The sequence below is a fragment of the Podarcis cretensis genome, assembly GCF_951804945.1.
Source record: "Podarcis cretensis genome assembly, chromosome: 9".
Lineage (NCBI taxonomy): Eukaryota > Metazoa > Chordata > Lepidosauria > Squamata > Lacertidae > Podarcis > Podarcis cretensis.
Genome location: NC_137178.1, coordinates 67,971,480 through 68,094,128, shown reverse-complemented (window position 1 = coordinate 68,094,128; position 122,649 = coordinate 67,971,480). Strand labels below are relative to the sequence as shown.

The following is a 122,649-nucleotide window of genomic DNA, read 5'->3' as shown; positions in this document are numbered from 1 at the left end:
GGGAAGAAATGGAGGCAGTGAGAGATTTTACTTTCTTGGGCTCCTTGATCACTGTAGATGGTGACAGCAGTCACAAAATTAAAAGACACCTGCTTCTTGGGAGAAAAGCAATGACAAACCTAGACAGCATCTTAAACAGCAGAGACATCACCTTGCCGACAAAGGTCTGTATAGTTAAAGCTATAGTTTTCCCAGTAGTGATGTAGGGAAGTGAGAGTTGGACCATAAAGAAGGCTGATCGCCGAAGAATCGATGCTTTTGAATTATGGTGCTAGAGGAGACTCTTGAGAGTCCCATGGACTGCAAGAAGATCAAACCTATCCATTCTGAAGGAAATCAGCCCTGAGTGCTCACTGGAAGGACAGATCCTGAAGCTGAGACTCCAATACTTTGGCCACCTCATGAGAAGAGAAGACTCCCTGGAAAAGACCCTGATGTTGGCAAAGATGGAGGGTGCAAGGAGAAGGGGACGACAGAGGATGAGATGGTTGGACAGTGTTCTCGATGCTACGAACATGAGTTTGACCAAACTGCGGGAGGCAGTGGAAGACAGGAGTGCCTGGCGTGCTCTGGTCCACGGGGTCATGAAGAGTCGGACACGACTAAACAACAACAAATCATCTGGATATTCAAATCCAGAGTTATCTCCCTTTTGCAAACTTGGTTAGAGGGAATAGACTGAAATGCAGCTATCAGCCACCACAGGTGAGATTTTATGTCTGATTGCAAGACTGATTTAAAAGACCAATGTGCTGTGTACTCAGCAGAAGGCATCTTTCTTTAAAATGTACACAGTATACAAAAATTTCTAGTCCTTTATGTTTAAACTAATATATTATCATTGCTGCAAGGATGAATGGATACAAAAACTTATGGAATATGCAGAAATGGTGAAACTTACTGGAAGAATAAGAAATTAAGATAACAAACTTCTTATGAAAGAATGGAAATGGCTTATTGAATATTTACAGATAAATTGTAAACAGATTAAAACACTGGCAGGATTTTAATAAGCAGGAGCTATATAAGTGTATAATGGGACGCAGGTGGCGCTGTGGGTTAAAGCCTCAGCGCCTAGGACTTGCCGATCGAAAGGTCGGCGGTTCGAATCCCTGCGGCAGGGTGCGCTCCCGCTGCTCGGTCCCAGCGCCTGCCAACCTAGCAGTTCAAAAGCACCTCCGGGTGCAAGTAGATAAATAGGGACCGCTTACCAGCGGGAAGGTAAACGGCGTTTCCGTGTGCGGCTCTGGCTCGCCAGATGCAGCTTTGTCACGCTGGCCACGTGACCCGGAAGTGTCTCCGGACAGCGCTGGCCCCTGGCCTCTTAAGTAAGATGGGCGCACAACCCCAGAGTCTGTCAAGACTGGCCCGTACGGGCAGGGGTACCTTTACCTTTACCTTTATATAAGTGTATATATATGTGTGTATGTGTGTGTATATATATATATATATATGTGAAAAATAAAAGAGTAAGTTAATTTGGATATGCAGAAGATATTAAAAATAAATTTAAGGGACCACAGAAAGAGGGGAAAGGAAGTCAAGATTTAAAATGTCAAAATGAATGTAATATCAGTGAAATGTATATATCTGAAAAGTATAAATAATTGGTAAATAAATACCAATAGTTCGGATTTTGCTAGAACATCTGGATTTATAAGAGCCCTTAAGTAAGCCGGAGAGCAGACTCGAAGGCTGGCAACGAAAATGGCAACACAACCAGTATTTTATAGTGCTAATTGGAAAATGGGAAACACACACACACATTTGATTCTGTTGCTTCGAATACAGAAGGTACTCAATAACAAGGCGTCAGTTTTAGCAGCCCGTTGTTTTTTGTTTAAAAAAATTCTGATTAGCTTGATTGCATTTTGATCACAATGTCTCCAGTAAACGATATCTTACATGCGGTAAATAGAATACACAGTCTGTTTCAAAGGGATGGATGGATGGATGATTTGGCAGTTCTCCATTCTCCATTCATTTGAAAATTGACTGCAATTCGATGCACACCTTTATTCTGGAAAGGAGCCTCATTCAAAGAAGAAGAACCTGCTTCTGGATAAACAGGAACTAGGGATTAGCCTGCACACACGATGGCCTCTCTGGAAACCGTTTTTTCTTACAGGAAAATACGGACAAATTGTTACAGTGGCACAGAGAAACTTCTTTGAAGAAGTCCATAAAAATGGGATCTGTGGTATCAAGCTGGCAGGGCTAAAACTTGAGTATTAGATGTGGTGGAATGTACTTGCCTGCAAAAGAGAAAAGAATTACCGTAATCCTTCTGGCCCACCCCTGCACTTAATTAAAAGTGATGCCATCATATTGGGAAATGATCCACAATAAATTGAAAAAAATGTTTAAAAGTATTCCCCCCCACAAAAAAACCCAGAGTCCTTTCTGTTGGGGATAATTCAGACTGAAATTCCCAGGGGTCAAAAAAGGTAATTTATGTATGCTACAACTGTGGCCCCAAAATGGAAAAAGAGCAAGGTCCCAACCAAAGAACCAAATTATATATATATATATATACACACACATGGGACGCGGGTGGCGCTGTGGGTTAAAGCCTCAGCGCCTAGGGCTTGCCGATCGAAAGGTCGGCGGTTCGAATCCCCGCGGCGGGGTGCGCTCCCGCTGCTCGGTCCCAGCGCCTGCCAACCTAGCAGTTCGAAAGCACCTCCGGGTGCAAGTAGATAAATAGGGACCGCTTACCAGCGGGAAGGTAAACGGCGTTTCCGTGTGCGGCTCTGGCTCTGGCTCTGGCTCTGGCCAGAGCAGCAATGTCACGCTGGCCACGTGACCCGGAAGTGTCTCCGGACAGCGCTGGCCCCATGCCTCTTAAGTGAGATGGGCGCACAACCCCAGAGTCTGTCAAGACTGGCCCGTACGGGCAGGGGTACCTTTATCTTTACCTTACCAGCGGGAAGGTAAACGGCGTTTCCGTGTGCGGCTCTGGTTCGCCAGATGCAGCTTTGTCACGCTGGCCACGTGACCCGGAAGTGTCTCCGGACAGCGCTGGCCCCTGGCCTCTTGAGTGAGATGGGTGCACAACCCCAGAGTCTGTCAAGACTGGCCCGTACGGGCAGGGGTACCTTTACCTTTACCTTTATACACACACACACACACACACACACAGTTAAAACAGGTTACCCAATCAGAACCCAGGGGGTGGAGTCAGAGGGACTATAAAACCAGCTCTGGGAGGGCGAAGAGAGGAGTTCATTGGGAGTTGGGTGGTTGGTTGGAGTGGGAGTGAATTGGGATAGAATTTGTCGGTAGGTTGAGTTAGGGTAGTGAAATATGCTGAGTCAGGAAGCTAGGAAGACAAGTAATTATCTGAGAGGTGGTTTAGTGAGTGAGAGCAGGTAGCGGGTTATAGGTCTGGATAGGCAACCCATGATTGTAACTGACTGATATCGTTTATGAAACCACATGCTTGTTAAACTGCAATAAATAAACAGAAGTTTATGTTCCAATTTAACCCTGACTGGACTCAGTATTTTACCAGTTAGGGCCTGGGTGGCGGCAGCGAGAAATAAAGTGGTGGCACAGGGATCACTAGACGGTGAAACGTCCGGGGACCCTGTGTGATCGCCACAACATATCCCTAAACATTTTGTGAATCGAACTTTGGCCTCATTGAGGGGCAATATTACATTATGTGTAGGAAAATGTGAGTACCCCTAAACATTTTTTAAAGAAAAAAAGCACTGTGTGTATATGAATGCAATAATGGAATACTGAATGGTATAGTTTTTGTAAAATATGCAGGGATTCATGATATGTAAAATGAACAACAGAAAGAGAAGTCACTGATAACTTAAGGATGTAAAATGAGTATTTTAAATATATATTACATATATGTGTTTATATACACACACACATATATATAACATATTACATTTTCAACTGCATATTACTGTGTGTGTGTGTATAAATAATAATAATAGTAAACTGAGTAATAGATTCATGGAGGGGAAGGTGGGAAGTCCAGAGATTCAGAGGAATCTTTAAATATGGATATATATGGTTATATTGTTACGATTTTATATTTGTTAAACCAAATAAAAATTATTTCAAAATAAAAAAAATAAAAATAAAGCGCTGGCCCTGAGTATGCTCAGCCCACGTGGCAGGAGTCAATAAGACAGCGATGCTCCTGAGCATGCGCATCCCCACGTGGCAGCTTCCCATTCAAAGGGATGCCCCTGAGCGTGCTCACCCCCAAAAAACAACGCCATCTGTTTCCCAGCTTCCCTGCACCCAGCCGCCCCTTCCCTTGATAAAGAGAGAGACCCTTCAAGCCGTAAGGGCAGGCGCGGCTTCGCGCGCCGCTACTGCGCACGCCCCGCCGCCTGCGTGGCGGCGCGCATGCGGAGTGGCGTCCTCGGCGGCGCGAGCGGGCAGCAACCGCCGCATCGGCTTGCTTTCGTCAGCGGAGCGCGAGAGGGCCCCCTCCCCTCGGCGGGGGGCGGGGCTTCGGCGGCGGCGCGGGCGGCATCCTCGCGAGCTGAGGCGACGACGAAGAGGAGCCCGTCGCCTGAGCCGAGCCGAGACGCCGCGCCGATGAACCGTTGCTGCCCCGCCGCCGCCGTGAGGAGAGCCGCGCGGCCGGGAGGGATCCTGCTGGTGCTGCTGCTGCTGCTGCTGCTGTTGCCGAAAGCGGATGCCGCCGCCGCCGCCGCCGCCGCCGCCCGCGCTGCTTCCTCGCCTTCGCCGCCGGCGCCGGGGCGCTGCGAGGCGGAGGCGGCGGACGTGGCCGGCGGCGGCAGAAGGGGAAGCGGAGGCGGAGCGGCTGGAGCGGCTTCTGCGGCTGCCTCCGACAGCCCGGCCCCGGGGACAGGTGGGTGAGGGAAGCCGCCGGGGGGTTGGAGCATCCCCGCCGCCGCCGCCGCCGGAGGAGGAGGAAACGGGGGCGCCGCCGAGGCTCCCTCAGCGCTGAGGGAGGGAGTCTTCGTTGCGGTTCCTCAAAGGCTCGCAGGGCCGAGGACGCGCTGACGTCACGTGTGGAACGGCGGACGCGTGTCTCGCTCCTTTCTCTCGCTGGGGCGCTGCGACGCGCGAAGTTGGCCCCGAGTTGGTGGCGCGGGGGCGGGGATGCGGACCTTCGGCGCCGGCATCTCCTGCTGGTGAGGGAGGCGAAAGGAGTCAAAGGCCATTAAATGCAGGGCACGGAACGGATCCCTCGGGTCTCGCCTCTGCTCCGGAAGGAGGAGGGGGGTGTCGGCGTCACGTGTGGAGCGGGAGACGCGTGTTTCGTGAGAGCGAGCACTTGTTGGGGTGTGACGCGTGTAAAGTGGTCCTCAGTTGGGGAGGGAGAAGCCAAGCGGTGTGTGTGTGTGGGGGGGGGAAAGTCTCTCCAAGGATGGAGACTTTTGGGGGGGGGGATCTTGGGGGTGGTGCGGATCAGGGGAAGGGAAGAAAGCCTCCTAAAACCAGCCTTTCTCAACCTTGGGTCTTCAGATTTTGTTTGTTGATTGATTGATTGATTGATTGATTGAATATATATACCACCCTATACCTGGAGGTCTCAGGGATGTTCACAGAAAAGATCACAATATATAAAATCAAAATAAAAACAATAACACCCCCCCTAGCTGCCAGGAAGGGAGTTGTAGTCCCACAACATCCGAGGACCCGAGTTGAGGGTTCTGGCTTGCAGTGAGGTGTGTGCAGGATGAAAACTGGGAAGGCTTTTAGTGCTAGTTTATCGCTGAACTTAAGATCTGACGTACCTATGGATGTGTAGGTGGGAGAAGTAGTGGCATTTTACCCTAAGCGCTGCATAATAGAGAACACTTGACAGAGTTTGGTCATTGGTAGTTCCTGCCCCCCCCAATTATTTTACTAATTATCCAGATTATTACCAAACCAAATTACTTCAATTTAATACAATTTCATAAAATCAGGTTTCCCGCTGCTGTTGCAAACATATGTCGATCATTTCCTCCCGTAGCCGCATCATCTCTTATTTAAGAGACATTTTTTCCTCCTTGCAAACATTTTATATAAATATAAAATCCATTTCACATGTGTAGTCCTTCATATACATTGTGGTTTCAGTCCTGGCGTGCTGGGAGAATTAATTACTGTCTTCCATTCTTCAGTTCTTTGCAGTGTTTGGTCATTGTTATTATTATTGTTAATTATATTTATACATCACTTTTTTTCCACCTAAGGAGCTCAAGGCTGTGTACATGGTTCTCCCCCCCCCCCCAGTTCATCCTCATTAACAACCCTGTGAGGTGACAGGCCCAAGATCACCCAGTGCTCTTCATTACTGAGTGGGGATTCGAACTCTGGTCTCCGAAATCTAACTGTTAAATCACACTGTTTAGGAAGCCTTCTGAACACCCTTGCTGTATCTACACTGAAATGTAGCCAGCGTTGCACCCTTTCAATTCATGTCTTTGAGTGGAGCATTAATGAAGAGCTTAGGATTTCAGTTTCAGTTTCAAAGCCCCCCTTGGGCCAACTCCTCATTTATCTTACCCATTTGCAATGTGTTGGGTTTTTTTACACGTCTTAAACAGCTTGTAAAAAATAAATGGAGTGGGAAGGCTGTCAGTGCAGTTCTCTTGGCTCTTTCATTGCTCATCCACTTATTCCTGCAGAAGAACCAGATGTGTCGGCAGGCAACTGTGGTCCTCTCTCTTTTTCTCTCTGTGTTTGAATTACTAGTCAAAAGGAGTAGAAGCAGCAATGCGGAACTGAGGCAAGTGCATGAAGCTTTCCCGGCAATCCCAGACTTCTAACTCGACGTTAACCCACAAGGAAGTTACTATAAAAGTGCTCCGGAGGCTTTAAAAATAATCTTCGTAGGAGGGTGCTGTTTAATATTTATCATCCTATTGTCTGCATGTTTTATAGTTGTGTGTAACGGTGGAATATAGCAACTGCTCTAACCATTTATCTTGCGTCTGGGTCTTGCGCTGTGCAGAGGGCAAAAGACGCTGTTTGCACGTTAGTGGAATCTGAAGCAGGGTGAAGGAAGTTGGGAGTGAAATAAACAGTCCTATGAAGTGTTGATAATATATTATCAGCAGGAAGACTAGCTCAGAGGCGGATGAATTCATTCCCAGGAAATAAACTCGCCACCATACTGTTGAAAATGAGAAGATGGAATGTAGATTGTTCTGGAGGAAGTTTCGTGGACGTGAGAGATGGAACTGAAACTTTGATATTGTCCTGTGACCCTGTACTTTGACATCTTCAAAAGTGTGTTCAGCGAACACCTTGACAGTGAATCACTTTCCTGCGAGGAAAAGTAACCATTTTGGAAATGAATTGACCATATTTTAGAGACTGTTTAAAAGCAAACTTAAAAACAACAAAACATGAAAGTGTTTTCAGAAGTATGTAGTTTCTGTGAATGATGGCAAAAAAGACAAGTGTGCTTCTGTGGGAAAGATAAGCATCCTGGGGTGGGGTGGGAAGCATATATCAGGTCATTTGAAGTGTGGGTTTTTGCAGAATTTTCTTTATTTGTTACATTTGTGCCCTTTCTGTTAGGGTGTCCAGAATGGTATGTGGATGGTAGTATCAAGTTTTCCAAACAATGTTGTGAGGTATGTTAGTTAGGCTGAGAGCTGGTGACTTGCCAGTGAGTTTTATGAGTAAATAGGTATTTGAACTCAAGTCCTGTTTTAATGGCTGCTTCAGCAGGGAACTGTTTTGTCCCCCTCCTGGATGTTCTTAAGGTCCAGAACTTGCTTGGCTTTGCTACTTTGCTTTTTCTAATAGCATTTCTGTAACTGGGAGAAGCAATATAACACAGCAGGAACAGCTGAAGAGCCAGAGAAAATGTGTCCTGTATTTGTGGGTTCCCGACTCAGGGTAGTTTTAGCAATTTCTCCCAGCCAAAGGATGCTGGGAGGAGCCAGAGGTTCTAGGTACCAAGTATGGCTGCTGCTTTGGTGGGGCCAGTGGGTATGAATGGGGAATTGTGGAGCACTCTGCAGTAGTAAATGATGGAATAATGTTGGGGATTTGACTAGTGTTTTCAGATAACTAGATTGAGTGTGTGATTCTATTTTATCCTGTTAGCATGGGAGTGGTCCTGTTTTCTATTTTAAATATTTTGGCTTGGATCCATGTTAATGGAACAGGGCTTTCCTGCCCCCTTTTCCTCTGCAGCCCCCTGAAACCTTGCTGCTGTGAATTGGTTGGTCCCTGGGATATTGAGGGGAGTGGTGGCAATTTAGGACCTAAACCATAATTTATACTTAATAAATCTGAAAAGTGTGTTATCATGAATAGCTTAGGGATCTGTGGTATTTCCAGAATAGCATAACTTTAAATGAGGTTTCTCTGTTCTGTTTTTTAGTATCAGAGACATAGTCTGCAGTGAATCATTTACCCTTCTTGCCTTTTCTCTCTCTTTTGTATAAAAACAGTTTCTCAGCTCTGTTTTTCTTCTTTGGTCTAAAAGAAGTTTTGGCAAATGGGCACTGCCCTGGTATGTATACTGTGATCTTTTAGGTGCCAAGTGAAGACCAGTTCCTGTTCTCCCAGACCTTTTATTTACAATCTTATGTATTGTTTTAGTTCTTGCACCAAGTTTCCTGTTGCTGGTTTTTTTGTTTTTTTGTTTGGCTGGTTTTAAGTAATGTTGCTGCTGGGGTTTATGCTGATTTTAGTCAAGTTTTGCAGAGTTTTACTTTATTTTGTTTATTGTGTTGGGAATTGTATTTTGTATATCGTTTATGTAAGCTGCCCAGAGAACTTTGCTGATTGGTGGTTTATAAATTAATAATAATTACATTTATAAACTATCGATCAGCAATGTTCTTTAGGCATCTTACATAAACAGTATACAACATACAATTCACTTTGACTTACAGTGTATTAACATCTCGGGATTTGAGGGATTCTTACCTGTAGTCCATGTTCTCAGCATATTTCTTGTCTACTGTGGGTATGTTTTTCTCTTATCAGTTTCTTCTAGTTAATCTTTCTTTTTCTGAAGTCTTCCTGTAGATTGATATCTATTGCACTATGCTGCTTTTATCTCAACTTTCTAAATAGTGATTCTGAAGTACAGCTGCATGTTTACACTGATAAATGAGAAACAATCCTACTTGACAAGTGATGGTATGCTGCTTATATTCTAAGTTTGGGATAGGTTGTGGTAAATTGCCATGGTTCAAGTGTCCTATATGGAGTGCCTAATATAGATGTAGGACTTTACGTGGATTCATGTGAGGAGCCTTTCAGCTTTGAGGCTGGGAATGGAAATTGGAACCAAATTCTTCTTCATATTACTATGGCTGAAGATGTCATTGCACGCAAAACATCTTATTCAGCAAACATTGTCAACAACAATCATTTGTTTAGCAAACTTTTCTGCAATACATTACTCTGGATTGTTTTGGTTTTTTTGGGTGAGAAGGGAAGCTATTTCTGTCTCTTTGAATTTGTACACTTTTCTATTCCAAGAGCTCACAACATGTACTAGCCTAAATCAAAATATAAGCAAATAGCTAAAGCGGACTCCATAAAATAAAAATTCACACAGTTTCAACGGTTGAAATCCCAGCTTCTCTTCTACTTCCCAATAGAGCAGGCCTTTTCCCATTGACAGTGCCTCAGTTTTACCTGGATTGGGCTTCAGTTTATTGGCTCTCATCTAGATACCAAGACAAGACAACAGTCCAGCACATTCATAGCCAAGCCTGCCAGATGTAAAGGAGAGGTAGAGCTGTGTGTCATTTACATGTTACTGACAGCGTAATTACCAAAGTCTGGATGACTCCACTCAGCTGTTTCTTACAGATGTTAAATAGCATAGGGGGTAAAATCGAACTCTGAGGAACCGCACCTAGAAGGCTCTATGGGGCTGAAGTGCACTCTCCCACGTAGCACTCTCTAGAAATGTTCATTCAAGTAGGACTGGAACCACTGCAAAGTTAACAAAGGACACATAAACCCCAGTTTGAATGGATCTAGAAAATCAGTTGTCTTCAAGAGCACTTGGATCTGATCTGCAACATTACTGAGTATATTGTTGGTCCAAGCTGGATTTTGCTTATTAAATAGTTTTTCACAATGTGATGATACAAGATAGCAAAAATAGTAGAATGAATGTGCAGGCATCTCTTTTTAAGGATTAAGAAAACCAGAACTGAACTAGAAGTGGTCATTTTTGTGTGTATTAATTTTATGATAATAAAACTCTGGATGAAGTAAAAAAAAGTCTGTTGCCTGGGAACTCTTATGTTTCCCAAACTGAAAGTTGGTGATTAACTATCTATGAAGTATCTTGCACTGCTGGTGACAGTTATATAATGATCTGTCTTTCATTCTTTTTAGATACAGTTATCATTCTGCAGTGTTGGTTGCTGTGGAAACCAAGCTATGTGATACCCACAGTACTTAAAGCAAATTCATTATGTAATAGTTATATACTTTTATATTGCACTAATTACAGTAATCTTGCATTTGTACTAACCACAGGCAGTGAATGCTATATATATGTAGTACAGTGGTATCTCGGGTTACATACGCCTCAGGTTACATACTCTGCTAACCCAGAAATAATACCTCGGGTTAAGAACTTTGCTTCAAGATGAGAACAGAAATCGTGTGGCAGTGGCACGGCAGCAGCGGGAGGCCCCATTAGCTAAAGTGGTGCTTCAGGTTAAGAACAGTTTCAGGTTAAGAACAGACCTCCAGAACGAATTAAGTACGTAACCAGAGGTAACACTGTACTGATAGGCCAAAAAAATATATTACTGTATATCACAAATATGTGTTTCAGACTATAGTGTTAAGAACAGATAGTTTTCAGTTGGGAATATTATTGGCTACTTTTATCGCAGACATCATTTCCATCGTAAATGGAACTTCAGAAAGGATGCAGTGCACAGTAGAAATTTAACTTTCAGCTTTTGTACTGGTTAGGTTTGCAAAAAGTTACCACATTTTTTATATGCAAAGAGTTGATTTTAGATAAACAGTGCTAAATGAGGGCTACTTCCCACACACCCATCTTTGGTAATATCTCTTATGCAATTATTGGCTGAGACTGGCCTCTCTTCCCAGCGGTCTTGCTTCCTTGACTATTAAAAGACGATTTCCAATTGATATGGAAACAAGCAGTGGATAATATAATAACAACTCTAGGATTCAATCCACAGTTCTTACTTAACAGGGGGAATGAGCAAGCAAAAACCATTATAAAACGGTGTGTGGTCTTCTTTTTTCCTTGGCCAGGTCCCCCAAATTTTTAATTGGTGAAACTAGAAGATATTCCACTTACTAAATGCCATACATAGCTAATCTTGAAATACCAAAACAACGAAGGGCTTTCGCCTTGACGCGTTGTCAGGCCTTCCCTTCAGCAGTTCAGGAAGGCAGTTATAGGAAGATACCATATGAGGAGAGGAAATTCCCATGTGGTTCTGGGCAGCAGGAAACAACGGAGCATGCCCTTCTTCATTGCCAGTATTATGTAGACATTCAAGCTAGGTTTATCCAGCCCATCCTATATAAGTTCCCTGGGTGTTCAGAACAACACTACATCTCCCTATTACTACAGGACGATAGCCCAGAAGTCACATATTTAGTTGCTAGATTTTGTACTGCCATGATAGATATTCGTCGAAGGGCCTCCTAAATAAAAGGCCCATATTGTTAGAGCTGCACTTCTGAAGCCCCACCCCATACAGCTGTTTTTTTTTAACTGATCTCCTTTAAATTTTCCTTACTGGTTTTTATTCATCCATTACCTATGCTTAATCAAGTATTCTAGGTATACGTTTTAATCTACGTTTGGTTCTTGTTCCCAATTAATTTAATAATTATCTGCTTAGAGATATTGTTATGCTATTTATTTAGATGTTTTGCTTCTGCTGGTCTGTGACCGTAATTCATTCATTCTTATGCAACATGTCTCTGAAAAACCCTTGCAGTCATGCCCCTGGAAGCCACATGATTGGCTGAGAATCCTAAGAACTTATTTTTTGCATGTGTTCAGTTACACAAAAGTGCTTCAGATGTTGCAGAAGAGATATGGTCAAGTTGGGCACCTTATATTTGCTGCAATGTGTAAAGTGGCTCTGATCATTGTTGAAAATATTGGTGTATAGTGGCAGACTTTATGTTTGTCTTTGCTCTCTGGAGAAGGATGGATTTAATTTCTTCTTTTGCTTTTTAGTATTTTTTTTGTGGGAGTGCAGAGAGTTAATTTGTTTTCTGTGACACAATTCGATTCTAGTGCTCTGGCTGTTGGGGTCATGTTGTTCCTGCTCATATTTTGTGTTCTTTTGTCAGCATGCTTTCTGAAGGGATCAACTGCTGTTCGTTCTTAACATGAACTGTTGAGCAGGGCTAGAAATTCTGATCGCTGCAGGCTTATAGATCAACAATAATATTTATTGATTTCATGTACCTATTGCACGGGTGATAAGGTTGGGAAATAATTTTCTTGAAGGAATTTTTTTACTTAGCTGTTCAACCAGCTTAGGACAACTAAAGCTTGGACCTCTTCATTCAGTGCTATGAGTTGCATGGTGTGTCAGTTCTATGAAGTTAAGATCCCTTACCCAGCAAAGCATGCAGGGTTGGTTTTAGCAGAGGCCTTTGGCTTGCTTGGGTGAAATCCCTCCCAGTACGCAGGCATATCCCTACGCTGGAAGGGGTTCACACGTGGAGACATGATCACTACGTATTTCAAGTTCCATTTTGTTTTCTGGTATTTTATTTGACAGAAATTGTGGATTCAGAAGGGATCTTCATTTTTCAGTAGCTCTTGTTCTAAGTAGCACCCCTGTTTTTTTAAAAGAATTTGTTTTGAATGTGTACGTAAATCCCATCGATTTCCGTGCAGCTTAATTCAGAGAAATAAGGCATTTCTCCATGGATTGAAATTGTCTTCTGTATAAATTTATGGGTGAAACACTTATTAAATTGCTGGGTCAGCATTATTATTTCTTGTAGTGATAAATAAGTAACTTATCCACACTTGTATTAGTTTTGTCAAAAAAGGGCTTAAAATAAACATTTCAAAGCAAATGATCATGCTTACAGGCATATTTGAGATTATGGTGTTTTGTAATTAACAATGAAAGTATATCATATTTTTTGACTTTGTAGTCTGATTGTTGCATTTCCAAGTATGTTTGATTCTGTCTTCTCTTAGTAGTAACCTGAAATGCTCCAGTAAGGTGGTACAAACAAAAACGTTGGCTAGCAAGATCTCTTTTCCTAATTTATTTATCTCACTGCAAACTGTTCTTCCAAAGTTATATCTAAAGGGTTGGTTTTATTTATCTAATGAAATTCTTGCTCTGTTTAACAATAGTTTTATATCTTTGTTCAGTAGTTATTGTGACCTGGTCCCAATAACAGAAGCATCCTTGAAACAACAGAAACATTCCTGTTCAGTGTTGTCAATAGACATTCCGTCTCTTAGGTGCCACCCTGTTCCTCTTGGCCCAGCTACATGTCAGAAGATAATGCAGTATCTCTTCTGAAGAGAAGGAAACTCCATCCTACTATACATACTATTCTTTATGTCTTTTGCAAGAAGGAACATTTTTCTTTGGTATTTCCAAAACTCATTCCTATGTTTGTTTGTATGCAAACAAATATGGAAATATAATTGACACTTCAAAATATGCCATATTTGAAAGAATATATATAGAAGAAGAGCCATGTTCATAGAAACCAAAAGTTTTAAAAATGCAAGAGGATTACTGTTGAATTGGTCCAAGGGTCTATCTGTAATAGTCAGCCAGATGACCCTGGGAAACCCATGGCTAGGCATGAAGGAAATACTCCTTCCTGATAGTTTTCTCTCCAGTAAATTGTTTTCAGTGGGATGCTGCCTCTGCACTGGAGGTTCCATTTAGCCGTCATGGCTAATAGAGTTCTATCTCCCCTCTCTGTCCCCAATTAGTCTAATCCTCTTTTAAAGCTATCTAAGCCAATCTCCCATCAGCACATCCTGTGGCTTTCAAGTCCATAAATTAATTGTACATTTTGTGAAGAAGTATGTACTGTTGTCCACCCTGAATCTGCAGTCTGCCACTCAGTTTCATTGGGTGACCTTGGAGGAGCTAGAATTACATGAGAGGCAGAAAAAATTCTCAATATGTACCCTCCCCATAACATCACGGAAAAGCTGCAACCCTTCTTGAGTAGCATTTATACTGAAGAGCCTCTGTCAATGCCTAAAGATGTGGGTGTTGCTCGCCTTTGAAAAGTATTCATCAAATGCAAGCCATTAAATTAGGTTAGTTAATTTTTGTTTTATACAATGTTGTTCAGTTTAAACTGTTTAGTTGAGTTAGCTTATATTTATAATTTCAATAAAGTACTGTATGGATTGATTTTTCTGGTTTGGCTTTTACTTATTAATATTATGATTGCTTTTAATTGTTTCTGATCTTTTAAAATTGTTATTATTCACCTGATATTCTATCAGTTGCATTGGGTACAATTTTGTAGGAAAGCCTCATGCAAATAGATAATGCTGTGATTTATAAACCAAGATTCCATTCCAGTCGTGCCATGTGTTAAAACTTTGCTGAGTAACAAAGTTTTGTATGAGTTTCTACACCTATTAAAGGAGGGCAAACCAGCACGTTACAATATGGTTGTTTTTTTTAAAGCAGGCACTTCCAGTTTACTGCCAATCATCTTGGTTATATTTCACTGCTGTCTGTAACATACATGTGTAGGAGGGTGACTTACTGAATGTATTAAATGCCCACATTGTTTGTCTTTGGGGGCGTTATTCATATATCTGATTAATATAGAATTAATATTCTGGATATAGAATATGGTCTCTCACAGCAGGTAGATTACTGAATAGGAGTGGACTATTGGATCGGGTGGAGTGGTCATTTGGATTGGCTTCAAAGATAGCCAGTTGCGGATTCAGTTGAGCCCCCTCATTGCCTTCCTTGGTAGTTTGCATTTGGCTAGAGACCTTATTGTATGTGGGATAATGACCCTCTCTATACCACACAGCAACACACTTAAATACTACCAGGAGTCTTGTTTGGTTGGTGTTACACTTGATTATAGGGATGCGGATGGCACTGTGGTCTAAACCACTGAGCCTCTTGGGCTTGCTGATCAGAAGGTCGGCGGTTCGAATCCCCACGATGAGGTTGCTGTGTCTCAGCTCCTGACAACCTAGTAGTTTGCAAGCACGCCAGTGCAAGTAGATAAATAGGTAGTGCTGCAGCAGGAAGGTAAACGGCATTTCCGTGTGCTCTGGTTTCCATCACGGTGTCCTGTTGCGCCAGAAGTGGTGTGGGATGTTTTACTATTTTGTTGTGTTTTCCTAGAAAAGAAGGTAGGAAGGCCAACAGTGGTGTGATTGTTTGGGATGGGAAACCTACTTGCATCTTGCTAATTTGTCATGCTTATTTCAAAAGCTGCTTTTTTGCTGTGTCTCATGAAGAAGAATTCTTTCTCTGAGCAGCTTTGAATCCATTTGAATTCATTTTTAAATTTAGCTTTTCAAAGCTTTGTTTCAAGCTCTTAAATACCTGTATTCTCTTGCCTTTAATATAAACAAATGCATAAAGAAAACGTCATGCTTTATAAGCTTGTAATATGTAATGACTGTGAAATATCTAGCAGTCGTGTTTAAGGGCATGAAGGAAAGTAATGTTTCTTTCTTCCGTAAACACAGAGAGTAAATTTGTTGGCGTAGAAATTATAATCGGGCTTCACTAACTCCATTCTGCCTGGACCAACAACAGACACTTTGCCTGTTCCTGGGATAGAGATGGAGACAGAGGAAGATAATATTACTGTGGCTGTTTAAGGAGCAGGGTGTGGCACTATGGATCTATCAGACTGAAGGCCCTGATGTACCAGGAGAAGCTGAGATGCAGATGGAAAGTGTTTGGGCCACACAATTGGGATATGAGATATGAGAAATGGAGTAGAGAGAAATAAAAGAGTTGAGGTACCAATAGTTACCTGTTCCAAAGAGAATAGGAGTGGGTTTCCTGAGTTTCACAGGTTTTTGAACAGAGGGATTGGATTGAAAACGAAGGTATGCATTGTGGCTACATGCAACTTCTGAATTCCACTTAGTAAACATTCACTGAAATGTTTCTTCAATGGAGTGGCATTGATGTGGAATCTAAAAGGTAAGGTAAGGTAAAGGACCCCTTGACGGTTAAGCTGTCTATGGGGTGCGGCGCTCATCTCGCTTTCAGGCCGAGGGAACTGGTGTTTGTCCAAAGACAGCTTCCTGGGTCACGTGACCAGCATGACTAAACGGCTTCTGGCGCAGCGGGACATTGCGACGGAAACCAGAGCGCACGGAAACGCCATTTACCTTCCCGTCACAGCGGTATCTATTTATCTACTTGCACTGGCATGTTTTCGAACTGTTAGGTTGGCAGGAGCTGGGACAGAGCAACGGGGGCTCACCCTGTCATGCAGATTCAAACTGCTGACCTTCTGATCGGCAACCCCGAGAGGCTCAGTGGTTTAGACCACTGTAGGCCACCCTAGAGTTCTGTACCATAAATTAGGTTGAGATGGGAATTCTAGACCAAGATGGGTATCCTAAAGTGAAAATGATGGACCACTCTGGGGCCTGGCCTGCAGTCTGGTATCTGAAATCTAAACTGTTCTTGGCTTTGAGGGCAAAATAGTGAGGTGTCAATGGATTTTCCTGTGCAAAATAGAGATGGAAGATACTTTCAGAGATACAAATGATTGCTGTTTATGTTACCAGTGGAGGCAGTTCTTGCTGGGGAAGCCACTTTTTTCTTGCCAGGATGGCCTAATGGAGGCACTTGCTGGTATTGGCAGTTAGCCAATAGATCAGGCACATTTAGGTCATGCGTCTGGAGCACTTTGTTTGCAGACATTGCAGAGAAGTTAGTCTCCTATTAATGAAGATAGTTTGTGTGCAGCTAGGCTTACTGCTTCTTTCATCCTTGTCTTGCACAGCCTCCTGTAGAGCAATGCTAAAGAAGCCAAGGTGTTTAGCAGCATGCACAGAGTGCTAGCCAGACTGGCCACCTGCATAATAAGCACCCAAAGACTGACTCTCCATAATGAGAGTATCTATTGTAGATAGATACACCTTCAAACTTCTGTTTACTTTTATACTTTCTTTGAGGGGTTAACAAAAGGTAGCCTCTCCCCCCTTCACTGTTTATTGGACAGAAATTCTCTGTACCTGAAGCACCTGAGAGAAAGGCTGCAGTGGGATAGTGATTGACATTTAAAAGATGTTATATTTCTGCTTCAGCTTGACCACCTGTGTTTAGTCAGAAGTCCCAGTTCTAGTGAGCTATGAGCACTGTCACTTGTTTTAGCCATGTGTATTAAATATATCTTTGTTTGTTCACATTCCTTTCAGTGTTCGAAACTCCCATTGTTCTAGGCGCATTTTGCGACAGGGAATTTCATCAGTGCAAGCATTTTCAGATCTCTGGGTGCAGTACTGTGCCTAAGATTTCAGATTAAAATGGCAGAGTGGAAGGAAAGGAGGACCTTTTCCTGTCTCCCCACTTCCAGCTACTCTCTGAAGACTGGAGAAGAGACCCTCTTAAAAATATTAGGGGGTTGGGGCAGGGGAAGGACTAGACCATGTGAAAAATGAACATAATATTTTAGCTGCAGTTCATTCATTTTCAACTTTGTATTCTTGTTGTTAAAAAAGTGCACCTAGACATTCCGTTGTTGCACCCATAACCTAGGCGCAATTTAGTTCCTTGTTTTCATATGTCAGTTTCTAACACTGATTTGTCTGGGAAAAGGTGCGTAGACCTTTTTTTAAGGCTAATGACCAGGAAAGTGGGATGGTGTACCTAGGAATTCATCATGTTTTGAACACTGTGGACCAGAATTCTTTCAGCACTGTTGTACTGAGGAACATAGTCTGGTGGTTTGCCAGTTCCTTCTGAGATACCACACCCTCTTACTTTATGGCCATCACACAATAGGGGACTTGAAAAGTTTCCAAATTAAAACTTAGTACCTTCTGCTCACTTGTATTGTATTTACAAGAATAAACATGCAAGGAAAATGGAAAGGGACCATTAGTAGGAGGCAGGTATTGAGGCTTGGTTGAAATATCCTGAGATGTTTTGTTATGGTTGATATTCAGTGTTACACAGCATAGACTGATCGAAAATGTTGGACTTGCATAACTGTTTCGGTGATTCTGCTGTGAGTATGAACTTGGTTAGAACTGCCACATAGTTCTTCAATTATTTTTGTTTTTCTTAAAGACCAGCCCAACCTGCCATTTATTTACAGGATTTTTATGCTGCTTTCCAGGACCAAGGCCCTTTCAAAGTGTCTGGCAATCAAAATCATAATAAGCTGTAGCAAAACATCAGTACAAACTTCAAAACTACATTTTTTTTTAAAAAAAACCATCTTTATCATTGCCTAAAATTCAATAAGGAGGGAGCCAACTTCTAGGCCAAGGGGAGGTAGTTTCACAAACAGGATGCCACAACTGAGATGGCGCCACACTATGTACTGTGCTTAGCTGTGAGAGTGCAGTTGTACCTTGGATCCCAAATGCCATGGAATTCGGACATTTTGGCTCCCAATGCCACAAACCAGGAAGTGATTGTTCTGGTTTGTGACCATTCTTTTGGAACCCGAATGTCCAACGGGACTTCTGCAGCTTCTCATTGCCTGCAGGAGGTTCCTGCAGACAAACAGAAGCCGCTATTTGGTTTCCGAACATTTTGGAAGTAGAACGGACTTCCGGAATGGATTCCGTTCGACTTCCAAGGTACTACTGCACAAGGAAGGCCTTCTCAGCAGATCTTAAGGCATGGTCTGGCAGATAATGGAAGAGCCACTCCTTCAAGTACTTGGAATGCAGGTTGTTCAGGACTTTATATGGCAATAACAAATCTTGAATTGAGTCTTGTATCATATTGGCAGACAAAGCACTTTGTACATGTACGTTACCTATTTTATTCAAAAAAATTATGTACTGCTTGATTGGGGGTGGGGAACCTCAAAGTGGCTTTTGTGTTACATGGCCCCAAACAGAAGTACCGCTCACAATCCTCATGTTGCACCAGTTGCAACTTCTGGATTATCTTCACAAGTAGCCCAGTATAAAGCACATTGCAGTATGTTAAATGTAAGGTTACCAAAGCATGGATAACTGTTACTAAGTTATCCTAGCCCAGGAACAGCTGCAGCTATGGCCACTGATGCCACCTGGGCTTCGAGTAACAGTGCAGAATCAAGGAGTACTCCCAAGCTACAAAATTGTTCCTTCAGGAGGCATGCATCTAGCATAGGCCATACCTCCAAATCCTGGACACAAGAACCACCCATCAGCTGCACCCCCATCTTGTTGGGATTCAGCTTTAGTTTATTGACTCTCATCCAGCCTGCCTCCAGACACCAGTCCAGCATTTGCAGAGCTTCACCTCATTCATACTGGGGAGAGAGAGAGCTGGGTTCCCCCTGCATATTGATGGTGCCATGTTCCACATTACCAGATGACTACCCCCATCAGTTTCATAGAGCTGTTAAACAGCATAGGAGACAGGATGGACCACTGCCGAACCCCACAGCATAGTAGATGAGGGACCAAGCAGTAGTTCCGAAATGCTACTCTGGAAATGACCCTGCAGGCAGGAGAGGAATCACAGTATCATTATGCTTTCAATTCCCAACCCGAATTGGCCTGAATATAAGCCTCACTTTCCCCCCAAATTCCGACCGTGAAAAATTAAAGTGTGGCTTATATTCGCGACCTTATGGTATGCAGCCAGGAAGCACCCCCCACCCCCAGTATGCAGCCAGGAGCAGCGAGGAATGGAGCAGCTTTGGATATTTTTTCTTTTTTTCTTCCCTGGTCCAATTTTATAGGTGCAGCTTATACTCGGGTGTGGCTTATATTTGGGCCAATATGGTACTTGAGGAGGATTGCATTGTTGATGGTCTTAAAAGCTGCTGATAGATCAAGGAAAATCAGTGGTTTCACACACTACTTGTGTCTCTTTTCCAATAAAGGTTATCATCCAGGGCAGTGAAAACTGTTCCAGTGCCAAGAAGCCAGATTGAATCTTCCCCTTCCTCACAGTTTATCCAGCCTGTAACCCAGCTGCTAGAAAAAACCAATTCAACCTTCTTAAACTAAATGTAGCCCCATACATTTTAAAACAAAACACTACCTGTGGAACCTGACAAAGTTGAGGAAAAACACACCTAACTCATCAAAACATCTATCTTATAAACCTTACCTTATCTTATATCTCATTAGCAGTATATAAAGGTAAAGGTAAAGGTACCCCTGCCCGTACGGGCCAGTCTTGACAGACTCTGGGGTTGTGCGCCCATCTCACTTAAGAGGCCAGGGGCCAGCGCTGTCCGGAGACACTTCCGGGTCACATGGCCAGCGTGACATCGCTGCTCTGGCCAGAGCCAGAGCCGCACACGGAAACGCCGTTTACCTTCCCGCTGGTAAGCGGTCCCTATTTATCTACTTGCACCCGGAGGTGCTTTCGAACTGCTAGGTTGGCAGGCGCTGGGACCGAGCAGCGGGAGCGCACCCCGCCGCAGGGATTCGAACCGCCGACCTTTCGATCGGCAAGCCCTAGGCGCTGAGGCTTTAACCCACAGCGCCACCTGCGTCCCTGCAGTATATAAACTCCACTTAAATATATAAACCAAGACTTGAAAACCTCACTTTAGCATACCCCTCTAACAGAGTTCTCAACAGAGCACCTCTTTACCAGACCATTTGAACAAACTTCACACTTTATAACCTCACCTTTCATATACCTCCACACTAGAGAATCTTCCACCTAGACAACTAGTCCATTAATTGATTGACAGCTTCAGCAGATCACAGTCCACACAGTCGCAGGTCAAAATTCCCGACACTGACAACTTGAAACAACTACCTGGTTCAAAGAACCAAGAAGAATATGTCCAAAGATACCTGCTCACAGCCCATTGTCAAATAACCATGGAAACACTTGTGTAACCTTTTCACAGCTATTCTGGCCTGTTACTTTAGAAGTGCAAGCTTCCTTGCCACACCCCGCTACTTCCTGGTGAGGCAAAAGAAGAACTCTGTGATACACCTGAACACTATTGAAAACCATTACCTTACCTCTCTCTCTGACCTTGTACCTGTCTTTACTCTTTGGGAGAAAAAAACTGGAACAGATTGAAATGGGTCCAGATAATCCAGTTTCTGCAAGCATGCCCAAAGTTGCTGAGCCACCACCCTTTCTGCAAAGCTTAGTCGTACAAGTTTGTTCATCTTGATAATGTTGCAACACAGGAGTGTAACTCTTTTTGCTGGTGCATTGTAAAGAATTTATATCACTTCTATATTCTGTTGCACTTTGGGGAACAGTGAGCCTCTCCCTGCTACATGCTAATAATACATATATTATTAGCATGTAGCAGTACATGCATGTACATGCTAATAATACATATATTACTGAAGTAAGCAACTTCAATAATATATGACTCTTTAGTATCCCCCCTCCCCCTTATTTCCATCATAGTATTGAGGACTTCCTAGAAAGTAAACCATGAACCTCAATTTAAGAATGATTCTTTAGTTAATAATCTCAAAAAAGATCAAATATTTCAAACACTTCCCCTGCATATACTGAATGTTTGATTAAATGCGATGTAACTAAAGATGTAGTGAAAACACCAGGAGCTCATTAAAGATCCCCATATGAGCTTTAGAAGCCCTTGAATTCTAGTTTGTAATTTCAAGGCTGAGAGTTTGAGTAATTTTAGGGATTCTTGTATTTGCTTGGAAAAAAGATCTGGGATCTTTCAAAATAAGCAAATTGGGAGATGTATAATATTTGCTAAGGCAATCCTGTCTATTTCTAAGTGTAACTTAGCTTTGCAGATAGCCTATGGTTACCAGATTTTTTTAATGAATCTGGGGGCCCTTTTTTTTTTCTTTTGAAGCTGAGTAGCAACAGGGAGTCGGTAGTGGGGATGGTGAGGCAAAAGACCCTGGGCCCAAGCACACATGCATATTGTATAAATGGGCAAAGCTCTTCTTTCGCACCCTGTGAAACATAAATGCGCAGAGTTTTTAAAATTCTGGGCAACTGCTTGTCACCCACCTGTGACTACCAAGCCTCCCCCTGTCTCCTGCCCACCTCACCCTTTGTTTTGACTGAAGGGCTTTGCACCTTGCCTGACAGAGAAACTGCTTGCCTTGTGCCCCTCCTGGGCAACGGCCGCCCACCCGCAACTCCTGAGCCTCCCCTGATCTGTCAAAACAAAGGGGGAAGGGGGCAGGAGATCTGTACCGCCAGACGTCCCTGGTTCCCCTTCGGCAGTGGTGGCAGCTGTGAGTAGCTCCTGAAGCCAGCCAGAGCCAACTGCGCTACCAGGCTGGCTCCGGGCTGCTGAGGCTGCCACTGCCACATTTCCCGGGGACAGATTTGCAAATCTGGGGACTGTCCTCGGGAACCGGGGAAGTCTGGTAACCCTAAGATAACCTATCCCAGCAATGCAGATGTTTTCAAGCTTTGTATAAAGCCCATGATATAAATAGCAAGCTTGCTCTTTGTATTCCTGAAATGTTGCTACCTTTCTATTCTATCAGAATAAAAATTCATTGAGACTTGAAAAACTATTTGTGAATCAAAACTGATCCAAATTTTAAAAATCATTTTACTTATTTTTTTATTTCTCTCCTTTGGTAGGAACTTCAGAAATAGTCTAGGAAGGGAAAACAATTTCTGGTCAGACTGCAACTTACTAATGAATACTTTTGGGAGAGAGTCAAAAGATCAAGGCATGTGTTCTGGATTATAAAAAAGGAATTTAGATGCCAATGTCTTACGTTTCATTTTCTTAAATCTTTCTTCAGTAAGAAAGCAGTTACAGCATTAAAAAAAAAACAAAGTCCTTTTGTACTGTGGTTGGTAAATCTTCATTTCTGTAACATTGTGTGGTAGCTGATTAAGTCCTGTGATTTTGAGTTCAAGAGTTTTTCAAGGCTTGTGCTTGTTTTGCACATATGTAGTAAATATTACTGCACAGTAAATTATGAAATCACTAAACAAAACACTACTGAGCTTGCCGTCAATTTGTAATGCCTTGTTCAGAATAATTTAGATGGTATTTTTGCTTTAGGAGTTCTTGGTAAGTATAAATTGAGGATTTTCGAGCTTTTATTGAAATTCTGGGGTTTAAATTATTAGCACTCGGAGTGCAAATACTAGAAATGTTTATTCAGAAGCAAGCTCTACTGTGTTCAGTGGGAGTTACTTTGAGGTAATATTTCTAGGTTTTCCATTTTTTAAAGTTCATATAGTAGCTGTTGCTTTATAGGAAAGCCTTCCAAAAAACAAAATCTGTTTTCAGATATTACTGATCATCTGATGTTCCTTCTCAATATTTTTTCTTACCAATATTTTACGCCATTGACCAGTTATGAAGGCTTGACTTTATCTTCAGATTTCCCCATCTTTCTTTCCTCCTGTGTTCAATATGCTGCCCAGTTATATTGTTTCTCCCCTTGCAAATATGTACCAAAATGTATAAAACACAATATCCAATTGACAAAAGCACAAAGTGATAAATTAGTTCTTAAAAGTAAGAATCTGTAATTTACTGTAATTGGTTTTTAATTGCAGAATCTCTGATCAGATGCTGATGATCAGATGACCGACAGGATGCTTGTATCATTGTTTATGTTAAAGGTGCTTTAATGATGAGCATGTAGACTAGGCCATTAAATGCTATAAGAAATAAGGTGATTAAGACAAAGCAGATAAACTCTGAGGTGTCTTTGACAGTGCAATTCTATACATGCTGACATGCAGAACTACATCTCAAAATTTAGGACACATAGAGGAGAGTTTTGTTCTGGTTTGTGTGTTTATTTGAAAAGGCAAACCACATTCATTTATTATTATTTAGTAAATTTCTATACTTCCCTACACCTGTAGATCTAAGGGCAGTTCACAACACTTCTCTTCCTCTAGTTTCGTTGAGTTCAAAGTGACTTCCTCCTAGGTCAGTGAGTACAGGATTACAGTCGGAGAGTTCCCTAAATGTTAATAAATTATGTTGGACTCCATCTCCCATCAACCTCTTCTAGTATGGGCCATTGATTAGGAATGATGACTGGTTGTGCAGCAACATCTCAGGGGCCACCTGTTCTACCTCCTTGTTTCAAAATTGCAGGAAACTTGGTTCAGTGGTTGAACCTACCACATGCTTGCTAGTTTTGTCAGGAGTATTTGTCACATGCTTGCTATGATCTATCCATTTGTGTGTGTGTGGGGGGGGAGACTCTACTGAAAAAACTCAGTGGCTGATAGCTGCATTTTTAATCTGCTGTGATAAAAATAGAATTGAGAAGGTGTAAAAGGAAGATGATACATATCAAAAGGGAGGGACGTATCTGTAGTGGTATATTTGCTATGTGGAAGGTACGTGAAGGGTAGCAGTATTTAGCAAGCACAGCAGTTTTTGTCTTCTTGCAAAGAGATGTATAAAGTACCAATTTCCGTATTTGGTAAAGTGCTAGTAGAAACTTACGTCGTTTAGGTCCAACAGGACTCCAAAACGCAGGAGAAAGCTCTGGGTTTGTAAGTTTCTTTTAATGACTGTTGCAGATGACCTAACAAACTTTAAAGCAGAGATAGGAACCTGTGGCTCTCCAGATTATGTTGAATTTGAACTCGCATCGCCCAATTCTGCCTGGGCAGTGTTAACAGCTGATGAGAGCTGTAATTGAACAACATTTTGAGGGCCACAGGTCCTCCCTTGTTCTAAGGCGTTCCTGAATAGGAACCCCCTGTTTGCCTGTGAATAGCACCCACGTACAAGAGGTCTGTTTTATTCACCATGGGTAGTGTGTGAACATGAACAACTGAAGACTTAGTGTGTGAATTATGGTAGGGTTTACATAGAAGTTTCATTTTCCAGTTTTCTCAAGCTTCTCTAGCAATCCAGTCTTACGAGTTGTGTCCAGTGCTGTCTGTGTGGAAGTGAAACAGACTTAAGATCACACAGTGAGACTTCATCTTCCTTTCCCCACCCCTGCAACCTTCTGTGCACCGCATGCAACGTTGGATCCTGTCTTTAGTCATTAGGTCATTAGTCATTAAGTCCAGTTGCGGACGACTCTGGGATTGCGGTGCTCATCTTGCTTTACTGGCCAAGGGAGCCGGTGTTTGTCCGCAGACACCTTCTGGGTCATTCTGGCAAACCAGAGCAGCGCACGGAAACACCATTTACCTTCCTGCTGGAGCAGGACCTATTTATCTACTTGCACTTTGATGTGCTTTCGAACTGCTAGGTTGGCAGGAGCAGGGACAAAGCAACGGGAAATCACCCTGTCACGGGGATTCAAACCAATATCCTTCTGATCAGCAAGCCCTAGGCTTTGTGGTTTAGACCACAGCGCCACCCTGCCCTGTCTTTAGTAGTTAGTTGTATGTAATTCTAATTTATCCTTTCCCAACCTGGTGCCCTCCAGATGCTTTGGACTTCAACTCCCATCATCGCTGACCATTGGCCATGCTGCCTAGGTCCGACGGGTTTTGTGGTCCAAAACCTGTGGAGGGCACCAGGTTGGGAAAGACTGCTTTAGCGATTGCAGAAAGCAATATGTTTTCCTTAATTCTAATGCGGGCTCTGTGTGTGTATTCAAATGAAATGTCTCTTGATTTGTTTAGGAGTGGCATTTCAAGCTGCTTACTTTAAAGTTTAGAGTGACTGATGCATTGCAGTTAAAGCCAAGAGGTTTGTCTCCTTTAACAGTGCATGTAAAGTCTTCCTCCCATTTTGGCTTAAAATTTCAATTTTCTGCATATTTGCATTTCTTATGACTTGATTATGTTATGCTTTCATGCATGCACAGAATATAAATCAGATGCCACAGCAAACTCCAGCATCTGATTAGAAAGGGTTTATTGCAAGATGGCAAGATGTCTATCATTGCCTGCACAAATGTATTGCACAATATCCTTTTTGAACACTGCAAATGTGCACTGCTGGACAGTTTCTGACTTGCAGCAATGATGATGATGATGATGATAATAATAATAATGATGATGATGATGATGATGATGTTATTTATAAGCCGCCCATCTGACTGGGTTGCCCCAGCCACTCTGGGTGGTTTCCAACAGATTATAAAACTACAGTAAAACCAAACATCAAACTTCCCTATACAGGACTGCCTTCAGATGTCTTCTAAAAGTCAGATAGTAGGCAGATTGATCGACCCTTCTTCTAGGCAATGAAGGGTACAGGAAATTATAAAACACATGGGCAGCTTTTGTGGTCTCAAGAGCTGCAGCTGGAAGTGTCAAAGAGGTGCATGAAGTTTAGGAGCTACAGTTTGGTGACCCCTGAACCAAACTGTCCTATTCATTACAGAGGGAGAACCATGTATGAAATTTTGAGAATAGTTGTAGTTCTATTTGAAGGTAGCAGTTCTATTTGAAGGTAGTAGAGAAACTTTCTGGCAAGAGAAGAGGGGGATCAGTACCTAGGTTGTAGGTGGAACTTATTCGGGATGGTAGGAATGGTATAGTTACAATCAGATGGAACAAAAGGATAAACCTTTTGGGTTTTGTGGTATTCCTCTTTCTGTATTCATGTAGTCTTTAAAGCTTGCAGTTTGCCCTTGATCTTGCTGCAGTTGGTTTCCTCCCCTGCTAACTCTGTTCATGTTGCCTTGACAAATACTTCTAGTCACCCACTAAAAACAAAAAAAACCTTTATATATCAGTCAAGATGCTGCCATCTCCCTTTCACCAGTATAGAGGAAACACTGTGAAGCTAAGAACAGATTGTCTCCCTGTTTGTGTTTCCTTTGCTTGGCACTGCAGCCATTTCCAGTTGCTATGATGAACCATTTACAGAGGAAGTTCGCTCAGCCACTTCAATTTCTTTCTTACCCGGGAATATGTTGAATACTGATAGGAACTTCAGAACAATGCAGCCGAAGTATTCTTTCCTTGAGCATGTGTATTACAAAATGCCAAACTTAGAAATCACAAATTGTAGGGTTGGAAGGGACCTCATAGGTCATCTAGTCCAACCCCCTGCAGTGCAGGAATCACACCTAATTAATGCCTGACAGATGACCATCTAACTTTTGTTTAAAAACTTCCAGTGAAGGAGAGCACAAGGGAGTCTATTCCATTGTTGAACAGCTCTTAGCATCAGAAAGTTCTTCCTAATGTTCAGGCGGAAGTGCCTTTCTTCTAATTTGAATCCATTGGGTTGGGTCCTACCCTCTGGACCAGCAAAAAAAAAAACAAAGCTTGCTCTATCTTCCATATGGCAGCCCTTCAGATATTTGAAGATGGCTATCATATAACCTCTGAGACTTCTCTCCTGTACAGCAAACTTACATAACTCCCTCAACTGTTCCTAATAAGCCTTGGTTTCCAGATCCTTGTATCATTTTGGTCAGCGTCCTCTGCAGACGTTCTCACTTGTCAGCATCCTCTTGAAACTGTGGTGCCCAGAACTGGACACAGTACTCACCGTGGGGTCTGACCAAGGCAGAATGGAGTGGAACTATTGCTTCCCTCTTGTTAAATAGACTTATTAGCTTGAATTTCACACTGCTGTACTAGTTGGTCTTCGGTCACACATTTTGCTACTTGAAGGCATGAGGTGAGTCAAGGTCAGTGTTGGAAACTGAGATATGAAAGCCAGGAGCTAAATGGCACCTTAAGCCTAGGTTATGGGCGCAACAACGCAATGTCTAGGTGCGGGTTTTTTTAATAACAAGAATACAAAGCTGAAAATGAATGAAATGCAGCTAAAACATTGCGTTCATTTTTCACATGGTCTAGTCCTTCCCCTGCCCCACACCCTAATATTCTTAAGATGATCTCTTCTCCAGCCTTCAGAGAGTAGCTGGAAGTGGGGAGGCAGGAAAAGGTCCTCCTTTCCTTCCACTCTGCAGTTTTAATCTGAAATCTTAGGGTGCAGTACTGCGCCCAGAGCTCAGAAACTGCTTGCGCTAATGAAATTCCCAGTTGCAAAATGCGCCTAGAACAATTGGAGTTTTGAACACTGGCCATGGTCAAATTGCACCATTCCTATGTGCATGCATAGCAGATGGCTTTGGGGTTTTAATGAAGTCACTGATACAACCTTCTCTTTCTGTAAAATGCATTATGCAAATATTAGCATTGCCACTAACATTTTGGTGCCTGGAAAACTGACAGTGAAGAATTACATAACTAAATTTGTGGGTACATCTGCAGAACAGGTTTAATTTTAAATATGGTGCATTCAACTCTTTCGTAGGAGGTAGCATATTTCTTTTGAATTGTGTTGCCTAGATATTAGGTGGTAAATGATTACCAGATGGTGAGGACAGTGTGTGTAATCGGGATCCTCATTTACTACTCACTTGTCTTACAAGTGTGGTGTTTACGACTTTTCACAGTACACTTCAAAGGAAACCCTCTGCTAGCCACTTGTCATATCAGAGGGTGGACTTACCACCTGCATCATGTTGGTTCGTAACTCCGAACTTTTTTTCAGCCTCTGCTATCACAGAGATAGCAGCTGCTACCTTTATGTACCAGGGGTTATACTTCCCTTTACACATTGATGTACCAGTGTACACAAATTGATATGGCAGAGAAGATTTTAATATGTGAACTGGCCCCTAGAGCAGTTGTGCATAAGATGTAGAAAACTGCACTTAAACAGAAACAGCTGAGACACACTTTGCCCTCTCTCTTGTATATATATTGTCACAGTAAGGTGCTTTTTTAGAGTTGTGAAGATGGTTTTGTTGTCGTGGCAGTATTGCCCATACTGTATATACTTGACTGTCCATTGCCTACAGCAAATAGCATGTTAGGTTTGGGTTGTGTTTTTACAAATTGTTTGTTCATAGATAACAGTAGGATGAAAGAAATATATGTACACATTTCTATTCCATTTATGTCCAAGTTTTCCATTTTATTCTCCCTACAACCCTAACAAGCTGAGAAAGAAACTGGCCCAAAGGCACCCAAATAGGTTAATGGGTGAGTTGGGATTTGAACCCGGATCTTCCCTAGTTCTATGCTAATGGGCAGCTGTGTCTGTCCAACCACTTCCAGCTCTTAGAGTGCAATTTTGTACGTCTGCTTGGAAACAAGTCTCATTGTGTGGTCAATGGGGTTTATTTCCAGGTAAGTGGGTATAGGATTGCAGCCTTAGAACCGTTTTGGTCTTCAGCCTATGTTCCAAAGGTCAGATAAAAAACCCTTCCGTCGTGATGCATAAATTATAGTAATTGTCTTTACAGATGGAATTGATTTGCAAAACAGCTACTAAGCTGCGGCTGTAGAGAACATGTTATTGCACTGATTTACTAGCTTCCCTGTCGAATACCAGGGCAAATCCAGGATATCAGCCTACATCTTGAAAGTCCTTAATGGAACTGGCTCTGGTTACATGTAAGGACAAACTCTCCTGTGTTAGCATGACCTCCTTGAACAGCTGTGTTAAGTTTAAAACAATGGAATCAGTGACTTGATGGGAAGCTTGTTTTAAAGGGGGCTTTTGGAGTTGACTGTTCAAAGAAGAGATTGACTCTCTGGAAACTGATCTAATTGTTGTGGTCTTGCCACTTTCCCTGTTATTACTCTCTTGCTGTTTTCATGCTGGTGTTTTCACAGAGGTGGCAGTGTTAGTGTGCTGCTCATTGGGAATCATGGAGTTAAAGATTCAGTTCCCTTGCCATACATCCAGACAACTTTATTTTTTATAGAATATTTATTAAGGTTTTTAATAATAATACAATAAAGATAAAAAGAAAAAAAAAGAATAAAAATAGTAACAAAAATACAGAAGTAAAAATAATTAAAAAGAAAAAAATAAAACATGCAGATTTTCCATTTCTCATTTTCCTTTAACATGTTTCCCGGACCTCCTCATGCCTCCCTTTTTTGTATTCCAATTCAAATTGTTAGTTCAGCAAATCCTTGCCATTAAGTTTTAACCTGTTTCTAAGCCTATTTCTCATATTCCCTTAAAACATTACAGCTGGAAACCACTTAATTTCTATCCAACATCATTCTAACATTCATTAATTTTGCAATATTTCTGTAGATAGTCTTTAAATTTCTTCCAATCTTCTTCCGCCGACTCTTCTCCCTGGTCTCGGATTCTGCCAGTCATTTCTGCCAATCCCATGTAGTCCATCACCTTCATCTGCCATTCTTCCAGAGTGGGTAGATCTTGTGTCTTCCAGTACTTTGCAATAAGTATTCTTGCTGCTGTTGTAGCATACATAAAGAAAGTTCTATCCTTCTTTGGCACCAATTGGCCGACCATGGCCAGGAGAAAGGCCTCTGGTTTCTTCAGGAAGGTATATTTAAATACCTTTTTCATTTCATTGTAAATCATTTCCCAGAAAGCCTTAATCCTTGGGCACGTCCACCAAAGGTGAAAGAATGTACCTTCATTTTCTTTACATTTCCAACATTTATTATTGGGCAAATGATAGATTTTTGCAAGCTTGACTGGGGTCATGTACCACCTGTAAATCATTTTCATAATATTCTCTCATCCAGACAACTTTAACTTCCCCCAGATGTGTTTCATTGGCCTCTGTTTCTTTATGGTGCATGGAGTAGTTAGCATGGGAGTGTGTGATTGTTTTATAGGCATGTTCTGCATGATTCTTAAGAGTTCTCTTAATCAGGAAGGCTAAGAGACAAACATGCTGTGGTTTTAGGTTTTCTGAAGTGCATTGGCTCCTGCATTGGGCTCAAAGGTATTTCTGTGCAGCTGGAGGTGCTCTCTCCTCTCCCCCATCCCCAATATTGGGCTTTCTTCCCATTTATTACTGACCATTAGTGATTGTATTGTGATTTGTATTTTTACTACACCACTCCCTTTGTTAAAAATGGTGTGTGCTGTGGCCTAGATTGCCCTGTGTCTTTCAATCTTTAAATTGCTACTCTTCTATTTTCCAGACTAGGCTTTTCATGTGCACAAAAATTATGATCTCTGCACCATTTTTTCACATTTCTTAAAAAGAGCCTCTTATTTAAACCAATATTTGACATCTGTATTTTTGGTGTTTTCTTGCTTTTCAACATCATCTTGTTCCTCTCGCTGCTTGACTTGTGTGATTGCGTTAGTGACACATTTCACCTGTCATCATGATATCAAAGATGGCCATAAACAAAATTCTGTGAAGCTTGTCTCAGAATTGGTTTTCTTAGAGAAAATGAACCTGGCATACATACTTCAGTTATTTCCAGACCAGATGACTGTGCTATTCTGTATATGGGGGCTATCTTTTGAAATTCTGACATACTGAAAATGTCTTTAAAATGTCCGTTAGTCCAAAATGTGGCAGCTGGACTCTTGAGTGTTGGCTAATCATTGGCATGTTTAACTCCAATCTTGTTTCAGCTTGATTGGTTCCCTTCGTTTTTGAAAAGTCTTTAAATGATCTTGATCTGCCATGCAGACCTGCCCAGGCTTTAAGAACTTCCCTTGGAGTCCTCACCACCATTTTGGGCTGTTAAATGAGTGAGCATAAGAGATGTGGCTGTTTTAGTGATGGTGCCAATGCTATGGCTCATCTTCAGTGGTGATCTCTCTGGCTCCCTCTTTTGGTCCATTCAGACACAAATAGAAAACACTTATACAGTAATGTATAATTCAATTGCTTTTCAAAAATTATTTTTAACATGATTACTGCTTTTTCAGATTACATATCTCTAAATTGCTTTTTCTTCATTCCCTTTTTGTAACTGTGTTTATTTTATTTGCTTAGAAATATATTGTACTTCTCTTCATCTTAACTGCTGGGTGTTCTATGGGCAGAAGAACAGTAAAAAAATTTAATAGCAAGAATAATATTGATAATCTAAAGGCATTCTTTTAGTCTTAAGTAAAATAGAACATAGGTATGTTGTTAAGAATTACGTTTTTTAACTTTTATCAATCCCCACCCCAGCTATAATTAAACTGGCCTTTATTTTTCATAAAATGACTTGTTTCTTAATTTCAAACTGTTCACTGTTTTCCCTTCATGTTCCTCACTCTTGAATGCCTTCAGGAACTTGATCTGTGAGCGGTATCAAGTGTTCTTTCGACAAATGCTCAAGGGAACCGACACTGTTTTCCGCTCCCTTGTATAAAAAAGCACATAACGTTTTACATGAGAAAAATAGCACCTATTTGTCCATTGTAAAATTAAGAGGGTTATGAGGAACAAGTTGTGTAAAAAGTAAGTCCAGTGTCTTAGGAGTAAACTTTTAATTACAAAGCGTTGGGCTCTCTTTAGTGGATGCCTCATGTCTGTGACCATAGTTGGTACTTACTTTGGTGTGGACTGCAAGTGAGAACCAGCCCCTCCCACTGCTACAATACAGATTCCCTGATTATGTGTGTGTGTGTGTGTGTGTGTGTGTGTAATAGAATGGGGTTTGACATACTTTAGAATCTAGATTTTATTTGCAATGTGGTACCCCTGCACATTTAATTTATGGTTGTATTTACCCTACCTTTCACAAAGTGGTCTTAAGGAGTTTACAATAAAAACATAAGAAAATAAGCAATGACACAAATAACCATAAAAGGAGCAAATAAACCTGTAAACATAAACCAATAAAGCCAGAAGTTATGACCAAAATAAAAACAACAGATAAAAGATAAATAGCTGTGGCTCCAATGCCATTAAGAACCATTAAAGGTACCTGAGAACAGAACTGCTTGGTGCTTAACAAGTAATGAGGATACTTCTCAAAGACAGCCTCATCTACAACATGTTGTAGTTGTCAACACTGGATTCTAAGAGAACATTGATATCTGTAGCCAGAGAAGAGATGCAGCTGATATCCCCAGTGAAACTGATTAAAAGCAGCATTTTGTCATTTTTGCATCATCACAAAGGTTTAGCCTATGCTGTGATGAAATATGATTCAAAGTATGGGACAATTCAATCTACGTTTGTGAAGAGATATGAAATTTAGTACTGGTAACTTGCAGCTTACGTGAGAGTTGGCTTCTGAGGGTCTATGTGTAAATACAAAATCATGTAAAACCAGGAACATGCAGAACCTTCCCTCTGTATGACCATCCCTACCTGTCTGGAACAGGCATTGTCCACCACACCTTGCTTACTGAACTCTGTAAAGGATGGGCAAGCCTCCAGGGCCCTCACATGACCGTCCCAGAGTCCAGTAAATGAGGCGGAGTGCTTAAAAAACTCCCTCCATAGCTGGTTTTACTGTGATCGGCAGGAAAATACAAATGGAGAGCTAGAAAAGCCGCTGTGGAAAGAGCTTATTGAAGCCACTGAACTTCAAGCGACAGCAAAGGATGCAGAAGTACCCCTAGTCTGTGTACCCGCTCTTTCAGAGGGTGGTTAACTCCATCAAAAGTAGGCAGCCTTCCAACACAAGAAGTCCCAATAGTGGAGGAATGGCAGATGAAGATGATGGACTTTTCGGAGCTAGCCGACCTGACTGGAAGAGTCCGCGACCAGAAGGAAGAGGAGTACCAGGGGAAATGGATGAAATTCAAAGACTATTTAGTTAAATCTGCTAAGATAACTTACCGTATTTTTCGCTCTATAAGATGCACCAGACCACAAGACGCACCTAGTTTTTGGAGGAGGAAAACAAGAAAAAAAATATTCTGAATCTCAGAAGCCAGAACAGCAAGAGGGATCGCTGCGCAGTGAAAACAGCAATCCCTCTTGCTGTTCTGGCTTCTGGGATAGCTGCGCAGCCTGCATTCACTCCATAAGGCGCACATACATTTCCCCTTACTTTTTAGGAGGGAAAAAGTGAGTCTTATAGAGCAAAAAATACGGTAACTGGAAAAACTTGCAAATATCAGATAGGCCTAGGATTTAAATATATGATGTTAGAGAATAATATCTTTAAAGTTAAAATGAAAAGGAAGAAAGATGTTAAGTGATTAAGTTAATTTTATGAGAAAATTGGTTTTGGAAAACTGTTACAATGAAATACACTGAAATTCAGCTTCGGGGATTTGAGGAAGTCACTCAACAATGTTACTAAGATTGGATTAAGTACAGTTAATATGTTTGTTTGTTTGTTTGTTTAAAAATTCTGGAAAATCAATAATTTTTTTTGAACAAAATCAAAAACAGAAGGAGGCAGCCTTCTATCCATGCGGTCTAGGGAACCACCCACTAACAGTGCCTCAGTCTTGTTTGGATTACGCTTCAGTTTGTCGGCTCTAATCCAGTCCATTGCCAAAGACAGTAATGGTCCAGCGAAAGTAAGGCCATGTGCCATCAGCATATTGCTGACAACTTCCTTCAAAACTCTGGCTAGCCCCCCTCAGTGGTTTCATGTTGATGTTAAACAGCATGGGGGATAAAATTGAATCCTTAGGAAACCCACATTGAGAGCACCACAGGGCCGAAGAGCACACCCCAAGCGTCACCCTCTGGAAACGACCATCCAAGTAGGACCGCAAAGCTGTGCCATCCATCCATAACTCAGACAGCTGCTCCAGAAGGCTATCATGGTTGATGGTATTGAAAGACGCTGAGAGGTCAAGGAAAATGAAGACATTTCCCCTGTCTCTCTCCTGACAGAGGTCATCATACAGGGCGACCAAAGCTGTTAATTAAAAGTTAATTAGGGGACTTCCGTTCTGGATAAGCTGTCATTTAATAGCAATAACTTAGATTTCCTCTGTGGTATACAATATGTTTCCTGCAGGAAAATAAATTGAAAGCACATTTAAGTTTGATGGCCTTGTCGGAAGCCAAGAACTAATTTACACAGAATGCTTAAATACTTCTCCTTTCCCTCGTTTTCTGCAGAATCTTTTGTGAGGAAGAATGCTTTGTGCTGTGCAATAAAATTCAGACAGGTCATAACAGCACAGGCTGGCATAAGAGCTCTGCTGGATCAGACCAAGGGCCTTTTGGATCCAGATGCCTATGGGAAGCCCACAATTTCTGTTTGTGGAAGAAAATTAAGAAGGACTTGTGGCACCTAGTAGTACAGTCGGGGAGCTACTGGTGACCCACTGGTACCACCTCACCGCTGCCCAACTTCCTCTTTAACTGCATGGCTGCTTCTACTTCCTTTATTTGCATTTCTGGCATTTCTACCTCCTCTTGTCCCCAGCTCTTTGCAGGGAGATTCCATTTAGCTGTTCTGACCAAAACATAGTATTATAGGATGAAGAAGCTTGGACCGCTTCTAGTCTATTGTAATGGGTGCTTCCAGCAAATTTGTTCTACACTCTTGCACTCCACATTATGTGTGGACTTTCCCACCCCCACTATTGTATGTTTGTATGAAAAACACGCATGTTAGAGAAGCTATTAACAACCGCTTCCCAGTAATAAGTTATTTTGTACTTGCTGCCTTTTAGTTTATTACCCCTCTTTATTATTATCCCCCCCCTTTTAAGTAACCTTTTATTGGATTTTATAAACAAGGATCATAGGAATAATAAACTGTATAAATAAAAAGACCAAGTCTTCAAATGCCATTTGTACATCGCAAAAATAGCATAATAAATTTGCAATAATATCTACAATATCTATGATTCATTATTAGTGGTCAATGTACAAGTCTTTGGTTTAAATAAACCAAGTGGAGTGGATTAAATAAAAACAGCAAGTGGAAACAGGATAGAACTGCTTGGCTCTGTTTTGTTTAAAGCTTCCTATCTTTATTATTAATATTCACACACTTTTGTGTGTGTGTGTGTGTGTGTGTGTATACATACATATATATATATATGTGTGTGTGTGTGTGTGTGAGAGAGAGAGAGAGAGAGAGAGAGAATATGAAGACTAGAATTGCCACATATGAGGGTCATTCTTACCTGATTAACATGTGGCTGAAGAAGAGGCCAGGGATTTGATGAGCAAAACCTATGTTAACTGATTCAGCCTGTGTGGTCCAATGTTCTTGTATGCTCTGTAGTGGCATTGTTGTGAAGCATTTCCCATGCTATATAGGAGTGTGTGAATTGCAGGTCCTGGCATGTTGCTCACCATCCCCAACCCGTATAAATAAAAGACCACTAAGACTGGTTTGGACTGAAAAAGGTCACAACTTTATTGAATACAGATGAAGGAGGTTTGGCTTGGGCACGGGGCAGTTGGGATACTTCCGGCCTGCCCACCAGAAGTGATTTGTAGGTCAATTCAGGTGCGGATTCCTAAGACTTACATCAAATAGGGTGACCCCCCACAGGGACCACTGTCTGGGGCAGTGCCTTCTGCCCTGGCCCTGCCTGGGCAAGCGGACATGTCCACTCCCCTCCCCGAATCCCTTTAATGGGGATACCTCAGCATTTGCAGGGGCAGGTGGAGACTACAACCTCCCCTCCATCCAAAATAAAGGATTGCCCCAATGCCCAACCCAGTTGTGATGATTGCTATGAAGTAGGCAAAACCACTGGGCTGGAGCCAATTTGCATGGTGGACCAATTTGTACCCGGCCCCATAAAATGGCAACCACCGTAGCCACAGCAAAGTTCTTGACTATGAGCTTGAACCAAGGGTGGGCGGGCGGGGAATACAATGAAGGAAAAGCAGGTAGGGTCCCAGGTGAGGGCTGTTTAAATAGCCATGAAGCAGACCGCTTCGTCAGCTCCACATCCTGGCCCAGTCTGTGTCCAAGCCTGCATCCCCATTCGCCAAATCAGGATGCAAGCCAGGATCCAGCTCCTGATAGGCGGTGGGGGCTTATGGTTCCGCCACCTATCAGGAAGGGGCACTGATGTTATGATTCCCTTGTCGGGGCCCCATTGGAGCCTCAGCCATTCTGCAGTGCCACCACACCGAAAGGGTAAGCGGACTTGGGCCAATGACAGTTCAGTAGCATGGAACTTGGGCCCCACTATTATGAATTGAGATTTATAATTCCTAAAAACTTGAAAGTAGCGTTTCGTTTCCTCCATTTCCCTCTTGAAGCCCAAATTGTTAAGAATTGTTTCTGATTTTTGTCCTTTAGATCCTTGCCATTTACTGAGTCCACCATGTTTCACTGAGGAAGATAAATACAGCCTGGAAGCTCTTCGCACAATTCATAAACAAATGGATGATGACAAAGATGGGGGCATTGAAGTAGATGAAAGTGACGAGGTACGTGAAGAAAATATATTACTCTGAATATCTTCCTTAAAAATGGAATTATGTATGAAAAGGAGCACATAAACAATTAACTTACCACTGTTTCGTTGTACCCCTTGCAGCTATGGAGTTTATGCTTTACATTAGTGGTGCTGCTTTTCTGGAAAATTTTGAACCAGAAATTTTGCTGATACTCTACAAATGATCTAATTTACTTGTATTAGGAAGCAAAACAAGATCCTTTGAAACTTTCATACTCGTCTAAGCTCATATTTATAATTGTCGTCCGTTCATTGCTACTAATGAACTTACAAAGAAAATTTTGCTTACCATTTATAGTCAAATACCGTATTTTTCGCACCATAGGGCGCACCGGACCATAGGGCGCACCCAGTTTTTTTGGGGGGAAATAAAGGGGAAAAAATTATTTCCCCCCCAGGTGCGGGGCTGGGGCGGGGGAAGCTCAAGCTTCCCCCGACCCCAGCCCCCAAACAGGCAGCTCTCTGCAAGCCGTGGGAGCACTCCTGCTGCTTGCGGAGAGGTCCGCGAAGCCTGGACACGCTGAGCTCAGCGCGCGCAGGCTTCAACATGCAGGCAAGTCTCCGCAAGCAGTGGGAGCGCTCCCGCTGCTTGCGGAGAGGTCCGCGAAGCCTGGGCGTGCTGAGCTCAGAGCGCGCAGGCTTCAACATGCAGGCAAGTCTCCGCAAGCAGTGGGAGCGCTCCCGCTGCTTGCGGAGAGGTCCGCGAAGCCTGGGCGTGCTGAGCTCAGAGCGCGCAGGCTTCAGCATGCAGGCAACTCTCCGCAAGCAGCGGGAGCCCAGCGCTGGGCTCCCGCTGCTTGCGGAGAGGTGTGCGAAGCTTGGAGAGCATGAGGGGTCGGTGCACACCGACCCCTCTCACTCTCCAGGCTTCAGCGAAAGCCTGCATTCGCACCATAGGACGCACACACATTTCTCCTTCATTTTTGGAGGGGAAAAAGTGCGTCCTATGGTGCGAAAAATACGGTATATTGAAATAGACCAATTCAGCTGTCTATGAAACATATCAATCCTTTTGAGATCTTCCCTGAAGATATCCCCCTCCCGCCTTCCCCCCTCCCCGAATTTGCCCCCTCCCCCTTAGATCTTCCCTGAAGATATCCCCCTCCTGCCTTCCCCCTCCCCGGATATGCCCCCCTCCCCCCTGAGATCTTCCGTGAAGATATCCTCCTCACTCCTCCCCCCTGTGTCCCCCTCAGACCGTGTCCCCCTCCTTTGCTCCCTCTCCCTTCAGCCCACCCCCGAATATGCCCCCTGCCCCCTGCCCCCTGAAACCCTTCCCCCCAATCACTCCCAGAAAAGATCCTTCCGTATGTCCCCTTCCCCCCTCTAAGAGACCCTGTTTTGCACCCCTCCCAGCTCCAACCTTACCCCTGATACCCTTCTGCACCCCGGAACACTGGGCTGAGTACGACTAAGCTGCAGTTGTTGGTAAGTATGACAGCCCAATGGGTTATTGTCTGTCCAGGTGCTAATCTGCAAAAGAATCACAGACATGATAGTTGCTTCCCCAAAGAAGCAGAAACTATGAGAGAGTAAACAATCTTTACACAACCATAGTGATGTAAAGTATTATGCCAAAATAAGTGCCAAGTTTTAAAACTAAACAGTAATCTAAGTATTTTGATTTACTTTGCAATAAGAAAATGTTACCGAATTCTATTTTTAGTAAACTGTATGGAGATTATTAGTGAAGCAGAGAACAAGGGAAATAGAAATGGAAGAGAATCTTGCTGGATTTTCTGTGCTTACTTTGACAAAGCACTGCTTTTAAAAATTTTTGAGTAGGAGTGCCAAGTCTTCAGCTTATACAGCTGTCCATAGTGTATTACTGTCACTGCTTTTCTTACCCTGCTACAGCTGTTTGCTTTTTTCATATACAATTTTGCATCATATCACTTCATAGGAAACTCTACTATATTCATGAGCCTCTTTAAGGATCGCTAGTCTATTAAAAAGTTTTGTTAGTGGGCCAAGAACATGCTTTCTTTAAAAACTCCAAATTAACCTCTACAATTTAGTCATGTTAAATTTTCAAAATTTAGCCATACTTTGATGATAACTATTTGGCATTAAAAAAAAAAAATGCTGTGAAAAGTTTGGCAGTTCAGTTGTAACCAGTAGTGCAGAGAAAATAACACATGGATTGCGAATGTTAGCAAACATTTGGGGAGAATCTTATGCATTTTCGAGCGCAGTTGTTACTATAACTCTGGAAAAGAATAGCGCTGTGCCCGATGGGGAAGTGGAAAGTTCAGTTGTAACCAGTAGTGCAGAGAAAATAACACAGAAGTCTAAACATGGACTTTTTCTAGGATAGGGATTGTGAATGTTAACAAACATTCAGGGAGAATATCATGCATTTTCAAGCACAATTGCTACTATAACTCTGGGGCGGGGGGGGGGGGAATAGCACTGTGCCCAATGGGGAAGTGGAAAATGGTCACATTCATTTTAATGCTGTCAGAAGCAAAGTTGCACATTTAGGAATACAGAATGTAGGGCAGGGTACAGGAAAGCTGCCGATGGTACGAACTTGACCCTTACTCCTCAGTCTCGAGCATGTCCTGGCCTCCAGTGTAGCAGTCACTATGAAAGGCAGTAGAAGGTGTGAATTGCTCAGCTGCTTCTGCTCCTCTTGATTTAGGACAGCTTGTATAACAAGGTTGGAGGTGTAAGGAAGAGGCATTTTGAATCCGCCCCTCTCCCATGCTATGGACAGACTTTATGCTAAAGCAGACTAGAAAAAGTGGGGTGAGCTTAAATGCTGTATGCTTTCAACTCATGCCACAGAGTATAAATGACTATTTTAAGATACAGTGGTACCTCGTGTGACATTAACATATGATAGAGTACTGGAGGTAAATAGTTAAACAGGTTGCCCAGTCAGGACCTAGGGGGGTGGAGTCAGTGGGACTATAAAACCAGTTCTGGGTGGAGTTCATTGGGAGTTGTTGGTGGGTAGCTGGTTGGTTTTAGTGGGTTGGCTGGTTGGGAAAGGCAGTTGGTAATAGAGAGACAGTTAGGGCAGTGGGTTCTTGAGCGCGGGGAGGTAGAAGAGAGAGAGAGGAAAATAAGACTAAGAAAGTAAAGAGCAACAATGTTTGGAATGCCGTAAAAGTTTGTGTCTGAAATAAAATACATTCTTCTTTATTAGTTGAGAAGCTGACTGAGACTGAAGTGATTTTACCAGGGAGGACCTGGTTGATGGCAGCAGATTAGTGGTGTACGGGTCAATAGTCCGTGAGACGACCGGGGGCTCCGTATGAACGCCACGCCTCGGTTTAAGAACAGCCCTGTTTATGAACTATTTGGTAGTGTTCAAAACTGGAAGTAGTGTTCCAGTTTGCGAACTTTTCTTTGGTCTACAAACGGAAGCTGAACGGTGGAAGGGCACCGGCGGCGGGAGGCCTCATTAGGGAAAGCGCACCTTGGTTTAAGAACAGCTTTGGTTTAAGAACGGACTTACGGAACGGATTGAGTTCATAAACCAAGGTACCACTGTACCAGTTCCTCGAAACTGCAGAAGGGAAGACTGCTCTTACGTTCATGTCCTGCTTGCTGTGGCCACAGACTAGATGGGGCATTGATCTGTTCCAGCAGACTCTTCTAACTGGGTTTACTGAGCATTCGAGCAGCTTTTATAGGATAATAAAAACAAGTCACAAATGGACGTCCCTTATGTATGTGATTCAGCATCCCCCCACTTTTCCCATAGTTGCTAGAAGGTATTTGGGGGGGAAGTATGTCTGAGACTTTGGAAAGCTGCCTCCCAAGAAGAATCAACAGTCTGACTCTATAAAGCGGGTTCATATACTGTACAGATTTCAATCCTGCATTCAATGTGTGAATATTAAGGAAAAACAGTTCATGCTTATTACAATGAACTTACATTTATTGGTCCAAATTGAGCTTGGAAATGGCCACATAGCTATTGATTTTTCTGGCAATAGTGCTCATGTGACAATACTACTCCAATTCAAGACAATTTTGTGTTAAACCTTTTATTTACGATTTTTTAAAAAACCTAACTCTATGTCATTACATATCAAATGAAGAGAATCCGTTGGAAACATTTAGCAAAACCTACATAGGAGTGTTGGAATGTTCTCCTCCAATCATACTAAAACATTGTCTTCAGCTTTCATAGCGTGTCTTAATGTTGCTAGATTTCTCCTACTTTCATGGAACATGGGTTGCAGATTAAAAATAAATAAGTCCAAAGCAGCTTTCTATCGGTCATCCAACTAAAACAACTAAAAAGCACAAATTAAATTGACAAAGCAGAACCCCATACAGCATTAAAAATATATTAGTCATTCAACCTGGCTAACCCTGCCAAAGAGATGGGCAGAGCCCATTCCATTGATTTAGCTGAAAGGCTAGCTCTAGTTGGCTTCTCTCTGTGAACTATTTACATTTCATTATAAGTTTAAGAACTGTTGCCTAAGTTTGTTTTTTTCCTTTTCCTTCTCCATCTCTCCGCAGATGGAGAATGTCTTGATTTTAATCTGTGTATGCCACTTACTGTATTTTTCCATGTATAAGACTTAGGGTTTTTTCCTAAAAAGTAATGTCAGCAATTAGGGGGCGTCTTATACACATTTTCCCACATTCCCCACATTTTCTTAAATCTGAGCCCTCTAAAATAGGGAGCGTCATACATAGGGGTGTCTTATAGATGGGGAAAAAAATGGTAAATTGTGTTTATTAATTATTAATAATAAAAGCTGAAAATTGTAAATAATTATTTAAAATGAAAAGTCTTAGGGTTATAGGCAATGCTAGTCCTACTCAGAGTAGACATATTGACAAGCCTCTCGTTGGGGGCAAAGATTCCTGCATTGCTGGGGGTTGGACGAGATGACCCTCGTGTTCCCTTCCAACTCTACAACTCGATGCTTCTAGCCTACCTTGATTTCAGCAAGGCATTTGACAAGGTGCCCCATGATATTCTTGTAAAGAAGCTGGTAAAATGCGGTCTTGACTATGCCACCACTCAGTGGATTTGTAACTGGCTGACTGACCGAACCCAAAGGGTGCTCCTCAATGGTTCCTCTTCATCCTGGAGAAGAGTGACTAGTGGGGTGCCACAGGGTTCTGTCTTGGGCCGGTCTTATTCAACATCTTTATCAACGACTTGGATGATGGACTCAAGGGCATCCTGATCAAATTTGCAGATGACACCAAACTGGGAGGGGTGGCTAACACCCCGGAGGACAGGATCACACTTCAAAACGACCTTGACAGATTAGAGAACTGGGCCAAAACAAACAAGATGAATTTTAACAGGGAGAAATGTAAAGTATTGCACTTGGGCAAAAAAAATAAGAGGCACAAATACAAGATGGGTGACACCTGGCTTCAGAGCAGTACATGTGAAAAGGATCTAGGAGTCTTGGTTGACCACAAACTTGACATGAGCCAACAGTGTGACGCGGCAGCTAAAAAAGCCAATGCAATTCTGGGCTGCATCAATAGGAGTATAGCATCTAGATCAAGGGAAGTAATAGTGCCACTGTATTCTGCTCTGGTCAGACCTCACCTGGAGTACTGTGTCCAGTTCTGGGCACCACAGTTCAAGAAGGACACTGACAAACTGGAACGTGTCCAGAGGAGGGCAACCAAAATGGTCAAAGGCCTGGAAACGATGCCTTATGAGGAACGGCTAAGGGAGCTGGGCATGTTTAGCCTGGAGAAGAGGAGGTTAAGGGGTGATATGATAGCCATGTTCAAATATATAAAAGGATGTCATATAGAGGAGGGAGAAAGGTTGTTTTCTGCTGCTCCAGAGAAGCGGACACGGAGCAATGGATCCAAACTACAAGAAAGAAGATTCCACCTAAACATTAGGAAGAACTTCCTGAAGTAAGAGCTGTTCGACAGTGGAATTTGCTGCCAAAGAGTGTGGTGGAGTCTCCTTCTTTGGAGGTCTTTAAGCAGAGGCTTGACAACCATATGTCAGGAGTGCTCTGATGGTGTTTCCTGCTTGGCAGGGGGTTGGACTCGATGGCCCTTGTGGTCTCTTCCAATTCTATGATTCTATGATATTAATTAATATTAATGGGCATGACTAACAAGTTCTTTTTTCGTCTACTCTGAGTAGCACTTAGGTGGATATATCCCTTAACCTGTCATCTTAAAAAGACAATATTTGTGCCTCACAAGTACTGTGGCCCAGAAGGAGAGAATTGCAACACAGGAGTTGTTGCGGTTGTCTAGATCCAAACTTCAGGGTTGTAGGCTACAGCTCTTTGAACACGTTGTATCTGAGGCAAGCAGTGTTACCTGTAGAAAGGGGTTTTGAACAGAATTTGTGGTGGTGTGTTGAGGGTTCTATTTGATCCACTCAAGTCTGTAGGGCGCCTGCTTTCAAAACTAGTCCCCTGGAAGTCCTTGTGCATTCTTTGGTGCGTTTACCTCCACAGAGTAGGCTCTAAAATGAACTCTAGCTTGCGTTCAGGCAGTTGTTCTGAGTTTTCCATTTGCAGCAAAGCCATCAATCCAATTGTTTCATGGATAGGAATGCCAACGAGCGGAATGAACACTGTCCAGTGGAAAGGGGAATTTAAATGTGATTGTTTCTGCAGACTGAATCACTTAAGCATTCTACAGATTGACCTGGACCACCTGCCATATCAACAGGAAATTGCATCAGAGATGTTAGGAAAGCCATCTGTGTGAACTTGCCTGCCACCCGCTCTGTTATCCTTCGGGCAGTAGATGAAAACTGTTCTGTTATTCAAGGCTTAGAGTGGCATAAAATAACTATGCTGTTAATGAATTCTATAAACTACTTTTTAGGTTGATGCGGTTTGGAGCTTGATTTATTTTGTACTTGTGCTGTACTTGTGTTAGTCTTATGTAAAAGCTTCTTGGAGACTGCTGATTGTATGGTGGAATATGCATCTTTTTTTAAAAAAAAATTAATTCCCTGTGGATTTTGCCATTCTTAGAGCCTCCTAAGAAAAGTAGTAGGACTGCCTTTGGTATTGCGTTCTAGGACCATTGGAAATGTTCCTGGACTTAAAGCCAAAGCAACTTAATGTGCTAATGAGAAACTGTATTTCACAAATATTGAGGATTTTACAATTTAAAAAGCGGGGCTAAGCTTCATTTGCAGGCTGGTTACAATTGTGAGGCATTCTACATTCAGCTTGATGTGTTTTAACTGACGATTGGAATTATCTCATTGTCTCTTGGAAAGCCCATTTTAATAAATGGTTGCTGTTATTGCTGACTTGCAAGTAGGCTGTTTTTTTTATGCCTTGGGACTACGATCCCAAAAGGTGCTTTTCTTTTGCAGCAACTAAATTTGCTAGAGCAAGAATTTGTAGATGTTGGTATCAATATGTCAACATTCCATTTTAGGAGTGTGATCCCAAATATTTCCAAGCAGCATTGAACACTTTGGTTTGCATTTTGAATTTGGGGGCTTTTGAGGATACCATTTCTTTTCTTTTCACAAAGACTACTTGCTAGAACAAGACCAGGCTTGCCAAATGAAAGTAAGAACATTTTACGTAAAAGGAAGTGTCCTTGATGGTTGTTTATGCTAGAAGTGATGAGCCTTGTTTTCAGAAAATCCAACTTCCCCAATCCTTTTTTTGTGGTTGAATGACTGTGAGTATTGTGAATGTTTGGCTGCATTCATTGTGTTTCCTAATACAGAGCAAAAGCATTTGGATATTTTCCCCACACTTATTGTGAAAGGCTGCTCAACATCACATCAGAGACTATTTCCACTGGCTCAGTTATGGAGGTTGTATTCTAACACCGTTCAAATTGGTAGCAAAGATCAGGTTCTTTCCCCATTACATCTTTAAAACTAGAGAGTGTCTGATCTTTGCTACCAGTCTGGGCATGCAAAAATAGGGAAGCTATCTGTATATTTCCTTGCTACTCTAATATACATAAGTTTCTAAACTTATGTCCTTGAGGTTCCTTGGAAAAAAACCTGAATTTGGCTCTACCTATGAGCAAGGTGAGGTGGTAGAGGGACTCTACCATTTTAGACTGTGGATGGGAGAATTAGCTTTTAAACATTCCCATTTTTTTTAAAAAAAGAGCTCTCTGCAGATAGTTGTTTTTTAAAATCACAGGGAGGTATCAACCTGTTCCTATTACTAGTTTTCCACTTCCAAAGAGTTGAATCTTGCTAAAGTACCAAACCAGTTTTGAAAATGATGTGATTTGGATCTCCAGAATTTTCTGGTGTAACTTGGGGTTCACGTTTTTCTCCCTAGCATTTTAAAAAACTTGCTTTGTATTCCTGCCTTAAAAAGTTCAGTTAGGAAATGATTATCCAGTTATAATGGCAGCATGTATGTTGCTTGTTCAGAAGCTAGAGATGACCCCCCCCCCTGTAATATTTGGAGCACATTAGCTGCACTGCTAAAATTGATACATACTTTGCAAGTCTATTCTTGTTCTCGTGAGACTTACTGGCAACTTTAGATTTTAGAAGAATGCAAGCCTCCAGAGGTTCCAATAAAAAATACTAGAGGCAGGAAGAATATAATGTTTCCCATGCCGAGGTGTGCCGGCTTCCATTCAACATGGGGGTGGGGGGAGAGAGATGTGTGTGCATGTGACATCACGTGTGCAAGTGTGTGCACAACATCATGTGTGCAGCATTTGTGATGTCAGACGGTGGGAGGAGGCCCGATGGAACCCTGCACGCCTTCTGATGGGCTCAACGGGCGGCCTGCCGAGGCTGCAGTCAAAGTAGTTTCCCAGGGTGTGGCTGTGATATGCTGATATGCTGACAGTTTCTAGGAGCCACAGATGAGAGTTTAGTGCCGGGTGGGGACTGCTCCAGAAGGAGCATGGTGTGTTCCTCACCAGAGGTACTACCCTCTCCCCTAACACCCAATACGCTTCTATAAGGACGCAGGTGGCGCTGTGGTCTAAACCACTGAGCCTCTTGGGCTTGCCAATCAGAAGCTCAGTGGTTGGAATCTACCTGACAGGGTGGGCTCCCATTGCTCTGTCCCAGCTCCTGCCAACCTAGCAGTTCAAAAGCACACCTGTGCAAGGAGATAAAAAGGTACCGCTTCAGCGGGAAGGTAAGCGGGCTTTCCGTGCGCTCTGGTTTCCGTCACAGTGTCCCGTTGCGCCAGAAACGGCTAAGTCATCCTGGCAACATGACCCGGAAAGCTGTCTGTGGGCAAACGTTGGCTCCCTCGAGCGCTGTAACCCCATAGTCTCCTTTGACTGGACTTAACCCTTCAGGGGTCCTTTACCCTTTATCTTTACCTTACACTTCTATATAAGGTTATATTCATTCATTCTTAGCTGAAATCATATATATCTTTTTAAAATCAGTTCATTCGATAGAGTATAATGAATACTATCCATATATGTAAATCAAATAACTCATAGAGGATATTCATCCATTTCTTTAAAATCTAAGAAATCAAGATGGTCTGTTTCTTTGCCAAATCTGGTCACTAATGTTTCTTTCAATTTAAGTCAGTCAAATGTGTTTTAAGTAAGTTCAAAACTCACTCTGTGTAGTCCAAGGTGATGAAATTTCTAACTAGCTTGTTCAGTCACAGCCAGTGCATGCCCAAAATGCTTATAAAGTCTCTCAAGTTCATTTAGATATGTTTAGTTTAATTGATTCAGTTTGATAGTTCCTGTGTTCAGTGACAATTTTATCGGTGTACACTGTACAGTTTTGGCCTGGGAAAAAACAGAAGTTCGGTTGCACAGGAGTAATGCTTGCAAGGAGTAATGTCAAATATGTTTCCCAAATAAGCTGTCAAATAGTAATCTTATTTCTATCAAGGTCAAGGCTACTTAAAGAGTTAAAAGTCCATATCTACATCACAATCTCAGTTGGTAAGCTTTACTTAATGCTTCCGTTTCAACAGAACTGTAATCCTTTGTTTTAGGCAGTCTCCACATCCCTGACAGGTTTTATGTGTTTACTTAAACAGGTTTCAAACTCTCTTCTTTCATGCAGCCAAAGACCTTTCCTTCAGTGTCTCAAATGCTGCTGCAGCAGCAGCCTTTCCTTGCAGCCTCTCTGTTTGCCAAAGCGACTTGCCAAAGTAGCAAGCCCTTCTAAATGTACTCCTCTGACAGTGCTGCACCCCCGCAGCTTCCCATACTTTTAAAGGCAGCCCACTAGATCCCAGATCTAGCATGAAGGAGCCCTAGGGCGAAATAACAGCTCCTTCTCCCCTGTACCAGGGACAGTTGCATCCTCCTTTCAGAGGCAAAGGAGAGCAGCACAGCTTCCACAAGGGGTTGGGGATCAATGTTATTAATGCAGCCCCCCTCCCACTTTCAGGGTCAGCCCACATCCTTCTAGGTCCCTCTCTGGTTTCAAATTTGTGCTGTCAGTAACTTCCTGTACTGTGCTTGCACACACATGATGATGATGATGATGATGATGATGATGATAATAATAATAATAAAAATCCCCAGCCACTCTGGGCGGCTTCCAACGTAATATAAAAATACAATAGTCTATTAAACATTAAAAACTTCCCTAAACGGGGCTGCCTTCAGATGTCTTCTAAAAGTCTGGTAGTTGTTTTTCTCTTTGCCATCTGGTGGGAGGGCGTTCCACAGGGTGGGTGCCACTACCGAGCAGACCCTCTGCCTGGTTCCCTGTGTAATATTCCCTTATGGGGGACACAAGAGCCCTTGTAGAGTCCTTTGTAGGTTCTCCATCGGTCGGAGAAAATAACAGAGGCCAACCAGAGAATATTGAGGATTGAGTCCAGTACCAAAGCAAAAAAAGCCCAATTTAAGGGTTTATATAAACATAATCTAGTGCATTGCTGTATTATTATTATTATTGTTGTTGTTGTTATTATTATTATTAACTGAATTTCTATACTGCCCCATACCCGGAGGTCTCAGGGCGGTTCCCAGAATAAGAAGCATTCATATGGGAGGCCCTTTTCATTTTCAGTTTGAAACTCTAGCCTGGATCAGTTGGGTAATGCAAATCAGCATTTAAAAGTAACTTGAAATACCAAGTTACTGAAGAAGTGTGCTTGCACACGAAAGCTCATACCAATAACACTTAGTTGGTCTCTAAGGTGCTACTGGAAGGAATTGTTTTATTTTCAAATACCAAGCAATAAAAATACTAGGATAAGCTGTATAATAATTTGGTTGAAGCAACAGTTATGATAGGGACGCGGGTGGCGCTGTGGGTAAAACCTCAGCGCCTAGGACTTGCCGATCGCATGGTCGGTGATTCGAATCCCCGTGGCGGGGTGCGCTCCCGTCGTTCGGTCCCAGCGCCTGCCAACCTAGCAGTTCGAAAGCACCCCCGGGTGCAAGTAGATAAATAGGGACCGCTTACCAGCGGGAAGGTAAATGGCGTTCCGTGTGCTGCGCTGGCTCGCCAGATGAAGCTTGTCATGCTGGCCACGTGACCCGGAAGTGTCTGTGGACAGCGCTGGCTCCCAGCCTATAGAGATGAGCGCACAACCCTAGAGTCTGTCAAGACTGGCTTGTACAGGCAGGGGTACCTTTACCTTTAACAGTTATGATCAAAGGTTGAACCTGTGTGAGACCATAACGGTATGACCATAAAGCAATGAGGAAGGAGTTTGATTCTATTACTATTTTTAAAAACAACATTTCAAAAGCACTTAATTCTACAGTGCTAGTGCAATGCAAGTCGCTCCACATTTTTCAGGAGCAGAGATGTGAATATTCTGCCTGAACTGTATTGAACTGTACTGAAACCATTGCGTTCTCTGAATTACAGTGACCATCTAATGACAAATGAAGGATTGAGAATTGTGAATGGAAGTAAGGGGAAACTGGTGATGAAGTACTGAGAGGATCTTTTTAAGTACCACCAATTTGGGGGTTTGTAACCTGCTAGGGACGCAGGTGGCGCTGTGGGTTAAAGCCTCAGCGCCTAGGACTTGCCGATTGAAAGGTCGGCGGTTCGAATCCCTGCGGCGGGGTGCGATCCCGCTGCTCGGTCCCAGCGCCTGCCAACCTAGCAGTTCGAAAGCACCTCCGGGTGCAAGTAGATAAATAGGGACCGCTTACCAGCGGGAAGGTAAACGGCGTTTCCGTGTGCGGCTCTGGCTCGCCAGAGCAGCGATGTCACGCTGGCCACGTGACCCGGAAATGTCTCCGGACAGCGCTGGCCCCTGGCCTCTTAAGTGAGATGGGCGCACAACCCTAGAGTCTGTCAAGACTGGCCCGTATGGGCAGGGGTACCTTTACCTTTACCTAACCCACCACTGTTAGTGTCTTAGCTGCAAGAACTCTCTGACCTAACTTTCATTCTTTTCCAGTTTATCAGAGAAGATATGAAATATAAAGACGCTTCTAATAAGCACAACCATCTACACCGGGAAGACAAACACATCACCGTTGAAGATCTGTGGAAACGCTGGAAAACATCTGAAGGTAAGATACTGAAAGCTGTACTGGTCCCTTTTCTGCAGTCTTTACTGCTCTCATTAGTGAACACAACAGACCATATTTAATTACTGTCTTGACCTAGGACTGGAAGCCGTGGGGAGAAGGGACCTGCAGGCAAAGGTCATGAGCTCAGTTGTTGGCAGCTTGTCATAGCAGGGTATTCAAGGCAATTTGGAGTCAGCAGGAGGTTGCAGAAAGGTCTGGTTTTAGAGACAAGCCAGAGCTAACAAGGAGCTGAGTCAATGTGGTCTGTGGAGCAATAAAAAACAACAACAGATAGCATTTATATAGCAGGTTGTAATGTGTAAAGCTCTTTGGGAATCCTTACAACAACTGTGCAAGGTACGACAGTGTTGCTGTTCCCGTATTGCAGACGAAAGGCTAAATAAAATCTTCGTACATAATGAGATCAAAAATGATGCTAGATTTCAGTCTTGGAATACTTTGGTTCACAGTTCATTCTTAGTCATTATGCTATATCCGCTCTCATCAGCAACTCTGCTCTACTGCTTAAAAGGTGGTGATGTTAAGAGTTGTGGTTTGTTGTGTGCCTACTTGTAGAAATTCGTGTAAAGATTTAGCACATTGTGTAGTACATTTTGCTGTGTATTGTTTTTGTTGCTTTGGGTTTTTTTTTTAAGGATGGTTTTGCACTATTTTATTTAAGTAGGATTTTGAGTCTTTGAACATCAGACCCCTATTATGCTTAGTTAAGGAAGTTTTTCTTACAGGCAATCCTTGTTTTGCACAGGGGTTACATTTCAGACCTCGTGTAAAGTGTTCTGCCCCTCCCCTGTTTCACCCCTTTAGCCATGTTTTAGGTCATTTACAGGTTCGGCGCTGTGTGAGTGCGTGTGATTTTGCGTCAATTGGTCATTCCCTGTATTGCTGTTTGTTTGTTTATATATTTTTATTAAAAATATATATAAATACATGCACTGTCTCTTTTTTCAAGTTGTGTTTTCTACAGATCAGTTTCATTTGTCGTGAAACATTAGTGTTGCATGCAATATTAGGTTGGGAAGAAAAGAGGGGGAAGGGGAAATGGTGAGTGGGGTGCTTCTATTCTTCTCCTGAGTGCATGTGTGGGGTTTTGTGTCAGTGTCACTTGTATGGGTTCTCTTGCTATTTGCTTGTTGTATTTCCTTGGTGGTAAGAGAGGTTGAGGGTGGTCTAGGGAGTGGTTGGCTGTCGTGAGATTTGTTTATGTGTGTACATATTTGGATCAGGTTAGCCAGATTGATTTGTAGCTGTGAACAGATTTTTCTTGTTTTCTTGTTGGACTATGTATGTGATAAAGGTGTCTTCTTCTATTTGTCCCCATGTCAGTTTCAGTTTATTGGCTGGTTTTTCTATTAAGGCTTTTCTATTGGTCCATGTTTACTCCTGACATGTCTCTCCAATGCCTGGCTATGATGCTTCTGGTTGCTGAGAGTAGGTGGGTTATGCGCTCGTTGTGATGTGAGTGCGCATTATTATCTTGGAAGATGTCCTAATACTTGCTTAGTTATTTTGCATATTTCTTGTATGGCTGATGTCCAGAAGAGTTGGATTTTGGACATTCCCACCACATTTGGAGAAATGTGCCTGTGGAGATGCTGCCTCTCCAGCATTTTGGTGAGGCTCCTGGGTGTATCAGTGCTACTTTCCATGATATATAAATGAGTTTCGGGGTGAGTTCTTTTCTTTTATCTGAGATGGATTTAAAGGGAAGTTTAGACCACATTCTAGTCCATTGGGTGGGGTTAATCTCATAGCCTATGTTTTCCTCCCATTGTATTTTTATTACATCGAGGGGGTTTGTGGCATTTTGGAGCACTATTTTGAATATCGTGGATACTATCCCCTTGCCGTGTTAGGAGGAGCTTTTCGAAGGTTGTCAAGGGCCTAGTTGCTGCTGATTTTACTACTGGATTGTTTAAGAAGTCATGTAATTGGTGGTGTGTTAGCCAGGGCATTTGGGTATCCCCTAGTTTTTCTTGTATTTCTTGTGTCGATGTGGGTTTGTTATTTTTGTAAAGGTCTGCTAGGTGGTATGAGCCTTGGCTTGCCAAGTTTTTATCTGGGAGTTTTGTGCTGCATGGTGGAATAATGGGTGGTGAACCAGGGGAATTAGTGGAGATGGCGTTGGAGACAGTTTACCTGCTTCTTCCTGCCATGCTTTAAGTATGGTTTGTGCAAACCTGTTTAGTGTGGGGATTTTCCTTACGTTGTTTGGGAAGAATGGGTATGCTGTGGTGGAGGTATTTCTGACGATGTCTCTCTCCAAGTGTGCCCAGTGTTTTGTCTGGTCTTCTAAAATGTATGGGATTATGTGGTGCACTTGGTTGACAATGTAGTATAGTTCTATATTGGGAATTCCCCACCCTCCAACTGAGGACGGGAGGTGTAGGTATTTGGGGTTTATTCTTGGATTTTTGTGTGATAAACAAGTGTAATTTTTTCTGCCATTTGTGGAGTTGGGTTGGGGGAATCCAGATTGGAAGAGTTTTGAATAGATAGGTTAATTTTGGGAGGGTGAGCATTTTGGTCATAACCATTTTGTCTTATGCAGGGACATGGGTGGCGCTGTGGGTTAAACCACAGAGCCTAGGACTTGCCGATTAGAAGGTCAGCGGTTCGAATCCCCGCAACGGGATGAGCTCCTGTTGCTCGGTCCCTGCTCCTGCCAACCTAGCAGTTCGAAAGCACGTCCAAGTGCAAGTAGATAAACAGGTACCGCTCTGGCGGGAAGGTAAACGGCATTTCCGTGCACTGTTCTGGTTCACCAGAAGTGGCTTAGTCATGCTGGCCACATGACCCGGAAGCTGTACGCCGGCTCCCTTGGCCAATAAAGTGAGATGAGCGCCGCAACCCCAGAGTCGGTCACGACTGGACCTAATGGTCAGGGGTCCCTTTACCTTTACCTATTTTGTCTTAGAGGGTGAAGTTGGTGTTGTTCCATTTCCTCAAGTCTTCTACCTGAAAGAATGCATTTCCTGACTGACTTTGTTTCATAAACTTTTTTTGTTTAATAAAACTTTTCTTGCTTGTTTGAATATTTCCCCCCTGAGACTAATCATTAGGTTTTGTCTCACACAAGTCCCCCACTAGATAATCCATGGTAAATTGTAGAAATTATTGTAATTGGTGTACCATGAATATGATGGATAGTACATCTCTACCACGTTGTAAACAAACAGTTTTATTGCTTATTATTTTATTTTATTTACTTTGGTTTTCTAAATGAGATCTTCTTGTTCCTTGAACATTCCAAAGTCATTTGCAACCAGATGGACTTAATTAACCTCTGGTTTAACTTTCAGGTATTAATCTGCAAACTGGAGCTGTAAACAAGTTCCCCTGCGGTGCTAAAAGCATGTCAGCCTTCTATTATGAATCTAATTGGACAGCTATATTTGCATAAATTCAATATTCTAGTTTGCAAAACAGGTCTGCATTTTGCTTTAGGCCATGCAAAAATAGGATGGTGGAAAAGAAAACATAATTTTTAACTCTCTTGCCCTGTAATGTATGTTTGTCCTTAATGGCAACTTTAATTTGGTATTTTGTTTTAATTAAAATTGTGGCTTGCTTTGCTTTCCCAACCATTTGGTTAACTGCTGCAGGTTAAGCAAGTTATTGGCATGGAATTAAATGGATTTAAGATGCTCGTGTAAAGGATGGTGTCAATAACATCAACTTCCTTGAGCTTGCTTGAAAGGTATTTGTGTGTCAGAGTCACAGGCCATAAATAGTACTGATCATGGCCGATTAAGCACCAAAGTAAGCCCTACCCAGAAATACTTCATCATGAGGTGTCTGATTAGGTTATGCCAAGGCATCAATTTAAGATTCTTTTTTAAAAAATAATGAAATTGTGAGACCATTCCATTGCAGATTGTTCATAAGATGATGATGATGGTGATTAAAATTTATATACTGCCCTATATCCGTAGGTCTCAGGATGGTTCACAAGATAAAATCAGAATATAAAACCACAAAATACATAATCAAAACAAAAACAACCCATTAACACATTTAAAAATTTTAAAAGGACATAGGATGTCAGTCAACCAAAGACCTGGTTAAAGTAGCCAGTGCAGTCAGACCAGGATCGGTGTAATGTGCTCAGACCGTCTTGTTCCAGTGAGCAACCTGGCCACTCAATTCTGCACCAGCTGAAGTTTCTGAACCGTTTCAGAGGCAGCCCTACATACACATTGCAGTAATCTAACCTTGAGGTTATCAGAGCATAGACAACAGTAGTTAGGCTTATCCTGTCCAGATAGGGGTATAGCTGGACCACCAGCTGAAGTTGATGGAAGGCGCACTGGGCCACCGAGGCCACCTGAGCCTTGAGTGACACCAAGGATCCAGGAGTACCTTCAAGCTACAAACCTGCTCCTTCAGAGGAAGTGTAACCCCATCAAGAGCAGGCGATCTCCCACCCATCTGGTCTAGGGAACCACCCACTAACAGAACCTTTATCTTATCTGGATTGAGTTTCAGTTTGTTGGCTCTCATCCAGTCCATTATTGAGGCAAGACACTGGTCCAGCACTTCCACTGCCTCACCTGCAGATGTAAAGGAGAAATAGAGCTGGGTATCATCAGCATACTGCTGACAAGTACTCCAAACCACCCAGCAGTTTCATATAGATGTTGACCAACATAGGGGATAGTATCAAGCCCTGCGGACCCCACATTGAAGGCTTCACAGGGCACTCCCTAAACAACGCCCTCTGGGAACAACCATCCAAGTAGGACTGGAACCACCACAAAGCAGTGCCACCCACTCCTAGTTCGGACAGCCCTCCAGAAGGATACCATGGTTGATGGTATCGAAAGCTGTTTATCTTGTTAAAGCATTTAGCTGTTCTGGTCATTCTTCAATAATTACAGCTGTGTTTTATGTGCTATATTTGTGTCCTGTCTTTTGTGCAAGAAACAGAAAGAAAGGATGATCTCCAGGTGCCCAAGGAAAAAATAAGTTGCCTCAGTGTACAGGTGCCAGACTGAAATCTATAGTTCAAAAGTGTCCCCGAGGAATAACTTTGTTCAGAATGTGTTGGGCTCAGTTAAAAATGAAAAAATATTGTGCACCTGGATGTACCCTTTCTTCCTTTCCCCTGTTGCTGGCACCTTCTTGATTTTCTTCCCAGCATTTTAGCAGTGCAACAATTCTGAGTTAGGCTGAAGGAGACTTGTCCAATATCTGCTGAGCTATGTAGCAGAATGGTAATTTGAGGTTGCAGTTTTTTCTACAGACTTTACAATGAAAGAGGCTGTCTGTGGACAAACACTGGCTCCCTTGGCCTGAAAGCGAGATGAGCGCTGCTGCCCCATAGTGGCCTTTGACTGGACTTAACCCTCCAGGGGTCCTTTACCTTTACCTTTAACAAGTTGTCAGGTGCCTCAGGTAGTGAGAAAATGCTCTGCTATTGAGTGGTTAATCTGCATGACTTGGAAGTTAGCCTTCTGGCACAGTAATTCATTCAGTTGAAATTGCATATGTGCAAAGAACAGCGCTAATAGTGGAGAAACAGACCAACACAAATGTGGCGTGGGTAGCATGTGACCATCTTCAAATAATGTTTCTAAGGCTCTGTGCACAGCAGATGTGCACAGCAGATGGGAACAAGTTGCATACCATCTAGAAATGTTATGGTTGCATTGCACATTCTTCATTATTGGCAGCCACGGGTTTTGAATAGCTAGACAGTGGAAATGAATGCAAGCCAAGCACTACTGGGGATGCAATATGTTGTTGATATTGCAGTAGCCCGTGCACAGCGGAATGATGAGGAGTACGTGCCACATACTCTATATTACTTTATTTACACTTCAAAGCTGGTAGATTACAGAAAAACATCTTGCCTCTGCCGGAGCAGAGAAAGCATCCTCTCTCCTCTAAAGCACGGAGAGAACACAGTGAAAAACAGGAAACCAGTGTACGTCACATCCAGTCTCCTTTCCCGTGAGAAACCCAACAGCAACTGACTGTGGAATGTAAACACCTGTCTCGTGACAAGCACTTCGCTGCACAGTGAAAGAGAGCAGAAACCAACATATGTAACCTCAAATTCCTTTTCATTTTTTTTATAATAATATTTATTAAATTTTGTATAACCAATAAAAAACATACATAATAACATAATATTTTCCATTATCCACATTTCATTCTCAACTTTGGACTTCCTCACATCTCTTGTTCCTGCTTTCTAAACATAAATTTTACCAGCAAATTATTAACTTGATTTAATTCATATAATATAATTTTCCAATATTTAATGTCTCAAATTTTGGGGTTTAACATACTCTTATTGAAGCTTAATCATAAAATATTACTTATCCCAAATTTATCTTTTCATCTTCCAATTGAATTTAAATTTATATTCTTTATAACTAGTTTGTTGAAGCCATGTTTTTGCTAATCTTACATCTTTCTTAACAATCATACAATTTACAATATTTTTGTAGATAGTCCTTGAATTTCTTCCAGTCTTCCTCCACCAGTTCTTCTCCCAGGTCTCGGATTCTGCCCGTCATCTCCGCCAGTTCCATATAGTCTATCAGTTGCATCTGCCATTCTTCCAGTGTGGGTAATTCTTGAGTTTTCCAGCTTTTAGCGATGAGTATCCTTGCTGCTGTTGTAGCGTACATAAAAAAGGTTCGATCCTTCTTTTGCACACTCTGACCAACAATGCCCAAGAGAAAGGCCTCTGGTTTCTTAAAGAAGGTATACTTAAATACCTTTTTCAGTTCATTATAAATCATTTCCCAGAAAACCTTCACTCTAGGGCAAGTCCACCAGAGGTGAAAGAATGTTCCTTCCGCTTCTTTACACTTCCAACATTTATTATCAGACACATGGTATATCTTTGCAAGCTTGACTGGGGTCATGTACCACCTGTATATCATTTTCATAATGTTTTCTTTCAAGGCATTACATGCCGTAAATCTCAAACCTGTGGTCCATAACTTTTCCCAGTCAGCAAACATGATGTTGTACCCTATGTCCTGTGCCCATTTTATCATGGCTGATTTGACCGTTTCATCCTGTGTATTCCATTTTAACAGCAAATTATACATTCTTGAAAGTATCTTAGAGCTGGGTTCTAACAGTTCAGTTTCTAACTTTGATTTTTCCACCTGGAATCCTACCTTTTTATCCAACTTAAAAACTTCTTTAATCTGAGCATAATGTAGCCAATCTCGCACTTTATCTTTTATTTTGTCCATACTCTGCAACCTCCAGTTATCTCCATCTTTTTCTATTATTTCCCAATATTTCGGCCATTTGGCCTCCATATTGAGTTTTTTCACGGCCTTAGCCTCCATTGGTGATAACCACCTTGGGGTCTTGTTTTCCAATAAGTCTTTATATTTCAACCAGACATTAAATACTGCTTTTCAAATAAGCCAATGCAGGAGTTCCAGATCCCCTTTCTTGGAAGCGCATGCTTGCAATGTTAAATTGTTGGTTGAATGTGAGTTTAGTGTAAACGTCACTGTTGTTTCATTATGTAACATCTTGGCACCAGTTTGAGCAGAGATGGACAACTTGGCCCCTTTACTAATGCTGAAAGGAGAACTGCCCGAGGCAAATTTAAGTTTCTCTTAAATTACTGCTAACTGTAAATAGCTGTTATTTATTCAGTATAGCTAGTAACCGTGATTGCTTTTCTGCACACAGCTATTAAATTGGGGGGAGAGGTCTTAAGCTTGCTGTTCCTATTTTGAGTTTCTTTCCTATTTTGAGTTTCACAGTAAATCTGGGGTTCTTGGAATTGCTTTAGATGTGAAGTTTCAGGTATAAACTGCAAACTTAGAAAAGTGGAGCGCAGTGATACTAAAGGAAGACAATGATACTTATAAGGTTTTTTTTTTTTTTAAAAAAAAAATTAAATTAAAGCCTGCTTCATGTGAAATGTAATTAGCCTAACATAAATGTTCTTGTTGCTGATTATTAATATGTGTTAGAGCCTCTTTCAAAGAAACCAAGTGGCACTCTGGAAAAGGAGAGGGGGGGTGAGGAACTGGGGAGATTATACTATATTAACAGTGCTTTTTTCCTGGGGTACTCAAAGTACTCAAGTACCAGCACCTTTCCCCCAAATGTTAAAAGTGTGATACTGTAACAACTTCATGGTGATTGCCAGCGCCGTCTTTTTCCTTAAAACAGCAAACCACTGTGTATTACAGCTTTGAGTGAATGTAGTAGTCTGTTCAGACCTCTGCTGTGTTGATAATAATGTTTTGAATAATAAAACTTTGGTTATCTGAATCTCCCTAGTCGGGAGTGCAACTCTCAAACAATATGCTTTACACACACAAATAAGATACTTTACATAAGAGATTACATTTCTGCTCCTTCTGGCAAGCGTGGCAAAATTCTGTGATCACATTTGGTGCATGATCCCCAACTAGCAGAAATCATATTCCCAGGAAGGAGGTGCAGCTTGAAAAAATGTTATCTACTTGGTTGCTGATTAGTGGTATGTTTGGTGCAATGCTAGCTTGCAGGCAAGACCTGTCCAAAATAACCAAGATGTGATAGTGTGCTTCATTGCTTTGGCACGCTTTGTGCCTATGGCAAGTTGTGTTTTGCTTTGAAGCTTTAGGTCTTTTATAGATTTTTTATCTGATATGTGTTATGACGAGGCATTGTCTCTGGTGTCATTTGGGTAGGCCACAGGTTCCAAATCTTCTCTGGAAGCATACAGCTTGGGGCTTCCTATAGGAAGGTGTGTGTGTGTGTGTGTTCGTTCGTTCGTTCCCACTGACAACTCTCTGACTTTGGTAAAGCGAGTTCTGGAAATGAGCCGCAGTGGGATTAGCATCTCAACAACACCAACATGTTAATCCTTGCAAAATCTCCCACCAGATTCCACAGGAAATTAATTTTGCAGTGAATAGAACCTCACTGTTAAGCTAAATAATGAGCTCCTGTTTTGTGACATTTTGTGACTTTCTCTAAGTTGCCTGCCACTACTTATGCTTTTAATTCGTAGTGGATTTTCTTTGAACTCCATGCACCCTTACTTTCCCCAGAACTCTAACAGTGAAAGCAACAAGACTTGGAGTTTATCTAAATCGGGAGTTGCCAGCCTACAGGAGCTAAATAATAATAATAATAATAATAATAATAATAATAATAATAATACAAGAAGAAGAAGTCAGATTTAAAAGCAGTTCATGAACTATGTATTGCTAACCTGAAGTCTAAAACAAAACCAAGTCACACAGGCTTAGTAAAGTGTCTGGAAGGAACAGTTTGGAGGCAAGCAATCATTAGTCTAGGGCAGCAAAGACTGCAGTTAGGAAGATTCGGAACTACCAAAGCCATTGAACAGGCCGTTGCCTGTAGACCAGAGATTATGTTTGAGGAGTACAGTGAGAGGTGAAATGGATTTCAAAGGATGACGAGGGTATGGTATAAACTTTTAATTTCATGTGACACATTGTAATGCATTGGATTAAGAAGGTCAGGATCAGCAAGTAGATTAGGGTTGCTGTGACATGGGGGACAGGGAGCGGGCAGGTGTAGAGGACTCCCTGGTCCTGAATGGAGTAACTGTGCCCCGAAAGACCATGTGCTCAGCCTGGGAGTCCTTTTGGACTCACAGCTGTCCATGAAGGCGCAGGTCAATTCTGTGTCCAGGTTGGCAGTCCACCAGCTCTATTTGGTACGCAGGCTGAGACCCTACCTGCCCACAGACTGTCTCACCAGAGTGGTACATGCTCTGGTTATCTCCCGCTTGGACTACCGCAACACGTTCTACGTGTGGCTACCTTTGAAGGTGACCCGGAAACTACAACTAATCCAGAATGCGGCAGCTAGACTGGTGACTGGGAGAGACCATATAGCGCTGGTCCTGAAAGACCTACATTGGCTCCCAGTATGTTTCTGAGCACAATTCAAAGTGTTGGTGCTGACCTTTAAAGCGCTAAATGACCTTGGCCCGGTATACCTGAAGAAGCATCTCCCCCCTCCCCATTGTTCAGACCGGACACTGAGGTCCAGCTCCGAGGGCCTTCTAGTGGTTCTCTCACTGCGAGAAGTGAGGGTACAGGAAACCAGGCAGAGGGCCTTCTCGGTCGTGGCGCCCACCCTGTGGAACACCCTCCCATCAGCTGTTGAACAGATAAACAACCATCTGACTTTTAGAAGACATCTGAAGGCAGCCCTGTTTAGGGAAGTTTTAATGTTTGATGCTTTATCACTTTATTATTATTGTTGTTGTTTCTGTTGTTCAATTGGGAGCCCCCCAGAGTGGCTGGGGAAACCCAGCCATATGGGCTGGGTATGTATGTATGCATGCATGTATGTATGATGGTGATGATGATGATGATGATGATGATGATGATGATAATAATTATATAAGACTGTCTCTGATGTGTTTCTAGAAGCCTTAGCTGGTCCATTACGAGAATATGGCTTGTGGGAGCATGCTCTACCCATTTTAGAACAGTTGCATTGGTTACCAGTATGTTTCTCAGCACAATTCAAAGTGTTAATTATTGCTTATAATGCCCTAAATTGCTTCAGACTGGGATACCTGAAGGAATGCCCCTTCTCTGCATTGATACTTAGTTGGACAGGGCATGTAAGTGTCTTTTCTGTGGCCGCAGCCCAGTTCTGGAATTCTCCCCTCCAGGAAGTTTCATCTGTGCCTCTCATCCTTTGTCTTCGCCAGACAGTGTAAACTGATCTCGTTTATTAGCCTAGGCAGGGCCGTAGCTAGGGGGTGGTGGTGTGCCCCCCCTGCAGGTGTGCAGCCAGTGCGCCCCCCCAATCGGCTAAAAATATGTCCATAAACATAAATATTGATTATTGCCTCATAAGAAATGGTTTTGAATAGAGGGTGAATTGAATGGGTGGAAGGGGGTGTGTGGAGGAGAGGTGGAAAGGAGAGTTAATTTGTCCATGCCTAGGGGGTGCAAGATCACCTAGCTATGGCTCTGAGCCTAGGTATTTTTAAGGCTGACTTTGGTTTCCTCTGCCATGCGGACTGTTATCATCTGGCGGTTCGTGAATCATGAAACAAGAATGCCCTTCTTTTTGAAAGAAAGAAAAGAATAGATTGCGCTGGGTGGGAGGAAGCACTTTGGCATGCTAAAAGCACTCTTAGTATTCCAGTGAGAATGTTACTAGCTTGTTGTGATGGCATCATGCAATTCCTAAAGCTGTCAGCTGAGGCCAAGGTTACGGTTCCTTCTATATTTAAGCGATTGTGCTTTCTTGTCTGCAAGGTCTTGAACGTAGAGAGCCTTATCCTAGCCAAGCCACTAGCTTTCACATTAATAAGCGTTGCATGTGAAGATAAAGATAAACCCTTTAGCTGGGTGAACACTGGGCATTTTAATAGTTTTGTTATGTAGGCGATTAGCGGATGCAAAATGTTGCAGTGTGGAATGCTTCTGTGCAGGCTTTGTCTGTGGAGCCGCTCTGTACCATTGCCCTTTTCTCTCTCGCCTTACCCACTGAGCATGCTCAGTCAGTGTTCGGTTTGGCTGGGAAGGTGAATGGACTCCAAAGTGTCGTCTTCTGAGACTTTGGAGTTCTTCTGAGCCTGCTGGTTGCTCCTCTTTGTTCATTTTGGATACACTGAGGTCCAGCGCCAAGGGCCTTCTGGCGGTTCCATCACTGCGAGAAGTGAGGTTACAGGAAACCAGGCAGAGGGCTTTCTTGGTAGTGGCCCCCGCCCTGTGGAACGCCCTTCCATCAGATGTCAAAGAAATAAACAACTATCTGACTTTTAGAAGACACCTGAAGGTGACCCTGTTTAGGGAAGTTTTTTATGTTTGATGTTTTATCGTGTTTTTAATATTCTGTTGGCAGCCACCTAGAGTGACTGGGGTATAAAAATATATTATTATTATTATTATTATTATTATTATTATTATTATTATTATTATTATATTTAAGGAGCAGCACGGTTGAAATTGAGATTGATACCAGTCTATATGGCACTGTATTTTAAAGTTTTAATTATCAGTAGTATTTTAGGATTTTGTATGTTGCTTTCTTTAATTTTCTCATTTCCCAACTAGCATGCTCTCTGTGTCACCAAAATATCATGGACCCACATGATGTTCTACCAAACTCAAGTAGAGATCTTCCCTTATGTGGGTACACAACCTGTTTGCATCCGCTTTGTTCCACAGTATGAGTTGAATAATAGGATCAAGAACTCTGTGTACACTTCATTGGTCACAAGACCTTTTCTTTTTCAATCATGCCATGGAATTTTTAATAATGAAATATTTTTAAGAATTACTTCTTTATAATCTTTCTGTAATCTTGACTTGGATGAACACATGATGAAGACGGCGAACCTGCCAATAACTTGCCATTGCTTTTTTATTTGTACGGTTGCTTTAATTCTTGATAATCTAGCCAGTGTAAAATAGTATTTGTGTTTGTGTTGTAGTTCACAACTGGACGCAGGAGGAGACTCTTCAGTGGCTGGTAGAATTTGTTGAACTTCCTCAGTATGAGAAGACTTTCAGAGAAAATAACGTCAAAGGAACAACATTGCCAAGGTGAATTTTTCAGCCCTGATAAGTTTTGTACTTTTTTGGGTGCTCCTGCAGTGTCGGGCTCTCTGTGCAGAGCATGCTTAGGGAAATATATTAAACATTAAGATTAAACATTTCTTACATCTAAAACATTGTTAGCCTAAGAAATCTGCTTTTTTGATGGTACATTATTGCACTTAAACTGACAAAGTCATTCAGTTCTGTATAGTTTCATGCTATATCAGTTTAAACAAAGACATTCTGTTAATGCCAAACTTGATGTTAGTTTGGTACATTAAAATCTACCATCTCTGGTTTAGTGTTGTACATGAAATTTGATAAACCACACAACATATTATCTATTTCTCAGTGACTTTGAGTTACTGCACACAATAGAATCTGCATTTTTAGTTGTGTCTCTTAACAGTTGCTTTCAGGACAAGGAACATAAAATCCTTGCTTTATTGTGTACAGGATAGCAGTTAATGAAGCCGCATTTATGATCTCTCAGTTGAAAATAATTGATCGGAGCCACCGGCAGAAACTACAGCTGAAGGCCTTGGATGTTGTCTTATTTGGACCTCTCACACGTTAGTATTATTTCCTCTCTCTGCCTCCTCCCCAGGTACACACCTTTAAACTGCTAGCAGAAAGAATTGTTCTGTTGAACTGTGATTTACGTTAATATTTAGGCTAGCTAATTCCTCTGAGGGATATGTCCAATGATACTATTGTGGGTATCCTTCAGCGGTGTGTTTTGAGTATAAAAATAAACCATGGTTGATCAAGACAGGAATAAACCTAGGTAAGTCTTGGATTTGTGTGCTATTTTATCCTCTTGTGCAGTCCTAAGGAGTATAGGAAGCTTTCACTTCTGTTTTAGATGAGCCACAATTTAGCATTACATCTAAATCCTAAACTATGAGTCATCTAATGATAGCAAACCAGTTTCATTGCATGGTTTGAAGCTGCCTTGTTTCAGACAAACTGTAGATGCAAACTATCATTTCACTTGTTTTTAAGTGAAAGGAAATGGCAAGGGGGCAGTCAAATTCTGAATTAGCCTTTTTTTTGAGGGGGTGTAAAAATTATTATTATTTATTGAATTTACATACTGCCGTATACCTAGGGGTCTCGGGGCAGTACACAGAATAAATTCAAGATCTAAAACCACAAAATACCTAATAAAAATAACAACAACACCACAATGGTACTCATACCTTGATAAACTGAAAAATGTCTAGATCCCACCCAGCCCTTCTTTCTATGTCCCTCCCCCTTCTCTATTGAATTTGTGCTACACATTTTTATTTTGTATTTTATTATCAACTTTTCAATTGAAATTTGACATTTTATGGATGACATTTATTAAAAAGAATTAAAAATCGCGATTGGTGCCAAGGACATTGGAAGAATTGGTCTTTGACGTTTCTTCCACCTCATGCTTGCCATGGGAAGTTAGTGCAGTGCTCTGCTAGTCCTGTTTGTGACAATCACACAATGTTGCTTTTACACACTCACCATGCCACACCCAACCCAAACCCCAAGAAAATATGAGAGAGAGAGAGAGAGAGAGAGAGAGAGAGAGAGAGAGAGAGAGAGAGAGATATGTTATCTAATAACAACAGGCAACATTCCCCACTACAAGGTTGACCCAAGGTGGCCAGCCGCATTCCCTCTTACCTCTGATGTGCACACAGAGCACATGGGGAGTGGGTGGCGCTATGGTCTAAAAAACGGAGCCTCTTTGGCTTGCTAATCAGAAGGTCAGCTGTTTGAATCCCTGCAACAGAGTGATCTCCCATTGCTCTGTCCCAGCTCCTGCCAACCTAGCAGTTCAAAAGCACGCCTGTGCAAGTAGATAAATAGGGACCACTTCAGCGGGAAGGTAAGCGGCATTTCCGTGTGCTCTGGTTTCTGTCCTGGTGTTACGTTACACCAGAAGCAGTTTAGTCATGCTGGCCACGTGACCTGGAAAGCTGTCTGTGGACAAACGCTGGCTCCCTCGGCCTGAAAGCGAGATGAGCGCTGCAATCCCGTAGTGACCTTTGACTGGACTTAACCGTCTAAGGGTCCTTTACCTTTACCTCTCTCTTTTTTTTTTTTTACACCGAGCACATGCATGTATTCAGAGCACAGACACATGCGACTCACAAACATGCACTTCACAGATACAACTCCTTCTCTTCATCTCACACGCCACAAATGCACACATAGCTCCCCCTCCTCTCTCTCACACAGGCCACACATAGATCTCTTCCTCTCTGTCCAGATGTACCTCTCTCCCTAGGAGACCTCACATGCCTGCCTCCTTTTCTCTCCTTTTCTCCGCACAGACAACATATATATCTCTCCCTCCCACCAAATGCCACAAATACATCTCTTCCTCTCTCACACATAGCCCCTCCTTCAGAAAAAGGCCTTCCCTTGGGCAGAGGAAGCACCTGCCACCAGTTCCACATCGGTGGCAGACAACAGCTGCCTGAGTGTGTGAGGATACCACTGCTCCCCCCTAACCTTTTTTAAAAATAAATGATAATAATAATAAAAACCCAGTATAGAGTGAAAGAGGTACTTGTGGCTGGCTGGCAGGCAGTGGCAGCCTGAGTTTGCAGGAACATCCCCAGCTACTTCCCCCATATCTCCAGCTAGCATGGGATGAAGGAGGCACCTGCTCCTTTTAAGAAGGCAGTGGCAGCCACTGCCAAAGCATATGATGATAACTTCATTGCTTCTCCCCACCCCTTTGAACTTTTTTGTTTTTTTGAAGTAAGCCCCAGGGCAGGCAAAGGCTAGCAGGCAGCAGTGGCAGCCCAAGCAAAGTTTTGGTACTCCTTTCTGGAATATTTCGTCAGAAAAAAACACTGGCTGCACCAAATAACGCTGCTCATCAACCTTTTTCTCAGCGCCACGTGTTTTCTACTGCTGCTGCAGTTAATCTTAGGCATGATTAGTGAAAACAAGCCAGCTTAATTTAACTTGGTTTGACCCTTTCAGGATTACAGTGACTCTTCTTTAAGACACATGTGCAGACAGGTTGCCAGGAGAGAGAGGGAAAAAAATTATGCTGAGCACTAATCATACTTAAGATTAACTGCTGTTTGTAATTTTTTTAAAAAAAAACTTTGACAAACTGGCCGACCTAAAATGGAAGTGGAAGTTTCTGAACTCATAGAGCTATGCTGGAGGCGAGCGTATGGGCTCATGGCTTGTTGCAGCTTGTGTAGCACTAAACCCTGGTTTAGCATTGTATCCAAATCAGCCCAATCTTGTTAGATGACCTATCTCATTAACTCATGTACAACTGCATTTTTCAGGACCGCCTCACAACTGGATGAAAGATTTCATCCTCACCATTTCTATAGTGATTGGCGTCGGGGGCTGCTGGTTTGCATATACTCAGAACAAGACTTCGAAAGAGCATATGACAAAAATGATGAAAGATTTAGAAAGCCTTCAAACGGCAGAACAGAGTCTGTGCGATTTGCAAGAGAGGTACGTAAAAAATAGACAGCCTTGAAAGGCCATTTAGTGTGAAAATATTGCAGGACTTTGCCTGTTCCACATAGTGAATTCATGGTTAAGGTGATGTATGAAGAGGAGACTACTCGTTACATTTAGCCACTAAGCTACACCAGCATTCCTGTTAATGTATGAGTTCTGATGTTCTTCACAAATTTGAATGTCCTTGCCTTATTATTGTTATTTATTGCTCTATACCCGGAGGTCTCAGGGTGGTTCGCAGAAAAGATCACAACATATAATCAGAATAAAAACAACAACCCAATAACACCCCCCCATCTGAAAAGGGCCGCCTTTTAAAAAGGGCATAGGATGTAAACCGGATCAACCAAAGGCCTGGATAAAAAGGAACCTAAAGGTGCATAATGAAGGCACCAGGCAAACTTCCCTTGGGAGATTTTCCACAGATGGGGAGCCACTGCAGAGAAGGCCTGTCCTCATGTTGCCACCCTCTGGACAAAGGAGGGCCTCAGAAGATGATCTCAGGGTCTGGGAAGGTTCATATGGAAAGAGGCGGTCCTTGAGGTATTGCGGTCCTGACCCCTAGCATCGCAACTTGACAGAAAACATAGCTAGGTTTGTTGAGAGAGACAGGTAATCCTCTGGTGTTCTTTTGACCCATATTGAGAGATTTAGTGACATGTCGCTTGGCGATGCCACAGAGTAGCTTAAATTATTTGTCCAATCAATTGAGGCATGAACAGAACTGAACAAACACTATTAACTTGTGGGAAAAAAATGTCTACTTTGAAGGCTTGAAAAAGCACAGGAGGAAAATCGGACTGTTGCTGTGGAAAAGCAAAACCTGGAGCGCAAGATGATGGATGAAATCAGCGACGCAAAACGGGAAGCGTGTCGGCTGAGAGAGTTGAGGGAAGGAGCTGAATGTGAACTCAGCAGGCTTAAATATGCAGAAGAGGAGCTGGTGCAGGTATTTGCAAATAAAATCAACCATCTCAGCCCACGCAGAGTTGTACCTTTTCCAGCCACTTAATGGCACTGTAGCATTGGAGTAAGGGACATGATGAAATCGTAAATCAGAGAAGCAAACAGAGATCAATTCCAGGAAGGTAGTTTAGACATATAAAGCTGAAACTGGTAGAGAAATAGGTGTAACAATCAGTGAAAGGAAAGAGTCAGAACTGGGGCCTTTGAGCTGCACACTGTAGGTGCCTAGCTTCATCAAGTGATGCTGACACAAACCCCACACATACACTAAGTAGAAGAATTAGAAGCATTGCCACCCAACCCCACTCCACTCACCATGTCCTCCTCCTCCTCTTTCCCCCTTTTTTCTTCCACACATCATCAGGAATATCCCTCCTCTTATCATATTCCAAGGGGAGCCGAGTTTGCTAGCCCTCTGCTAGCCCTCTTTTTAACTATACACTTTGGAGTAACAGGGACGCGGGTGGCGCTGTGGGTTAAACCACAAAGCCTAGGACTTGCCAATCAGAAGGTTGGCGGTTCAAATCCCCGCGACGGGGTGAGCTCCTGTTGCTCAGTCCCTGCTCCTTCCAACCTAGCAGTTTCGAAAGCACGTCAAAGTGCAAGTAGATAAATAGGTACTGCTCAGGCGGGAAGGTAAACGGCGTTTCCGTACGCTGCTCTGGTTCGCCAGAAGTGGCTTAGTCATGCTGGCCACATGACCTGGAAGCTGTACGCCGGCTCCCTCGGCCAGTAAAGCGAGATGAGTGCCGCAACCCTAGAGTTGGTCACGACTGGACCTAATGGTCAGGGGTCCCTTTAGCTTTACAATACTGTCTTATTTATTTTATAGTAGAGTACATTGTTTATTAGAGGACGCGGATGGTGCTGTGGTCTAAACCACAGAGCCTAGGGCTTGCCAATCAGAAGGTCAGCAGTTCAAATCCCTGTGACGGGGTGAGCTCCCGTTGTTCGGTCCCAGCTCCTGCCAACCTAGCATTTCACAGGCACGTCAAAGTGCAAGTAGATAAATAGGTACTGCTCAGGTGGGAAGGTAAACGGCGTTTCCGTGCGCTGCTCTGGTTTCCAGAAGCGGCTTAGTCATGCTGGCCACATGACTTGGAAGCTGTACGCCGGCTCCCTCGGCCAATAAAGCGAGATGAGCACCACAACCCCAGAGTTGGGCACGACTGGACCTAATGGTGAGGGTCCCTTTACCTTTGGAGTAACAGCTTGGCTCCACACGTAGCTCCCCCACTCTCTCGCTTTGTTTTTCTCTCCGTTCACACTAACTGGCACACACACAGACTTTAATCTCCCCCTCCCCAGTTGCATTAGCATCACCGGGGTGTCCCAAGGCTTAACCTGCACTTCCCAGCAATCCTGATGCAGCTGAAATTGTCACCTTGTCACTGTTCAGCATTGCAGAAACAGGAATCTTTTCCCCATGGGGCAGCTGATGACTGAGCAGTGTGGAAAGTGGGTGTGTCTCCTGGAGGCTTGGGTGCCCAAGGGCTGCCTGCAGGCTGCGGATGATCATCCACATGCAGTCTAAAGAAATAATAGGGAAAGAAAACTGAAACACCGCATTTGTTCAAGGACACTGATAGGGCTTATGTTCATAATTTTATTGAATTTCCTGTTTTACATTTTAGAATATTCAGTTAAACAACCTTAAAATATCAGTGACTTCCCTTCTTCCTTTTCCATGGTTCATTTTGCATCACATAAATCCCTGCATATTTTATATAAACTGAACCATCTGGTATTCCATTATTGCATCTATCCAAACTTATTTACACTGTTGAATTTATCTTAATGCTGCCCACGTTTTCAAATAAACACAATTTCCCTCCATATATTCAATAAACATTTTCAAATCTTCTTTAAACGTTCTCTTATTCTTTGTGTTAGGTCTGCAAGTTGTGCATATTCCATGAGTTTAAGTTGCCATTCTTCTTTAGACTGATAGGGCTTTTGTTCAAGGGGGTCTTGCCCAGAGAAATTAATCCTATGAGTTTTAATTTATTCATCCTGCAGTTAAAGCTATATAAATTTGTATAAATAAAAGCACTGGTCCTGAAAAGAATAAAGTGTGCCTTTGGTGCTAAGATGATGCACACACCACAGTAGCCAACATCTTAGATAAGGCTTTCTCCCTTTTGCGGGAGTAAATAAATGCCTCTTTAAAGATGGGGTCCACCACCTATAATTTCTACATGTACTGGGGTTTTTAAATTAATTACAATAATCCTGAGAAATTCTGAAGTCTTATATCTGGAACATCTTAAAAAATATATTTTAGTTGATTAATCAGTGAATCAGCCATATTATATAGTAATACTCAGTGACTCATCGTTGATGCAGAAGTGTTAAGGGGCAAAAGCTGTTTTAAAAACATTTTTACACTTCAGGCTTAGGTGTCTCAATATCTTTGCATATCTCTTCTGGCTCCTAGGTCCGCATGGCCTTAAAAAAGGCCGAGAAGGAGTTTGAACTGAGAAGCAATTGGTCTGTTCCTGATGCGCTGCAGAAATGGCTCCAGCTCACGCACGAAGTGGAAGTGCAGTACTACAACATTAAGAGACAAAATGCAGAAATGCAATTGGCAATTGCCAAGGATGAGGTATTGTTCATTTTTGAGTCCTCGCAATCAAAATCAGTGCGTCCTCTGTTGATTTCATCACTGAACTAATACAATTCAGGATGTGGGATTGCAACTAGATGTATGTGTGTGTGCAAATTTTAAGTTTTGAGCAAAAAGGACAGTTACAATTCTGGAGCATCACATTTTTGTCTCATTTTGTTCCTGCTACTGTATCGCCACCCTCCTAAGAGCTGTGCCCCGGGCAGCTGCTCCTGCTACTCTATTCTAGCCTGCCCGCAGTTTTCTGAGTTCAGCCCAGCTTTAAATGTTTTACATTTTATAACTTTGTGCTTTGGCTTAACGTCCAGGAGAGATACCCTTTGAGGCAGCAAACATAAGTTACTCAGATTAACGCAATATCTGTAAATTGTATTTAAAGGCAGTTCATAAAGCATTTTAATAAAAGAAATAAATGAATGCTAATCTCACCTTAAAACGACACTTTTGGCGTGTCTCTGGTTTGGGGGAGTTGCATAGTTGTGGAGTTACCTGTTGAGAATACCTTTGACTATTCCCCTAGCTGTTCTCGCTTATGTAAAGATGGGAAACCTTAAGGGAATTTTTGTTCTATTTTAGAGATTGTGATAGGACAGCATGTCTCTTTCGATATGCTATTCCCAGGTCACTATAGTTTTCTTCTTCTTTTTCTTCCTCTCCTCCTCCTCCTTTGGTGATCACTTGTAGCCAAGTAAGATTGTCTTCCATAAACACAGTTTTAACAGTGAGTCCATAAGTGACTGTGGAGGTCAATTCTGGATCCATGCATCCTTCCACAGTGGGGACATAGTTTTCCAGGCAGAAGTTCAACATGATGAGGGTTTGCCAAGCGTGCCTTCTTCTTAGCATGTTTCTCCCTTTCGTTCTGAGTTTGAACGTCTTCAAACCTTCGGTAAAGACTGTTCTCCAGCTGGAGCACTTGCAGGCCAGTGTTTCCCAGTTGCCGGTGTTTATACTACATTTTTTTAAAGATTTGCCTTGAGAGAGTCACTAGAGTTTGATTCACTATAGTTTAACCTCGTAATGTCTCCCAAATCCTATTGGCTGGATAAAAAAGGTATATATTCCTCTTTACCCATTGCATTGTATATGTAAACTTGGCTTCAAATTTGTTTTTTCAAAAATAGGCAGAAAAGATTAAGAAAAAGAGAAGTACCGTCTTTGGGACATTACATGTTGCACACAGCTCTTCTCTCGATGAAGTGGACCACAAGATTCTGGAAGCAAAGTAAGAGAACTTCTTAGTGGGTGAAACCCTTTGTGCTTAATGCATAAAGTTGGTTGATACTGTAGTGCTCAATATTTTAATGTTGATATTTTAATTTTAATTTATTGGTACGTGGGTGGTGTGCGGTGTAAACCACTGAGCCTCTGGGGCTTGCCGATCAGAAGGTCGGCGGTTCAAATCCCTGCGATGGAGTGAGCTCCCATTGCTCTGTTCTAGCTCCTGCCAACCTAGCAGTTTGAAAGCATGCCAATGCAAGTAGATAAATAGGTACCACTGCGGTGGGAAGGGAAACAGTGTTTCCGTGCGCTCTGATTTCCATCACAGTGTTCCGTCGCACCAGAAGCGGTTTAGTCATGCTGGCTACATGACCCGGAAAGCTGTCTGTGAGCAAATGCCGGCTCCCTTGGCCTGAAAGCGAGATGAGCGCTGCAACCCCATAGTCACCTTTGACTGGACTTAACCATTCAGGGGTCCTTTACCTTTTTTAAAACCTTTTAATGTGGGCTGCATTTTCAATTGAAAATACCCCATTCTATAACGTAACTGTTTGTTTGTAGCTCCTGAAGAATGATAGTACTGTATACATTAATATGGCTGATCATAAATGTCCCCAAATGCATAATTTGGAGAGGATAAAACCCCAAGCAAATGCAAACTTCTGTTGTTTCCTAGGAAAGCACTTTCTGAATTAACCACTTGTTTGAGAGAGCGACTCTACCGATGGCAGCAGATTGAGAAGATCTGTGGCTTCCAGATAGCACATAACTCAGGATTACCGAGTCTGACTTCATCACTTTACTCTGATCATAGTTGGGTGGTAATGCCGCGAGTTTCCATCCCGCCGTATCCAATTGCCGGGGGTGTAGATGACCTTGACGAAGACACTCCTCCTATCGTTTCTCAGTTTCATGGTATGTGGTAGTATATCTAAGAAGACATTGAATGCCTGGAGATACACAGGAGTTTGGCAAATATCCGCAACCATTAGAAGAATTGGCAAAATGAAATACCAAATGAAGCAATGGGTCAGAGGGGTTAGCAAGATTCAGCAGAACAAAGATGCTAGGAAATATGGAAAAGCAGAAACACTTGGCATATGGAACCCCAGCTATTTAATGTGTGTGAATGTTGAGGATAGTCGGAGAGGATATATTGATTAAATATTATCCTTCTTCACTCAAGCTAGTGAGCTAGGAGGAGAACACATTCCCTTGTACATAGCAGGAAGCTAGCTGATGGATTCGTTAGAACCTTTTGAGTTAAGCAGTCCAGTCTGTATTGTCCAGATTGGAATCTTCCTGGTAAATCCCCTTTATTGTTGTTGTTTAGTCGTTTAGTCGTGTTCAACTCTTCGTGACCCCATGGACCAGAGCACTCCAGGCACTTCTGTCTTCCACTGCCTCCCGCAGTTTGGTCAAACTCATGCTGGTAGCTTCGAGAACACTGTCCAACCACCTTGTCCTCTGTTGTCCCCTTCTCCTTGTGCCCTCCATCTTTCCCAACATCAGGGTCTTTTCCAGGTAGTCTTCTCTTCTCATGAGGTGGCCAAAGTATTGGAGCCTCAGCTTCGGGATCTGTCCTTCCAGTGACCTTTTGTTTCCTCTTAAAAACAATAATGGCACAGCAGTCTTCTTTTAGAAAGCAATGATAAGGTTTACTTACATTCAGCTACATCCCACATAATGGACAGTATAAGAGCTTTGAAACTGAGAGTGAATTATATTTATGGGAATAAAAAATCAGCTGGGAGGGAATCTTTTGAAAACAAAACATGTTCTTCCAGGAAGGAAGCAGAGAAGGTGTGCTCTTTTAGTCGGGTCCAGCTCTTCCCATTTAAAAGGCAGAGGGGAAATGGGACTCTGGAGGCTTGCTTCCTGGAAAGTGCCGGAAGCTTTCCCCTCCCAGCCGCTAGTTTCCCAAAAAAGGAGAAAAGAACAGCCACACGCTCAGGGTTTCAAATTTTAGCACTGTGCTTCTTTGTGCACAGTGTGGTGCTTAAAGAGCTGCTTTCTCTCTCGCAGGCAGCCTCGAAATGCTGGCTTTGTGGATGGAGCGTTCTCCTTCCTGCTTTTGTCGGAAATAAAAGAAAGGGCTCTCATTTGGAAGTTGCAACAGAAAGCTGCTTGTTGGGCGCTCTTGTTTCTGGGAAGCCTGAAAGGAGAGAGTGTCTCAGAGATTAAGAGTCTTAGCAGGGTTCTGCTGTGCAGAGGAGGGCATTTTTAATGCTGTTCCTTTTAAACTTCATTTTCACAGCTGATTCTAGACATCTTTTCTTCAATACCTGTAAGACTTTCCACATTCCCCCCACCAAACTTTTCATTTCTATGGCTGGCAAAACAATTGTTTCCCTCTGCTGCCGCCCTAACCTTTTGAGATTCTGAGGGCTGTGTGATTTTACTGATAAAGCCTTTTTTTTTTTTTAAAAAAAAAAAAAAAACCCACTCTGCTTCTAATCTGCAGCAGTTGAAAATTATTTTGGTTTGGTTTACATCTGATGTAATTACTGATATTTGCAGAGGGCGACATCATCTTCTTCTTTGGCAGTCACTCATACCTGAGTAAGATGGTCTTCCATGAACGTGGTCCATAAGTGCCTGTGGAGGCCAATTCTGGATCCACACGTCCTTCCATAGTGTGGACATAGGTTTTCCAGGCAGGAGTTGAGCACTGTGAGGGTTTGCCAAACGTGCCTTCCTCTTAGCTCATTCCTCCTTTTTGTCCTGAGTTCGTGCTTCTTCAAAGTCTATGACACCTTTGATAAAGGCTGTTCTCCAATTAGAGTGCTTCCCAGTTGTCGGTGTTTATACTACATTTTTTTAGATTTGCCTTGAGAGCGTCTTTAAACCTCTCTTGCTGTCCACCGACATTACATTTAGCATTCTTAAGTTGGGAATAGAGTACAGTAGTTGCTTTGGAAAATGATAATTGGGCATCCACACAACATGACCAGTCCAACAAAGTTGATGTTGAAGAACCATTGCTTCAACACTGGTGATCTTTGCTTCTTCTAGTACACTGGCATTAGTTCACCTGTCTTCCCAAGTGGTATGTAAATTTTTTTAGAGACAACATTGATGGAATCTTTCGAGGAGTTGGAGATGGCGTTTATAAGTGGTAGTATAGCTTTGTAAGCAAGCATTTTGGTTTACCTGCGAATGTCCCGGTCCTCAAACACTCTGAGCTTAAATTGAGAGAAAGCTGCACTCACAGAGCATACCACAACTGTGATCAGGTTGATCTGGGCCTGAACAATATCCTGAAGTCCCATGATCTAATCAGCAACACTCTTCAACTGGACAGTCATTCAATTCTGAGGTTGTTTTTTGGTTCACATTTTAACTGTTTTCCACAGCTCCTTTGATACCGTTTTAGATATCATAAGTAACCTAAGGCTCATTTCACAGATACAGTTTTTCCTTTAGAATTAATAGATGATTATAATATCATGTTTGAGGACTGGGAAAGGTTGTGGACCACTGGGTTGAACTTCACTGCATGTAATGCTTTGAAGGAAAATGTAATGAAAATGATATATAGATGGTACATGACCCCAGTTAAACTTGCCAAAATATACCATTTGTCTGATAACAAATGCTGGAAATGTAAAGGGAATGAAGGAACATTCTTTCACCTCTGGTGGACGTGCCCTAGAGTGAAGGCCTTCTGGGAAATGATATATAATGAGTTGAAAAAGGTACTTAAGTATACTTTCCCTAAGAAACCAGAGGCTTTTCTCCTGGGTATTGTCGGCCAGAGGGTGATAAAGAAGGACAGAACCTTTTTCCTGTATGCAACAACAGCAGCAAGGATACTCATCGCCAAGCATTGGAAAACTCGAGATCTACCCACACTGGAAGAATGGCAGATGCAACTGATAGACTATATGGAACTGGCTGAGATGACCGGCAGAATCCGTGACCTGGGAGAGGAGAGGGTTGAAGAAGACTGGAAGAAATTTAGAATTTATTTACAAAAATATTGTAATTTGGTTGAATGTTAAGAAGGATGCCAGACCATAAATAATTGAGCACCACTAAATTAGATGTAATCTGGATGACAAGTGAGATGGAGGAAAATATAAACCTTTGGGAGAATTATTAGACTAAATTAAATGAACGGGATTTAAGAATGTAAACAAGATGATAAATTGCTGGTAAAAGTTTATAATGATGTAAGTGGGAGCGGGAGACGTGAGGGAGTCCAAAGAAGCTTTGAAAATATGCTATGATACATGTTATATTGTTTATTACTTTTGCATTTTGTATTCAAAAAACCTTAATAAATATTTTTTTAAAAAAAAATATATAGAATTAATAGATGATATTCATAGAATTCCTCTCCTTCCATCCCATTGATCATAATACATTTAGTGAGATGTTACAGATTCCTGTTAAATATTTGAGTCAGGTGTTGCTGCCAACATCATAAGTTTGTGACTTCCCTTGTGACCTTCTCCAGTAAGACTTCAAAATGATAACCGAGCCTTCTGTGAAATTCCGTCAAGTGGAGGTCAGTTTTACACCTGCCTTGCCCTTGCCTGTCTCTTTTGCTGATGTATTTTAAGTATGGATTAATAGGAAGGAAGGAAGGATATATTATTCAAGATTAAAATGAAGTCTATGGTTGCTGCTGCTTCTACTCGAAATCACTTGTGGGCTCGTGCAGATAGGACTGTTTGCAAATTCTGCCTGCCTGCAACAGAGTAATGGCTCGGTTGATAACTTAGAGCAGCTGGTTGATTTTTGAATAACCTTGTTTTGTCGTTCTCAGGGTCCGTGGTGAAAACGAGCACCTTAGCAAGGAGCAGTAGCATGTGTCGCTCCCGGCGAAGTGTCATGCCGTCGTCTCCGCAGTCGCAACACACAGCACAAACACCGCATCCTCCACATGCCCAAGCTACTTTGCACTCTGCAGATCCAGACATCCTTTCCGTGTCCAGCTGCCCCACTGCTTACCGTACAGAAGAGGAGGAAGAGGCAATTTACTTCACTGCTGACAAGCAATGGTATGGGCACTGGGGATGCTACCGTGACGGTTTCGGTTAGAGCTAGTGCCATGAAGTCTCTATGTGCCCTCGCTGTCCAGACTTGGACACACCAGAAGGATTTGCAAAGGATCTTTTCCGTTTAGATCTGGAAGATTGCGATAAGACTGTTAACTCCCCTGTGCCCTCTGTGCTATGCAAGATGCAAGGTATTCAGGGCTTGAAATGCAGATTTAATGTGCCCTTAGAGACTCGTCTGTTACAGCAGGCAGGCGGCTACACTTGGCACGGTCTACAAGGGCATTCCCGACATAAAAGCTGCTAACAGAGATCTGACCTTGAGGTGATGAAGTCATGGCTGACAATGAAGCCAGTGGAGGAGACTGTTCTGAGCACTGTGTTTCTTGTGGAGCCCGGGCCATCTTCGGCTAGCAGAGTCTCTGTGCAGTGAACTGCTTGGTGCCTTGTTTTGAAGAGAGATTTGGGGGGGGGGGGTGAACGGTTACACAATTTTAGAATTTTATGAATCCTGGGGAGGGTCAGATAAACAAGAATTGAGTCGGCTCTTTAAAAAAAATCATTTTAGTGCAGAAGTAGATTGATTGTTTGCGCATACCTTGGAAGCTGAACACCTTGCGAGTCGAATGTTTTGGCTCCCGAACGCTGCAAACCCGGAAGTGAATGTTCCAGTTTGCGGACGCTCTTTGGACCCTGAACGTCTGACGCAGGAAATAACCTATTTCATGATGAGCTTTGCCATTTGCAGTTTTTGTTTTTGTAAAAGTTGTGTGTGTGTGTTTGTGTGTAAACTCAGGATTTGGAAGATTTAATGAAGTAGGTAATTTGATTATTGACAGAGGGATAGAGAGAAAGAAATAATAATAATAATAATAATAATAATAATAATAATAATAATTTATTATTTATACCCCGCCCATCTGGCTGGGCCTCCCCAGCCACTCTGGGCGGCTTCCATAAAAACCAAAAATACAGTAAAATCACACGTTAAAAACTTCCCTGAACAGGGCTGCCTTAAGATGCCTTCTGAATGTCAGGTAATTGTTTATCGCTTTGACATCTGCTGGAAGGGCGTTCCACAGGGTGGGCGCCACTACTGAGAAGGCCCTCTGCCTGGTTCCCTGTAGCTTTGCTTCTCGCAATGAGGGAACCGCCAGAAGGCCCTCGGCGCTGGACCTCAGCGTCTGGGCAGAATGATGTGGGTGGAGACGCTCCTCCAGGTATACTGGACCGAGGCCGTTTAGGGCTTTAAAGGTCAGCACCAACACTGACCAACAGATAGATAGATAGATAGATAGATAGATAGATAGATAGATAGATTCTTAAATGGAACAGTCTGACACCTTACAATTGTCTCCTCTTTGCTGCAGGGAAGTACAAGATACAGTTTCTGAATGTGACTCCTTAAATTCTTCTGGAAGGAAACAATCTCCTCCTTCGAGCCTTGAAATATATCAACCTTTGTCACCTCAGAAAATATCACGAGAGGAACTCTCATTGGAAGAGTCGTCTACTGGAGACTCTTCTTCCCTGACGGCCGATATTTCCAGGGGTTCCCCTGACTGTGTTGGCATGACGGAAACTAAAAGTATGATCTTCAGTCCCGCAAACAAGGTGTACAATGGCATTCTGGAGAAGTCGTGCAGCATGAACCAACTCTCCAGCAGTGCCCCCGTCCCCAAGCCTCGCCACACCTCTTGTTCCTCCACCAGCAGCGAAAGCAAAACGGGTCACGAAACCTCGACTGTCCCTCGGATAAGTAGCACCCCACAGGACCTCTGCCAGAACGGAGAGCGAAACAAAAAGGCCTCCAAAATAAAAAGCCTCTTTAAGAAGAAGTCAAAGTGAGGCTGCCGGAGGATAATGCGCAATCGTGGCATCGTTAGACTTGTTGTTTTCTTTTTTCTTTTTTTCTTTTTTTAAATTAAGAATGTAGTTTTCTTTGTTTTCTGGGCTTGCATGCCACAGCAGGAAAACCTCTTAGGTCAATTCCTCTTCTGTTTTAAATGACTTTATGGTAAAAGTTGTGCCAGCTGTCAATGAAAAATTTTAATTTCAAGACAGTTTACAGTCATTTGTCTATTTATTTCTGCTTTTTTTTTTTTTTTTTTTTAGTTTATATAAAAACGCCATTTTTTAAAAAAAAAACCCACAACACTTTAACACGAGCTTTAACGGACTAGTAAGCCTGTCTGGGCTTGCCAAAGTTTTTTCTTGTTTACTGAAGCATCTTCTTATCTTTCCACAGAAGCTATGGCATTTGCATTACTGGACATCAGTAACTTTTAATGAAGTAAAACTACTTAAATTGCACTACTGTTTTCCTGACTGGAAAGTATCTTTGCAAGTGAAACTGTTTAGACTTGTAAAATGATGGAAGAGATGGGTTGGTTCATGGTTATTTTTTAAAATTGTTTTTAATGTAGAAGCTAGCATTTCTAACAATTGATTTCTGGAACTGGAACCTCGTTTCGCCAACATAATGCTTCTTTAAATGCATTTATTAACCTAATGGGTTGGGTCCTGTTGTAAAAAATCATGTTTATCCAGGGCTTTCACTGTGATTTTACTGCATTGCACAGGCTGAATGGTTAAAAAAAAAAGACTTATTATAAAAAGAAGAGGCTCCTGATTCCATTCTCAAATGACAAAATTCAAAACTTGATTTTGAAGGACTTTTTAAGACATTCACAACCTTAAAACTGGGATAGGGACAACTGTGGGCACTTGTTTACATACTTTGACAGACGACGGATGTTTGATTTGTGAATATTTGTACTGTGGCAAAGATAATAAATTGAAAATATTATTGTGCATTGACTTGTTCTGATTTTAGCCATTCCAGTCCAAACCCCCCAAATTCTTGTTTGTTAGAGGTAATGGCCTGCCACAACTGGTACTTGCCGTTATATTGTGGATGCCTGTATTTCATCTTATATATTTTATTGGAGTGAGCATAAGTATTAATAACACTTAATCCTGTTATTGGGCATAGTCAGTTTTGAAGCAAATTGTCAGTCGAGCATGTTTACATTTGCAGCAAGTCTCCTCCGATTCGGTTAGATGTCATGCCAAACTGCTACACAAATAAGCCTTATGCTTTGTACACTTTCTCTTCCCCTCTTCTTGTTTGCCATCGATTCATTTATTTTGTTCTTCTTTTAGCATAAACCAAGTGCTACACCAGAACACTACTACTTGCACCTTCCACTTTTCGAGACCATAGAATCATAGAGTTGGAAGAGACCACAAGGGCCATCGAGTCCAACCCCCTGCCAAGCAGGAAACACCATCAGAGCACTCCTGACATATGGTTGTCAAGCCTCTGCTTAAAGACCTCCAAAGAAGGAGACTCCACCACACTCCTTGGCAGCAAATTCCACTGTCGAACAGCTCTTACTGTCAGGAAGTTCTTCCTAATGTTTAGGTGGAATCTTCTTTCTTGTAGTTTGGATCCATTGCTCCGTGTCCGCTTCTCTGGAGCAGCAGAAAACAACCTTTCTCCCTCCTCTATGTGACATCCTTTTATATATTTGAACATGGTTATCATATCACCCCTTAACCTCCTCTTCTCCAGGCTAATCATGCCCAGCTCCCTTAGCCGTTCCTCATAAGGCATCGTTTCCAGGCCTTTGACCATTTTGGTTGCCCTCCTCTGGACACGTTCCAGTTTGTCAGTGTCCTTCTTGAACTGTGGTGCCCAGATCTGGACACAGTACTCCAGGTGAGGTCTGACCAGAGCAGAATACAGTGGCACTATATTCAAACTAACCCAAGTTAGTTTGAAGCCGGTTCACAATTCTGATTTGGAGGGAACTCATAAACATTGAGGTCATTCACATAGCACCAAATCGTCATTTGCTATTAGGTAGGAATCAGCTGCCCAGGTTCAGTGGGTCTTCTTTCCAAGCGATTGTATAGAACTGCAGTCCTATCCTGTTACACCCCTTGGTTCTAGCATAAACTCTTACGTATTTGTTTTAACAAGGTTGGGTTCACACATGTATGTGTAAAGGTAAAGGACCCCTGGACGGTTAAGTCCAGTCAAAGGCGACTATGGGGTCATCTCGCTTTTAGGCCGAGGGATCCGGTATTTGTCCACAGACAGCTTTCTGGGTCATGTGGCCAGCAGGACTAAACCGCTTCTGGCGCAACGGAACATTGTGACGGAAACCAGAGCGCACGGAAACACCGTTTACCTTCCCACTGCAGCAGTACCTAGTTATCTACTTGCCCTGGCGTGCTTTCGAGCTACTAGGTGGGCAGGAGCTGGGACAGAGCAACGGGAGCTCACTCTGTTGTGGGGATTCAAACCACCGACCTTCCGACTGGCAAGCCCAAGAGGCTCAGTGGTTTAGACCACAGCACCACCCACACCTGCATGTATGTGTAATAGCTGATGATCAGGAACTATGGGTAAATGACCTGGCAGCTTGGATGTGTGAATGGACTATTATTAAAAAAGCATTGTGTTTGCAAGTTATTTTAAAGTTCTATATGCGGTGTTATAATTGCAATAACCCTTTCAGATGTGATGGGTGATTTTGCAGCCAAGTGATGAACATACACGTGTAATTCACCTCTCTATGCATGTGTCAGATTTGTATGATCTTATGCTGCTAGATTAATGTAATTTTTAAGGGCCAGATGTAATTTTGTGTGTTAAAACTAACACTATTGCAGTGTGATGTCATTATTATTATTATTATTATTATTATTATTATTATTATTATTATTTATTTTATATATTGCTCTATACCCAAGGGTCTCAGGGTGGTTCACAGAATAAAATCAAGATATAAAATCACAAAATACCTAATAAAAACAAAAACAACCCAATAGTCCCCCACCCAAAAAAACACACATTTTAAAAGGGCTTAAGATGTAAATCAGATCAACCAAAGGCCTGGTTAAAAAGGAACACTTTTGCCTGGCACCTAAAGGTGCATAATGAAGGCGTCAGGTGAATGTTCCTGAGGAGAGCATTCCACAGACGGGGAGCCACTGCAGAGAAGGCCCCGTTCTCGTGTTGCCACCCTCCAGACCTCTCGAGGAGGAGGCACACGAAGGAGGGCCTCCAGAGATGATCTCAGGGTCCTGGTCGGTTCATATGGAAGGAGGTGGTCCTTGAGGTATTGCGGTCCTGGACAATTTAAGGCTTTATAGGGAAAAACCACCACTATGAATTTGGCCTGGAAACTAATTGGTAGCCAGTGCAATCGGACCAAGATGGGTGCAATATGCTGGTGAGCAACCTGGCCACTGAATTCTGCACTAGCTGAAGTTTCCAGACTGTCTTCAGTGGCAGCCCTGCATATAACGCATTGCAGTAATCTAACCTTGAAGTTACCAGAGCATAGACAACAGTAGTTAGGCCATCCCTGTCCAGAGAAGGGCGTAGCTGGGCCACCAGTCTAAGATCTTGGAATCTAAAACTGCTGTGAGATTCAGAAGGCAAGCTTTCAGATAAAAGCAGCCAATCTTTATGTTCAGCAAGCTTTTATCTTTTTGTTTGAAGTTACGGTTCAGTAACAAAGGGAGCTTTCATAGTGAAATAGTGGCTGGTTGTACAAAGCCATTACCATTTTTATATCGGTCAAATAACGGCGTCTCTTAGTCTTGAAGAGTGTAGAGCTGATCGAGAATTTTGTGGAAGCGAACTCCTCCCGATTCCTCTTTACTTAGCAAGTACAAAGGACATTTGTAAGAAATATTCACATACTTCTTCACAGTGGAAATGGGACATGGACTCAGTAGTCATCGGAGATTGGGGGGGGGTCCAAGTGTTGGCTGACATTTGCATAACTGCATAGCAGAATCCGTTCCAGCTCAACTATCTTGCTGGTAGGTAACCTTTCATGAAGGGCTTGACTTTGCTTAGTATTTGAATTTATTTTCCTGCTATAATGCCATTATACAGAACTTTTCAGGGAGGCCCTCAGCGCCATGACCAGCAGGGCACGATTTTTGCCAAAATTCTGACGTCCGATTCACTCGAAAACAGCGCCAAACACCTGCAAATTGCCTCTTGCAACATTTGGCAATGGAAATGCCACGTTTTTAGGTAGGCCAAAAATGTGGTCTCGGCACCCTGACCTGGTTCACGGTTTTCGCCAAAATTGTGACATTGTCTGATTCACTCGAAAACGGTGCCAAACACCTGCAAATTTCCACCTGCAACGTTTGGCTATGTAAACGCTGCATGTTAAGGTAGGCCAAAAAATGAGCCCTTGGCATCCTTACCCACGCATCATGGTTTTCGCCAAAAGACAGGTCTAGGCGCCCTGACTTGCAGGTCACGGTTTTTGCCAAAATTCTGACGACCTCCGATTCACCCGAAAATGGAGCCAAACACCTGAAAATTGTCCCCTGCAACATTTGGTGGTGCAAGCGGTGTGTTGAGAGCAGGGACCTATTCTGAACTGCAGCACAACTCTTTTCCCTTTAGTTAGGTGGTGTTTGTAAATTTGCAAAGGTTCAGAGCCCACAGTAGCTTTGCAAGGGAGGAGGTCTATCGGGAGCCTACAACCACTGTACACAATTCAAATATTTCAATAATATTAATAATTTTATTGTTTATACTCCACCCATCTGACTTGGTTGCTCCAGCCACTCTGAGTGGCTTCCAACATAATAAGAACACAGCAAATATAAAAAATGAAAAGCTTCCCTAAACAGGGTTGCCTTCAGATGTCTGCTAAAAGCCAAATAATTGTTTATTTCCTTGACATCTGATGGGAGGGCATTCCACAGGGTGGGTGCCACTTTTCGAGAAGGCCCTATGCCTGGTTCCCTGTAACCTCACTTCTTGCAATGAGGGAATGGTCAGAAGGCCCTCAGAACTGGACCTCAGTGTCCAGGCTGAAAGATGGGGGTGGATATACTCCTACAGGTAGAAGGTAAAGGTAAGGTAAATGACCCCTGGATGGTTAAGTCCAGTCAAAGACAACTGGGGTTGCGGCACTCATCTCACTTTCAGGCCAAGGAAGCCGGCGTTTGTCCACAGACAGCTTTCTGGGTAATGTGGCCAGCATGACTAACCCACTACTGGCACAACAGAACACTGTGATGGAAACCAGAGCGCATGGAAATGCTGTTTACCTTTCCACCTATTTATCTACTTCTACTGCATTGCTTTCAAACTGCTAGGTCAGGGGTAGGCAACCTAAGGCCCGTGGGCTGGATGCGGCCCAATCGCCTTCCCAATTCTGCCCGCGGATGGTCCAGGAATCAGCATGTTTTTACATGAGTAGAATGTGTCCTTTTATTGAAAATGCATCTCTGGGTTATTTGTGGGGCATAGGAATTAGTTCCTTTTTTTCTTCAAAACATAGTCCGGCCCCCCACATGGTCTGAGGGACGGTGGACTGGCCCACGGCTGAAAAAGGTTGCTGACCCCTGTGCTAGGTTGGCAGGAGCTGGGACAGAGCAAGGGGAGCTCACTCTATTGCGGGGATTAGAACTGCTGACCTTCTGATCGGCAAGCTCAAGAGGCTCAGTGGTGCCAAAGGGTTTAATGGTCAGCACCATTGGCCATCAGAATGGAGCTTGCAAATCACAGCTGGAGAATCTCTGCTCTTCAGGAACATTGTGAGGTTTGGTATCATGTGGCTCTTGCTTTTAGTTCAGAAAGATTTAAAGAAAGACCATAACCAGACACTGGAGAGACCTGTCAGGAGTAAGCATGGACCAATGGTACCTAATAGTATGGGAAACAGCCCTACTAGAAAAATTAACCAATAAACTGAAACTGACACGGCGACAAACAGAAGAAGACGCCGTTACCCCGGTATGGCTCCCCTTTATCACATACACAGCTCAACAAGACAACGACAATAATCCACCAACAGCATACAAATCAATATGGCTAACCTGATCCAAAACACCCACCCATCCCACTCACACACGAAAACAGGGATCACCATAGCCAATCACAAACAAACAATCACACCCTAGGCCAACCCCAACCTCTCTCACCACCAAAGGAACACAAATGAACAGCAGAGAATCTGCCCGAACAACGCTGACACCAAACCCTACATACCTTAAGCAAAATAGGAACATCGCCACCCGACCCCACCCCAACCATCTTCCCCCCTCCACCCCTTCCCCCCCCAATGTCTCAACAAAAAAGGGGAAAAAATGAAGATTTAAAGAAGGATTAAAATACCACCCTCATGCTCTGCTTGTGAAAACCTACAAAGAATGCTGCAGACACACAATTCTCATTTCAATAAATGGGGAGCAACATGATTTCTAGGCTGGGAATTTCAACTGTTCCCTGTATTCAAAAAGTCCTGACAATTCTAAATCAGAGTTGCTTGACATAGAAGACACTCTTTCAATAATTATGCAGTGCGACTGAAATATTAATACAGGCATAATATGATCTGCTATAATTGCCTGACATTCAAGACTGTCATTTTATCAAGAGAGACCATCATTTTATTTGAGCTGTGGAAAAGGAAGTGTCTGGTTAGGAAAAGTTTCGGCATTTGTCCTCTGGGTGGCAGAGTCGCACTGTCTATAAGAGTCCAGGCCTTGCAAAATTCCAAATATTTCCCCAGCAAACTGCTAATATGACTGTTCCTGGCTTACATTTCCCTCCTGCGACTGTGTCAAATTTATTAGCAAGAGGTTGGAGAAGCAAGATAAGGACTAAAAAGAGGTAATTCTCATTCTTGTAGGTATTGCCTGACTCAGTTAGCTCCTGCAGATGATAGAACAAAATATGGGCTTTGTGAGAAGAGAGCTGCTTGTCTTCTCTTCCTGGGTATGCATGCTCTTAATTCTCTTCTGCTGGTAGCTTCAAGAACACTATCCAACCATCTCGTCCTCTGTCGTCCCCTTCTCCTTGTGACCTCCATCTTTTCCAACATCAGGGTCTTTTCCAGGGAGTCTTCTCTTCTCATGAGGTGGCCAAAGTATTGGAGCCTCAGCTTCAGGATCTGTCCTTCAAGTGAGCACTCAGGGCTGATTTCCTTCAGAATGGATAGGTTTGATCTTCTTGCAGTCCGTGGGACTCTCAAGAGTCTCCTCCAGCACCATAATTCAAAAGCATCAATTCTTCAGCGATCAGCCTTCTTGAGACTCCCTAGGGTAGTGATAAAGCGGAATATCAAATCCAAACTCCTCCTCCTCCTTCTCCTCCTCCTCCTCCTCCTCCTCCTCTTCGAAACTTGCCCTATAAGCTTACAAGTCCTAATTTTCTACTTGAGCTGATAACATCTGCTGAATCACCACACCCATTACTAGGGAAGGGGAAAGAACACAAAACGTATTATAAAGGAAACTTCAGAGCAAGGATTCTCTGGTATTGTAACTTCTTTTATTTGCATCCAAATCTTTTGGACCCTCATAGCATCTTAGAGTACATTCTCCCATACTGCAATTTTTAAATATAAAATGCCTAGCCCATAATGGAGGCTGTTTGTGAACGGTTGAAATGAGAGGTGCAAATGAGAGTTGCTGTGTCAAGCAAACAGGTTTGGGGATTATTAGAAACAATAAAAGCCCAAGCAAATATAAGCCTTCTCTATCTGCATCATTATATAAAACTTGCAAAATATTGAGTTGCCAATGAATATTGCCAGAGGCATGTTAATTAGACAGTGCTTTGAGAACAATTCCTCCCTGGAACATATAATTGCAATATTTTCATTGAGGTACATTAGATTATTCTGTGGGTGAACAGCGATATTAGAAGCTTTTTAAATCTTAAAACCTGTAAGATGGAAGCGCATTGCATGAAAGAAATCTCAAGTAAAAGCCACAACATGTTTTCGTTATCATAACTATATTCTGTTGCTTAAAGTGTCGTCGCTTTGTTTTAAATTGCTGTTTATAAATGCAAATATCAATCTGAAAAAAAGGTTACAGAACTGATTCTGGAAACTATCAAGGCATCTCTCTATTAGCTGCGGCTGGCAAAATTCTTGCAAGGATCATAGCAAACTCTCTCTTAACAATATCCGAGGTAACCTTTCCTGAATCCCAAAATGGTTTTTGGCCTTCTAGGGGGACAAGAGGACATGATTTTCACTGCTCAACAGCTTCAAGAAAAAGGCAGAGAGCAAAACCCAAAACCAACCCCTATATATGGCGTTTGTTGACCTGACTAAGGCTTTCAACGCTGTAAATCGTAATGCCCTGTGAACTGTCCTTCTGAAAATTGGCTGCCTAGATAAATTTGTAAACATCATTCGGTTCCTCCATGATAATATGACAGCAACAATCGCAGATAACAATGGCTCTCAAAGTGAACCATTCACAGTGGGATCAGTTGTTAAACAGGGTTGTGTTATTGCCCCAACTGTATTCATTATTTTCATTGCCATGATCCTACACTTTGTCGAAGGGAAACTCCCCACTGGAGTAGAAATCATATATCTAACAGATGGAAGGCTCTTCAATCTGAGCAGGCTGAAAGCAAAGAGTAAGGTTACCATAACTTCCGTCATAGAGCTTCAGTATGGTGATGACAACGTAGTGTGTGCACGCCCAGAGGATGACCTCCAAACCATCCTAAATATCTTTGCAGAAGCTTACGAAAAGCTTGGCCTATCACTCAACATCCAAAAAACCAAAGTGCTGCACCAAGAAGTACAAAATAACCCCTCTGCAGCACCACAAATCCAACTCAGTGGTGTAACGTTGGAAAATGTCGATCACTTCTCCTACCTAAACAGTTATCTTTCCACAAGGGCTGACATTGATGCCGAAATCCAGCATCGCCTGAGCTCTGCGAGTGCGGCATTCTCCTGATTGAAGTGCAGAGTATTTGAAGACCAGGACATTTGCAGGGAAACCAAAATGCTTGTTTAAACCACTGAGCCTCTTGGGCTTGCCGCTCAGAAGGTCAGCGGTTCGAATCCCCATGACGGAGTGAGCTCCTGTTGCTCCATCCCATCTCCTGCCAACCTAGCAGTTTGAAAGCACGCCAGTGCAAGTAGATAAATAGGTACCACTGCAGCAGGAAGGTAAATGGCATTTCTGTGAGCTCGGGTTTCCCTAATGGTGTCCCATTGCGTCAGAAGCAGTTTAGTCCTGCTGGTCACACGACTCGGAAAGCTGTCTGTGGACAAACACCGGCTCTGTCGGCCTGAAAGCGAGATGAGCGCCGCAACCCCATAGTCGCCTTCGACTGGACTTAACTGTCCAGGGGTCCTTTACCTTCACACTGCCTTGAGTTCCACAATGGAAGAAAAAGGCTGTGTGCATGTAACAAAACAAAAAAAATGCCTTGACAGACGCAGTGTAGCAGACCTTTAATGCCTATGTCAGAGCTGCCCCAAGGTCCCAGCTCACAGAGGACCAACGCCAGGCCGTCGTTATATACAAAAGTCTTTATTGAAGTTCAGTTTCCATTCCAAAGCCGTAGCGCGCAGCTCTACGTCTTAAACCCTAGACCGCCAAAGTTCCGTCTGAATCTCCTCCCCCCTGACACCAGTTTAAGATTCTCGCCCTGCTCCACCTCCTCCTCTGCTCTCTTCTCCTCTGGGTCCTCCTGTCCGCTGGGGCATTCCCCTTTCTGGACTCTTCTGACGCTGAGTCCCCTGACTCCTCCCCCTGCCTCCGGCGGGCTTTAGGACCCGGTTCCCAATCCTCGTTCTCTGCTGCCCCGCGCGCCTGTACTTTTGAACTTGGCTCTCGCGCCAACCCAGTGACCTTCCTCCTGACCGTTACGCTGCTTCTGTCACTGCTTCCCTCTTCCTGTATGCTAGCTGGACCTGACCTCCCCTCCGTTGCCTGACTCTCCGATGGAGGCGTGGTCAGCCCTGACTCCTCTTCTCTCCCTGCTGGGGGAGACGCTACCCCCGATACCTGGGACTCTTCCCCCCCACTATGCTCTGGTGGGGAAGCTGGTCCTGATCTCCAACTGCTGCTCTGGGAGTCCCCGCTGGCCCCTTGCTTCTGGAGTGTCCCCCTTGGGACCCCCCTTGCCCTGGCCACCGGCGCCCCCTTCTGTGAATCTTCCGATTCGCTGGAGAGGCTCATGGAATCTCTCGGGCCACTGTCATCTTCTCCTACGCTGCCCTCAGATTCTTCCCCTTCGCTCTCCATCTCCCCTCTTCCCTGTGCTTCTGCTCCTGAGCCCCTGACACCCTAAATAGCCTCAGCCCAGTATTCATGAAGGAGCATCTCCACTCCCATCGTTCAGCCCGGACACTGAGGTCCAGCGCTGAGGGCCTTCTGGCGGATCACTCACTGCGAGAAGTGAGGTTACGGGGAACCAGGCAGAGGGCCTTCTTGGTAGTGGCGCCCGCCATGTCAAGGAAATAAACAACTATCTGACTTTTAGAAGACATCTGAAGGGAAATTTTAAGTGGTTGATGTTTTATTGTGTTTTAATATTTTGACAGGAGCCGCCCAGAGTGTCTGGGGCAACCCAGCCAGATGGATGGCATAATAATAATAATGGTTTGGGGAAATTCACTATAGTACCCATCTATAAAGTATGTCACACTTTTTAAAAGGCCTTTCAAGTACCTCTTCTCCTTTGCCCCATGCTAAGAATTAACAAAGGTTATTTATGTATGTCACTACCGCAGCCTGTGTTTTGTTAGCCCCAAAATGGAAAACGCGCGAGATCCCAACCAAAAAAGAATGGCAACTTAAGTTGACAGAATATGCACTTAAGACTTAACATATAGAATAAGAGAACAAGAAGAAAATACATTTAGAGAAGATTGGAAAATGTTTATTGTGTATATGGGAAATAACTGTGTACAGCTGAAAACACTGGCAGCATTAAGACAAATTCAACAGTGTAAATAAGTTTTGATGGATGCAATAATAGAATACTGAATGGTATAGTTTTTGTAAAATATGCAGGGATTTTTGATATGTAAAATGAACCACGGAGAGAGAAGAAGGAAAGTCACTGATATCTTAAGGATGTAAAATGAGTACAGTGGTACCTCGGGTTACATATGCTTCAGGTTACAGACTCCGCTTCAGGTTACAGACTCCGCTAACCCAGAAATAGTGCTTCAGGTTAAGAACTTTGCTTCTGGATGAGAACAGAAATCGTGCTCCAGAGGCTCGGCGGCAGCGGGAGGCCCCATTAGCTAAAGTGGTGCTTCAGGTTAAGAACAGTTTCAGGTTAAGAACGGACTTCCGGAACGAATTAAGTACTTAACCTGAGGTACCACTGTACTTTAAATTGTAAAAAAATAATAATAATTTAATATATATCTATATATAAAATTAACAAATACTTGGTGCCACTTCTTTATGTATACCCCCATAGGATGACAGTGCCCCACATCAAAAGCAAATACTGCATCTAGAGCAACTCTGTATCTTTAGTATAGAAATGAGCTAGAACGTTGCCTTCCCACCATGCTTCCATGTGCCAAGGAAAGATACCTGCTGAGTTTTTAAACTTCCAAAGGTTCAGAAAGCAACGGCTTAACTTTCCTGCCAGCCTCGCAGCGAAGCAAGTGCCGAGTCATGAATCTGCTCTGAGATATTGGCGCCGGTTTACCTCCGATGATTACGGTTTGTTTTGACAGGCTGGCTCGCTCCTCTCGTTCTGAGCGGTTTAGACACTGTCAGATTAATTTAATGCACCATGTTGCCTTAATTATCTACCATTTCCACATCACTTTCTGAATTATAGATTTACATAGATGAAAACATCAGTAGCCTGTTTGTCAGCCTCTACAGGGCTTGCGAGGGAAGGAGCCCTTTGTAGTCCTCCGTCTGAAAGAAGCTGACAGAACAATTAGCCGAAAAGAGCAATCAGGGTTGAAACGGAAACTTGTCTGACCTTCCAACAAGTTTTGCATACCTCACTTTAAACTTTCCTTTGAATTATGTGAACGGTTGCGCATGCTTAATACACGGAGCCCTCGCTTTGTTTGAACAGCTCAGGCCGAAGTGGCCACAACGCCTGCAGCTTGAATTTCACGATGGAAGAAAAGTAGGGTATAAATGACACAAACCAAGTCTAGGAGAAACTGCATTTGTGGATTTTCTGCTTCTCCTGCAGTTATGGAAGGCAGGGACTCAGTGGCAATTTTTCTTTTTTTAAAGTAGTGACACTATTTGTAGCTTTAGGCACATCTATGCTATGGACATCAATGGATTTAACAGAATCCCAGGGAAGCCTTGTGAACAACCCTTAAACCTCCAGGCATAGGGCAGTATATAAATTCAACTAATAATAATAATAATAAACAACTGCAACTCTGCGAGGTGGTTAAGCTGATTCGACATTTTTGACTTATGCACGTTAAAAGAAAAACTGCTTCCTTTCCCTTATGGGGTATTCCAGAGCCCATATAGAGTCCTTAAGTGGGTTCCCCATTGGCAGGAGAAATAACGGAGGCCAAGCACAGTAAATTGAGAAGCAAAGTGGCTAGTAAGTCGGATCTTTATTTTGCAACAGGGTCCTCAATCACCACATGCAGGAGGGAGGAGGCAAACAGAACAATGGTGTGCAAGGCTTTATATAGACTTTTGAAATTGCCCACCCTGTAGCCCAAGGCTAACCCCCTAAACATCATACATACATCACAGAAAGAGGTGGTCTACAGCAGAAATCCTGCCTGCCAGGATACCTGATAATGGTCACTGACTGCAAAACCTGGGCAGCCTGGCCATTCTTTTGTGATTGTTAATACTTTAGTTCCTGAGTCCAGGTCACAGGCTCACCCTAAAGGTAAAGGACCCCTGACAGTTAAGTCCAGTCGCAGACGACTCTGGGGTTGCGATACTCATCTCGCTTTCAGGCCGAGGGAGCCGGCGTTTGTCCACAGACAGTTTTTCCGGGTCATGTGGCCAGCATGACTAAGCCGCTTCTGGCGCAACGGAACACCGAAACCAGAGCAGCACATGGAAATGCCGTTTACCTTCCCGCTGGAGCAGTACCTATTTATTTACTTGCACTTTTTGGCATGCTTTCGAACTGCTAGGTTGGCAGAAGCTGGGACAGAGCAATGGGAGCTCACCCCATCACGGGGATTCGAACTGCTGACCTTCTGATCGGCAAGCTCAAGAGGCTCAGTGGTTTAGACCACAGTGCCACCCACGTGCTGTAGGCTCACCCTATTCATACACAAATATGCCCTTAAGACAGGATTTGCAAGGAAAAGGACAATGGGAAGGCTTTCCCCATTTGCCTCCCTTACTGCAGAGGAATATGTGAGGTCTTTGGGGAAGGCACTTATCTTGCTTTATTAGCCGAGGGAGCTGCAATACAGCTTCCGGGTCATGTGGCCAGCATGACTAAGCTGCTTCTGGCGAACCAGAGCAGCGCACAGAAACACCGTTTACCTTTCTGCCAGAGTGGTACCTATTTATCTACTTGCACTTTGACGTGCTTTCGAACTGCTAGGTTGGCAGGAGCAGGGACCGAGCAACGGGAGCTCACCCCGTCATGGGGATTTGAACCGCCGACCTTCTGATCGGCAAGTCCTAGGCTCTGTGGTTTAACCCACAGCGCCACCCGCGTCCCCTAACACACACAAAGAATCATAGAATTGCATGTCCAACCCCCTGCAGCTGTCCCGTACATAACCTTGGTGTTAGCTGCATCACACTCTAGCCAACTGAGCTACCTAGGATGGCAACAAGTGTAAGGTGAGTGCAGAAGTTCCCATTTGTATAGAAAGCAAGGGGGAAACTGACAATTCATATTCAAGCTGCATGTTGCTTGTCTACACCGAATGCATGTCTGGGTAGGAAATTTTGCCCTGTGTGAAGTGACCCATGGCTTTCGAGCAGGGCCCCCACATCACAGATAAAAACATTTGGCCACTGGCACTCCTTGACCTACAGGCATTGACATTTGGCTTAGCCACAGGCCAGCACTTACCCATTCATCCTGACACTGCAACCATCTCGCACCTGCAGTGGCAATTCACACTTAACCTGCATGTCTCATGCTTTACACTAAAAGTACAACTGCGCAGGACATTTTGCACTGTGTGAGAGATGATCCTGAAGAGATATTTTTTTTTACTTTATTTTATTTTACTGAGAGGGTGTGCACATGCGTCTTATTTTTTAACTAAAAAGCAGCAAACAGGTGTGTCAGGGCACTGTATTTCAGTAGCAATATATAAGCATGCTCATTGTTCACAATTTGTGAAACAGGGACATATATTTGCAAAGTAAAATACCGTGGTTGCTGCTTAGGTTAATTGTGAACCTTGTGATCCTGGATTATCCAACCTGGTTTGATATTCTGTTGGGAGCTGCCCACAGTGGCTGGGGATACCCAGCCAGATGGGCGGGGTATAAATAATAGATTATTATTATTATTATTACTACTACTACTACTACTTGGGCGCGGGTGGCGCTGTGGGTTAAACTACAGAGCCTAGGACTTACTGATCGGAAGGTTGACGGTTCAAATCCCCATGACGGGGTGAGCTCCCATTGCTCGGTCCCTGCTCCTGCCAACCTAGCAGTGTGAAAGCACGTCAAAGTGCAAGTAGATAAATAGGTACTGCTCCAGCAGGAAAGTAAACGGCGTTTCCGTGCGCTGCTCTGGTTCGCCAGAAGCAGCTTAGTCATGCTGGCCACATGACCTGGAAGCTGTACGCCGGCTTCCTCGTGAGATGAGCGCCACAACCCCAGAGTTGGTCACGACTGGACCTGCATGATTGAATGCTTCTCTGTATAACACACCCTACCCTACCCCTGGATATTAGAACCGTAGATTTCAGGAAGAAGAGTTCTTGCTCGTTCTTCCTGATATGCTCCTTTTCTATAGGTTCAACTGCGGATGTTTGTGTAAAGAGGATCTTGTGAAGTGTGATCAATATCTTGTGATTTTCAGTAGACCCGTTAAGTGAGGAAGGCCCTGTTGCCGCGAAAAACACGACTCAAAAGCAGATTTGTGAAGCAAAGTAAGTTGTTATGCTTATTGGACAGCTTCCAGAGTTGATTTTCGTCCCCGAACAAATGAAGAATAATTGCTCATACTGTAGACAATTTGCAACATCATGCAGTAGCATTGTGGAAGGCAGCTGATGCTTTTAAGATTGCCCTGAGCTGACCTGCTGGCTGGTGGGTGGCCCATTTGAGAACTTCCTCTAGGCTGAGACTGTCTCTAGGATGATAGACTCATTTACCTGGTATGGCATCCACGAAGAGCGTTTCAACATTAACTTCCCAGCAATGGACTAGCAATGTGCAATTTCCTCATCTGCTGCGAACGGAGTAGAATAAGAGTAGCAGATGTTAGGCACAGAAGGTGCAATCAAATAGCCAAGCTTATAAACCAGGATAATGTGGAAATAAGGGAATATGGGAAGCCCTTTTCAATTGAAACATATGTGGCTGTCACCACAAAGCTGGAGGAAAGTTAAGTTGTCCCTCCAAAGTTTGCAATGAATGTAACCAGGTTATGCCAATAAGTTGACCCAAATTTCATGGGTGCCCCCCCCCCGGCTTATTTCCAGTAGCAGGAACATTTACAGTGGTACCTCGGGTTACATACGCTTCATTCAGGTTACAGATTCCGCTAACCCAGAAATAGTGCTTCAGGTTAAGAACTTTGCTTCAGGATAAGAACAGAAATCGTGCTCCAGCGGCACAGCAGCAGCAGGAGGCCCCATTAGCTAAAGTGGTGCTTCAGGTTAAGAACAGTTTCAGGTTAAGAACGGACCTCCGGAACAAATTAAGTACTTAACTCGAGGTACCACTGTATTTATTTATTTATGCATGTATGCATGCATGCTTTTCGGGTTTATATATTTCACTAATTTTACAATCATTTCAGCATTTTAAAACTTGACTTCCTTCCCCCTCTTTCTGCGGTTCCTTAAATTTATTTTTCATATCTCCTGCATATCCAAAATTAACTCAATTTACTCATTTACTCATCTACTTTAAATATATGCTCTTATAAAACTGCAGGTTATTACAATCATCCTGCCAATGTTCTTATCTGTTTACAATTTATCTGTAAATATTTCATAAACCATTTCCATTCTTTTATAAGAAGTGTGTTATCTTGATTTCTTTTTTAAAATATATATATATATATATATATATTATTTTTCATTTTTTAAAACAATATTCTTATACATTCACATCATTTTCATTTTATACACTTCTAGGATTACATGAATTCTTCAGACAACCCCCACCTTCTCCTGGTTTAACCCCCCCCCTATTTTTATTGCATCTAATTACATTTTCCCAATCCATTTTATCTCCTTTTTTCACCTTAAATCAGGCTTCCTCAAACTCCAACCTCCAGATGTTTTGAGACTACAATTCCCAGCATCCCTGACCACTGGTCCTGCTAACTAGGGATCATGGGAGTTGTAGGCCAAAAACATCTGGAGGGCTGAGTTTGAGGAAGCCTGCCTTAAATCATATTACATCATAAGTGTTATAACAATCCTGCTAACATTTTTAAGTATGTACAGTGGTCGTTAAGATATTCTATAATTTTTTTCCACTCTTGACAAAAAAAATTATCATCTTTGTCATTTTGGCATATTCCATCATCTTGGTTATCTACTCTTCTTTTGTTGGGACTTTTTCTTCCTTCCACTTCTGGGCAAGTTGCATTCTGCGTTCTTGATTTCTTATTCTTCCAGTAAGTTTTGCCATTTCTGCATATTCCACAAGATTTTGTATCCATTCTTCCTTTACTGGGACTTCTGCTTCTTTCCATTTTGGGGCAAGTAACATTCTTGCTGCTGTAGTAGCATACATGAATAAGTTTCTATACATTTTAGGTAGTTCTGTCCCTATAATTACCAAAAGAGAAACTTCTGGGTTTTTTTTTTTTTTTTTTTACAAATGTTGTTTTAAACATCCTTTTCATTTCACTATATATCATTTCCCAGTAAGCTTTGACCTTACTACAAGACCACCGCATATTCCTGCCACAAATGATACCTATTTATCTACTTGCATTGGCGTGCTTTCGAACTGCTAGGTGGGCAGGAGCTAGAACAGAGCAATGGGAGCTCACCCCATCACAGGGATTTGAACCGCCGGCCTTCTGATCAGCAAGCCCAAGAGGCTCAGTAGTTTATACCACAGTGCCACCCAACGTGGGCCAGTTTCCCCAACCCCCAGGTACGCCTCTGTAGATGGGTCATAAAAACCAAACCACAGAAGTTGCTCATTAGTTCTCAATCTTCCCTCACAGGATGGCTTTGAGAATAAGCAGCGAGTGATGACCATTCCAAAATCCTTTCCTCGTCGCTATCATTTTTTGTCTCTTCTTTTTGCGCTGTCTGTAAGAGATCATTTTGCTATTCCTGTACCACCACCTTGTCACTTTTTAATTGCGCTAATTATAAACGATGAAACAGAATTGCTGAAGCCGTATGTTCCCTTGGAAGGTTTCTTTTGTGAAATCATCTTCGCAGAAGTGAAGTGCAGGAAAATTCTTGCCACTGTGACATCTAGCAGTTCGGGTGAGTTTTGGAAAAGTTGCTGTCAGGGGTTCAGGAGCAGAGGCACAGGGAGGAGAGGAGATGGAGAGCGAGGGGGAGGAATCCGAGGGGAGCATAGGAGAAGAGGACAGTGAACCGAGGGATTCCATGAGCCTCTCCAGCGAATCGGAAGATTCACAGAAGGGGGCGCCAGTGGCCAGGGGTAGGGGGTTCCCAAGGGGAACGTCCCAGGAGCAAGGGGGGAGCAGAGACTCCCAGAGCAGTAGTTGGAAATCAGGACCAGCTTCCTCACCAGAGCAGAGTGGGGGGGAAGAGTCCCAAGGATCAGGGCCAGTGCATTCCCCACCAGGGAGAGAAGATAAGGCAGGGCTGACCACACCTTCATCGGAGAGTCAGACAACGGAGGGGAGGTCAGATCCGGCCAGTGTACCGGAAGAGGGAAGCAGTGACAGAAGTAGTGTAACGGTCAGGAGGAAGGTCACTGGGTTGGCGCGAGAGGCAAGTTCAAATGTACAGGAGCGCGGGACAGCAGAGAATGAGGATTGGGAACCGGGTCCTAAAGCCCGCCGGAGGGAGGGGGAGGAGCTAAGCGACTCAGCGTCGGAAGAGTCCAGAAAGGGCAATGCCCCAGCGGGCAGGAGGACCCAGAGGAGGAGAGAGCAGCGTAAAAGGTGGAGCCGGGCTAGGATCTTAAACTGGTGTCATAGGGGAGGAGACTCAGATGGTACTTCGCCGGTCTAGGCTTTAAGACGTAGAGCTGCGCGCTACGGCTTTGAAATGGAAACTGAACCTCAATAAAGACTTTTGTACATAACTACGGCCTAGCGTTGGTCCTCTGTGAGCTGGGACCTAGAGGCAGCTCTGACAGTTGCCAATTCTTTTTTCCCCACCTTTTAAAAAAGTAATAGAATAGAAAGATTTAGAGATCTGGTCAAGATTGAAACTTTCCTTGTTGGGTCGAATTGCAGCTATAAAGATGAATGTATTGCCGAAAATGTTATTTTTGTTTCAGACCCTACAGATTGTGGACAGAGTGGAGTGTTTTGGGAAGTGGCAGAAAGATATTTCTAGGTTTGTCTGGCAGGGCAAAAAGCCCCGAATAAAATTTAAAATATTAACGGATGCAAAAGAGAGAGGGGGGTTTGCCCTGCCAGATTTAAGGTTATATTATGAAGCTGCGGCTTTCTGCTGGATGAAAGATTGGTTACTCCTTGAGAACACTGACGTCCTAGATCTGGAAGGGTATAATAATGTTTTTGGATGGCATGCATATTTGTGGTACGATAAGGTAAAGGTTCATAAAATGTTTAAAAACCATATTGTCAGGAAAGCTATATTTATGGTCTGGACAAAATACAAAGACTTATTGGAAGGTAAGACCCCGAGGTGGTTATCACCAGCGGAGGCCAAGGTTCGAAAAAAACCCAATATGGAGGCCGGATGGCCGAAATACTGGAAAATAATAGAAAAAATTGGAGATAATTGGAGGCTGCAGAGCTTTGAAAAATTAAAGAATAGGGTGCAAGACTGGTTTCATTATGCTCAAATTCAAGAGGTTTTTAAGTCAGACAAAAAAATAGGATTCCAGGTGGAAAAATCGAAATTAGAGACAGAACTGTTAGAACCTAAGACCAAGGCGCTTTCGAGAATGTATAACTTGCTGCTTAAATGGAACACCCAGGATGAGATAGTCAAATCAGCCATGATAAAATGGGCTCAGGATATTGGGTACAACATTATGTTAGAAGACTGGGAAAGGTTATGGACCACTGGAATGAAATTCACGGCATGTAATGCCCTGAAGGAAAATATTATGAAAATGATATATAGGTGGTACATGACCCCAGTCAAACTTGCAAAAATATATCATCGGTCTGATAATAAATATAAAAATAAATATAAAAATATATCATCGGTCTGATAATAAATGTTGGAAATGTAAGGAGGCTGAAGGGACATTCTTTCATCTTTGGTGGACTTGTCCAAAAGTGAAGGCCTTCTGGGAAATGATCTATAATGAGTTAAAAAAGGTGTTTAGGTACACCTTCCCTAAGAAACCAGAGGCCTTCCTCCTGGGCATTGTGGACCAAAAGGTGTTAAAGAAGGATAGAACTTTTTTTATGTATGCAACTACAGCAGCAAGAATACTCATTGCAAAATATTGGAAGATACAAGACCTTCCCACGCTGGAAGAGTGGCAGACGCAGTTGATGGACTATATGGAACTGGCTGAAATGACTGGCAGAATCCGAGATCTGGGAGAAGAGACAATGGAAGAGGACTGGAAGAAATTTAAGGACTATTTACAAAAACATTATAAGTTGTATGAATGTTAAGAATCTGCATGACTTGGAAATTTTAGCTCCTGCAATTAGATTAGGAAAATAGAAAGTTAAGTTCTAACAGAAGCGGCTTAGTCATGCTGGTCACATGACCCGGAAGCTGTACACTGGCTCCCTTGGCCAATAAAGTGAGATGAGTGCCACAACCCAAGAGTTGGCCACGACTGGACCTAATGATCAGGGGTCTCTTTACCTTTACAATTAGGGCAAATAGGCATTTGCCTTCCAGGTTCATCAGCCACCATTATACATCCCCAAAAGCCTGAATGAAAAAGAGGGAAATGAACAGCAGCACTAGTACAGAACAGGGAGAAAAAGTGCTCCAGGTTTGTGGAATCTCTCAGAGGCCTGCCCAAAAGATTTTTCTTATTTGGCGATCACTCATAGCCGAGTAAGATTGTCTTCCATGAACACGGTTTTAACAGGGAGCCCGTAAGTGACTGTGGAGGCCAATTCTGGATCCACATGTCCTTCCATGTAGTGGGGACATAGGTTTCTGGGCAGGAGTTGATCATGGTGAGGGTTTGGCAAGCGTGCCTTCCTCTTAGCATGTTTCTCCCTTGCGTCCTGAGTTCGAGAGTCTTCAAAGTCCATGACACCTTTGGTAGAGGTTATTCTCCAACTGGAGCACTTGCAGGCCAGTGTTTCCCAATTATCCATTCTTATACTGCATTTTTAAAGATTTGCCTCAAGAGTGTCTTTCAACCTCTTTGTTGTCCACCGGAATTCCACTTTCCATTCTTAAGTTGGCAATAGAGTAGGTTGCTTTGGAAGATGATAATAGGGCATCCGAACAAAATGATCAGTCCAGCGAAGTTGATGTTGATTTCTTTATCTGAACTTTGACAAGTCTAAAGTCTTCTACCCCACTCTACTCATTTCCCCTCCCCCTCTTTCCTTCTCTTTTCTTCCCAACTTAATAGTGCATGCAGCACTAATGTCTCACGACAGATAAAAATGATCTGTAGAGAACACAACTTGAAAAATGAGACAACGCACCTTTTTGGTAAACTAAGAAATCTTTAATAAAAATATATTTTTTGAAATGGAAAGAAACATGTGGCCAGGGATATTCACCTGTGCACATTGTCAGGCCTGGTGGTCTGAAGGCAAGCGGGAACAAGCAGTCCAGGAGCAGTTGAGTGCGGCCGAGTGACTCTCAGACCAAACATGTGAGCCAGTTTACAGAGGCCAACAGAATCCCACTGAAATATACTCAGAGTCAAGAGTGGAGTGAAATATACTCAGAGTCAAGAGTGGATTTCATGCTCTTTATTCAGCTCATAGTGGTGAGGAGGAATGGAAGTCCCCTCAAAGTATCTGCTTTATATACATTATTTACACAATGGGCTGCACGTGATTGGCTAATTCCAGAATTCTCCTGTAGGCCAATCAGGTTGTGGATTCACTTCCATCTGGAGCTGGATTGGGTGGCTCCTGCCGACCAATCATACTGCTGCATTGTTCTAGGACCAATCAGACTGCTGCATTTTTGGATCCTATTGTTCTAGGACCAATCAGACTGCTGCATTTTGGATCCTATTCAACTCAGTACATAACACCCACTGACTCTTTGTGTGGCCCAATTCCCATGGAGTGAATAGCTGCAACACCATCATGCGCCACAGCCGCACAACAGACATCAAGAAAATAGCCACACAGTGCAGAAAGTGAGACATCTGGACCTTGTTGCTAAAACTCATGCTTTGACTCTCCTTGTGCCTTGCACACAATTCAAATATTACGTGCCCTGTGGATATTGTGGACTCTGGCAGAGGTCTGCTGAGCTTTGTTAAGGATGTAATAGAGCTCAGCATTCAGCAGTAGATCTTAGCTGCAGCCACCAATATGGGGACTTGTGATGGACGATTATTCCAAGTGCGTCTGTGATTAAGTCCATTTGCATTGATGCAAATAATCTTAGTGAAGACCTGGGAGACTTAATTCATTTTGTGGGTTGTTTTTTTCTTCTTCAGGTGCTCTGGCTTTCCATTGATAGCACAAAGCTATAGGAAGGACAGCCATTCTCGTGATATTAATAATGGGATTACAGAATCAGGTCAGTTAGAAGAATAGAAGCTGACTCTGTGAGCGTATAGCAGTGGGCTGAAAGTGGAGATTAATTCCTGGGCTTTTAATATCCTGCAATTTGTTACTGGGAGATGTTTCTATGGTGGATACCCTTCCGCTCTTAGTATACTGCCTCCAAGCAGATGAATTCAGTTGTGGCTTCACAGGCAATTCTGTTGCTCTGTGAAAGGAAGTACTGTTTTTGGGGGGAAAGGGGGTGGGCAGGTGTGGAGGACTCCCTGGTCCTGAATGGGGTAGCTGTGCCCCTGAAGGACCAGGTGTGCAGCCTGGGAGTCATTTTGGACTCACGGCTGTCCATGGAGGCGCAGGTCAATTCTGTGTCCAGGTCGGTTGTCTACCAGCTCCATCTGGTATGCAGGCTGAGACCCTACCTGCCCGCAGACTGTCTCACCAGACTGGTGCATGCTCTGGTTATCTCCCGCTTGGACTACTGCAATGCGCTCTACATGGGGTTATCTTTGAAGGTGACCCAGAAACTACAACTAATCCAGAATGCAGCAGCTAGACTGGTGACTGGGGGTGACTGCCAAGATCTGAAAGACCTACAATGGCTCCCAGTACATTTCTGAACACAATTCCAAGTGTTGGTGCTGACTTTTAAAGCCCTAAACAGCCTCGGTCCAGTATACCTGAAGGAGCGTCCCCCCCCATCATTCAGCCCAGATACTGAGGTCCAGCTCCAAGGGCCTTCTGGTGGTTCCCTCACTGAGAGAAGCGAGGTTACAGGAACCAGGCAGAGGGCCTTCTCGGTAGTGGTGCTCACCCTGTGGAATGCCCTCCCATCAGAAGTCAAACAGTTAAAACACCTATCTGACTTTTAGAAGACATCTGTTTAGGGAAGTTCTTAAAGTTTGATGTTTCATTGTGTTTTTAATATTCTGTTTGGAGCCTTAATGATCCTAGCCAGTTTGGCACATGTCTTCTTTGTTACAGAAACTACAGGTATGTGACCCACAATGTCTGAATTGAAATAGCTGCAACTTACTCTGGTTTTCCCTAACTAGGGGGTTGATGTTGCCATTCAGGGGCCTGTGAAGGAAGCTAAAGAGACTGCAACTTTAATAATAATAATAATAATAATAATAATAATAAGCATAATAATATTTTAATTTGATTTTACAAGTGTAGAATTATAACAATACAAAATACTTATCCATATTTAGAGATTTCTCCAATTTCTCCCCACCTTCCTGTCCATTGGTCCAACTGTCAACCTTTTCGACTGTGTATTGTTCCATATTTTATATCACTTCATTTTGTCCATAGTATCTGCTACATTACAAGTGTTATTAAAATCCTGCTAACGTTCTTAGCTGCTTACAGTGGTCTCCCAGATAAATTATACTTTCCCTCCATTCTTTATTAAAGTTTTGGTCTTCTTTGTTCCTGAGCTTTCTGGTCAGTTTTGCCATTTCAGCATAGTCCAACAGCTTAGTTTGCCATTCTTCCCTGGTAGGGACTTTGTCTTCTTTCCATCTCTGGGTTAGTAGCATCAGTGCTTTTTGTTGGTTTTTGTGTGTTGCCACTGTGCAGTGCTTGGAGTCACAGGACTCTGTTTACATTCCAGAGATTCCATACTGTTGGAAGTCTCACGGGAGACGGATGTGACGTTACTGGTTTCCTGTTCCTTTTTTTGTTTTGTTTCAGTTGCTCTCTGCTTTCACAGAGAGAGGATGTGTTTTCTGTCTGCATAGTTAGTAATAAAACCTAGCAATGTAGCCATACATCTCATCACTTCCACGTGCTGCTTTGATTCTCTGCTGAATGGGGGCTGCGCCTGGAGCCTTATCAGAGGCTCAGGTCATTAATCATGTCGGAGGCGACTCCAGAGGAGCTTGGAAGATTAGCTTTATCAGCTCGGTCAAACGCAGATTCCGATATTTTTGGTTTCTGGCCCAGAAGAATGGCAGGAGAACGGAATGCAGGTTATCTTCCTAAAAACCCCCAACACATTTAGGGGTACTCTCATTCTCCTACTCATTTAGAAATACTGCCCCTCAAGGAGGCCAAACTTAGATTCACAAAATGTTTTGAGGTATGTGTACCCCTGTGTCCCCCCAGAAAAAAAGCACTGAGTAGCATACATAAGAAGTATTTTCTACTCCCTGGGAATATCAGTACCTACAATTCCTAATAAAAAATCCTCTGGGTGTTGTTGTTTTTAATAAAAGTTATTTTAAACATATTTTTTTTGAGACTGCAACTTTCTTACATATTGAGGACACAGAATGCTGAGTATGGATTATGTAAACCAGAGGTGGAGAACCTCCAAGCTTTTCGGTCCTCGGCTGTTGGGACTCTGCCAAGGCTGTGAGCAGGAAATACACATTTAGAGTTGACACCCCAGCATCTGCCAGCACGGATGATGATTAGCATTTCAACTGAGCATTCTTGGATAGGCCGTGTCATCTAATGAGTCCTTTCCAAAGCATATCTAGGTATTTTACAGGTACAGGCATGCACTGGTATTTTACGGTTAGCTGAGCGACAGACTGAGTGAGGTGAGGGAGCAAGGAACGAAACAAAGGCAGCCTTAGGGTGGTGTTTTCTTCTGCTGCAAATCCTTGTTGACTTCCCTGATCAGTGGTGAACATCAACATTCATATAATGAAACACAGCATCAACCTGAGTTTCAGCTGCATGCCATGAGCCTAGAATTTAGCCCTGGAAGCTAGCTAGGTCTGTGCAGGCTTACATTTTTAAGCCTATATATATATATCTCATGATTTTCAGTTTTATACATTTCAACAATTTTACAATCAACATTTCAAAACTTGACTTCCTTTCCCCTCTTTCTGCAGTTCCTTAAATTTATTTTTAATATCTTCTGCATATCCAAATTAATTTGCTCATTTATTCATCTACTTTAAATATATACTCTTATAAAACTGCAGGTTAGTACAGTAACCCTGCCAATGTTCTTATCTGTTTACAGTTTGTTTGCAAATATTTCATAAATCATTTCCATTCTTTTATAAATATGTTTGGTATCTTGATTTCTTAGTCTTCCAGTAAGTTTCACTATTTCTGCATCTTCCATAAGTTTTTGTATCTATTCCTCTTTTACTGGGACTTCTTTCCATTTTTGGGCAAGGAACATTCTAGTTGCATACTTGAATAAATTTCTATACAGTTTGGGTAGTTTTGCCTCTTGTTGTTGTTGTTGTTTAGTTGTTTAGTTGTGTCCGACTCTTCGTAACCCCATGGACCAGAGCACGCCAGGCACTCCTGTCTTCCACTGCCTCCCGCAGTTTGGTCAAACTCATGTTCGTAGCTTTGAGAACACTGTCCAACCATCTTGTCCTCTGTCATCCCCTTCTCCTTGTGCCCTCCATCTTTCCCAACATCAGGGTCTTTTCCAGGGAGTCTTCTCTTCTCATGAGGCGGCCAAAGTATTGGAGCCTCAGCTTCATGATCTGTCCTTCCAGTGAGCACTCAGGGCTGATTTCCTTCAGAATGGATAGATTTGATCTTCTTGCAGTCATGGGACTCTCAAGAGTCTCCTCCAGCACCATAATTCAAAAGCATCAATTCTTCAGCGATCAGCCTTCTTTATGGTACAGCTCTTATCCATACATCATAACTGGGAAAACCATAGCTTTAACTATACAGACCTTTGTTAGCAAGGTGATGTCTCTGATTTTTGAGATGCTGTCTAGGTTTGTCATTGCTTTTCTCCCAAGAAGCAGACATCTTTTAATTTCGTGGCTGCTGTCACCATCTGCAGTGATCATGGAGCCCAAGAATGTAAAATCTCTCACTGCCTCCGTTTCTTCCCCTTCTATTTGCCAGGAGGTGATGGGCCCAGTGGCCATGATCTTCGTTTTTTTGATGTTGAGCTTCAGACCATGTTTTGCACTCTCCTCTTTCACCCTCATTAAAAGGTTTGTTAACTCCTCCTCACTTTCTGCCATCAAGGTTGTGTCATCTGCATATCTGAGCTTGTTGATATTTCTTCTGGCAATCTTAAATCCGACTAGGGATTCATCCAGTCCAGCCTTTCACATGATGAATTCTGCATATAAGTTAAATAAGCAGGGAGACAATATACAGCCTTGCCGTACTCCTTTCCCAATTTTGAACCAGTCAGTTGTTCCATATCCCGTTCTAACTGTAGCTTCTTGTCCCACATAGAGATTTCTCAGGAGACAGATGAGATGATCAGGCACTCCCATTTCTTTAAGAACTTGCCATAGTCTAAGATTTTATTATGTCCAATTCTAACACAATGGCCCAACCGCAGGAACACAGAAGCCCTTTCCCCAAAAGCAAGGGAAGCTAGCCAAGTTGTAGCTCAGACGGCATATGGGATTGTCTGCATTTTTGCTGAATGGTCCATGTGAATACTGCCGGAAGATAAAGCAGCATTGATTTGTAAAGTTGTCATCTCTTTTCCAAATCGCTCCTGGGCCCTGAAACAGCCACCTTGCCTGGGAACACTTAGCAGTGAAGCTTTCCCCCACCATTTCAAACGCATGCCACTTTACCGGCTACGTTTGTGCTTGTAAAAATGAAGGAACGGGTTTGCCCGGGAGTGGAAGGGAATAAGGAAGGCGCAGCAAAGCTCAGACAATATTGTTCAGCATAAACCCCATAACTCCTTTAGTTCAGCTTTGTTCCCAGTACACAGAGGGAACTATAAATGGCATCTCAGGGTCAAGTTACAGCTCTGTGTAGCCAGACCTTACTTCAGGAGATCTGGGGCAGAAGGGAGGACCGCCAAAAGGAGGGGAATATTCATGGAGATGCTATGCACATGCTGTTTAAAGGGAGTGATTTTGTTATTTGTTGGTCCAAAAGGCTGTTTGTGTGGGAATGTTAAGGATAGTAGGAAAGGATATATTGAATAAGTATTCTCCTTCCTTCACTCACACAAGTGAGTGATGTAGCAGAGCAGATTTCCCCCAATACAGCAGGAAGCTAGTTTGCAAATTCATTTGAATCTCTTTAGTTAAGTAATCCATCTAGTCTAGTTGGATTATTCCTGGTGTCCCCTTTTATCCCTCTTAAAAGTTAAAGACACAAGAGTTTTTCCTCAAAAGTAACAAGACCTTTGAGGGACACGGGTGGCGCTGTGGGTTAAACCACAGAGCCTAGGACTTGCCGATAAGAATTTCGGCGGTTCAAATCCCCACGACGGGGTGAGCTCCCGTTGCTCGGTCCCTGCTCCTGCCAACCTAGCAGTTCGAAAGCACGTCAAAGTGCAAGTAGATAAATAGGTACCACTCTGGTGGGAAGGTAAACGGCGTTTCCATGCGCTGCTCTGGTTTCACAAGACGTTTACTCACATTTCAGTTCACGATTTGATCCCTGAAAGGCAGGCTTTACTTAGTAGTTACATAGCAATCTGTGAGTTCATCTCACATGTGCTCATGTGCTGCTGGCTGAGAGGCAGCAGACAGCAAAATTACATTAAGAGAACAAAATGGCTGCAGGAGAGCAGCAAGAGAGGGATCAGCAAGAGAGAGATCAAGAGAGAGAGAGAAATGGCTGCTCTTTTATGGAACAGGAAGTTACACTGACTGGATGTCCCCTTGCCTGTGCCCACTCTAGGGAATTAAGGAATGTTGCATTTGACTGCTCCAATGGATTACATCCCACAGTTTGAAGGAGTGACTCCATAATTGATCATTTTGGACAGTATCGCCATGAGCTTGAAGATGCTCTCCCATGTTGCCTCTAGGAAAATTAAAAGCAACTGACAAGGTTTGCTGGTGTTTCAAATTTGCATTTACATGATAAACACCAGCTTGGCTATCTTTGAAGTGATCCAGTTCCTGTCACTCTCTTTTTAATGCTTTCCTTTCCTGAACTCTCCTGTGGAGATTAAGAGCTATTAATGTGCAAAAGACCTCAAAGTGTGTTTATAACCCTTTATTCCATAGTATGTGGCTTTGTATGCAGAAAGCAGAGACAGCTCTTCTTACATGTGCTCTGGTATTTATGGTCTGGGTCAGCCAGTATTTACACACTGGCCCTCAGAAAGCCCAACATAGGAATATTGAGGGGACATTTTTTGGCCCCAGGTATATGTAAGGCAAGGGTGGTGCTGTGGGTTAAACCACAGAGCCTAGGACTTGCCGATCAGAAGGTTGGCGGTTCGAATCCCCGTGACAGGGTGAGCTCCCGTTGCTCGGTCCCTGCTCCTGCCAACCTAGCAGTTCGAAAGCACGTCAAAGTGCAAGTAGATAAATAGGTACCACTCCGGTGGGAAGGTAAACAGCATTTCCATGTGCTGTTCTGGTTCACCAGAAGCGGCTTAGTCATGACCCGGAAGCTGTACGCCGGCTCCCTCGGCCAATAAAGTGAGATGAGCGCTGCAAGCCCAGAGTCAGCCACGACTGGACCTAACGGTCAGGGGTCCCTTTACCTTTACTTTATATGTGAGGCAGGAAATCACACAACACATTGGCTCTGTATTCATTATATCGTTGCACGCCACCCCAATCTCCAAGCACTGTCAGATTCCAGGGGTTCCAGGTGCATTTACCAAGGAGTTGTGTTTCCTTTCAGAAATGAGGCACAGCAGAGACTTTGATGTCTTTATGATATATGGCATAGGTAGGCAAACTAAGGCCCAATCGCCTTCTAAATCCAGCCCACGGATGGTCCAGGAATCAGCACGAGTAGAATGTACCCTTTTATTTAAAATGCATCTCTGGGTTATTTGTGGGGCCTGCCTGGTGTTTTTACATGAGCAGAATGTGTGCTTTTATTTAAAATGCATCTCTGGCTTATTTGTGGGGCATAGGAATTCGTTCATTCCTCCCCCCCCTCAAAATATAGTCTGGCTCCCCACAAGGTCTGAGGGACAGTGGACCAGCGCCCTGCTGAAAAAGTTTGCTGACCCCTGATATATGGTTTATTTACTCATATATACAACCTGAGCCTATGATGGAGAGGGTCACAGCATTGACAACCCAATGGGGTCTTGCTTCTCCCATAGCCCAGCCTTGGATTCTGACAGACACCAGCCATGGCTCTGAGCATCTCTCTAGCTTGCCACTTTTTCTAGAATGCAAACTTTTGCTTCCAGGTCACACCCCAGTCAATTTTAAAGACTCAACTCTGCTTTTGTCTTCTAACAGACTCTGAGCTAAGGGACGGGCCTCTCCCATTTGTCACCTGGCACAGAGTCCCCTCTGCCTGGTTGTCCCCATGGCTCATCACCTTCTGTCAGGGAACTGTCATCGGAGCCAGAGGCGGAGGCAAGGCTGCCAAGCGATGCTGGAGAAGGGCCCAGCAGGGAGAGAGGCAGCTCATCGGCTGGGGAAGGAAATCAGCATAACACCAGGGATAAAGGGGGGCAGATGGGGGACCAGCGGGGAGAGCACGGGTCCTCCACTGCCCACACCCACCCTGCGCAGAAGACTTCCACGCAGGGAGAGTAGGCGGAGACTTGGCATCAAAGAACTTCTTTGCTGGAAGAGGTTCAAGAAACGCCCACTGACGGATTCTGCTAGCGACTGAAACAGCCATGAAGTGAAGGGGCTGTCCAGACAGAAAAGGTTTAACCAGGCAACCTAGCCAGGAGTGGCGGCAACTTACGCACGAGCAACCCCTATAACCATTACACCTTCCTTTTGGTTTTTTAATGGCTCATCTCCCCAGGCAATTTCCTGGTCAGGATGGTGGCTTAGTTTATAGCTTAACATCTACTTGACCCAGGAATTTAGGGGAGTCTGGTGCCTCATAACAATAGACTGATGGAATGAGTCTGGTGTTACAGAACAGTTTCAATAGGCCTTGACTTTCACAGATATTGATGGGGTGATGCCAAATTCAGCGTTAGGACTTAGGAGAGCCTTGATGGTTTCCTGATGGGATGGATTGTGTTGCAAATAAAGCACAGTGGTACCTTGGTTCTCAAACTTAAACCGCTCCAGAAGTCCGTTCCAAAACCAAAGCATTCCAAAACCAAGACGCACTTTCCCATAGAAAGTAATGCAAAATGAATTAATCCATTCCAGACTTTTAAAAACAAACCCTAAAACATCAATTTAACATGAATTTTACTATCCAACGAGACCATTGATCCATAAAATGAAATCAATAATCAATGTACTGTACTATAAAAGAAAGTATTGTAGATGATAAAAATTATTATTTTTTTCCTTACCTGCACTAATTATAGCCATTGTTTGGATAGGGGGGCTTTTATCCATTTCCACAGCTACACAATCAATCAGTCAGTAGCTGAACTGGGTTCCACACAGTCACAAAAACAAATTAACTGAAAAAGCCTCAAAAACACAAAATAAATAGCAAAAACAAAAACACCAAACTTCACCCTTTTGACTTCCGAAATGTTCGAAAACCAAGGTGTAGCTTCTGATTGGTGCAGGCGCCCCAGAAACAATAGCCGACAGACGCATTGGATGTTCGGCTTCCGAAAAACACTTACTCTTGGGTTTTCAGTGTTTGAGAACCAAGGCATTTGAAAACCAAGGTACTACTGTATTATTCTCTAGATTCTAACGGTATCACTCCTGCCTGCACCACAGATACATAGCTGTCAGGGAACTGCCATCGGAAGGACAGGTGGTGAGAAGGCTTCAGGAGAATAGGAGAGCCTCTTCTTCAGCAGAAGAGGGAACCAGTAGGGGGAGTGCGGGAGCTCCAAAGGAAAGGGAGTCGGAGGGGAGGCTCTGGGATACTTCCAGTGAGAACAGCGAGGAGGTATCAGAACAGCCCTTAAGGACTCCCACCCCCCGCCGGAAACTGTCACGCAGGGAATCCAGGAGGCGCATGTCTGTGAAACAGCTTTTATGTTGGAAACGCTTTCCGCAAACGCCCACTGTCAGATGCTACCAGCGACTGAGGGAGCCATGCTCAAGGGCTCCTCTCAAGGCAGGGTTTCACTACACTGAGTGAGCTCTGAGGGATCGAGTTTCAACGCGCAAGCAGCTCATTATCCCATCACAGCAATCTGACAGTCCCTGAAAGCAGCTTGTGCAAAGAGAGGCATCATGAGCAACCCAGCCGGAGCCGGAGATGGGGGAGCAGCTGCAGCCGGTCCTAGCCTGGAAGAAAGGTACAGGATGTTGGAGGTACAGTTAGCTCTGCAAACGGCGAGGTTGGAGGAGAGGAGGGCTCATGATGCAGAAAAGGGGAAAGCCGCCCAGCTCTCGAGGAAAGTGCCAGGACTGGTGCAGAAGTTTGGGGGTGATCCCAGGAATTATCAAGCCTTCAGGACTGAGATGCAATATGCCCTCAATCTGCAGTTTGATGATTTTCCTGATGAGGATTCGAGGGTTGCTTTTGTGATTGGGCATCTCGAAGGCCCGGCCAGAGATTGGGTGAGACCACTAATGGCAGCCAATAATGAAGCCCTAAGGGACACAAGGAAGTTTTTTCGCGCCATGGATCTGATGTTTTCCAGCGAGATTGAGCAGGGAGTGGCGCGCAGGCAGTTAATGGCGTGTAAACAAGGGAACCGATCTGTCCGTGAGTACTGGACTGAGTTCACCATGTTGATCCATAAATTAGGATGGGATTTGTCAGCGGAACCGATACAAATGCTGTTCGAAGAAGGACTATCTTCGGCAGTGAAAGACGAACTTTCCCGGGGGCCCAGGGCGGAGTCTATGGACCTTCTGATTAAATCAGCGCTGGCCATAGGCTCACGCCAGGAGGCCAGAGCCTTGGAGAAGCGGGAAGGGAAAGGGGAGCGTTGGAGGGATTTCCGCATTCCAGAGATGCCAGAGCAGCCTTCTCTGCCAGCAGAGCCGATGGAAATCGGAACAGCGCGCGCGCGCGCAATTTCAAACCCCAGTGAAGGGCGGAAGAAGGAGAGAAAAGGCGCCAAGAAATGTTTTCTCTGCCAACAGCCAGGTCATTTTGCCAGAGTTTGTCCGCAAAGAAAGGAATGGCAAGGAATGGCGGGAGCTGTTGGGGAGGAGGGAGAAGGAGCTAAGGAGCAAGTAAAAGCCAACGCCTGGCTGCCACCGACGGGGCACAGCAGCCAGGCCAAGGAACAGTAAATGTGCCCACGCCAGAACCCCCAAGACCAGCTCTTGTAATAGAGGTAATGCTGGAGCTGGCAAACGGACACCCACTAAAAGTGAAGGCGTTACTAGACTCAGGCAGCTCCTGCAACTTTATGAGTAAGGAGTTTGCAGCCGCCCATCAGATACAAACCATTCCTTTAAACAATCCCCTGCAGGTGACCACGATTGATGGGAGGGCGCTGTTGGGGGGAGAAGTAGACCAGCAGACTGTCCCCATGACAATGAGGGTGGCAAGACACACAGAACGGATAGCGTTTAATATAGCCACGTTGGGAGGAGCACCCATCATTTTGGGGATGAGCTGGCTAGCGCTGCATGATCCGCTTGTGGGATGGCATCAGAGAGTGGTTTCCTTTGGGTCAGCACATTGTATGGGACACTGCACAGAAAAAGGGGGCCAAGTAGGCACTCAGGCCACGTTAGCAAAGATAGAAGCAATGGAACAAGGTAGGGTACCACGACAATATGCAGATTTTGCCGACGTCTTCAGCGAAAGGGAAGCAGATAAACTACCCCCGCACAGACCCTTTGACTGCCAAATCAACTTACTTCCAGGAGCGCAATTGCCAGTGGGCAAGGTGTATGCAATGTCTGACAGAGAGATGCAGGAGCTAAGGGAGTTTATTGACAAAAACCTCAAGCGTGGGTTCATCAGGGAGTCACGAGCGGTGGGGGGTAGTCCAGTGTTCTTTGTAGACAAAAAAAACTCGGACAAACCGAGATTAATTGTGGATTTCAGGGCCCTAAACGCAGTGTCCGAACCCGTGAGCTTCCCTATGCCCAGAATCGATGACATTCTGACCCGGGTGAGAAAAGGGAAGATTTTTACCAAGCTGGACCTGAGGGGGGCGTATAACCTGATACGTATGAGAAAGGGAGATGAGTGGAAAACCACTATGTTCACCCCCTTGGGGGCATTTGAGTACTGCGTTATGCCTTTCGGCCTCCAGGCGGGTTCAGCAGTATTTCAATCATTCATGAATCACGTACTAGGACCATTGCTGTACAAGAACTGCGCTGCGTTCTTGGACGATGTACTGGTGTACTCGGAGGATGAAGAGCAGCATGTGCGAGATGTACGAGAAGTACTGAGCAAACTGCAAGAAAACCAGCTGTGGGTGAAACTGGAGAAGTGTCAGTTTCACACCAGGGAGGTGGAATTCCTTGGGTACCGGTTGTCGGACAAGGGGCTGGCCATGGATCCTAGCAAGGTGCAAGCGGTGCTGGAATGGAGGCCACCGAAAACTAAGAAAGATGTGCAGAGGTTTTTGGGGTTCGGAAACTTCTATCGGAAGTTCATCAAGAACTTCGCCCATTTAACAGCCCCCATCACGGATTGTCTCAGCAGTAAGAAGAAATTTGTCTGGACGGAAGAAGCGCAGCGAGCTTTCGAAAGTTTAAAGAGGGCGTTTGCTTCGGAAGAACAACTCTTACACGTGGATCTGCAGCAGCCGATGAGGGTGGAAACCGACGCGTCTGACAGAGCGGTGGGGGCCGTGCTTCTGCAGCCAGGAGCGAATACGTCGGAATGGAGGCCGTGTGCCTTCTTCTCGAGGAAATTGAACAAGTCTGAGAGGAATTATACAGTGTACGACAGAGAATTACTCGCTGTCCACGAAGCGTTCAAGAGATGGAGACACCTGTTGATTGGAGCGCAACACAAGGTTCAAGTGCGGACAGACCACAAAAATCTAGAATACTGGAGAACAGCCCGAGTGTTGAACCAGAGACAAGTAAGATGGGCGCAAGAGTTCTCCAAGTTCAATTTTGAGATTCGCTACGTGCCAGGGGCTGAGAATGTCAGGGCGGACGCTCTCTCCAGAAAACCTGAGTACTTGGAGGGGGAAGGAGGGGCGGAAGAAAGACATATCATCTCAGAGGACCACTGGGTTTGTGGGGCGGCATTGGTGGGGCAAAGAGAACTGGTAGAGGGTATTGAAAATGATGAATATGCCCAAGAGAAACTTAGGGAACTCAGGGAGACAGGTGAGAACGCAGGGGGGTTTGAGGAAAAGAACGGAAAACTATATTACAAAGGGGCGCTCTACATACCAGGTGGGGAACTAAGAGGGCGGGTGCTTAAGCAGTTGCATGACAGCCCCACGGCGGGGCACTTCGGGCAGCACAAAACCATGTGGTTGGTTACCAGGGAGTTTTGGTGGCCCAAGGTGCGGGAGGACGTGCGGGAGTATGTCAGGGGATGCGACAGGTGCCAAAGAGCAAAGGGAGAGAGGTTGGCGCCAGCGGGGTTATTAGAACCCTTACCCACCCCAGAAAGGCCATGGGAGATGGTATCCATAGACTTCATGACCGATCTACCGAGATCCAAAGGGAAAACCGCGGTCATGGTGGTGGTAGATCTACTAACTAAGATGTGCCACTTTATAGCTTGTTCACATGCAGCGACAGCGGAAGAAACCGCAAGGTTGTTTGTGGAGCACATTTTTAGGTTGCATGGCGCCCCCTTGAGGGTTTTGAGCGACAGAGGAAAACAATTTACTTCTAGGTTCTGGAGGTAAGTTTTTCCACCGCCAGGCACCCAGAAACAAATGGGCAAGCAGAAAGGGCAAACGGGGTTTTGCAACAATATCTGAGGTGTTATGTAAAGGACAGAGAAACGGATTGGGTGGACTGGTTACCTCTGGCAGAATTTGCCTACAACAACGCGGAGAACGTGTCCACAGGGATGAGTCCCTTTCTAGCCAATTATGGGTGTCATCCTCGGGCGTTTCCAGGAGAGGGCGGGGGAAGGTGGAGTGTACCTGCAGCGGAAAATTTTGTTGAAGAGATGGAAGCGATCCACCGTCAGCTCCAACTCAACTTAGAGAAAGCCAAAGAAGAATATAAGAAGCAAGCTGACAGAAATAGGAGGGAAGGCGAAACCATAAGGGTGGGTAACCGGGTGTGGCTATCCACCCAAGGACTGCCGTTCAAGGGAGGGTGTAAGAAATTGAGACCCAAACGGTTGGGACCTTTTGAGGTCATACAGCAGGTCAACCCAGTAGCATTCAAACTCCGATTGCCCAGTCACATGAAATTGCACCCAGTATTTCACAGGTCATTACTGTCGCCATACAGAGAGGGGTGTGAGTGGGGGGAACATGAGAGGGAGGTCACCCGGACACCCGTCATAGAAGAGAGAGAACGCAACATGGATGTGGCAGGGATCATTGATTCCAGATGGAAGGGGAATCAGGTGGAATACTTGGTAGAATGGGAGGGGGAGGAAGAGTCAGAAAACGCATGGGTACCGGCAGAGGAAGTCAAAGACGAGATTTTAATAGAAACGTTTCATCGGCGTTTCCCAAGTAAACCACAACCAGTGGCAAGGTTTAGGAGGGAACACTTCGGGACTACAGATGAGGAAGGGGAATTTGAAGGGTTCCCAGAGTCGGAAGTGGAGGTGGAAACAGATTCCGACGAAGAAGAGGAAGAGGGGGAAAGAGGCGGTAGGCCGTGGTTAGAAGTGTTTGAATCCTCGGAGGATGAGGGGAGTTCCTTCCAGGGATTTCCGTCCTCGCCGCCAGTAAGAGAAGAGGCGGGAGGGGGTGAAGGGGGCCCTGGGGGGGAGGTGGATGTCAGGGAACTGCCATCGGAAGGACAGGTGGTGAGAAGGCTTCAGGAGAATAGGAGAGCCTCTTCTTCAGCAGAAGAGGGAACCAGTAGGGGGAGTGCGGGAGCTCCAAAGGAAAGGGAGTCGGAGGGGAGGCTCTGGGATACTTCCAGTGAGAACAGCGAGGAGGTATCAGAACAGCCCTTAAGGACTCCCACCCCCCGCCGGAAACTGTCACGCAGGGAATCCAGGAGGCGCATGTCTGTGAAACAGCTTTTATGTTGGAAACGCTTCCGCAAACGCCCACTGTCAGATGCTACCAGCGACTGAGGGAGCCATGCTCAAGGGCTCCTCTCAAGGCAGGGTTTCACTACACTGAGTGAGCTCTGAGGGATCGAGTTTCAACGCGCAAGCAGCTCATTATCCCATCACAATAGCTGTCAACTTTTTCCTTTTTTTTAAGGAAATTCCCTTATTCCAAATAGGATTCCTCACAAGAAAAGGGAAAAGTTGACAGGTATGTACGGATAACACTTCGGGAGGGGCAGTGGTGTAGCGTGGGTTGTCAGCACCCGGGGCAAGGCAAGTAATTTGCGCCCCCTAACCCGTGGATTTGCGCCCCCTAACCCTAACCCCCAGATGTTGCGCCCGGTGTGGCCGGCCCCCCTGCACCCCCACGCTACGCCACTGGGGAGGGGTAATGAAGAGAGGCAGGCAGAGAGAGATCTACGTATTCATGGAAGATTCTTTGCAACAGTGATATCAGTGGGGCCGAAAGTGGAAAAAGCAGGGCATAAATGCTCCTACCAGCTCCTGTCAACATGGCCAATGGCAACGGATGATGGGAGCTGTCAGGCCGCAGCATTTGGAGGGTCACAGGTTCCTAATAATAATAATAATAATAATAATAATAATTTATTATTTATACCCCGCACATCTGGCTGGGCTTCCCCAGCCACTCTGGGTGGCTTCCAAAAAATATATATTAAAATACTGTAATACATCAAACATTAAAAGCTTCCCTAAACAGGGCTGCCTTCAGATGTCTTCTAGAGTTCTCTGCCCCAAGAAGCTTACAGTTTACACTTTGGCATGGTGAAAAACAATGTTGGCATGAGAAAGGCAACAGGGGATTGACATGAGCTTTCCTCTTAATGGAAAGATACTTCTTTGCCATAGCAGCTCAAGTCCTTGTTATCTGCAACGTACCAGAGTACACTGGATGCTCATATGACCTTTTGTAATTAGTGTCAGCCTTTCGCATCATCAGGCATCTTGATCATCTAGCATTCTCTCTCAAAAACGGCTCGAATAAAGGGATAACTTGTATTTTCCACATTCAAAAATGTTTGAAGCACCAACTTTGAACATCTAGACAGAATAATAAGGGAGCAATTCCAAATGTGTTTGACTTTCAACTTAATTTTAATTATGCTGCCACGACGCTGGAACAAAACCTGTGTATTTCATCCCAAGGTATGTTTAATCTTGATGCTACCAAAGTAAGAAAATATTTGAGTAATGAAGCACATTATGAAAGTACAAGTATGTCCTTTGTTTATGCCTATCCTTTAAAGTTTCAAATGTGGGTTTTTTTTAAGGAGTAAATCTGATGGAGCTGAGATTCAGCTTTTACAGTCTCATCTGAATGAGTATGAGTTGAATTTTCAAAAATCAAAACACACTGCTCAAAGATGTACCTTAAAAACAATTAATCGAGGATTGTTCTCGCCTTAATTGCTTGGTGTCTGGGCCAGGTTAGAGCTGGCCATAACCAAATCTAGACCCCTAGAATTTGTTGTCCATCTCTGGGCCCCAGAATTCACTTGCTGGAAAAGAAAGGTGTGGCTCTGCAGAGAGAAAAGAGCAGGCAACTGGTTTCTGACAGCTAGGTGGATGCAAAGTTTTCATGTTGCGTGAGAACTGTACTTCAGCACCTGAAAAAGACTCAAAGATCCTTTTGGGAATTATAGGGGCAAAAAATCCCAGTAGTGATGTATGGAAGTGAGAGCTGGACCATAAAGAAGGCTGATCGCTGAAGAATCGATGCTTTTGAATTATGGTGCTGGAGGAGACTCTTGAGACATCAAACCTCTCCATTCTTGAGAGACTCTTGAGAGATCAAACCTCTCCATTCTTAAGGAAATCAGCCCTGAGTGCTCACTGGAAGGACAGATCGTGAAGCTGAGGCTCCAATACTTTGGCCACCTCATGAGAAGAGAAGACTCCCTGGAAAAGACGCTGATGTTGGGAAAGATTGAGGGCACAAGGAGAAGGGGACGACAGATGATGAGATGGTTGGACAGTGTTCTCAAAGCTACCAACAAACTTGTGGTTTAATGGTGAATTTTGGATATAATGGAGATGTAAAAGAGTTGGATTGTTATAAAAGATGCAGGAGGACATGATTAACAACAGGACCCACAAAGGAAAGTCCAGGAGATTCTTTGGAATCTTGTTTTTATGATGTATGTTGGATATGTGATTGTAAAACTTTAATAACCAAACCACACACACACACACACACACACACACACACACACAAACACACAAAATGAAAGAAAAGATTCTCATGCTCTACTGGCTGAGCTATCCCAGATTTATTATTATTTTTAAAATGGGTAAGTTATTAAATTATGCCATTCTCCCACCTGCTGTCTGTTAAGTTAACAGTGTTCTCACATCAAGGATCTTGAGAGCTGTTAAGAGACCCCTATTCCCCTCACAGAGCTGAAATTCTGAGTTTCCTGGGAAGAGGGGTTGACTGTTAAACCCCTCTGGAAATGGTAGCTCTGTGAGGGGAAGAGAGCAAGGTCTGCTAACAACTCTCAGCAGTCTTAGATTGCAGTTCCTAAAATTATTTGGGGGAAGCCATGGCTGTCAAAGTGGCATAATGGTTCTTTAAATATGTGGTGAAAAAGAAAAAGAAGGTACTTTTTAACATATGTGGTGGATGTGTAAGATAACAAAAGCATTCTGGGAAATGATATACTGTATAATGAATCGAAAAAAAATAAATGTTTAAAATAACATTAATAGGAAAAAAAAACCCCCAGAAGCTTTTTTATTAGGAATTGTAGGTACCAAGAACCCAAAGGAGCAGAAAAGACAACAGCCACACGGATGCTACTAGCCCAGAGATGGAAAGAAGACAAAGTCCCTAACATAGAAGAATGGCAAACTAAGCCATTGGATTATGTCAAAATGGCAAAACTGACAGGAAAGCTCAGGAACCAAGAAGACCAAAACTTCAATAAAGAATGGAAAAAAATTATAATTTACTTGAGAGACTAATGTAAGCAGATGAAAACATTAGCAGGATGGTTGCAATAATACTTGTAATGTAGAAGATATTATGAACAAAATGGATGATGAAATAATATACAGTTGAAAAGGTTTACAATAGAACCCATGGAGGGAAAGGTGGGAAGTCTAGAGATTCAGATAAATCTCCAAATATGGATATCTATTTTGTATTGTTGTAACACTACACTTGTAAATAAAAAATATTTTTTTAAAATGTATGGTGCAGATGGGCAGAGCATTTATTTAGTTGAAAGTGTGCCTATATTTTAAAGGGTACCCCTCTTTCTACTTTGAGGAAGCCAAGTTCTCCACAGGCCATAGGAGAGAGAACATGTTCTGTTAATATTAATCGTGCATCTCATTGCATTTAAGAAATATTGACATTTCTTTCCCGGAGAGACTATAAAATAACAGTCTGGAAACAGTTTTACTGCTTCGTCTGCTGTACATGAGTATCGTTCCTTTGTTTGCACAAATGGTTATTGCCCCAAATGCAATAAAAGGTAAAGGTAAAGGTACCCCTGCCCATACGGGCCAGTCTTGACAGACTCTGGGGTTGTGCGCCCATCTCACTCAAGAGGCCAGGGGCCAGCGCTGTCCGAAGACACTTCCGGGTCACGTGGCCAGCGTGACATCGCTGCTCTGGCGAGCCAGAGCCGCACACGGAAACGCCGTTTACCTTCCCGCTGGTAAGCGGTCCCTATTTATCTACTTGCACCCGGAGGTGCTTTCGAACTGCTAGGTTGGCAGGCACTGGGACCGAGCAGCGGGAGCACACCCCGCCGCAGGGATTCGAACCGCCGACCTTTCGATCGGCAAGCCCTAGGCGCTGAGGCTTTAACCCACAGCGCCACCTGCGTCCCTGCAAATGCAATAGAAAAGTCTTAATTGGGAATTAAACCATTAGAATCTTCCAGGCCACTTTGCTTTTAACCTCACTGGCTACTTTCTTTGCTACTTTCTTCCTTCAGACTCCCTTAAAAAATCGAAATGTCTCAGCAGCGGCAGATTATATGGACCAACAGTTGGGGGCGCTTCAAGACCAGTTTAAGGAGAGAGGCACCCGTTTGCAAGTAAAGAATAATTCTACGGCTGCATGAAATAGGTAAACAGTCTTGTACAAAACAAAATATAAAATATACATAAAGCAATTAAATATGTATTTAGCAGGAACTCGGATTCAATTTCTGTATCTTTCCCCTCAGAAGCTGCTTCCTGAAACTGGACAGTCAAGTCAAAATTACAATCTTGTTCTAAACAGATTACTTGGTCATATCTCCTAAGTAAATGGGGAGTGGATTTTAGCACCCAATTGAATGCACAAAGTACTGGGAATTCAGAGTCATTTACGAAATTTCCAACTGCAAATGCATATAATTTGAATATTGTGCATTCTGTTTCATAACAGAGGTCTTTAACTTTCAGATAGTCTTCTCTCGTTTTTTGTTTTAACCCCCCCACAACAACGCCCTGTCTATTTAATTCGCCACACACCCAGCCCAGAAAACTGTATTGTAAAACAATGATAGCAACAACCTTGCTCAGTTGAGCATTAAACTTTGCCAGGAACATGGAAGTCCCAATGTAAAATATATTGAGGAAGATTCTGTTGTTGGAACTTGTGTGACCCTGAGGCAATTTCTCTTTGTAGGAGATGGTGGTTTTCCACCAAAGGCTGCTTGTGCCTGTGGTATTTCCTCATGCTATTGAATTATGTGATGTGTAGGTCTATTTTATTTTAATGGGTGAAATAAATGACGTTCTCAGAAGCTGAATTTTAATTGGAAGTGAGACATTTTAATTGGTTGGAATTTGTTTATTTTTATTTTTTTAGAACACCTTGGTTCTGATGAGTTCCTGTGATAAGGAATTAAATGGCAATTAGTGTGTGCGTACCTGATATTTGCACTACAACCCCGTGAAACTGTGAGCGCGGACTTTTACTCAAAACGTTCTGGCAGTCTGCCTAGATTTCCAGCTTTTACTGAAATAAATCTTGTCAGCTGTTTCTAAAATGCCAAATGAATTGACCAGGATTCTCTTTCCCCCAATTAGAACGGCAGCCTTACCCCCCAGGACACCCTGACTTGCACAAATAGTTCCCTTTCATTACCTTGGGATCTGTATATTGTGCTTCCTATATGTTTGCAGAGCAAAGAGCAAACAAGTAGGCTCAGATCACTTCCTTGCTGAGGGAAACTAGCTAACGTATGCCCAGGGGGCCCTGAAAACATACAAGATTGATGTACAAGAGGATTTTTATCAGATGTATACAGAACTGGGTTTGTGGCTCTGCAAATTTCATGGCACTCGTGCCTTTGAGGACGCGCGATCCTTTCACCAGTGGAAGAAGAAAAAGAGCTTGTTTTAGGATCAGAAAGCAGTAAACCTTTGTGAATCTCCCAGATTTTGGTGCTGACAGCAGTGAATCCTAGAACTGTAGATTTTGGAACAGCACCATGGGTCATTTAGTCCAGTCCCCTGCAATGCAGAAATCTTTTTGCCTAACATGGGGCTCAAACTCACAACCTTGAGATTGAGCCTCACTCTCTATTGACTGAGCTACCTTTCAAGCTTCCAGCTGTATCTGAGCAAATTTTTCTAATACCAGTACCCCTCATAATTCCCCCCCCCATTTTTTCAGGTTTTCATCATTAACATCATTCAAACTTAAATTCAACAATATTTATACAATTGTGGGGTTCCCTGAACCCCCGCACTTCCCTCCTTCCCCTTCTGATTTTCCACAGATACATTTTTAATTTTTTTTAACTGCATCTAATTCATATATCCAACTTTAATTAAATCCTTATTTATTCCTTTACCTATTAAAAAAATTACAAGTGCTATATATCAACCGTGCTAATGTCTTTAAATCCTTACATTGTTCCTTAATGTACTCTATAAATTTATGCCATTTTTTAAAAAAAATTACTGTCATCTTGCTGTCTGATCTTCCCAGTCATTCCCTCCATTTCTACATAGTCCATCATAATTCAAATCAAGTCCTTGCTTATATTTACCACTGGTTCTGTGTTCCATTTTTTTGTTGAATAGCGCAATCTGATTCCTCCATAACCTAAAGGTGTTTGTAGTGTCTCCAGGGGCCGGGCCAATACCTGAGGCAAACCACAGAATGGCATCCCACTCCCTTCCAGGAAAGAATGGGTGAGCGAAGTTTAGGAACAAGGGATTGAGATCTGCTGCCCCTATGCAACCTGTAGCCCAAGGCGATTGGCTCACCTTACCTCATGGATGAGCCAGCACTAGTTTTCCCCATCTATCTTTTGTGTGATGCATAATGGATTGTAAGTGTACTTCAGTCAAATCCACATTTAGGTGTGTGAGAGCAATCAGCTCTGCATGCTCTGGAAACTTGAGGGGACCTGTTGCAAATTTCCAGATTGTTATGCAGACAAAATTCTGAGCAAGGTGCATGGCAGTGAATTGGCTTTGTCTGTGCAAACATGCAACCCCCCCCCCCAATGTTAAAACACAAAGAGAGAGCAAAATAAATATCCAGATGGAGCCCTCAACCAAAATCCACTAATACACATAGCATCTTCTAAAGGTAAAGGTAAAGGTACCCCTGCCCATACGGGCCAGTCTTGCCAGACTCTGGGGTTGATGCGCCCATCTCACTCAAGAGGCCGGGGGCCAGCGCTGTCCGGAGACACTTCCGGGTCACGTGGCCAACGTGACATCGCTGCTCTGGCGAGCCAGAGCCGCACACGGAAACGCCGTTTACCTTCCCGCTAGTAAGCAGTCCCTATTTATCTACTTGCACCCGGGGGTGCTTTCGAACTGCTAGGTTGGCAGGCGCTGGGACCGAACGACGGGAGCGCACCCCGCCGCAGGGATTTGAACCACCGACCTTTCGATCGGCAAGCCCTAGGCACTGAGGCTTTTACCCACAGCGCCACCTGCGCTAGCATCTTCTACCCTTGGCTTATTTTAGAAATATTTGCAGAAATGCCTTGATTGCCAAAGAGGTAAACAAAGATCGCTAACAACCACTTTCAGCAAAAGGGGTCTGCCACCCTCAGCTTAGGTTAAACTCTGAAGTGATGGACCAGCAGAAACAAAGCTGACAAGATACACACACTAACTATATAGTGTCTTATTATGAGCGATACAGGCCATTATCTGTATGTATGGCTATTAATCATAATGATGCTCTCTTGCCAGGCTAAAGAGGAAAAACATATTTTCAGCCTGAACAGTTTGCTCACCAGGGCTATTTTGAGTTATGTGTGTGCTCGTTTGCTTGAAGAATACAGGCTTTGCAGCAGTATCCCAGAACAGCCACAGGCCCTGGGGCTGGCTATGTTCCATGTATCATAGTATCCAAGGGCCAAAATACATGGTGTTTAAACATGTAGCAAGCAGGCAGGATGTACCTGTCCAGTTCTGTGGGAACACTTTCAGTTATTGACTCCTGGGGATGTAAATGTAGGTAAAAAGGTAAAGGACCCCCAGGCGGTTATGTCCAGTCAAAGGGAACTACGGTGCTACCTTGGTTGTCGAACGTAATCTGTTCCGGGAGTCCATTTGACTCCAGGAACTGTTCAAAAACCAAGGCGTGGCTTACAACTGGCTGCAGGAGCTTCCTGCACTCATTCGGAAACCACAGAAGCCATATCTCATGTTCGGCTTCTGAAAAATGTTTGCAAACTGGAACACTCACTGGGTTTACAGCATTTGGGAGCCAAGCCGTTCAACAACCAAGGTACCGCTGTATGGGGTTGCGGCACTCATCTCTCTTCAGGACAAGGGAGCCAGCGTTTGTCCACAGAAAGCTTTCTGGGCCATGTGGCCAGCAGGACTAATCTGCTTCTGGCGCAATGGAACACCGTGATGGAAACCAGAGTGCACAGAAACTCTGTTTACCTTCCTGCCGCAGTGGTACCTATTTATCTACTTGTGTTGGTGTACTTTTGAACTGCTAGGTAGGCAGGAGCTGGGACAAAGCAACGGGAGTCGTGGGGATTCGAACCGCCGACCTTCCGATCAGCAAGCCCAAGAGGCTCAGTGGTTTATTAAATGCCATATGGAAAAAATAACCATAACAACAAAACAATATGAATCATTAGCAGCTGTAATCATCGTCTTCTTTTTTAGGGCTAAGAGAATTCTAACTGTTGAGAAAGTATTGGCTTTTTAAAAAAAATTCAACAGTACATTCATACAAAGTAAGCAAGCTTTCTATAGGACTTGGGGGCTTTGCTGTGAGAATCCTACTGAAAATTGCCTATTTTTAAAGCTATTTTTAAAGCTATGGACAAATCTCAAAAATAAATAGCGCAATTAAGGCTTGTTAAAAGAAAAGAGTTTTAAGAAGCATCAAACGCCACTTCTCGGCTCCACAAAGCAATCTAGGTGCGGTATCTGAAGAGAAACTTGATATTAGTTTAAAGAATCGAGCAAGAAACCTTTATTGCAGAGTACATCTTGTGCTGTTTATCATTCTCATTTTAATCCTTAGGAATGCAGCTGCTCAGGAAATGCTTTCTTCATGTTATTTCCTTTCCTTTCCTCACCACCCCTCTTTTAGTACCACTGTAGCCTGAGATCTATTTAATTTGCTTCTGTAACATCTTTCAGTCTAATCTCTCCCAGGGAAGTTTGTTGACTTTGAAAAGAAAATCTGCTTCAGATGCCTTTTGTGATAAGTCTGAGAATGTTTTTTTTTTGTTTTTTTTAACTTCCTGCACTATAGAAGTTTATCTTATTTCAAATATTTTATGGTGCTCTTGTGCCCAAATGTTACTGGAAAGAATTAAGGTTGTTCACAGAGTAGAAGTGAGCGAAGTTGCAAGTTCATGGTTGCGGCCAACCTTTTGGGTGTGCGTATGTGTCACAGTGGGATGCAGGTGGCGCTGTGGGTTAAACCACAGAGCCTAGGACTTGCCGATCAGAAGGTCGGCAGTTCAAATCCCCACGACGGGGTGAGCTCCCATTGCTCAGTCGCTGCTCCTGCCCACCTAGCAGTTCAAAAGCACATCAAAGTGCAAGTAGATAAATAGGTACCGCTCTGGCGGGAAGGTAAATGGCATTTTCGTGCGCTGCTCTGGTTCGCCAGAAGCGGCTTAGTCATGCTGGCCACATCACCCGGAAGCTGTACGCCGGCTCCCTCGGCCAATAAAGTGAGATGAGCGTTCGAACCCCAGAGTCGGTCACAACTGGACCTAATGGTCAGCGGTCCCTTTACCTTTACCTTTATGAGTCACAGATTAAGTCTAGTTGCGTATGCAGCCCCCCGGTGCAACGATGATAGGAACCAAAGTGCCACCTTTAAGGGGTCATAGAGGGAAGTAGTCCTGGGGACAACAGAAGAGAATGGAAGAGTAGGACAGCCCACTTCGTCTATGGGTGCCACTAAGTGCCCTCTGTCTTCGATCTCTTTGCTCTCCTACTTTTAAGGCCCACCGGGTTCCGGGAGATGGTGGGTCTGGAATGCTTTCTAGAAGAAGAGGAGTTTGGATTTGATACTCCGCTTTATCACTACCCGAAGGAGTCTCAAAGTGGCTAACATTCTCCTTTCCCTTCCTCCCCCACAACAAACACTCTGTGAGGTGAGTGGGGCTGAGAGACTTCAGAGAAGTGTGACTAGCCCAAGGTCACCCAGCAGCTGCATGTGGAGGA

The 122,649-nt window shown here is 43.4% G+C and overlaps 1 protein-coding gene across 1 annotated transcript; it reads left to right on the top strand.

Annotated features, from left to right (window-relative positions):
* Window positions 1-4,527: 4,527 nt before the first annotated feature.
* On the top strand, window positions 4,528-78,140 carry STIM2 (stromal interaction molecule 2). The gene is made up of 12 exons (XM_079989682.1): window positions 4,528-4,849; window positions 36,927-37,057; window positions 49,368-49,482; window positions 61,916-62,027; window positions 62,478-62,593; window positions 65,321-65,498; window positions 66,279-66,456; window positions 68,911-69,078; window positions 70,224-70,324; window positions 70,997-71,235; window positions 75,095-75,329; window positions 76,697-78,140. The coding sequence occupies exons 1-12, from the start codon at window positions 4,573-4,575 to the stop codon at window positions 77,172-77,174; spliced, it is 2,328 nt and encodes a 775-aa protein (XP_079845808.1). The 5' UTR covers window positions 4,528-4,572; the 3' UTR covers window positions 77,175-78,140.
* The last annotated feature ends 44,509 nt before the right edge of the window (window positions 78,141-122,649 follow it).

What these genes read in the sequence shown, in the direction of transcription:
- STIM2 (XM_079989682.1), top strand. Translation starts at nt 4,573, where the DNA reads ATGAACCGTTGCTGCCCCGCCGCCGCCGTGAGGAGAGCCGCGCGGCCG. An exon ending in CACAAGATTCTGGAAGCAAA is followed by an intron (nt 70,325 to 70,996) that starts GTAAGAGAACTT and finishes GTTGTTTCCTAG; the next exon opens with GAAAGCACTTTCTGAATTAA. An exon ending in TATCGTTTCTCAGTTTCATG is followed by an intron (nt 71,236 to 75,094) that starts GTATGTGGTAGT and finishes TGTCGTTCTCAG; the next exon opens with GGTCCGTGGTGAAAACGAGC.